Source organism: Sarcophilus harrisii, chromosome 4, assembly GCF_902635505.1.
Source record: "Sarcophilus harrisii chromosome 4, mSarHar1.11, whole genome shotgun sequence".
NCBI lineage: Eukaryota > Metazoa > Chordata > Mammalia > Dasyuromorphia > Dasyuridae > Sarcophilus > Sarcophilus harrisii.
In genome coordinates this window covers 358,800,842-358,907,753 of record NC_045429.1, presented here as the reverse complement: position 1 = coordinate 358,907,753, position 106,912 = coordinate 358,800,842, and the positions used below count along the sequence as shown (strand labels likewise).

The 106,912-nt window shown below is 41.3% G+C and overlaps 4 protein-coding genes and 1 long non-coding RNA gene across 9 annotated transcripts; 2 read left to right on the top strand and 3 right to left on the bottom strand.

The window, feature by feature from the left end:
• Nucleotides 1–3,444: 3,444 nt before the first annotated feature.
• GPATCH4 (G-patch domain containing 4) lies at nt 3,445–9,675 on the top strand. Of its 2 annotated transcripts, none has more exons than XM_003768136.4 (8): nt 3,445–3,623; nt 4,418–4,555; nt 5,989–6,062; nt 6,151–6,243; nt 6,404–6,499; nt 8,615–8,700; nt 8,832–8,882; nt 9,109–9,675. In XM_003768136.4, exons 2-8 carry the CDS (start codon nt 4,477–4,479, stop codon nt 9,479–9,481), a joined length of 852 nt encoding a protein of 283 aa, XP_003768184.1. In that variant the 5' UTR covers nt 3,445–3,623; nt 4,418–4,476; the 3' UTR covers nt 9,482–9,675. The 2 variants fall into 2 exon arrangements, with proteins under 2 accessions (XP_003768184.1, XP_012403644.1); XM_012548190.3 differs by lacking the exon at nt 3,445–3,623 and adding an exon at nt 3,630–4,094.
• A 467-nt stretch (nt 9,676–10,142) lies between these two features.
• On the bottom strand, nt 10,143–12,556 carry NAXE (NAD(P)HX epimerase). Its single transcript, XM_031966778.1, has 6 exons — nt 12,304–12,556; nt 11,815–11,923; nt 11,575–11,685; nt 11,361–11,474; nt 10,730–10,877; nt 10,143–10,396 (listed from the first exon to the last, which is right to left on the bottom strand). The coding sequence occupies exons 1-6, from the start codon at nt 12,471–12,473 to the stop codon at nt 10,194–10,196; spliced, it is 855 nt and encodes a 284-aa protein (XP_031822638.1). The 5' UTR covers nt 12,474–12,556; the 3' UTR covers nt 10,143–10,193.
• An 814-nt stretch (nt 12,557–13,370) lies between these two features.
• TTC24 (tetratricopeptide repeat domain 24) lies at nt 13,371–23,105 on the bottom strand. The gene is made up of 10 exons (XM_031966779.1): nt 22,380–23,105; nt 21,663–21,866; nt 20,662–20,790; nt 20,204–20,325; nt 19,448–19,546; nt 16,287–16,387; nt 15,756–15,832; nt 14,811–14,868; nt 13,599–13,754; nt 13,371–13,472 (listed from the first exon to the last, which is right to left on the bottom strand). Exons 1-10 carry the CDS (start codon nt 23,077–23,079, stop codon nt 13,391–13,393), a joined length of 1,728 nt encoding a protein of 575 aa, XP_031822639.1. The 5' UTR covers nt 23,080–23,105; the 3' UTR covers nt 13,371–13,390.
• An 8,341-nt stretch (nt 23,106–31,446) lies between these two features.
• Nucleotides 31,447–91,907, top strand: IQGAP3 (IQ motif containing GTPase activating protein 3). Of its 3 annotated transcripts, XM_012548181.3 has the most exons (38): nt 31,449–31,540; nt 36,155–36,242; nt 43,063–43,219; nt 43,891–43,968; nt 45,182–45,258; nt 45,809–45,876; nt 47,641–47,754; nt 48,025–48,203; nt 48,956–49,043; nt 50,340–50,503; nt 50,646–50,733; nt 53,711–53,874; nt 54,715–54,872; nt 56,631–56,752; nt 56,907–57,070; nt 60,956–61,046; nt 62,439–62,606; nt 62,710–62,849; nt 65,704–65,874; nt 69,113–69,196; nt 70,321–70,392; nt 70,497–70,566; nt 72,095–72,303; nt 73,858–74,010; nt 74,309–74,472; nt 74,970–75,194; nt 75,954–76,094; nt 81,594–81,678; nt 82,024–82,256; nt 84,832–84,964; nt 85,128–85,230; nt 86,669–86,795; nt 87,459–87,546; nt 88,457–88,669; nt 89,335–89,501; nt 89,872–89,973; nt 90,598–90,706; nt 91,698–91,907. In XM_012548181.3, exons 1-38 carry the CDS (start codon nt 31,504–31,506, stop codon nt 91,809–91,811), a joined length of 4,908 nt encoding a protein of 1,635 aa, XP_012403635.3. In that variant the 5' UTR covers nt 31,449–31,503; the 3' UTR covers nt 91,812–91,907. The 3 variants fall into 3 exon arrangements, 1 of the variants encoding a protein (XP_012403635.3); XR_004233929.1 differs by lacking the exon at nt 91,698–91,907 and having other exon boundaries at nt 31,448–31,540; nt 89,335–89,532; XR_004233930.1 differs by lacking the exons at nt 87,459–87,546; nt 89,872–89,973; nt 90,598–90,706; nt 91,698–91,907 and having other exon boundaries at nt 31,447–31,540; nt 89,335–89,485.
• LOC116423350 lies at nt 47,761–53,584 on the bottom strand. Of its 2 annotated transcripts, none has more exons than XR_004233931.1 (3): nt 53,414–53,584; nt 50,311–50,473; nt 47,761–47,863 (listed from the first exon to the last, which is right to left on the bottom strand). It is a non-coding gene; the product is annotated as an uncharacterized LOC116423350 (long non-coding RNA). The 2 variants fall into 2 exon arrangements; XR_004233932.1 differs by lacking the exon at nt 53,414–53,584 and adding an exon at nt 52,854–53,100.
• Nucleotides 91,908–106,912: the final 15,005 nt, after the last annotated feature.

The window sequence follows — 106,912 nt, the reverse complement described above, 5'->3', positions numbered from 1 at the left end:
CCAAGAGGCAAAGTTTATTGTAATTGTAGGGCCAATTGAAGTGGGCCAAGTTCCAAAAGAATTAAGCAAAGAACCAGGAGCAAGGAGACAAATTTATCCAGTTTTTATGTCACTGGTGTGTTAATTTTATGGCCTAGAGGTAGATCTGAGTATGGTCTGAGGATTATCACTGACCAGCAGATTATCTATCTGATAGTCAGCAATGTTTGTAGGACTATCCTAAGGCCAGAAGACTTTAGATCTAATCATTGACACTGTTAGAACAGAAGCACTCTAAGGTAGGGGAGCTTTCTTATTGTTGTTTCCCCTGGAAGCTCTACTCCATCAATAATAATCTGAATCTTTTCAACTACTAAAAAAGATAAACTTTTAGGATTAAGGTCAGGTCTAGGTACTAGTCACTAATTAACTCTGTGGGCAAGTTCCTTAACCTGCCTGAGCCTAGATTTCATAGAACTTTCAAAACTTTGGAGATCATCTAGTCTAATTGCCTTCATTTCACAAATGTAGAAATTAAACCCCAAAGATTGTTCAGGTAGTAAATAGTACGATTTAAAAAGATTTTCTCACTACCAACCATAGTGCCACTATGCTTGGCTGCCTATTCTGTAAAATGAGGATAGTAATATCTGCTCTGGGAGGCAGAGGATAAAATGGAATAAGGGATGACAAAGTATTATATAAATGCAAGAAATTATTTATTTTGCTAGCTCACATGAATCTGGCCTTGGCTTATATGCCAGTAAAATTACAGAATCTGAGTCAGAAGTATTGATCTGTGGCAGTTGGGGACCGTATGGATAGAGCACTGGGCCTGGAGTCAGAAAGTTATTTTCTCATTTTTTCAGTTGTGTTTGGTATTAGGTTTCTTTTGTTTTCTTTTGTTTTTCAGCAAAGATACTAGAGTAGTTTATCATTTCCTTCTCCAGCTCATTTTACATGTGAGGAAACTGAGACAAACAGGGTTAAGAGTCACACAGAAGTAAGTATCTGAGGCCAGAAATGAACTCAGGAAGATCAATCTTCCTGACTCAAGGCCTGGCCTTCTGTGGCACTACCTAGCTGACCAGGAATCGGGAAGATTTAAGTTCAATAATTAAATATTAGTATTTACATAGCATCTACTATGAAACCCTGAGGGTCTTCCCTCCCAGACAGGGTTTTGGGTTTTTTTTTTTTAACAAGTAAAGAAAGTCATTTCTTTACCTCATTTCTTTCCTAGCCTTAATCACTGATTGGGCGTTATCTCAGTCAAACTGAGCCCTGTTAGGGCCTTAAAAAGGCCAAAGTATCTCATTACATCCAGGGCCATCTTGATCTATATTCTGCCACTGGACCCAGATGCTCTGGAGGGAAAAGTGAGACCTTGCACAGCCCTCCCTCACTTCAATCCAATTCCCTGATGGCATAATCCTCTTTGAGAACAAAGAACCCCAACAACTATGTGCTAGGCACTATGCTAAGAGCTTAGAAATATTATCTGATTTGACCCTCACAACAACCCTGGGAGACAGGTGTTATTATTATCCCCATTTTACTTTTGAGAAAACTGAGAAGGACAGAAGCTAAGTGACTTGGCTGAGACCAGATTTCAACTCAGGACTCCGGGCCCACTTCTCTATCTACTCCTCAGCTGTAAAAATGAGGTTAATAATAACACATAACTCACAAGGCTTTTGTGATGATTAAATGAAATAATATTTGTAAAAAGCATGTAGTGATTGGCACAAAGTAGGTACTGTATAAATGCTTATTTCCTTCCTCCCCTCCCTTCTCCAGTCCCTTCAAGCATTCTTCCCAAACATAATTTTCACTGGGTAGGTCTAAGATAATTTACAGTTGGGACAAAAACTTTGTCTTAGTGATAATTGTCTAAAAATTTTTATAGCATTTACTTATAGTAATTTATACTAAATTATATTTTACTTAATAGCAATTATTACAGAATCAATGATTCTGATCTATTTATGATGGAGAACTGGCCAACAAGAACTCAGTCCTTAAAGGTGTGAAAATTTTCACTGCCAAGTTTCAAGCCAACTTGTGGCACTCTGAAGGGGGAATATCATCATGTCCTCGTGACTGAGGGGGAAGAGCTATGTGGTGAGTGGTGAGTTTCAGAGGTAGAGCTGGAAGTAAGTTTATTTCTTCTCCTATAGGTTCTTCCTAAGACTCTCAGATGGGCAGTAATTAGTCGTCTCCCAGGACCCCAGAGTGCCTTTGCTGGTAGGAACTGAGAAGATCTTTCCAGAAGGGTTGCAACTTGAAACTTTTATCTCCAAAGACCAACAATAAAACTCCCTGAAATTCGACAGTCCTTCTTTGATCTCTTATTCTCCCAGGTCTCAAAGCTTCTCTTAACCTCAGGCTGGTTCCTCTGTTAATGTTGTTCCGTCAGGCCATAATCAGATAAAGTTTAGTTTCTATTTATTTACTTATTCTTTAGATCCAGATCTCACACTTTTGCGAACTTCAGAGGAAGAGAAGAGGAAGAGAAGGGCGAGTCGTTTAACCCGTTGAGTGGAGGAGAGACAGCGAGGCAGAGACAGAGATAGAGACAGAGAGAGAATGGGGGAAGAAGGGGGAAAGAGAGAGAGAGAGAGTTTTTGGCCACTATGAAGCCCCAAATCCAAGGAAGGACAGAAGTGTTACTCTCATTTCTCGCAGAAGAGAAACAAATAAAGCTAGGGAAGGAAGCGTTAGATAGTTCTACACTTCTCAAACGACAATATGGGCTCTGACTAGGAGCTGGAGGTATACTGGTGTGAAGTCCCAAATATTCTGCAAATTCCTTGCACCAATCACAGAAGCTTTGCACATGGTAAGTGCTTTGGTAATGATAACAGTGATAATGGCACGGAGTAAATGCTTAATAAAAGATTTTTTATTCATTGCACTTTACTAAACTTTAGTTTCCCAGGCTGCAATAATAATAATAATTATAGTAGCCAGCATTATGTAGCACTTTATATATTCCCTTAATTATCTTTGATGAGTCACCCTGTTAGCTAGGTATTATTATTATTATTATCCCCATTTTACAGATGAGGAAACTGAGGCGTTTAGGAGCTTGCCCAGGGTCATACAGTTAAGTATGAGTTGAAGTTGAATTCGAACTCAGGTCTTTCCTAGTCACCACTTATATAGTGGGGACAAAATACTTAGACGACTTAGTCCAATAAGAAGTGTGTGGAAAGTACTTCTTATTATGGAGTGAGCTATTAGTATTACTTTTAAAAGGCTGCAGGGAAGGAGGGTATAACGGGGAAGGTTTGAGAACTCTCGCTCTTCCTATGTCCCAACACACACAAGTAACCAACTTCAGAACGGAGCCTGAAAGCATCCGCGTTCCCATAGCAACCTGAGCATGTCGCGCGTCCGGTAGAAGATCGGGACTTCCTCTCTCACCCACCCACAGAGTTCATTCTATGGTCTCAGCGGTCTAGAAGGGCCCGAAGGCGGTACTTCCGGGAACATGGCGACGTGCAAGTGGATTCCACGTGTTTCTGCTAATGAACCCTGACAGGCTTCTGATCGTTGGAAAGGAGCTGGCTGCACGCCGGAAGGGAGGAAGAAGTGCTCAGAGGCGCAGAGACTGTGCTTCCGGAACTGCCTTCAGAAAGGTGGGAACGAGATCGCTGGAGGCCTGGGGACCCCGGGCCGGGGGGGAAGCCGGGGGCTTGGGCTTTTCGGGACAATTGGAGCTTAGTCAATCCGCAAGCATTTAGGCCCGGCGCGGTGCTGATCCTTAGGGAGGCAGAGAAGGACGGAAACAGACTCCGCTCCCAAGTAATCGATCAGAAAACGCTCACTAAGCGCTCACTGTGTGCCAGGCGTCGGGCTGGGGATCTAAAGGCAAAAGCGGTTCTAGGTGAAAGAAATCAGTGTTTATTACCTTGTAAATATCCGGATATTTACAAGGTCTGTATTCAGAAGGGAGTCGGAAAGAGAAAGAAGGCGTTGCTGAGGAGCCGGGGAGCCCTCTTGCAGAGGGTAGGACCTGAGCCGCCTTGACCGAAGTCAGAGCAAGTAAGAGGCGGAAGGGCGGGTGTGGGACCTTCCAGGCAAGGGGCACAGGCGGCCTAAAGCTACAGGTAAGACGAGAGATGGAGTGTCCTCTGGGAAGTAGAGGCAGATCTCTCAAGGGGACTAGAGCCTTAAAAGGAGACCAGGTGGGATGTAGCCCGGGGGCTGCCGTGTCCTGTCAGATGTAGTTCTTAGAGTAACTCAGAACGCATGGCGCTGGCCCCCCTATGGTGTGTCCTCCAGTACTCATCTTATTTAAAACATTTCTGGAATTGTCCCCAGTTTAAAGAACTGAAAACACATCTCTTATTGTGACTAGATCAGTTCAGTGTTCTGCTTATAGTACCAGCCTAGGAATGATGGGTTTGTGTGCTTTTTTTTAATTTTAAAGGGAATAGTGACCCCTTTTGAATTAATGAGACGTGGAAGACAGAGACTAACTTTTTCAACATGAGTGTCACCTCGGAGAAGAAAGGTCGAGGGATGAAGTTTGCGGAGGAGCAGCTGCTTAGACATGGATGGAGTCAAGGTAATACCTACTGACCCTACTCCATTACTCTCTAGGAATAGCCCCAGTCCTCCATCCTGTTTTCTAGTATCCCAGAACTATGAAGAAAACTCCCACAGCTTCCTGAGTTTTTAGGCAGAACTAGAAGGTAGAACTATTCTATATAGGAAGTGAAGATAGGATAAGAGTCTGAAGCAATGGGAAAGGGACAGGCAAAAGAGCCATCATCAGAAAGAAAACTTAATGGCTAGCATTTACTCTTCTCTGAAATTATGTTTCATCTAATTACATTCTTATACCGTAATTTGTTTAGCGATTGCTTAACATATGATATCACATTTGATCTTCATGACAATCCTATGAGATAGGCGCCTATAGTATTATACTCATTTTATAGCTGAAGAAACTGAAAGGTGTTAAGTGATTTGTCCAGGGTCACATGTTTAAGTATCAAAGACAGAATTTGAATTCAACTCTTTCTGAATCAAATTCAGTGCTGTATGAACTGTACCGCCTAGTTGCCTCCAGTATTTCTTATGGGTGAAGCCCTATTCTGGACATCAGAGATCTGTTTGGAGGAAGGAGAAAAGATCCCTCCACAAGAAACTATATATTACTTAGTCATCTTACAGATTTAAAGCTTTTAGGGTTTTAAAACTGCACTAAGACTTTTGAGACATAATTGGAGGGAGAACCCCAGAATCTCATAACAAGAGATCCCATCTCCATAATACTTTGTGCTCTGATCACAACTCTTGGGTAGGGAAGGTAATATGAAGTTGTATTATCACCCCCACATTATAGGTAAAAGTAAAAGGTCCTAAGAGCCTGTGACTTGGCCATGGTGACATAGGATCTTTGGAGACAAAACTCTGGGCTTGGAGTCAGGAAGATCTGAGTTCAAATTCTTCTTCAAATACTTATGTGAGTATGGTTATATGAGCTTGGGCCAAGTCATTTAACTCCTGTTTACCTCAATTTCCTCATCTGTAAAATGGGGATCATAGAGCATCTAGCTCTTAGGGTTGTTGTGAAGATCAAGTGAGACAAAATTGTAAAGCACAGTGCCTGGAACATAGTAAGTAAATGCTTTTTAAATGTTGAGGAGGATGAGGAGGATGTTACCTCTACCATCGCCATTCTTCCTATGGGGAGAATTGGAGAGGTACAATCCTAGTACCTAATGTAATCCTAAACTCCCTAGGATACCGACATATTAGATCAGATGATCCATTTGAATGGACTCTAGACATCAATGCAGGAGGATTGGCTGGAATGGAGTCAGGAGTCTCAAATTTTCCAAATGAGACTAGAGAACTGAACTGGCGAAGCAGGAGAGATAAAGTTGATTGAAGTCTAAAGGCAGTATTGTTGTTGGGAGTCAGGATTTTGCTGAGAAGGTTCAAGGCAGACATCCGGATAAACAGCCTGAGCCTGGTCTCTCTTCCCTCCAGGCAAAGGCCTTGGCAAGAAAGAAGATGGCATAGCCCAGGCCATCAAAGTGAAGTTGAAGCAGGATAATGCTGGGGTAAGAACTACATACAAGTCTGGGGCCTAGGGGGAAATCGAGATGGAAGGGTAGCTTTTGCAGAATGTGTCTCTTTCCTCTTGGGTAGGTGGGACATGACCCTTCTAAGGAATTCACCGACCACTGGTGGAGCCAACTTTTCAACAAGACAGCTGCCAGCTTGGTGGTAGAGACTGGGAAGGTACTGGGCAGGAGGTATGGGGGAAGGGAGGAGTGCAGAGAAAAAGGAGGGATGACCTTCGCACACCCAAGCCCTGGGTCTGCGTGGGGAATGTGAGAACCAGGCATGGGGCAGCAGGCTCAGTTCAAACCCCCCCCCCCACCCCCCCCTTCCCCAACAGGATGGAGTAAAGATGAAGACCCAGGCCAAGGACACCAGTAAGCAGAAACGATCTGGGGGCTCCAAGTCCAGCCTGTTGTATGGACACTTCATAAAGGTACTAGAGGTGAAGGAGACTCTCCTTCCACCTAGTCCAAGTGGGCCTTCTTACTCTCTGTTGCCTTCACTATTAGGAAACACCAGCCACACTTCCTTTTGCGAGAGGAAGAGCTAGACAGTGGATTCTAAAAGATAAGTAAGTCATCATTAGCTGTTTTATAGTCCTCTAGATGAATTAGGTAATGGGGTAGACCTGAGGCCAGCTCTGAACCATGAGGGCTGGACAGTAAGAGATGGACATGTGCCATAAGGCCATATAAAGAACACAGAACTGTAAATGGTTTGTGAGTTCTGAAGCAAATCCATTTCCTTTCTATGTTATTTACTCTCCTCTCAGTTTCTTCTTCTGCAGAATGAGGGTATTGGGCTAGATAATTAGTATCTAAGGTACCTTGAGCCAACATTCTAGGGTTCTTTGCCAACTTTACTCTTCTGCAAATGAATCTTTTTTTTTTTTAAAGCAAGTATTCAGAATTCTAGAATTTCTTCTGTGGGGAGCCAGTGTTATGAGGAAAGACTGTGGGAAAGGATAAAGAAAATGAATTTTAATAAAAACTCTCATTTATATGGCACTTTACAATTTACAAAGGGTTTCCTTCACAATTATCCTGGAAGATTGATAGTAAAACTCTTGTTCTTATTTCACAGTTGACTCAAGAAGTCAACTAATAATAGTAAACGATAGCAGTGAAATTTATATAACACTGTGTACCAGGGATCTTGCTATGAGATTATCTATTTCATTCTCACAAAAATCCTGTAAAATAGGTGCTGTTATTATCCCTATTTTTAAGTTGGGGGAGTTACATGACTTGCCCAGGGTCATCCCAGGTAGCCCACCAGGCCACAATTGAACTCAGTTTTTCTTTCTCCGGGCCTGGCACTTTCTCCACTTTGCCACCTAGCGCCCAAGTTAAGTGACTTAACCATGATCATGCCATTTTTGGTGTTCCAGCCTCAAGTCCAGTTCTATCAACAGTCTGTTAAGTTCTCCCCACCTTCTTTTAGCCGAGGTGTAACCAGAACGATAACAGCGATTAACATGTTGCTGCTTTGACTTTGGAGAGTAGTCATGAAGGTACTTTCCCATCTATTTTCTTTTCTTCCCACGTTCTGATCCCAGAGTTGGAGATGTAAATCTGGAAGGTCATTTACCCAAACAGAGGCCAGGCTGCCATTACAATTGCAGCAACTTTTAAGTTAGCAGCCTGAAATATGGAGCTACGTTTGAAACAGGCATGTAGTAGTCGGCTAGTTAGGGCACAGGAAGTGGAGAGGGATGAGGATGGTGATGGCGATAAGAGAGGGACAGACTAGTCTTGTCTCTCCTCTGCTCGAAACTCTGTTACTTACTGCTAAGGTCTTTCTTCCTGAGCCCTGATTTAGTACCACAGACACTTAACTCAGAGCTCCTCCTCCAAGCATCCTGGCTATTCTCTAACTCCCGTAGATCATCCTTGGGTCATGTTCCTTAAACTAAAACAGTCTTCCTCATTCCTAAAACGGTTGAAAACCTTCTTGTCCTTGCAAGCTTAGCTTAATGCCTTCCTGGAAATTAGTCCCAATTGTACATCAATAAAGAGCTTCATCCCAACTGCAGGAGAACTAACCCCCCACAGGCCTTTTTGGTGGCTTGGGCCTGTACTCGAGAGTTAATTAATGGAAAGGAAGTTGGCAAGCTAGTGACAAAGGGAGTAGTGCTGCAGCCCAGACTCACCGGGACTCGAGTTCAGATCTGGTTGCAGATACTGACGAGCTGGGTGTCCTGGGAAAGTCACCCAACCCTGTTTGCCCTGGTGTCCTCAGATATAAAAGGAGCTGGGGAAAGAAATGGCAAACTCCTCCATTCCCTCTGCCGCGAAAACCCCCAACGCCCACAAATAGTAGGCACGACTGAACAGCAAAGGAAGTTTCTCCTAACCATGCAGACTAGTAGCTGATCAGCAACACTCTATCTTGGATCTGCCCTTCCTATTACTGTCCTAGTGATTTCTGTCTCCTTACCAAAATACAAGGCCTAGCAAACAGGACCGGGCTGCGTCTAAACTCTGCTTTTGCACAGAGCAGGGGCTTTGTGAATCCTCGGTGACTTGTAGATGTTCTCTCTCACCAGAGTGCCACGCTCACGGCAGCCGGGGAGAAGGAGGAGCAGCAGAGTGAACAGAGCAGCGAGGATGAGGCGCTTTCAGCAGCCAAGATGTGAGTGTTCCCTTAGAACTGGAGGGTGATAGGAAGACGGGGGCGGGGACAGCTCCCCTGTACGAAGGTTGGACTCCCCACTTGGCACAGCAGGCCATACTTCCCTAACGTTCTCTTCCTTCCATACCCAGCCTGACAGACGAGGAGTTGATTCGAGCCTGCGAGGGACGTACTGCACACAAGTAAGGCAGTCTGCAAGTTTCCCTGGCTTTCTCTAGCCACCCCCCACCCCCCCAGGGCTCATTCTCCCCCAGAGGCTTCCATCATTGTCTCTGGCCCTTTTATCTGTAGGGTGGCTGTTGCCCAGAGGTGGATGGCCGCACTCTAGCCCCTCACAAAGCAAGACCAAAGGAGAGTATCTGGTTTTCTTGCTGTTCCCTTGATTAGATGTCTGTCTGTCTGTCCCAGGGGTGCCCGCCATGGGCTTACCATGAAGGCCAAGTTGGCACGGCTGGAAGAACAGGAGCGGGCCTTCTTGGCACAGTACAAAGGCCAGAATGCAGGCGTATCTGACTCACCGGCTGAGGACATACCCCAAAAGAAGAAGAAGAAGAAAAAGAAAAGTCAAGAAGAAACATCAGCAGCAGACACAAATGAGCATGTGGAGATCCTAGAACAGCTTGATGAGAACAGCAGGAAGAAGAAAAAGAAGAAAAGGAGACAACAGGAAGAGGAAGAAGAAGCAGAGGTAGATATTCAGGTAGAGAGGGAAGAGGAAGAAGAAAACAGGACCCAGAAAACGAAAAAGAAGAAAAGAAAAAGAGAAGCACCAGAGGCATAGTGAGGACTGTCCCAGTTACCACCTGCCTTCCTCTGCTAGAGACTGAAGCTGGGGCCTCTGCCCACTGTGAGGGGGGGGAAACATGAGGATTCTCCTTTAGGTGGTGAGGCCATTGGAGATCAAGGCTCCAGGGGCCCCTCTCCTCCTCGAGTTTTTCTACATGGAGGAATCAATAAACCCCTCCTGGGATCCTGCCTTTGAGTCCTTCTCAGGCTCTTCACTCACCCCCCAGCCCAGCTTTTTTCCTATGACCTGGAGGGTTCATTCTCTGTCCCACAAAACTCTTTCATACTTCTGCAAAAGTTTCACCAACTAAAGCAGGCTGAAACTGCCTAAGGCAGTTTTCCCTCCAGTCAATACAATTAGTTGTATTTAAAGAGATTACATAAGGTCCCATGGATGCCCTCTTCAATTAGAAGTCCTTACTAGCAAAAGTTCCTTACTCTCATCCCCTACCACAGTCAGCCCATTTTGACCATGTTTACAGAACTGACAAGGACCTTAGAGAATTTCCTTTACTTTCTAAGACCCAGTGACAATTTTCATTTGCCCAAAGCCTTGCAGCTCTGGAATTCAGAATAGAGTCCTCTGACTGCAAGGGTTCACTACACCAGCTGTGCCCCCTCCGGCCCACCCTGAAGATCTCAAAGCACTTTACAGATCTGGATTAAAAATGAATTCAAGTCTTTATTGGAGGCACACCAGCCTTTCTTCATTGCAGCTGCAAGACACAATCGGTTGCTGGGTAGGGGGGCAGGTTCAACTGGTATTTCTTCTCTAAAGCAGATGGCACAAAACGGCCTCCCAGGTAGTGGTATCGGCCCTTGAACAGAGAAGCTGCCTTTTTGGGGGCTGTCAGTGAGATGAGTAAGTCAGGCCGGATGCCATCTGGGTTCCCCTTCTCCACATCCCACCCTGTGGGTATAAGAAATGTTGCATGAGGTTATAGGAATCGGCCCTTTCCCCTCTTACCTTCCCATATACCCTTTTTGAATTTGATTTCAGCTCAGCCCTTTGGGGGAAGGAAAAGAAAGCAGGAACCCAGCTCTCCAGGCAGCTGAACTTTTGAGCTCTGACACCAACCCAAGAGGATGCTGAGCTGAGAGGCAGGATCTTCAAGTTCTTGCCTTTGAGCACCTTCTAGCTTCAGCTAGCCTTTGCTTCCTGCCTAGCTTGGACACAAAGGCCACTAGGGAGTGTTCAGAGATGTACTTGGCCCATGCTATGCCTCCCCAGCCCCCAGGGTACCTGAGGGGATGTCAATGCTGGCAATAGGCACCGTGAGCCCATTCAGGATACTCAGAATGGCTCCAAATGGCTCCCGAACAGCACCCTTGAAGCTGAAGCCAAAGATGGCATCTACCACCAGTTCATACAGCTCATCAATCAGCATTGGCTAGGAGGGAGGAAGAGTGTGTTAGTAACCTGTTTCCCAATACTCCTAAGCAAGGGAAAAGGCTAGGATGGACACAGAAAAAGATTATATAAATACAGGCAATGGTGATAAATACCCCTGTGGGTGCAGAATCAGAAACATCATGTTTTGTGCTGAGGGACACCTGCTTGTTTTTGGAGGAAGATTAGGATAGAGGAAAGACCACAGGTAAAACAGGAAAGAACCTTAAAAATAAAATGCCCTCGCAGAGGTTCATTTCTTAAACTCACAGAAGGAGATTAAAACCCTAACTCCAATGACTAAAAGATAGGGGCAGAATGCATAGTAGGGCTACAGAAGAGTCCAGAAGAAAGCCCTTGGGGGTTCACTGTTTGGGGCACGTGCAACTAGAAGGAAATTTTCATTCCAAGAGAAGTGCAATGAAGTCAGTGACTATGTTAGGGAAAGAGTTTAAGTGAAATGGAAAGGACTAAGGCCTTCTACCTCAGGGGGCATCTCAGGCAGAAAGGGGATGTCCATCTTCTGACACTGTGTCACCAGAGCATCAAAGAGTGGCTTGCTTGGCTTCTTGGGATAATGGATCTTTGGCTCATAGCCCTGGGAAGGAAGGGGATGGATGTGATCCAGACGGCTGAATTGTAAGACCCCCTTCCCAGCCTGTGCATCCCCTCCCTCAGTGCCCCCTCCCCATACTCACAAAGAGTTTGAGGTGCCTGGCACAGACAAGGCCATCACCCCCATTATTTCCAGGGCCACAGATGACCAGCACTGCTGGGGGATTGCTGTTGAAAGAACTGGGCGGGTAAGCCTGAAGGGAGGAGATTCAGGGGATTAAACGGATCTCCTTGCAGGAAGGCCCTGGTTCCCACTGGGAGCACCCCCTCCCACAGCCTCCTCCTTCTGCCTTGCTCTGGAGGGCTCGGCCCCTGGGACTGACCTTGGCGATGGCAGTAGCACAGCTGAGCCCGGCCAGCTCCATGAGCTGATCCACACTGAATTTGTACTCGTTGAAGAGTTCCTCATCTACAGCCTGGGCCTCCTCCTGGCTGGGAGAAAGCCCCGCCCACGGGGACTCACTGAGTTCCCGACCCTGGTCCTCCCGCCCCCCAGGCTCCAGGGGACCCTCCCTCCCCTCCATATTGGGGTTACTGCACCTCCTACCTCCCCGGTCCCGTCAGTGTGCCTCCTGCCCCCCGGCCTTGTCCATGTACTGTCACCTGTCCGCTCCCAGGTTCGGGTGCCCCCCGCCCCCTTTGGGTTACTGCAGCTCCTCCCCCCTCGGGCTCGGAGGTGCCTCCTGCCCCTCCCCCACAGTAGGGTTCCCGCACCCTCTGGCTCCCCAGGCTCGGGGGCGCCCCCGGTCCAGCTCGGTGCACGCCCCCTGCTCAGAACGCGGAAGTCGGACGCTCCCGGGGCCTCTTCTCACCTCAAGTATTTCACGGTTTGGCCCGCCATGGCGGAGTCCCCGGGATGCATCTGCCTTGCCCCCCACCAGGCGGGCCCCAGACAGTGGGACCCACGTCGCGCCAAGACGGGCGGCAGCCGCGAGCCGGCGACCAGCAGCCCCAGCCCCAGCAGCGCCCGCAGGCCGGACATTCGGGCCCCCGCGAGCCCGCTCCCTCCCTTTTCCCTCCCCCGCCGCCTGCTAGCCTGGGAGCATGCGCCGGCCCGGCCTCCTCCGCTTCTGCCTCGGATGAATGGAAAGGTCAGGACAAGCGTCCTAGCACGCGTGCGCCGCCTCCGAGCCCGGCAGGGGCACCAACGGAGCCAAGCGGAGGCAGCGTGCAACCGTGGCGCCCCCTGCTGCCCGGGCCCTAGCCCACACCCACAGTACCCCTGCTCTCGGGGATTACTTTCCCGGGAAGAGGCCCCAGCCTCTCCCTTCCTCAGTGAAACTGACAAAGGCGGCCCTGGACCGCAAGAGTAAGGAGACTGGTTCTCCGACAGTTTTATTTTCCCTTCCACTTGCCCTCAGACGGAGCAGGATGGCCGTGTGGGGGATCTCAGAGTCCTCATCTGACGGTCACCGAGCGCAGCCCGGACAGCGGTCCCCGACGGCTCGGCCCGGCGGTCCCCGAGGGCTCCGGACAGCGGTCCCCGACGGCTCGGCCCGGCGGTCCCCGACGGCTCCGGACAGCGGTCCCCAACGGCTCCGCCCGGCGGTCCCCGACGGCTCGGCCCGGCGGTCCCCGACGGCTCCGGACAGCGGTCCCCGACGGCTCGGCCCGGCGGTCTCCGACGGCTCCGGACAGCGGTCCCGGCGGGTCCCCGAGGGCTCCAGACAGCGGTCCCCGACGGCTCCGCCCGGCGGTCCCCGAGGGCTCCGGACAGCGGTCCCCGACGGCTCCGCCCGGCGGTCCCCGACGGCTCCGGACAGCGGTCCCCAACGGCTCCGCCCGGCGGTCCCCGACGGCTCCGGACAGCACCTTGCTCCTGATCGTCTTCATCCAAGGGCTGGGAGAGCACAAAAAGCCAGCGACCCCCCCAGAGAAGGAGATGCAGGGGGGCGAGGGTCACATGACCATGCAGAAGCTGGACCTGGTTGGCCTCCTGCAGCCCTTCCTGCCGACAGTGGTCGGGGGTCCTTCAGACCATCTGAAGAAGATAGGAAGAGGAGAACTACTCAGGGGGGGGGGGGGGCCGAGGGAGAAAGTGCTGGGGGGGGGGCCGAGGGAGAAAGTGCTGGGTACCAGAAAACAATTGGCTATCCCTCCTCCTTACCTTCCCTGTACCCCAGGCCACCTTGCATCGGTGGTTTTGAGGTTCTGGGCTCCAGATTCTACAGGGTCTGTTTCCCGTCTCTCCCCTGGGGGCTGGGAATGGATCGGGCAAAGCCTCACTAGCGGCACCTTGACTGGCCTTGGGTTATTACAGTTGCTGAGGGACAAAAACAAAGATGGTCCCGAATCCCCTCAGTCCGTGCCCCTGGTCATCTTGTCTTGCCTCACTTTTTGTTCCTCCTAGCACACAATCCCCAACCTTGCATACCCCCATCCCCTTCTTAAAAGTTGTAACTTTCCATAATACCCCCTTTCCTCAGAATGCAAACTTCCTGAAGGAGGGGTTGTTTGGGGGTACTTGGGAGTACATCCCAACCTTGCACATAGAAGACTCTTAATAAATGTTTAAGTTGAAACATTAACAAAGATTCATTATTTCATTAGTATAAGCGCTGTCTTCACTAATATAAATTACACCTCTCCCTGCTTTAGCAGATAGTCTTCAGGAGTTTCACTTTGTCAAAAACATCATCTTGCCCAGATTCTGATAATCTCCCATATTCTGATGATATATCCCATTCTTGGTGTATTCCTATTCCGACCTCATATCCCAACCTCATATAATATATATATACATATATATATATATTCGCACATATATATTATATATATATATATATATGTCCAATGAACCAAAATTATTGTTGCCACATATTCCCCATGAGTTCTGGAGTATAAAGTGTAAATAATATATATATATATGAGTATAAATAATATATATATATATATATAGCTGCAGCAATTGGGGTTAAATGACTTGCCCAGAGTCACACAGCTAGGAAGTGTTAAGTGTCTGAAGTCAAATTTGAACCCAGGTCCTCCTGACTTCAGGGCTGGTGCTCTCTCCACTACGCCACCTAGCTGTCCAACCTCCCATACTCTGATAATAAGCTTTTAGACTTAGCAAAGACTGGACTTCATAAGGCATAGCCGGAGTTCATCACCAAGGCTATATATACTCAAAGCCTTCCTTAGTTTGGTCGGTCCTGCCAGAATTTACACACAGAAGGCATAGTGTTTGAGACTTCAGAGGTCACCTCTGTAGAACAATGGGTGAGAGTGCATTCTGAGCCACCACAAAGCATGCCGTTTTCCAACTCCTCTTGCCATTCACATTGCAAATCATATTGTCTCTTCCTGGCAGGAAGCCTACCTATTGGCTTGGAGCCCTTCGGAGGCCAGGATGCTGGGCTTATCACCTTTGAGGACACCTGATTGATGGAAAAAGAAAGACCTCAGACCTAGTAAAAAACAAACAAACCAATATAAACCTCTTCATCCAGACCATAATTTTGGAAAGGGGAAGAAGTGAGGGGCAGGCAGGTAAATGGATGGTACAGCATATAAAAAGCACTGGGCCTGCAGTCAGGAACACCTGAACTCAAATCCAGTTTGGATTATTTTCTAGCTATGTAAGAGTAAGTCAGTCACCTAACAGTGAGTCAGTCTGCCTCAATTTCTTCATCCATAAAATGGATATTATAATAGTACCTATCTCCCAGGATTATGTGAGATTAAAATGAAATGATATTTATAGAACTCTCAACATAGTACCTGAAGCATAACAGGTGCTTTGGAGTGGTTGTTCAGACATTTTACAGTGATGTCCAACTCTCTGTGATCCCCGTTTAGGATTTTGTTGGCAAAGATTCTGGAGTAGCTTGCCATTTCCTTTTCCAGATTGGGTTTGTTGTTTTTTGTTTTTGTTTTTTTTTTTCAAGATGAGGAACTAAGACAGAGTTACATGACTTGCTCAGAGTCACCCAACTAGAAAGTATATGGAGGTGCTTAATAAATACTAATTCCCTTCCTTCAATAAGTTTCAGTTTTTAAAAAAATCACTGTATAGTTTACAAAGCAGAATGTGGGACAGGAAATAAAAGTACTACTTTTTTTTAGCAAAGTGCCTACACTATCTGTTAATTGGTTGATTAGAGGTTATGAAGGAAAAGCATGAGTGAAAGGCATTCCAAGTCAGACTGGGTTAGATGGAATATTGAAGAGAAAAGATGAAATTACCTCAGATGAACTTGACTTATGTGGGGAAATGATTACTGGGATAGAGTGGGGTGGTGGGCATATGACTGCTCAGACTCACGATCCAGTCTCCATTTGGGTGATTTCATGGGAAGATTGACTGTCACCTCCTCCTCTTCCTCCCACGCAGCAGCTGATCTGTCAGGGCAAAGGAGGAAGGAGATAGACTGGGAGGAGAGTCCCTTCCTTTCATCCATTGCAAGGAGAGAACATTCCCAAAAGCCCAGAAGGGTTCAAACCTGCTCGTAAACCACAGCCTTAACTTCTTTTAGGGAAGCATGGCCCAGTGAGATGAGAAATCAATATAGACTAATAAAACCTACATTAAAATCTTGGATCTGCCACCTCCTATTCTTAGGTCTTGGGTAGTAAATCATCAATCTCTTTGGGATTCAGTTCCTTCAACTTTTAAATGAGGGGGTTGGAATGGTTCCATCTAGCTCTAAATCCATAGTCCAATGAACCAAAATTATTGTTGCCACATATTCCCCATGAGTTCTGGAGTATAAAGTCTGATAGTCTCTGAGCTCTACTTCCTCCCTCCCAGTCCCCCTGATCCCCCCCACACACACACACACACACTCTAACTCACCTGCTTTGTACTGGGCCCTGGGCCTGACCCACTGGAATCTGGAAGGAGGGCTTAGAGTAAGGGTCTCTATTCATAGCCTGTTGCCTCACCCGGGTCAGTGGCTGGGATGGGGAAAAGGAAGAATGGGTGGTTTTAGGGACTACAGCAATGGCCAAAGTCATTTTACCTCCAGCTATTTATCTGTATAATACAGAGGCATTGACCCTCCTCTTCCTAGATGACAAATCAATGGAAGGACAGAAGAAAGGAGGGAGAAAGAGAAAATGAGAGAGAGAGAGAGAGAGAGAGAGAGAGAGAGAAGGAGGGAGGAAAGGAAGAAAGGAGGGAAGGAGGAAGGGAGGGAAAGAAGGAGGGAGGGAGGGAGGGAAAGAAGGAAGGAGGGAGGGAAGGAGGAAGGGAAGAAGCAAACAAACACACAGATAGACAAACCTTAACTGTAAAATGGGGATAATAACAGCACCTCCTTCTCAGGATTGTTTCAAGGATTGAATGAGATCATATTTGTAAAGCACTTAGCATAGTGCCTGACAAATAGTAGGTGCTGTATAAATGCTTATTATTATTATAATTTTCCCCAAAACCCTTTGCTAAATTTGATCTTCCAGGTAAGCCCTCTATCTCTGTTACCCACCATCCTTCCTATGATCTCATTACCCTCCTACATGTCTTATCCATTGCTAAATTCTGGCTCTTTCTAGATTCTCTCTGCTTCCACTAAAATGATCCTAGCTCAGGTCCTCATTTATTCCCTTTTAGAATATTGTAATCACCTTCAAACTAGTTATCCTGCCTTTAGTCTGTCATTGTGGTAAAGAGGAAAAACAAGCAGAAATAGGGTCAGAATATGTATCTGAAAATGATTCAGATTCATATTCTGACCCTATCACTATCTATGGTCTTGGACAACCAACCTTTCATCTATCTCCAAATCTATGCTTTTATACCTATTTCTCAGGGATGTGCTAGAGACTATTCTCATGGGCTAGTTGTTAAATTTTCATTGTGAGCATTTATACTTTGGAAAACATCAAATATTTCAAATGAAAGTTTGATTTCTTGTTTTGTTGATTTCCAGACTTGAGAGTGATAAAGAAAGTGTGAACAATACAAATTAAACTTAAAAGTGAATGTTAGGTGGCCATCTCCAGCAATGAGATGAACCAAATCAGTTCCAATAAAGTAGTAATGAATTGAACCAGCTATACTCAGCGAAAGAACTCTGGGAGATGACTATGAACCATTACATAGAATTTCCAATTCCTATATTTATGTCCACCTGCATTTTTTATTTCCTTCACAGGTTAATTGTACACTATTTCAGAGTCCAATTCTTTTTGTACAGCAAAATAACTGTTTAAACATGTTTACTTATGTTGTATTTAATTTATACTTTAACATATTTAACATGTATTGGTCAAACTGCCATCTGGGGGAGGGGATGGGGGGAAGGAAGGAAAAAATTGAAGCAAAAGGTTTGGCAATTGTCAATGCTGTAAAATTACCCATGCATATAACTTGTAAATAAAAAGCTATAATAAAAAGAAGATGAATGTCAGGTGTATGTTTTTTTTTTCCTGGAGAGCCAGTTGTTAAACATTTACTAGCATGTCCCTGACTCCAATCCAACTTTTCCACTCTGGCCAAGTTATCTTCTAAATGAACTGCCACGATCATTTATCATCCCTCTACTCAGAAGCCTTCAGTTTTCCAAAACTGATAATAAACTATGTTACCCATCTTCTGACATAGAGGTGATGTTCCAAAAGACACGCATTTTGGATATTGAAAATGTGGTGGTTTTTTGACTTGACTCTGCATACCTGTTAAGTTTTTTTCTTTTCTTTTTTAAATTTTAAATTGGGGAGGTTGGAGAAAAAGAAAATAAATGTCTTTTAATTGAAGGACAAAATTAAATCTAAAAGTAAAAGCATTCAGTGGTTCCTCCTTGCCTACTTTAGAGACTTAAATTTTTAACCTTGCTTTCAAATCCTTTTATCAGTCTCCTACTTATTCTCTGTACATTCCCTTTCAAATATTCTATGTATTTTTATTTGCACCTCCTCCCTCCTTCCCATCCCCACTCTCCTATTTCTGTTGCTTTGGTCACACTATTTTCATGCTTGGAATAGAATCTTCTTTCCTCTTTCCCTATTACCCTTTCCTAATAATAATAGCTAATACTCCTGTAAGACCTAAAATGTATCAAGCAGCCTGATAAGCACTTTGCAATTTCATTTGATCCTATTCCATTTGATTCTGACAACAATCCTGAGAAGTGCTATTATTATTCCCATTTTACTGATGAGGAGACTGTAGCAAACAGAGATTGATGACTTGTATAGGATCACAAACTAGTAAATGTCTGAGGCTGGATTTGAATCATCGCTAACATTTATAGAGTACCCACTGTTTGCCAGGTACTGTGTGAAGGGCTTTACAACTGTTTAACGCCTCCTCACACAAGCCTGGGAGGTCGGGGCTATTGTTAGTCCCATCTGCCGGTTAAGGAAACTGAGGCAGAGATAAAGCAGCGCTCAGGGTCACACAGTTAGTGTCTAAAGACACATTAGAACTCGGGTCTTCCTGACTCTGGGCCCAGCTGTCCAAAGCTTGGTGAGGGAGGCAGATCAGAGCTGGGCATCCTCCTCCTGGCTTTTGCCCAGAACGAGCTGTGGTCCTGAGCTGTTGCCGTGCTAACGGACAAGACCATAGAGCTGCTGAGAGGCTGGGCTTGCCCAGAGCGTGGCCAGTTAAGGTGGATGTTCAGGAAAGGAGAGAATGAAATAACGGGAGGAGACACCGACACAAACTGGGAATGAGAAAAAGGCACTAGAGGGAAGAGCGCAAGATTTCCCCCCCTCTCACCCCAACCTTTGGATTCTTTGAATAATATCGCCATCTTGTGGGCTCTTTAGAAATTGTTCCTTTGAAGCTGGGATGGTCCCTATCCCACATGAAGGAGGCTCTAACTCTGTGTAAGCTGAGGACTCCGTTTCTGATTGGAGGCTTCCCTACCTGGGGCTCAGGGCAAGGGAACAGCAGAGAATATTACAAATGGAACCAATCAGTCAAGGCCAGGCTCAAGGGTCATCAGTTCCCCTTTACCACAAAGTGTCCTTCCCTCTCCCACCCTAGGGCTTCCTCCTTAGGGCTTTTCTCACCAGGGAGGGATCAGGGTCCAGGCCTTTTAGGGCCAAGTAATTCCTCATCGCATCTGCCAGCTTGGCCACCAGCCTCTCCCAAATTGAGGAGGGTTCTTCCTGGTAGAGATAATAGAGACAATCATTGGGCCCTCCTCCTGCCGTAGGAAGGGGCTAGCTGAGGACAAGGAGAGTGGAAGGAAAAACAGGAAAAAGAGAAAGAAGCGTCCATTGGTCAGCCTTTATAACTTCTTCCATAGTGGCCAAATGCCCAATCCTAGCTACAAAAGGAAGATGAGATGTGATTCCAGACCTGGAAGAGGCTTGAGATTGATGGGAAAGACAAGATCTTCTTCTTTCTAACCTCAAGCTCCAAGCACAGACATATACCAAGAGTGAGGGGGGAGAGACAGAGACAGACAAAGAAAGACAGAGACAGAGAGAGACAGAGACAGAGACAGACAGAGAGAGACAGAGAGAGAATGACAGAGAGACACAGAGAGAGAGTGACAGAGAGAGACAGAGACAAAGAGAGAAACAGAGAGAGACAGAGACAAAGAGAGACTGAAAGAGACAGATAGAACAAAAATGGGGGGAGAGGAAGGAGGGAGAGAAAGGGGAAGAGGAGGAAGGAAGGAGAGAGAGAGATAGACTTCAGTGCTGGGGAACCAGAGGGAATTGGAGTCAGGTGTGCTTGCCAATCAGGCTTCCCAGAAGAGGGGAGTGTGAAGCAGGAAAGGACAGGAAAGGTTAGAGTCTAGGGGTGGGTGTTCTTACCTGGCATTGTACTAGTAACGCCAGTGCTTCCTTGTAGCGCCTCACAGCCTGGTCAGGCTGTCCCAGACAGGCAGCAGCAGCCCCCAGCCCCTCCAGAGCTTGCCATTGTCCCTTCACATCCCCTGGGAAAGGAAAACCAAAGGAGATTCCCACCCCTCTATACACATACTTCCTCAGTTTCCCACCTTGTGGGGCAGGGTTAGGGGATGGGTCTTTGGGGAGAGGAGACTGTCTTCCACATGGAGATCCATGAACTCTTCTCCACACTTTACTTACCCTGACTCCCACATTTGGGAGAAAAGCTAAACTAACCTAATTAAAACACAGCTTCTGGTACTGCCATCAGCCTCTCCACCAGCCAAATAATTCCACAGTGCCTCAAACAGGGGGCTCCCCAAGCCTTCAGTACCCCCCAACCCCATCAGTAAGGTTTTATTTTTCCCCTACAAGCCCCTTACCAGCATCCTGTGCAGCCTGGAGGGCATGAAGGTAGTTGTCCCTGGCAGCCTCATGTTCCCCCAACTGACTTAGGGCAAATGCTAGGCCCCCAAAGCACTCTCCCTGCTCCTGCCGCCGTCCAGCAGATCCTGCCAACAAATTGCCAGCCACAGGGTAGAGTGCTGGTTGTCCCTAGTAATTGGATTCCCTCCTCCCTTCCTTGAAGTCCAGGGAGAAGACTTAGCAGTCTTGAAATACAGTCTCCACCACACACACACACACACACACACACACACACACACACACACACCACTACATGGTGTCCTCATCCTGTCCCAGCCTATGGAGGAGGCAATGTGATATAGAACAAAGGAAAGAACATTGGAACCAGTAGATCTGAATTTTAGTTCTGACTCCGTCATTAGTTGCATGACCCTGAGTCTTGCTCGTTAGTTAATTCCTCTTTCTAGACCTGTTTCCTTAACTATAAAATTGGAAGATTCCTATACATGGTTTCTAATATCCTTGAAAGCTCTAACATTCCATGCATTCTCATTGGATTTAGAGGTAAAAGGAATCTTTGAGATCAGTCCCCTCATTTGGGGAGAGCTAAGTAGTATAGAGCAGTGAGTCTAGAGCCAGGATAGACCAGAGTCCAAATCCCAGGCTCAGACACTTACTAGCTGTGTGACTTTTGATGTCTCTTACCTTCTAGAGACAATATTTGTAAAGTACAAATAGGCAACTGTCTAATTTTAATTTATTAATTTAATTTAATTATTTTATAGATAAGAAAACAAAGGTTCAGAGAAGAGGGATCACCTTGTTGTAGGTCAAATGAGTAGCAGGTCTGGGATTCGACTCTAGATCCTTCAAATTCCATTACTTCAACCTATGAATCCCATGCTCAAAATCCGGTATCCTCAGACTCTTTGTCCAATGCCTATGCTTTTCCCCTTCCCATCTCCCCACTTGCTAGTCTCTATGCAGCCAGCAAGGGCTTGAGTCTCCAGGTACCCACCGTACAGGGCAGCAGCTTTCTGGTGGAGCTCCTGCGCCTCCCAGAAGTTCCCAAGGGCATTGTGGGCAGCACCGAGATTCTGTATCACAATGGCCTTGGCTCTTGGCTCCGGACACAGAGGCAGAGCCTGAAGGAAGCTCTCAGCGGCCAACGGGAACAGATGAAGCTGGGAATAACTCAGGCCAAGGTCATTATAAAGCTTCCCTGGGGAGTCAGGGACAGCAGGGTTACTGGGAGTCAGCCTAGGACACAAGCACTCTATCAAATGATTGACAGCTATGTCACAACAGAGCACACATAGTGTCCGTCATCAGCTCCTGCCCTCTCCCCTCCTGCTTCCCCTCAGTTTTTCCCCATAGTCTGAAACAAATTTCACAGATTTACAGTATTATGGAATCAGAGCTGGAAGGAACCATTTAGTCTCATACCTTCATTTTACAGAAAAGGAAACAGGCCCAGAATTTCTCTTGCCCAAGATCACATAGAAATGTTGAGCCAGGACCCTAGGAACCCAGCTCCTAGGATTCCAGATTCAGCATCCTTTCCACTGTACTATGGATATGAGGTACTTGCCTTCATTATATAAAGGTGTATAGAGTGATATATAAATATATACATGAACACACCCAGCAAACAAGAGAATGGTGGGCACAATCCTATCCTTTTGCTTCAGTTGCAACATAACTGAGAGTGCTGCCTTCTGCCCCCAGGTCTCACCCAGAAGCCCCCGATGGGTACTCTTCTCTGCCAGCCTCCGGCAATCCTCCAGCAACTGTACCACTTCTCCCACTTTGTGATGTCCGCTCTTAAGCATGCATCCACTGGCAGCTCTCAATGCTAGGGCTGCAGCCCAGGGTCTCCCTGCCCGGGTATAAGCTTGGCTTGCCTCCTGAAGGCAGTGGGCTGCTTGCCCCAGGTGCCCCAGGGCCTGGTAACAAACTGCCATCTTCTCCTGGGTTCCTCCTTGGTCCCCCGAGGGCTGATAGTGGCCCAAGGCTTTGTGGTACCATGCCAAGGCTTGAGGTAAATCACCCAAAGCATGGTAGGCTGAGGCCACATTGAAGCACTGGTCACCGTGGCACACGCCCTTGGCTTTTTGCTCTGGCTTGGCCCAGAGAAATAGCCTGAGGCCCCGGACAGGGTCCCCAGTCTCCACATAGGCTGCTCCAAGGTTGAAGGCACAGGCCCGGAGGAGTGTGGTATCCCTGCTTCCCTGGGTTTCCAAGGCCAGAAGAAAGGCTCGATGAAAGTTATCCAAGGCTTCATTAATTTGGCCATCCTTCAGGGCCCCATGCCCAGCTTGGGTGAGGGTCTGGATACTGGTTTCCAGGTATTTCTTCTTTCTCTTCTTCTTCTTGGCTGGCCACACCTCAGTCCTTGACCCCAGGGAGGTGTCCTCAGAGGCAAGAGAAGACATAGAACTGAAAAGATGGCAAAAGGAATAGTTTAACCAACCACAATTACTTTCCAAGAAGGATCCCTTGAACTCAGCTCTGTCCCTGGCCAATTATGACCCTCTGGAATTTCCTCTCATGGCATAAATCATCCAGTCCAACTACAGCAGTGACTTATCTCTCATCTTTGTTCGGTAGAGAAAGTCCAGAGACTAGTGGGATAAAGTATGGAAAGAATGGTGGTCTTGGAGTCAGAAGTTGTAGATTCAAATCCCAGCTTCAAAACTAATTAGTTCAAATTTGGAACTATGCCCAAAAAGTTATCAAACTGTGCATACCCTTTGATCCAGCAGTGTCTCTACTGGGCTTATATCCCAAAGAGATCATAAAGAAGAGAAAGGGACTTGTATGTGCCAAAATGTTTGTGGCAGCCCTGTTTGTAGTGGCCAGAAGCTGAAAAATGAATGGATGCCCATCAATTGGAGAATGGTTGAGTAAATTGTGGTATATGAATGTTATGGAATATTATTGTTCTGTAAGAAATGACCAGCAGGATGACTTCAGAAAGACTTGGAGAGACTTGCATGAACTGATGCTAAGCGAAATGAGCAGAACCAGGAAATCATTATATACCTCAACAGCGATACTGTATGAGGATGTATTCTGATGGAAGTGGATTTCTTCAACAAAGACAAGATCCAACTGAGTTTCAATTGATCAAGGATGGACAGAAGCAGCTACACCCAAAGAAAGAACACTAGGAAATGAATGTAAACTGCTTGCATTTTTGTTCTTCTTCCCGGGTTATTTATACCTTCTAAATCCAATTCTCCTTGAGCAACAAGAAAACTGTTCGGTTCTGCACACATATATTATATCCAAGATCTACTGTAATCTATTTAACATGTATAGGACTGCTTGCCATCTTTGGGGAGAGGGCGGAGGGAGGGAGGGGAAAAATCGGAACATAAAAAAATTAAAAAAAAAACTAATTAGCTCAAATATAATAAAAATGATAATTCTACTTAAATTAATTTACTTAGTGCCATACCAATCAAACTGCAAAAAAAATACTTTATTGTTAGAAAAAATAAAAATAAAATTTATCTGAAAGGACAAAAGGTCAAGAATATCAACGGAAGTAAGGAGAAAAAATTGGAAAAGAAGGTAGCCTAGTTGTATCAGACTTAAAACTGTATTATAAAGCATCAGTCATCAGAACCATTTAGTACTAGCTAAGAAACAAAGAAGTGGAATAATAGAATAGATTAGGGACACAAGACAGAATGGTCAATGACTATTGTAATCTAACGTTTGATAAACCCCAAAACTCCCAACTTCTGAGAAAGAACTCATTATCTGACAAAAATTGCAGAGAAAATTGGAAAACAGTATGGCAGAAACCAGGCATTGATCAACACCTACACCCTATATCAAGATAAGATCAAAATAGGTTCAGGATTCAGACATAAAAGGTGATGCTATGAGCAAATTAGTAAAGCAAGAGATAGTCTACTTATCAGATCTGTGGAGAAGGAAAGAATTTAAGAAGAAGAATCAGAGAACATTATGAAATTCAAAATGGATAATTTTGATAACACTAAATTAAAACATCCAGCCATTCTGGAGAGCAATTTGGAAATATGCCCAAAAAGTTATCAAACTGTGCATACCCTTTGATCCAGCAGTGTCTCTACTGGGCTTATATCCCAAAGAGATCATAAAGAAGAGAAAGGGACTTGTATGTGCCAAAATGTTTGTGCCAGCCCTCTTTGTAGTGGCTAGAAACTGGAAACTGAGCAGATGCCCATAAATTGGAGAATGGTTGAGTAAATTGTGGTGTATGAATGTTATGGAATATTATTGTTCTGTAAGAAATGACCAGCAGGACGAATACAGAGAGGATTGGCGAGACTTACATGAACTGATGCTGAGCGAAATGAGCAGAACCAGGAAATCATTATATACTTCAACAACGATACTGTATGAGGATGTATTCTGATGGAAGTGGATTTCTTCAACAAAGACAAGATCTAACTTAATTTCAATTGATCAAGGATGGACAGAAGCAGCTACACCCAAAGAAAGAACACTAGGAAATGAATGTAAACTGCTTGTATTTTTGTTCTTCTTCCCAGGTTATTTATACCTTCTAAATCCAATTCTCCCTGAGCAACAAGAAAACTGTTTGGTCCTGCACACATATTAATATATATTAATATATCCAATTAATATATATTAATATATCCAAGATCTACTGTAATCTATTTAACATGTATAGGACTGCTTGCCATCTTTGGGGAAAGGGTGGAGGGAGGGAGGGAGGGGAAAAATCGGAACAGAAGTGAGTGCAAGGGATAATGTTGTAAAAAATTACCTTGGCATGGGTTCTCTCAATAAAAAGTTATTTAATTTAAAAAATAAAAAAAAACACTAAATTAAAAAGCTTTTGCACATACAAAAACAATGCAGCCAAGATTAGAAGAGAAGCAGAAGGCTGGGAAACAATTTTTGCAGCCAGTGTTTCTCATAAAGACCTCATTTCCACAACATATAGAGACATAACTCAAATTTATAAGAATGCAAGCCATTCTCCAATCAACAAATGGTCAAATGATATAGGATATGAACAGACAATTTTCAGATGCAGAAATTAAAACTATTTCTAGTAATATGAAAAATGCTCTAAGTCACTATTGATTAGAGAAATGCAAATTAAAACAACTTTGAGGTACCACTTCACACCCATCAAATTGGCTAAGATAACAGGAAAGAGAATGATAAATGTTGGAAGTGATGTGGAAAAACCAGGACACATGCACAATTGGAATTGTGAAATGATCCAAGCATTCTGGAGAGCAACTTGAAATTATGCCCAAAGAGCTATCGAATTGTATATATCCTTTGATCCAGCAGTGTCATTATTGAATCTGTATCCCAGAGAGATCATAAAAGAGAGAAAAGAACCCACATGTACAAAAAATTTTAAAGCAGCTCTTTTTGTAATGGCGAGGAATTGGAAATTGAATGGATGCCCATCAATTGAGGAATAGTTGAATAATTTATAGTATGAATGTTATGGAATACCATTGTTCTATAAGAAATGATAAGCAGGCAGATTTCAGAAAAGCCTGGAAAGACTTACATGAACTGATGCTGAATTAAGTGAACTGAACCAGGAGGGCATTGTATGCAGCAACAAGATTATGTGATTACCAGCTGGTGATGGACTTGGTTCTTCTCAGCAATGTGATGATCCAAGACAATTCCAATAGATTTGGGATGGAAAATGCCATTCGCTTCCAGATAGAACTATGGAGACTAAGGATTGAAACATAGTATTTTCACATTTTTTTGTTTGCTTGCCTTTCTTTTTTATGTTTTTTCCCTTTCTTTGATTTTTTGGGGTACAATATGATAAATATAGAAATATGTTTAAAAGGATTACACATGTTAACCTAGATCATATTGTTTTCTGTTTTGGGAAAGGGGAAGATAAGGGAGAGAGGGGGAAAAAAATTTGGAAGACAAAATCTTATAAAAATAAATGTTGAAAACTAATTTTTACATGTATTTGGAAAAATAAAATACTATTGAGGGGAAAAGAATCACAATTCCAAGGACTAACAGTGAAAAATGCTATCCACCTCTAGAGAAAGAATTGATGGAATCTAGAAATTGAAGCATACTTTAAAAACATTTTTATTATTGTATTTTGGAGGGTCTATATTGTCTTTTATATCATGGCTAGAATTGAAATATGTTTTGTATGATTTCACATGTATAATCTATATAAAATTGTCTGCTTTCTCAAGGAAGAGGGAGGGGATAGAGGAAGAGAATTTGGAACTCAAATAAAAAAACAAAGATTAAATTAAAACTTCTACATAAAAAAATAAAATAAACTAGTTATCTTGGTGCCAGGTTGAGGAACTGACTTAACTTCTTAAAGTTTTTTTCTCCCTCTGTAAAATGGTTTGCTGTGAATAAAAGTCTTAGTAAACCTCAAAACATAGAAATTTGAACCTTTGTTATTATTAAATGAAAGAATCTAAAGCTAGAAGAAACTTTAAGTGACTCAATGGGTAGAGCACTGGGCCTGGAATCAAGAAGAACTGAGCTGAAATTTGACCTTAGACATTTACTATGTGACCCTGAGAAAGACACTGGATTTCTGTTTGCCTCAGTTTCCTCTATTATAATGAGGATGATAATAGTAACTACCTTCTATTGCCTAGGGTTGTTGTAAGGATGAAGTGAGATAATATTTGCAGTGTTTAGCACAGTTCCTGGCACATATTAAGCGCCATATAAATGCTTATTCTCTTCCTTTCCTTCTGCCCCCAGTAATCTAGACTAGACCCCCTCATGGACCCTCACCTCCATAATTAACTTTATTTTCTCAAACTGTAGTCATTCCTCCCCATCCCAATACCTTGTTACCTAATCGTTATCTCTCCTGCTACACTATCAGCTAAAAGATGAAGATCAGTGATACCGAAAGCTCCCTTTTTCCTTAAGAAGAACCTCCCTTCAGAGACCCAGAGACTACTTCTCCTTCTCCTCTTCCTTTGTCTTCTCAACACTCTTCAATTTCTGTCCTTAGCTCTGTCCTAAACTAAAACTGCCACAGAATAGTAGAGCTGGAAGGAACCTTAAAGAAGACCTCATCCATTCCCCTCAATTAACAGATGAGAAAAGTTAAGTAAATTTCCCAAGATTACCCAGGAACAGAGTGCTGAACTTGCCTCACTATCCCAGACCCCTTGAACCCTACCCAATAATCTTAGAACCTCAAGGCACCTAAAGGCCAAGGTCACACTGACCATACCTCTGCTTCTAGAAGGGATTCCCTGCTATAGAAAATTCCCATTCTTTCCACTCTACTCCATCTCACTGCCTGCTGTTTACACTATTTTCTGCATCCCTTATACTCTGGAATTCAAGAATTGTTAGTCACTTTCCAGTCATGTCCTACCCTTCGTGATCTCATTTGGGGTTTTTCTTGGCAAAGATACTGGATGGGGTTGCCATTTCCTTCTTCAGCTCATTTTATAGAAGAGGAAATTGAGGCAAACAAAGTTAAGTGACTTGCCGAGAGTCACATAGCTACTAAATAAATGTCTGAGGCCAGATTTGAACTCATAAAGCTGAATCTTCCTATTCTAGACCCCAACTGTGCCACCCAGTTGTCTAAGTAGATCCAAGAACCCAAGTATAGAACATAATTATAATCCTAATATTTCCTTAGCAGCAATCAGGATCTCAATGCCTCTTATTTCATCCTGCCTACATTCAAAAGATGAAAAATGAGGAAGAGAGAATTCAGTCACACAATTGTATCTCACAGCCCCTTCTCATTTCTCCTTCCTCATGAGAAAGTCCCTCTCTGTCTTTGTTTCTGCCTTTCTCTCTCTTTTCTCTCACTCTCTTTCTCACTCTCTCTTCCTCTCCCCCTCCTCCCTCTCCTTCCCTTCCCTTCCCTGTCTTTATCAGTCTCCCCATATCTCTTTCTTTCTCTCTCTCCTCCCCTTCTCTCTCTTTATCTGTCTCTCTTTAGCTTACTCTCCCTCCCTCCATCTGTCTTTCTTCTTTCTTCTCTCTCTCTCTCTCTCTCTCTCTCTCTCTCTCTCTCTCTTTCTCTCTGTCTCTCTCTCTGTCTCTCTCTTTCTCTGTCTCTCTCTCTTTCTCTCTGTCTCTGTCTCTCTGTCTCTCTCTCATACACAAACACAATTTCATGCTTTTATAAACAAACAGTTTCTTGTCTCTATGACTGATGGCCTTGGCAACATGGTCATTCTGTCTTCTGACCCAGCTGACTTCACTTTCCTATCCCTGGGTCATCCCTAAGCCCCTTCACACAGCAGGCACCTCCTTACCTCTTACTCCATCTGCTTTGGTGCAGTCTTCCTTCGATGGCTCCTCAGACTCCGGTTACCTCTACTCAGAGTCTCGGGGTCGCTGAGACAACCCATAACACCCTCCCCTCCAAAGGGATTCCTTGATTGACAGCTCAGTTATCCTATCTGAGTTTTGATCCTTTCAGGTGGAACTTTTTTTAAGTCATGAGATACCTGGATTCTCATTAAAATTGTAGTTTCTCCCTCCTTACCTCCCCAGTCTTACATTGATTCTATTGTCTTTTCTCCTTGCCTTGGTTTCTTTCTGATGGACTTTAGCAGTTTAGAATTTCCAGGTGGGGCCATTAGGTGCTTGGTGAGCTGTAAAGGAACCCTACATAAATGGATATTAATGATCACAGCGCAATACTTCAAGGGCTCACCACTTTACCTGTAAGGGTGATCCCTTTCAACTAAAATGGACTTAGCTAACTCCTCCATGACTTAGAAAATTACTGTGCCTGCAATAAAATTATTTTTAAAATTTTATGAATTCCCATTTGTGTTTATTTCAATCATTCCCTCAATATCTCCTACCCCCCAAAGTAAATCTTCCCTAGTGAAGGGAAAGTTTAGTGAAAGTTAGGAATCAAAGACAAAGCAAAACTATCGAATTCTACACCTACAGAACTATCGAATTCTACACCCACCATTACTATGAAATAGGAAAGGACCAGGCAAACTATTTCCCTGAGCCTCCACTCCCAGAAACATATAGTAGAATGTAGGGATAAAGACAGGCTGTGTACCTCAACTTTCTTTGGCATAGGGAACTTCTACAAATAAAATTTCTGTACACATTTCCTTTCTTGGCCTCCGCTCCCAGAAGTTTATAGTAGACTGTAAGTACACAGTTCTTGCACATTAGGGTAAAGATGGGCTCTGGACCTGGGTTTTCAATGGCATAGAAACTCCTATAAATGGAATTCTATGCATTCTTTATCCATTATAGCTGTTAGCAAGTTGCCTTAATTGAAAAGTTCCAGTCACAAGGGGAAATATGTCAGTGGTAGAACTTAGGTCTTCTGTACTGGAAGAGAACCCTCTCCCTATTCATCATGCTACTTCTCATTTATTTATTATTGATTGATAGTCCCTTAGATATTAGAGTGAAAAGAGGATGGTTTATTTCTTGATCACTGGGGCCAAGACCGAGCCTTCTAATTAATTCATTGTCTCATTCTTTTTGTTTTACATTATTGTAGTTATTGCGTAAATGGTCTTCTTAGTTCTCCCGACTTTTCTCTGCATACCTTCATACCTGTAACAGGTTTGGAGAGAGAAAGGATCTTTGGGATTATCTAGTCCAGACTCTTCACTTCTCCCGACTTTTCTCTGCATACCTTCATACCTGTAACAGGTTCGGAGAGAGAAAGGATCTTTGGGATTATCTAGTCCAGACTTCACTTCTCCCGACTTTTCTCTGCACACCTTCATACCTGTAACAGGTTCGGAGAGAAAAAAGGATCTTTGGGATTATCTAGTCCAGTCTTCACTTCTCCCGACTTTTCTCTGCACACCTTCATACCTGTAACAGGTTCGGAGAGAGAAAGGATCTTTGGGATTATCTAGTCCAGTCTTCACTTCTCCCGACTTTTCTCTGCACACCTTCATACCTGTAACAGGTTTGGAGAGAGAAAGGATCTTTGGGATTATCTAGTCCAGACTCTTCACTTCTCCCGACTTTTCTCTGCATACCTTCATACCTGTAACAGGTTTGGAGAGAGAAAGGATCTTTGGGATTATCTAGTCCAGACTCTTCACTTCTCCCGACTTTTCTCTGCATACCTTCATACCTGTAACAGGTTTGGAGAGAGAAAGGATCTTTGGGATTATCTAGTCCAGACTCTTCACTTCTCCCGACTTTTCTCTGCATACCTTCATACCTGTAACAGGTTTGGAGAGAGAAAGGATCTTTGGGATTATCTAGTCCAGACTCTTCACTTAACAGATGAGGAAGCTGAGGCCTGAAGAATGAAGTGCCCAATAAAGTCTTTCGGGGAGAGCCGACCAGGTGACCTGCTCAAGGCGACAGACAGTCGGGTATTAGGATGGAGGCAGGAGTCAGGGAGGGGTTAAAGAGTGGGGCTGGGGTGATGCAGAAAGGAAGCAGGGATTTGGGGAGACTGAGAGTTATATTAAGGAGAAAAAGCCTGGGGAGACGAAAGCAAAGAGTGGGGACCAGGAGTCAATAGTGAGGATGGGGCTAGAGTGAAAAAGAAGTACAGGGAGGAAGGGGCTAGAATTCTACAGAGGGACGGGAATTGGGGTAATAGTGAGGAGGAGGCTGCAGGTAATGAGAAGAGGGGAATGGCGAAAAGTAACGGGAGGTGGGGAAGAGAAAGGACTGGAAAGAGAACTGTGTCTCCCTCTCAGTGCCAGAGAGGTGGCTGGGAACTCCAAATCCCAGCAGGCCCCGCGGCTCGGACCGGAAGTGTCCTGGCCGGGCTGTTGCGGCTGCGAGGGGCGGTGGCGGCGGGAGATTCAAACCTGGGAGCAGGAGCAGGAGAAAGAGGAGCTAAGCGCTGGAGCTGGAGCGCGAGGAGGATGGAGGGGAGCAGAGCTAGGCCCAGCGGGGCGGCCTGTGAGTGACGGAGCGAGGGTTTGGGTCGAGAAGGACGCGTCTGGGACCGAAAGCGGGGAGAGGAACTATTGGGGGGGGGGGGGGGGGGGGGGGGGGGGGAGGGGGGGGGGGGGGGGGGGGGGGGGGGGGGGGGGGGGGGGGGGGGTCTGGAGTCGTGGAGGCGGCGCGCATTTATTAAACGCCTATTGTATGCAGTTCTGCCCTGAGCCTTAGGGGTAGGCACGAGGGAGTAGAATCGCCGCCTCTGCTGTTTACACCTGACGGATAGCTTTGGGCAGGTTACTAACCCTGGAGGCCTTTGGGAAACGGGGCCGGAGGAAAACTAACCGAAGGCTTGTGGGAGCCTGGGACGGTTATCAGCTTCCCGGGGGAACCTGGCTGTTAAGTACTCCCTCAGGGCAGGACGCGGGTCAGAGGTCCTCGAATCCCGTCAGTCAATTCAAATGAGACCAAAGCTGGAGGGGCGGTGCAAAGGATGGGGCAGGGGGAAATGATGCCTTCAGAACAATTGCCCATTTAACTTACCTCTGGTTGCTTGCTGCTTTGATGAGGGGGAGGGGAGAGGGAGAAAACTTTGGAACGCAAGGTTTTGCAAAGGTGAATGTAGCAAATATCTTTGCGTGTATTTGGGGACAATAAAACACTATTAAAATAACATCAGTGTTTTAAGACTGTGAGGCAGGCATTTTACAGAGGAGGAAACAGGTGTGGAGAGGTTAATTGCCCTGGAATCAGGGTTGAGCTAGGTCTGAGAGGAGACAGAAACTCTTAAACATAGAGATCTTTCCAGTTCTGGAGTTTCAGTGGAAAGAGAACTTTCCTCTTGCTTCCTCCTCTTCCCTCAAACCAGTACGAATTTATTTGGGGAGTCCAGAAAGCAAAGTTCATGAATCTGTAGAAGGGTGGAGGTTAGATTTTAGGAAGTCTGGAAGAAAGTGCCATTTTATACAGACACACCCACACAGAGTCCTGCCCAATTTTCAATTCATAGCTCTGAGGTGAAGTCATTTACCAGCTTACTTTTCAGTCTTAACTGCCAATCCTTTTTCATTTTGCTCCTCCCTTGGAGTAACTGATGGGTTTCTTGCCATTGGCCTGTTGTTTGGATTATGATCCTAAGAGTGTATTTTTAAAAACCTCACTCGACTCACTCGATTAAATTCAAATTCAAAAAAACTTCACTCGACTGCCAATTCAAATTAAATTCCTCGAAGAGAAATTGGACAGCTAAAAATAATTAGCCACAGAAATTAAATACTGGATCAAAAATAAATTGATTGAACCCTGTGTCTACTTTTAGTTCACTCTGAGTTTATTTTTCTTTGGAATCTTTTGGGTGCGAGCTTGGGGGTAGGGCAAGTAAGTGTGTTAACTGTTTATGCTAAAGTTGATGCTTGCTCAGAATAGTGGAATGGGGATTAAGGAAATGATGAGGTGGGATTCAAAGGGGCTTTGAAAAATATGGTTGTTGTCGATGAAGATTTGTAAGTAATTTTTTGTCCTGAGGATTTTTTTTTAAGATTCCTTGGATCTTGCATTTGTAAAATTGTAGAATCTTAAGAGTTCAAATATAATGCACTCCCTGCGCCAAATAAAAAACATTCTTAACTCATCTCTGTCAAAATCTTTCTTTTCTGTCTGTTCTCCACTTAAGCGTTCCCCTCCTCAATGAAGCCTTCCTTCCAGCTGACAGGCATGTGTTCTTAAATTTTCTCCATAGTTTCTCCATAAGAATAGTCTTAAATAACAGGTCTCATACAGTCACTGCCTCCTCATTCAACTCCATCGTCTCCCTATTACCTTTGATAGCAAATACAAACTTCTGTGTTTAGAATTTGAAGCCAAATACAATCACAACGTGACTCTCTCCCTCCCTCCCTCCCTCCCACACTCTCTCTCTCTCTCTTTATATATATATAAACACACACACCATTCATCTTTACACACTCTTCAGGTCAGCTAAACTGGCTATATATGTTCCTCTATTGGCCTTGTGGCTTTTCAAACACTATCCCCAATGGAGTCAATACTCTCTTTCTTCACTTCTGACACTTAGAATTTCTTGTTTCTTTCAAAATCTCAGCCAAATACCATCTCCTACTTGAAGCCTTTCCTGATTTGTTCAGGAAAGTTACTTTGTATTTATTTGTATATAATTTAGTCTTCATGTGAATAAGTTGTCCCTCTCCTGTAGGAGGATATAAACTTCTTGAGGGCAGAAACATTCTTGGTTGTTTTTTCTTTTTGTTATTTTGATTGTTTTGTTTTGTTTTCTGGTCTTTCTATCCCTGGTACAATACCTGACACATAGAAAATGTTTAATAAATGGGATTTTTTTTTTTTTTTTGATCTATGTATCTTCTGTGCCTTTCATTACATCCTGACAATTTAAAGCTTTGATGTGTGTGTGTGTGTTTTAACTGAATTGAGAAGTAATCTTAGGAAGCATTTAACCTAATTCTATCAGATATATCCCCAAAAGTGGTTGTCTAGCTTTAGCAAAAGCAAATATCATTTACCTCCTTAGCTGATTTTTTTTTTAATTTAATAGCCTTTATTTACAGGATATATACATGGGTAACTTTACAGCATTAACAATTGCCAAACCTCTTGTTCCAATTTTTCACATCTTACCCCCCCCCTCCCCTAAATGGCAGGATGACCAGTAGATGTTAAATATATTAAAATATAACTTAGATACACAATAAGTATACATGACCAAAACATTATTTTGCTGTACAAAAAGAATCAGACTCTGAATTATTGTACAATTAGCTTGTGAAGGAAATCAAAAATGCAGGTGTGCATAAATATAGGGATTGGGAATTCAATGTAATGGTTTTTAGTCATCTCCCAGAGTTCTTTTTCTGGGTATAGCTAGTTCAGTTCATTACTGCTCCATTAGAAATGATTTGGTTGATCTCGTTGCTGAGGATGGCCTGATCCATCAGAACTGGTCATCATCTAGTATTGTTGTAGAAGTATATAATGATCTCCTGGTCCTGCTCATTTCACTCAGCATCAGTTCGTGTAAGTCTCTCCAGGCCTTTCTGAAATCATCCTGTTGGTCATTTCTTACAGAACAGTAATATTCCATAATTTTCATATACACAATTTATTCAGCCATTCTCCAACTGATGGACATCCATTCAGTTTCCAGTTTCTAGCCACTACAAAAAGGGCTGCCACAAACATTCGTGCACATACAGGCCCCTTTCCCTTCTTTATAATCTCTTTGGGATATAATCCCAGTAGTAACACTGCTGGATCAAAGGGTATGCACAGTTTGATAACTTTTTGAGCATAGTTCCAAACTACTCTCCAAAATGGTTGGATTCGTTCACAACTCCACCAACAATGAATCAATGTCCCAGTTTTCCCACATCCCTCCAACAATCATCATTATTTTTCCTGTCATCTTAGCCAATCTGACAGGTGTGTAGTGGTATCTTAGAGTTGTCTTAATTTGCATTTCTCTGATTAATAATGACTTGGAGCATCTTTTCATATGACTAGAAATAGTTTCAATTTCTTCATCTGAGAATTGTCTGTTCATATCCTTTGACCATTTTTCAATTGGAGAATGGCTTGATTTTTTATAAATTAGAGTTAATTCTCTATATATTTTGGAAATGAGGCCTTTATCAGAACCTTTGACTGTAAAAATATTTTCCCAGTTTATTGCTTCCCTTCTAATCTTGTCTGCATTAGTTTTGTTTGTACAAAAACTTTTCAGTTTGGTATAATCGAAATTTTCTATTTTGTGATCAGTAATGATCTCTAGTTCTGCTTTGGTCATAAAGACCTTCCCCTTCCACAGGTCTGAGAGGTAAACTATCCTATGTTCCTCTGATTTATTAATAATTTCATTCTTTATGCCTAGGTCATGAACCCATTTTGACCTTATCTTGGTGTACAGCGTTAAGTATGGATCAATGCCTAGTCTTAGCTGATTTTTTAATAATAAAACAGAAGTATACTCTTGGAGCTCTTAGTCAAATAGGAAACTGAATAGAGATGGAGCTAAGGATTCAGGTGATCAGAGTTTCAGATATATCTCCTGGAAGGTAGAGGAAGGATGGGAAGTGAGCAACAAGTAGGTAAGTAGGAAAAGAGTGGCAGATTGAAAGGAAGAGTCTGAGTTTTCCTAAGGGAGGAAACTGGGAAAAATGGAGAAGAGAACAATAAAAATTAGAAAGGTAAGAGGACAAAGGGAATGACCTCTCTGAAATCTAGGAGACCTGGACAAAGTATTTTTTCCCATATAAATAGGGAATATAAGCCAACCTGGGAGGACTTGAGTCTAGGATTTCTTAAACTTTTTCTACTCGTGAATCCTTTTCATCAAAGAAATTTTTACATGACTCTGATTATATAGGTTATAAAAGCGGTATACAAATCAAATATTTACTGATTATACATCATAATTTCATGACCCTATATGGGGTCATGTTTAAGAAGCTTCAGTCTAGGGAACTAGGCCTGTATGGATGAGTGTCAAATGGGTACTATTTCAGATTTTCAGGAAGGAAAGGATTGTATTTGAGGGAGACAGTTTGGGCATCCCAACATCCTTTTATCCACTACTAACTATGTCATATTCCCCTCTTCCAGATGAACGCCTCACTGCAGAGGAGATGGATGAACAGAGGCGGCAGAATGTTGCCTATCAATATCTCTGCCGCCTAGAGGAAGCCAAACGGTGAGTAGGAGATGGGCAGGAGGAGACCAAAAAAATGAAGGGAATTGGGCAGGGGGAGGGGAAGGGATGGAGGGAGGTGGGTAAGGATGATGTTGTGGGAGTGGTTATATGTGGGGAAATGGACAAGAGGCGGCCATAGGATCAGTGGAACTTTCAAGTTGTCAGATCAAAAATGTGCCTCTTCTGCATCCTATTCCCTCTAGCCAAATCTCAGCTAAAATATTTGGGTTGATACCACAGCAAGATTTTTCTTTCTTTTTCCCCAAGAGATGAAAAGGGATTAAAAAAAGGGGGTAGGCTAGAGACATGGTAATGTTGGGGTGATGCACAGTGGTCATGGTCTTGGCTCTCTGTCAATTTCTGAGACTTTTCCTGGCAACCCTCAGTGAATAGAACAGAACTGAAGATGAGATTTAGGGACCTGGAGGCTATCTTCTAGTCCTTAAAAATCTCTCAAATGAAAAAAAAAGTTAATCTTACTCTGCCCAGTCCCAAAGGGAAGAATTGAGAGCAAATGTTGGAAATTGGGCAGAGGCAGATTTTAGTTTCATGTAAGATCCAATAGGAATAGGCTGTCTATGAAAGTAACAGTAATAGTACTTATGTAATACTTTGCAATTATCTCATTTGATCTTCACAACAGTCCTGGGAGATTTTTACAGTTGGGGAAACTGAGGCAAAGATTAAATGACTTGCCCAGGATCACACAGCTAGAAAACATGAGGCTGGATTTGAACTTGAATCTTCCTGATTCTAGGTCTGGCATTCTTTTCACTGCCCCACCTAGGTGCCCCTCACAGCAAATGTTCAAGCAAAGACTGATAGAATGACTACCTGTTGGAGGTGTTGAAAAGAGAACTCTTATTCAAAGATGGCTTGAACCAGATGCTCTCCAAGGTCCCTTCCAACTCCAAAATTCTGTGATTTCATGAAAACTTCTTTCTCCTAATCTTTCATTTTAAATAGGGTTAGAGATAGATACTAGAACTATGATGACAGCAACATAGGGAATTACTTACCAGATGGGGAAACTCCATAATTGCAGATCAAGATTTCTCCGTCTTAAAATAGTTTCCCTACTGTATTCCAAAGAGATCATAAAAAAGGGAAAAGGGCCAAGATGTGCAAAAATGTTTATAGCAACCCTTTTTTGTAGTGGCTAGGAACTAGAAACTGAGTGAATGCCCATCAGTTGGAGAACAGTTGAATAAGTTATTGTATGAATTATGTGAATGTTATTGAATATTATTGTTCTATAAGAAATGATCAGCAGTATGATTTCAGAGAGGCCTGGAGAGACTAACATGAAATGATGCTAAGTGAAGTGAGTAGAACCAAGAGAATATTGTACACAGCAACAAGAAGATTGTACAATGATCAACTGTGATGGACTACACTTAACTACTGGATGATCCAGACAGGTTTCTTAAGACTATCAATTGTAAGGCATTTGCAGATCTGTGAAAAGTGACCTCATGAAGAGATTCAATAAAATCACAGGTCCAGAAATAAAAATTCATGCCTTTCCATTCATAGAACCTTCGCTACTTGTCATTTTGATTGATCCTCACAGTAACTGTGAGAGAGAAAGAGCTTGTTCCTTGCCTTTCTCTTCACAGTTATAAAGGGCTTGACTTCATCATTTTCCCCAGTCTTTGAGAACAGGTTTCCCTCAGATGCAAGGACACTTACACTGAAGAGTTATTATTGGTTTTTGACCTCAGGAACTAAAACTTAGTGATTTTCTCAAGTTCATAATACTCTTTAGTAACAGGACCAGGGCTGGATTGCACAAGAGTTATGAATCCTAGAGTCATATCTTTCTATCAGATTATCCTGCCTGCCCTATTCTATGCCCTGAAGATTACCTGTCACTCCTATCATCATCAAAATGTACATAAGGCCTCTCTGGACTATAGAGGTCTTGTAGGCAAACAGCCTCTGTCCTCTGGGAGCACCATCCAAGGCAGACATGCTGATGAGGATAGATACTGACAGTAAGAGACATATGGAGACAATGGTGAACAAATTTCTGCATAACAAAACCGGGAAGGTCTTGGTTAAGGTGTGTTTGAATAATGCTCAAAATAGGGAAGGACTAGTGGAATCCCTTCTTCATTTGGAAAGATTCTCTGGAGAAGAGCATGATTAAGATGGCATAGAGGGAGGTTGGGGTGGGGAAAGAAGGCTTAGGAGAAGAGGGTCTTCTCTACATGACTTAAAGAAGACATTACAATAGAGTAAGCACATGGATATAGAGCCTTTTAAGTGACACAAAAGTTTCCTAGGTCTGGAGTCAAGAAAGTCCCAAGTTCAAATCTGTCTTCAGACCCTAACTAATACTGAGCAAGACATTTAACCTATTTTCCTCATCTGTAAAATGGGGGTGAAAATAATAGCGTCTACCTCTTAAGGTTGTGGTGAGAATCAAATGTGATAATATTTAGTGCTTTGAAAACTTAAGAAGCTATATAAATAAAATTTAGTTAATAGTAGTACTACCAGCAGCAGCTAGTTGGTATACTGGAAAGAGCACTGGCCTGAGAATCATGAGGAACTGAATTCAAATCCAGCCTCCTACACTGATTAGCTGTGTGACCCTGAACAAAAGCCATTTCCCAGTTGGTAGACATCCATTTGGTTTCTATTCTTAACACCACAAAAAGAATGACTATCAATATTTTTGTTCAAGTAGCTCTTTTTCCCTTTTTTGGATGTCTTTGGGATGTAGGCCTAGCAGTAGCATTGCTAAATCAAAGGATATGTACAGTTTTGTAGCTCTTTGGGAATAGTTCCAAATTGATCTCCAAAATGGTTGAATCAGTTTACAACTCCTCCACCAATGTATTAATGTCCCAGTTTTCCCTTAACCCCTTCAACATTCAACATTTTCCTTTGTTGTCATCTTAGCCACTCTGATCATCTGAGGTAGTTTTCTAGAATTATTTTCACCTCCTTAACTTATCTTTTTTTTTTTTTTTTTTTTTAAATTTATCTAGTTCGGGAAAAGAGAAAGATTAAGTCTCCCACTAGCATAGTTTTATTATCTATTTTCTCTGTAATTCATTCAACTTCTTCAAAAATTGAGATGTTATACCATTTAGTGTATATGTGCTTGGTGTTATAATTTCATTGTTTATGATGCTTTTCATCAAGATATAGTTTCTTGCATCTTTTAATTAGATCTATTTTTGCTTTTGCGTTGTCTGAAATCATGATTGTTTCCCCTTCTTTCTCTGCTTTAGCTGAAGCATAGTAAAAATTCTGTTTCACATTATATCCTCACCCCCTTACCTTTACTCTGTGTGCATATCTCTGCTTCAAAATTATTTCTTGTAAACAACACATTGTAGGATTCTGGTTTTTAATCCACTCTGCTTTTCACTTCCATTTTATGAGTTCCATTTATTGGAATATGAGTATTCATATTTATAGTTAGGATTACTGTTTATTTCCTTCCATGCTGTTTTTCCCTTATCTCTCTGTCTTTTACCCTGTCCTTTTTCCCTTCTCACAAGTGTTTTACTTCTGATTACTACCTTCTTCAATCTTATCTTTCCTTTTATCAGTTCTCCCTCTCACCCTTCTATTATCCCTTCCCCTTTTTACTTCATTATAGGGTAAGATGGATTTTTATATCCAACTGAGTGTGTATATTATTCCCTCTTTGAGCCAATTTTGTTAAGAGTAAGATTTAAGCTTTTTTCACCATTCTCCCATCTTCTCCTTCATTATAATAGCGCTTCCATGCCTTCTTTATGTAGGATAATTTAACTCATTTAATCTCCCTTCCTCTTTCCAGTGCAATTTTCTTTCTCACCCCTGTTTTTTGGGGTATCATCCCATCAAAGTCACCTTATATCCATATCCTCTATCTATATATGCTGCTTCTAATTGCTCTGATAGTGATATATTAAGTTCTTAAGAATTACAAATATTATCTTGTCATATAGAAATATAAAGTTTAAATCTTATTGAATTTGTTTTCCTTGTTTCTTTTTTAATCTTTTTATATTTCCCTTGAATTTTGTATTTAGAGATAAGTTCTCTATTTTGTTGAATATCCATTTTTTCTCCTAAAAATTATATTTAGTTTTACTGGGTAGGTGGTTCTTGGTTGTAATCCTAACTCCTTTGCCTTCTGGCATATCATATTCCAAGTCCTCCAGTTCTTTAATGTGGAGGCTGCCAAATCTTGTGTAATCCTGGCTGTAGCTTCGTGATAGTTTGAATTATTTCTTTTTGGCTGCTAGCAGTAGATTTTCTTTAATCTGTGAGCTCTGAAATTTGGCTCTGATTTTCCTGGGAGTTTTCAGGCAATGATTGGTGGATCCTTTCAATTTCTGTTTTGCCTTTTAGTTCTGATATATCGGGGCAGTTTTCTTTGATAATTTCTTGAAAGGTGTTGTGCAGGCTTTATTGCTTCTTTTTTTCTCCCCCTTATCACGACTTTCAGGTAGTCCAATAATTCTTATAAGTTCTCCTAGATCTGTTTTCTAGGTCAGTTATTTTTTCAGTTAGAAATTTTACATTTTCTTCTATTTTTAAAACCTTTTTTGATTTTGTTTTATCATATCTTAATGTTTTGTGAAGTCATTGGTTTCCACTTGCTTGATTCTAACTTTTAAGCAATTATTTTCTTCAGTGAGCTTTTGTACTTCATTTCCCATTTGGTCATTTCTATTTTTTAGAGAGCTATTTTCCTTTGCAAATTTTTGTATATCTTTTCCCATGTTGTTGACTCTTTTTTCATCATTCTCTTGCATTATTTTCCTTTTTTTTCCTAATTTTTCTTCTATTTTTCTAATTTGCTTTTGAAAATTCCATTTAAGCTCTTCCAGGAATTCTTTTTTTTTTAAATAGCTTTTTATTTTCAAAATATATGCAAAAATAGTTTTTAACATTCACCCTTGCAAAACCTTGTGATCTAAATTTTTCTATCTCCCTTCACCCCATATCCTCCTTTAGATAGCAAGTAATCCAATATATGTTAAATGTGTGTGATTATTTTATACATATTTCCACATTTATCATGCTACATGAGAAAAATCAAATCAAAAAGAAAAAAAAAGTAAGCAAATAACAACAAAAAAAGGTGAAAATAAATACTATGTGGTGATCCATATTTAGTCCCCACAGTCCTCTTTCTGGATGGAGATATCTTTCAGGAATTCTTTTGAGATCTAAGACCAAATTACATTTTTTCTTTGAGGTTTCACATGTTGTCATTTTGACACTATTGTCTTTTCTATGTTTATGCATTGATCCTCCCTGTCACCATAGAAATTTTCTTTTTTTTGCTATTTTTCTGCTTTTTTTGGTGACTTATTTTTATATGAGAGTTGTGCCCTGGTCCTGCACTGTCCCAAGGGTTTTGTCCTGGGGCTCTGTATCTTATTACTTTTACTAGGGCTTTGCACCTAGTTGCTTGCTTTCACTGAAGGGAAAGTTTCCCCTCTGGCTTGCACTGGAAGTTGGAGCCTCCCTTTTGGCCTATCCTGGGGGTTGGCTGCTGACCTACCACAGGGGTGGGCCTGCTGCTGGGTTACTATGGAAACAGGGTTTCTCTGGCAGGGGCTAGGAACAGGATCCTGCTCTTTGGCCAGGCTAGAAGTGAGAATTCATTACTGGTCAGCAATAAGGTCAAGGCCTATCTGGTCCCTTGGGGTGGGGTCGCTGAGTTGGGATCTTGCTTTCATTTTATGGGTGAACTCATCCCATTCACATTCACAGTTACAATTACTAACTGCATTTCCCTCTGTCCTATTTTCTTCTATATATCCATCTCTATCTGTCCCTCTTCAAAAGTTCATTATGCTTCTGGACCACTGCCTCCCTTAATCATCCTTCCCTTTTATCAGCCCTCTTTTCCCCACTCCCACTTTCTTTCTTACCTTCTTTCCTTCCTATTTTCCTATTGGATAGGATAGATTTCTATACCTATCTGAATGTGTATTCTTTCTTTGAACCAATTCTCATGAGAGTGAGATTCAGTATTGCCTGCCACCCTCTAGTTTCTCCTTTACTGTAAAAACTATTCCTTTATGTGAGATTATTTCCTCCATTATACCTCTCCCTCCCCCTTTCTGTTGATGATGGCTGTTTTCAGAGCCATCTTTGAGGATCTGCAAATTTTCAGTGGTTCCAACGTGGTGTGATCCAGGGAGAAATATAGTCAGTACTCCTTGTTCTGGAGTAACCAAGAGGCCAATTATGACTAGGTTCTCTGCTCTTCTGCAGCCACAAGTACTAATACTGCTCTTGTTCCAACTGCTCCCTTATGATCCAATCAGAATCACTCCTCTCCACTCTGGAATTGTGACCCAGAACTGTGTGTGAGCAATAGAATTGCCAAATAACATCACATCTTGCACTCAGGGACAATAAAGGGTCCTGTGTAATTATTCTGATGAGTTGTCTCTGAGCTTTCAGCTCCTAAAACTGGTTGTCTCCAAGGCCTACTGCTTGGGCTGCTGCAGCATGCATTCTACCTAAACTCCCACCATGGTTTCCAGGATATTTCATTCTTCTAGGTGATGTCTTCCAATTCTAAATCTGTAATTCTCCAGTCTAGGTGTGTATGGAACAATTTGAGAGAAAGAAGTTTTAAAACAGAGAAGGGATAGTGAAAGTGGGAAAGAAAGACTGCTAATCCAGGGAGTAGCCACTCAATTCTGATTTAGAGACTAGAAGACTCAGGGTTCGGGGAGTAAGATTCAAATGCTCTGAAATTAATTCAGCGTGACTGTAGCCTGCTTGCACCTCTGGGAGCCCAACCAGAGGGGCAACTATTTACTTATTCCTTTGATTTTGTCCACAGATGGATGGAGGCTTGCCTGAAGGAAGAGCTGCCTTCTCCAGTGGAGCTGGAAGAGGGCCTTCGAAATGGGGTTATTTTGGCCAAACTAGGACACTGTTTTGCCCCTGATGTGGTTCCCTTCAAAAAGATCTATGACTTGGAGCAAATGAGGTATAAGGTGAGAGAATACCTAAAAGTCCAGCTTTCTTTCCTTTCACCTATGAAAAGAGCTCAATGTGGAATAATCTCCTTTTACCCCTAAGGTGGTTCCCTTCAAAAAGATCTGTGACCTGGGGCAAATGTAGTATAAGGTGAGAAAACACCTGAAGGTTCAGTTTTTCTTTCCTTATTCTCTCCTTTCACTTAGGAAAGGAGCTCAATATGGAATAATCTTCTTCTGACCATGAGTGGCCTTCCTAAAAAGTGAATTGTGCTCCTTTCAGGGATAAGGGACACTTATATAGTAAGCTTTAAGAAATTAAGTGATCCCTGACCCCTAAATAATTTCGTAAACTGTTATCCTTATCTAAGTGCTACTCTCCACCTCCCTTCTTTCCCATCTTAGCTATAGATACCTCTTCCTTTTGGAAACTTCCTAGACCAGACTTTCCCTCTTTCAATTTGCTCTCCCCCCCCACCCCCCCAACCCCAGCATAGATATCTAGATCTTTATCCTGCTGCTTCTTCCCTTGTCTGGCTCAGGATCTGTCTGCACCCTGGGACAGTATTCTTCCTCCCTATCAGATGGGCTCCTCCTTCAGGATCTCCCCACCAGTGCCCAGCACAGGCTGTTTCCATAAGGGGCTCTCAGAACTATTTGGCGACTGACTTTCTTTTCTTCCTCTTTAGGCAACTGGCCTACACTTCCGTCACACTGATAACATCAACTTCTGGCTGACTGCAGTGTCTCACATTGGCCTACCTAAGGTAACTTTAGACTTGTCTGTATTGGACATTAGAATTGAGACTTGTAGCTTGCTCTTTCCTGTTACTCTGCACCATGCTTTTGTCTTTATTAGCATCCTTGTCCCCTAGTTCCTTTGTTTCTTACTGACTAGCTGAAGCTAATAGAAATAGCCTTGGGATTGATAAGACTTCATGCAAGCCATATACTTTTTCTATAACTGTACAAAGAAGAATTTCTACACTTCCCTTCTGAGTTCCTGAGTTATAAGGATCTGTATAGTAAGAGAGATTCTCTATATGTATAATGTATAGAAAACACTTTGCAAATCTTAAATCCTTGTATAAATATAGCACTATGGCTGTCACATAGTAAACACTTAATAAGTGTGTTTATCTCTCTAAATACTTAAATAAATTTGACAGGTATATTTTCAGAAAAAAGATAGCATCAAAGTATAAATTCTGGCACTGATAATATATAGTGGAACTCCGTTCAAAAACTGGCAGGAGTTAGAGTAAAATATCAGACTATTAGTTGCTAAAATAATGTACATTTTCCTCTATTTTTCTCCTTCTTTAAGAGTATATGGAAACTAAAAAATTAAAGCATAAGATCTGTTTGTGTAAATTTGCCTTTGTTTCATATGTTTGACCCTTAATGTGGCATGAATTTAAATCAGTTTTGACTTTTCAGTCTTCTCCCCATAGATAAGCCTGGATCATTCAAGTAGGTTAGTTGTTATTAAGATTTCATTCCTATAAAGACTTACAAATGAGAGGACTCCCCCTACTGATTGTCTACATTCTCTGCAGCCTATAGTCCTTTTCTTTTTGAGGGAGGTGGGGAAAAAACAGTAAGGATTAAGTAACTTAATTTGTCCAGGATCACATAGTTAATAAATATCTAAGGCCACATTTGAAGTCAGGTTCCCCTGACTCCAGGGCAGGTGCTCCATCCTTTATACCACCTATCTGCCCCTGTAACCTATAGACTTGAAGGTTACCTAGAGCAATGAGAGATTAAATGATTTAGCTAGGGCCACATAACCCAAATATGTCAGAAGCAGGAGTTGAATACAGATCCTGACTCTGAAACTAACTTGCTATCCACTCTGCCATACTGCCTTTCTATTTAACACCCATTATACAATGGTACCCTGAGTTTTTTTCTCTCCTCAAACTGAGTGCAACTACCACACTACTAAATGCACTAAGAGGTTGACTCCTCCTACAGACCTTTCTTCCTGAGACTACAGACATCTATGACAAAAAGAACATGCCACGGGTGATCTACTGCATCCATGCCCTGAGGTAAGCTAACCTATCAGCTAGGTTCCTACATACAAGAGAATATCCCCTCCATTTGGCATTATCCAAGGGAGATGGAGGGAAGGCCAGAAGGAAAACTGACACAGATGTGAGAGCCTAGATCTCTATAGCTATATATGTCTGCAATGCCAGACGAGTGAGTGCATGTGGAGATCTCCTCCTGTGAATATAACTGGGTAGAGGCTAAGTTGGAGCTGTCCCTGGTTTCTTATTGGAGAGTGGGGCTTCCACCAGAGTGGGAGTGCAGCCAGGACCTTCACTTAAGGTCAGCCTTGTATGAATGGTGGATAAATTTTTAATGCTCCATATTTCAGATGGATACTAGTTGCCTTTTAGAGAAAGAAAGAGAGAGATTCCTTGAATTTTTTTATCTCATTTCTTGGAAAACATCTTAAACTTTCTCTGTAGCCCTCTTTCAAAAATCTTTGCTGTTGATTGTATAGAATGATAGGAGGCTTAGATCACTTAGTTCCTTAAGATGATGTAAAAAAGAAGTTTCCTTCACAATTTTGTCTTCTATTTTTTTTTTCAGTCTCTTCCTCTTCCGATTGGGCTTGGCACCTCAGATCCATGACCTGTATGGGAAAGTAAAATTTACAGGTGGGTTCACTTGCTTCTATACCCAATAATTCAATTTAATTCAGCTAACATTTTAAAGGTTATTATTATCTGTGAGACACTGGAAATGCAAAGATAACTAAACAATCCCTGCCTCAAATGACTTTACAGGAGACTGGGGGAACTGAATTATAATCTCTGTGCAGATCAGCCAGTACAAGATAATTTGAGGCAGAAAAGAGAATAATACCAGGCAGTTCAACAAAGATTTTACATAGGTACAAAGGTAGCTTTGACATTTAGTGAAAGCTTACTGACTAAGCTTTGAGAGAAAGCTAGAGATTCTAGGAGGCTAATATGAGGGTAGCAGTACATTTCAGGGCTGGAGAATGTCAATTTGAGGAAGCTAGTAGACCAGTTGTGCTGGAATGGAGTGTATAGGAAGGGAAGCATTAAAAAGTAAGTAAAAAAAAAGTCAGTCTATAAAATTAAGAGAACAATGCCATGAGGTTTTAGAGAGCAGACTGAAGAGTTTGTATTTTTTAGATGCTAGAGGGGGCCACTCACAATTTTTGAGCAAAGGAGCCACTTGGTCATAACTGTGTTTTAGGAATTTTAATTTGAAAGGTATATGGAAAATAATTGTAGAGAGGAGAAAGGGGAAGCAGGGAGATCATTTAGGAGGCTTTTAAATTGTCCAGGGGCAGCAAAGTAGTACACTGGACTTAGAATTAGTACACTGGACTTTCATTGAGTCCAAATCTAGCCTCAGATACTTAGTAGCTATGTACCCTGGGCAAATCACTTAACCCTGTTTGTCTGAGTTTTCTCATCTATAAAATGAGCTGGAGAAAGAAATGGCAGACCCCTTGTGTCTTTTTTTTTTTTCCCACTCCACTATCTTTACCAAGACCAAATGGGGTCATGGAGAATTGGACACTACTGAAATGATTAAACAACTATAGTAGTCCAAGTGAGAGATGATGGATGAGAGCCTGAGTTAGGTAGTGGTCATGTGAATTAAGAGAAAGGTGACAAATTAGAGAGAAGTTGTGGAAAAGCAAAGCTTGGAACAAAGGAAAAGGAAAAGATATGGGTAACTTTTGAGTTTGTGAATCTGGATGACTGAGAAGGTTATGTGCTTAATGAATTAGGGAAGTTTTAGAAAAAGAATGACTAGGGAGAAAGGGGAGTATGAGCTCCACTTTAGACATGTTGAATTTGAGGTGGAGATGTCCAGCAGGCAGTTAGTTGGTTTTATGGAACTAAGGACTAGAGTTTAGAAGAGAAATGGGGCTACATATATAAAATTGGGAGTCACATCTGATGAAGACATGATGAGATTTCCAAAAAAGATCCTAAAAAAGGAAGAGGAGGAGACCCCTGGGGAAGGCCTATGCTTAAGAAACATGGTAATAATGCAGCAAAGGAGGTTGTGAAAGAGTGATTAGACAGTCGGGGGAGATCCAGAAGAGAATATTGGCACAAAAGCCAAGAGTATCTAGGAGGAGGAGAACATGCCTGATAACAGCAAAAGCTACAAAGAAATCAAAAAGGAGGATAGTAAAAATCCATCCTGTTCAGCAGTGTAGCGGTGGCTGGTAACCTTGAGGGTAGTTTCAATTGCAAAGTAGATTTTGAAAGCCAGATACAAGGGACTGTGAAATGAGTAGGAGGTGAAAAAAACTGGAAGCAAAGAGTGGGGACATGTCATTCCAGGAATTTGGTTATGAAGGGAAGAAGTGGCAGGAGGGGCTGGGGCTTTGAAACTTCAGGGCCATGAATTTACCTGTGATATCTTTGCAGAGGAGGAGCTCAACAACATGACCTCAGAGCTGGCTAAGTATGGGCTGCAGCTGCCAGCATTCAGCAAGATCGGGGGCATCCTGGCTAGTGAACTCTCTGTGGATGAGGCTTCTGGTAGGTAGTAGCTAATCTTCACATGATGAATGCCAGAAGTGGTGCTTTGGATGCGTGGGAAACTCCGGCTTCAAGGGCGGAGAACACACTCCAGAAAGGAGGTTCCATCCTGGTTAGGGTAAGAGGACTCAAGAAAGTTAGGACGTCAGTGTGGAATCAGAGTTAAAGTCAAACAAAATTGATTTCACTCTGGTTCACTTCTTGTCTCTTGATTTTGTTTGCATGTCTTGTCCTCCTTCCCGCTCCAATACCCTTATCCCTACCATCCAGTCCATGCTGCCGTCCTTGCCATCAATGAGGCCGTGGAGAGGGGAGTGGTCGAAGATACTCTTGCTGCACTGAAGAATCCCAATGCTATGTTGGGGAACCTCCGGGAGCCCTTGGCTGCTGTTTACCAGGAGCTGCTAGCCCAAGTAAAAATGGAAAAAACTGCCAACTCCAGGAACTGGGTAAGGAGTAGTCTGAGAGGTCAGGTTGTCACATGCTGGGTTAGTTGACCACTCAATTCTATCTCAAGGCTTTAATTTGACACTCTGAAAGGGAGGGGGCAATTGTCCTTGCTTTACAAGAGATAGAGAAAGAGAAAGACTAAGTTTTCCCTTCTGTACAATTAGGATCATACCACCATTATTAGTACCCCTTTCTCAGGATTGTTGTGAAACTCAAATGAGATGCTGTATGTAAGTTGTTTTGCAAACTTTGAAATATGTCAGTTATTATAATAACAAAAATTTATTATAACCTAGCATAGCACTCACTTCACAGAGGGCATTGAAAAACTGTTGAATTGAATTAAAAGGGAAGGAAAATAGCATTTATATAGTGCCTACTATATGCCAAGAGCTTTACAAATATTATCTCATTTAGTGCTTGCAGCAACCCTTAGGAGATAATTAGTCTTTTGGGCTTTAAGAAGCCAGGGTTCTATGGAGAAAGATTTCTGCATTCACTGTCTATGAAGAGCAGAGATCCTGGGACATTACTGGATGAGACTGGACTCTACCCCTAGAAATTCTTAAAAATAGCTTAGGTGTGCTGGTAGCAGTGGGGTGGAAGTTTAGGTTTGTTTCTGGACCTCTGGAAAAGTTGAGGAATCCAGAAGAGTTGAGTGAAATCTGATAGAATGAGGAAACAAGAAAAGTAACAAGAGATCTTATTTCCATTTGACTTCCTCCTGCTGGCATTTTCACCCTCTTCTTAGCATGTCCAGGATGATGGAGAGAGCCAGGACATCTACGACCGCTACCTGACTCAGGCAGAGATACAGGGCAATATCAATCAAGTCAATGGTAAGAAAGGAAAAAAAAGACTTCCAATAGAAATCCAATGCAGGGTATATACCAGGAGCTTAGACAAAGAATTTGCCCATCTTAGTCAAAGATGGGAAATTTTGCCCCCTGCTTGAAATCTTGGGATTAAAGGATTTAGAACTGAAAGAACATTTAGTCCAACATCCTCATGCTTAGCCTTAATTTTGTAGACAGGTAATTGGGGCCCCTGAGAAGTGAAGTGATTCACAGTCACACAGGAAAATAGAGGAACTTCGAGTTTCACATTCAGGTAGTTTCACTCTAAATCTAGCATTCTTTCTATTATACCATGTGCTGCTAATCCTTTCACTATATCACATGGTATTTAACTTATTGTAAAAATAAATCCCTATGGGCCAAGGAGAGTGGGATTTTCTAGTGTTTAACATAAGTGCATTTACATAAAAGGGTCCTGTGTACCCCAGGAGGTTGCCTACCTTGCATATCTCAGCATACAGCTGTCCCAACCTCCACTACTCATGAAATTTTGTGCCATTTATCACTTAGAATTTCTTGTTAGCATCCTCTTTGGTCCAGTGCTATCAAACTTATAGAAATGGGGACCACTAATCCATATATAGGGATCACTGTGGACCACATATTGGCTTAGTTTTAAAATATAATGTTATCTATGTTGTATTTTTATTGATTCACTATTTCCCAATAACGTTTTAATCTGGTTCAGGCGGCTTGCATGTTTGATACCTCTTAGTCCATTCTATCCCTTTCTTCTTAACCACCCACCCTCCTAATCTAGACTAGATCAGAATCAAGCCTTTATATTCTTTTTTCTTCCTGTGGCAAATGCAAATTGTATGCCTATTAAAAAACTGATCCTTGTCCTTATTGAGTTGTCATTTGAGAGACAAATACTAAGGATCAAAATAAAAGGAAATATGGTTTTCTGAAGGGGAGGAATGTGGAAAGGTTGGAAAAGAAGAGATGAGGTTGAGAAAGAGAAAAGGGTTTGGCTCATTTAGATGGAGGAGGAGGTATAGGTTTGCCTAGCTATAACCGAGCCTGAGCTGAGAGGCTACAATCATTGAGATGGAGACCACTAATGGAAAGGAAGTCCCCAAAATCTTCAAGGATGGAATTAGAAACCTTTTAGGGTATTAGAGCAAGGAAGAGTAGTCAGAATGCTACTGACTTTTGATGATTCTGGTTACTGATGAGTAGAGGTGGGAATAGAATGAGCGCATTCTAAGGCTTCTAGTTCCTCCCAAATTGCCCAACCATTACTAACCTTGGGTTTTGTTTTGTTTTGTTTTTTAGTTCATGGAGCACTGGAGGCCATTGATGAATCTCTGGAAAGTCAGAACTCTGAGGCCTTGATCAAAGCCCTTTGTGATCCAGCTTTGGCTCTTCGAGGAGTGAGGAAGGATTTTGGTGACTGGTACCTGGAACAACTGAGTTTAGACAGAGAACAGAAATCACTGGTAAGTTGAGGAGAGAGGAGAGGAAAGGGGCTGCAAGGGAGACCCCTGAGAGTTATGATAGTTATTTGTGTACATGGGGATGGGTATCACATGTACACAAATAACTATTGTAACTCTCAGGGTAATCTCTTGCTTCTAAAAGGATCTGGGCTTGATTGATCTCCTGGAGAAGGAAGAGGTCCAGGCTAGTGTGTCTGCAGCCAATGCTAAAGGTGATCAGGAGCTTGCAAGTAAGTCATTTGCTCCATGATGGAGGTTTGACCTAGTCTGGTTATCAGGCCTCTTAAGGATGTGACAACTCTCACCTATATAGAATCTATCTCCTTCCTGGACCACTTGATGATGCTCAGGAGACAATTTCAGAAAGTGTGTTTCAGAGTCAGAAAGGAATTCAGAAAGTGGAAGTCAAATTCAGAAAGGAATTCAGGATTGTGGTATTTGCTTGTTACTAAAACAGGTTTGCATTTGGGAGAAATGCATGCCCCTTAGTAGTGTAATATTTTCTCCTGGACATTATTCTTCTATTTCTCAGTAGCTGCTGCCTGTCTTAGCCTCTACAACTAAACTGAGCAGTGAGGTAAGGGATGTTGTCCCATTCATATTTTAAAGATTATTTGCCTTCCAAGAAATCATTGGTATGCCTAGGAGAAGGGACATTTTGATTGCTTTCTCTATGGGGGACTCAACGCCATAGTTTCCAGGCACTAAATATTAAGAGCATCCACATCACTTTTGCTTATTGAACATTTCAAACTGAATGTCCCATAGTCATCTTATACTCAATATATAAATAAACAAAATTAAGAAAATAAGGGATAGCCAGATGGCACAGTGGATAGAGCACCAGCCCTGAATTCAAGAGGCTCTTAATTCAAACTCATTCTCAGACACTTAACCCTTCCTTGCTTTGTGAACCTGGGAAAGTCACTTAATTCCAAATGCCTCAAAAAAAAAAAAAAAAAAAAAAAAAAGAAAAGAAAACATCTCATTATCTTCCCTAATACTTCTCCCCTTCCAGACTTCCCTATTTTTGTTGAAGGGTATCACCATCCTATCTTCCCACATTCTAAAACCTCATCATTCCATTTGACTCATAACTCTTCATCAGTCCCACATATCCATTCACCTGTCAAATCTTTTAGTCTCCACATTTCAAATCTGTGACCTTCTGTTCACTCATACAACCACCATTCTAATTCAGGCCCTCCTTCTTCACCTCTCACCTAAGAGGTTATCACAATAGCCTCTTAATGATTTCTCAGTCTCAATTCTCTCTCATTCTAAACCATACTTTGCCCAGCTGCTGGAGTGATTTTCTCCAAGTGTATAGACCTAAACCTGTCATTCCCCCTACTCATTTAACTCTAATGGTGCCCTGCTACTTTTAGGATCAAAATTAAAAACTCCTTGCTTGGTTTTTAAATCCCTCACCACTTTTCCAGCCTCTTTGGACATCATTCTCTTTCCCACACTCTATCTGGTCCAGCTAAATTAACTTTCTTACTGTCACACACACACATACACACCCCCTTATCTCTGTCTAAAATGTGTTCCTTCCCCTCCTCCACTTCTGAGACTTTTTTTGCTTCAAGACTCAAGTACTGCTTCTACATAGAAACTCCCCCTGCCCATAGCTCTCCCTCTCCAAATTACCTTAAATTTATTTTGTATATGTTGTATCTATACATTGTCTCAAGGGATACTTTTGTTTTTACATTTATATTCCCCAGTGTCAAGCACACAGTATCTGGCATGTATTAGGGGCTTAATAAATACTTGTTTATGGATCTTGACAAGGCAACAACTTTTGCTTGAGGGTGTGTTATTAAGATTGCCCTAAGCTGGGGGGCCTTGCTGAGAACATCTTGTAGAATCAGATTCTTCACTGGAATTCACTCAAGGAAATCTTGTGCTCTTGGCCCAGGAATTTCTCTTATAATATTGACCTTGCAAATAAATTACCTCTAGCCTAAGATAGCAAGTCTAGACCTTTTTCTTTTTTTTTCTCTTCCAACCAAAGAAAGGCAGCGACTATTTACTATACAATTGTTACATTTAGCAACCAAGAAAGCAAAATCAGCCTAGTATGACAATAGGTTCCATGGCATGCAATTGGGCAAATTGATTTTAGGCCTGGGTAGACCTTGCATTAAAAGATGGAATGAACCTTGTTTGGGAGAAATCAGATGGTGACAAAAGGCCTTTCTCAGATGGGAGAATTAAAAGTCCTGTATCAGAACTGATACAGTCCTTCTTAGGGGGAAACCTCCTGGAGGCTCCTGCCAGGGGCCCATCTCTGCTCCTGAGACCTCTGGATCTGGCACAGGCAGGTTATTTGGCCCTATCTCACCTTTCTCTTCCTGGGTTTCAGCTTAATCCTGGTGGAATGGAAGTCATCAGTTTATGATACTAAGAAGAAGAGGTTGATCTTTTTTGCTGAACATCAAGGCTTTCTGAGTTCAGAGATCTTCCATTCTCAATTCCACATTATCTGACCCTGCTCACATTGTCTTACCACTGCCATAGGGCACCCCCTCTTCTACCTATACCCCAGTTTGTTCTCAAAGTTTTTCTACACAATAAAGACCTATTTTCAATCTATCCTTTCCTGCTCTGTTCTGATTCTGTGCTTAAAATAAGGTTTTTCTGTATGTTTAAAAGAAAAAAAACAATTACAATAACCTAAATTTTTACAGCATTCAAAGGTTTACAAAGCATTGTTGATTTCAAGTGTAATTAATGCTACAATGCTGCTGTATTGTTGTAGCTGTTGTTTTAAAACAAGCCACAGTCAGTGCCTTTGGTGGGTGTTTCTTTTTTTTAATTCTACTATCCTCTGCTGTCATATAATCCATTTCTTTTTTCTTTGTAGTCATCAAATCTGTCATTTTAAAAAACATAATAATATACCATTGCAATGATATATCATAATTTTCATCCATCTCCCGGTGGGAAGACATAGAGATTGTTTCCAGCTTTCTGCTATTACAAATAGAACAGCTAGGTTTGTTTTGTATTGAAATTTCCCTTTCTCTATTTAACAGCATCCTCAGGGCGTGGTCCTAGAAATGGCATTGTTGGGTCATTTGGGATGAGCAGTGGTTTTTTAAACTACCTGATGCTGCCACATTGGGGGGTAGGGCTGGAGTGGGGGTAGAGACTTTGCTTAAATGACCAGCTGAATCAACTTTTCTGTCCCCCTACCAGTGCTCCAGGCTGTGGGACGGATCAATAGAGCCATCCGTAAAGGGCTGGCAGCAGACACAGTGAGGGAGCTCATGTGCCCTGAAGCCCAGCTGCCTGAGGTGTACCCCTTTGCTGAATCCATGTACCAGCAGGAACTGAGTTTGATTCAGCGGCAACAGGAAGGGGTGAGTCACAAGAAGGAGACACAGGTTCTCCTGACAACTGGAGAGATTATGGGTAGTCATGGGGTACTATCCTCCTTGTCATTGGTCCTCTGCTCATTAATTTTGCTGATCTCTATCAGTACCTTTCGTTAGGCCGTTAGAAAAGTTCTGAAGGGAAGAAGACACAGCCCTAGCCCTTGGGGAAATTCCACACCATGAAAGCACTGATACTGGAACAAGAGCAAAAGATCTAGTGGGCCAGAGTTCTAGATACTTATAGTGGGGGGATGGAAAGGCCTGGGGTGGTAAAAGGAGACTTGAGTGAATGTTTGGATAAGCCTAAGAAGCCTTCTTAAAGAAGGGCAGAGTGGAGATGCATTTGATTGGGGGGGAAAGACTAGGATTCATGGAGTCCCAGTGGATAGGTCATTTAATTCAGAGGATTCTAATGGAAGGCTAGAAGATTGCAGGAGGGTGAGAGCCAGGATGGAACACACATTGTCCTAGGAAGAAAGAGCCAGTGTGCACTAAAAATTTGCAATGGGAATGTGGAATAATGAGATCTGAAGTTAATTATCACTTATATATAGTACTTTAAGATTTGTAGAGCATTTTACATAAGTTATCTCATTTGGTCCCCACAAAAACCCTTGGAGATAAGTGCTTTTATAATCTTCATTTTAGCGACAAAGAAACTAAATCTGAGAGTGGTTAGATGATTTATGCTAGGGTCATACAGCTGGTAATCATCTGAATCAGGATTTGAACTAGGGTCTTTCTGATTCCCATCAGTTTAGGATGGAGGGAAGTACCCTTCAGGCTCCAGATTAGTCAGGGAGGACTTCCATGTCTCTCTTCTAGGACATGGCTCAGGAGGAGCTCTTTGTGGCTTTGGAGATGCTCTCTGCTGTTGCCCTGATTAATCGGTACCTGGAGGCGGGGGATGTCGGGGGCTTCTGGAACAGTATGGTGAGCCCAGCTTTGGGCCTGGCTGAAGTGAATGGAGAGAATGCCCAACGGTAAGTAAAGCATGCAGCCTTTAAAATCTCAGGGTCAGGAGAGAAACAGGTGGGAGAAATGAAAGCAATGGATTTCTATGGTACTTTTGAAGGTTACAAAGTACTTTCCTTGTAGTTTTAGGAGGTAGATAATACAAATATTATTACATCTATTGTTGTTGTTGTTGCTTGTCTCCATTATATCAGAGAAATGATGCAAGTGAATTGGATTTAAGTGAGGGAGGGCTGTGCAAGGTCACCTGTCTACTTTCTCCTCCAGGGAAAAATCTGGGTCCAGTCGTCCTGATCTGTATTATGATGCCTATTTTGCAGGTGATCCATCAATTAATAAGCAGTCATTAAATACCTAATAAGTGCTTCGAGGACAGTTAGATGGGGCAGTGGATAGAGGTGCAATTTCCTGAATTCAAATCTGGTCTCAGACAATAGTTGTGTGAACCTGGGCAAGTCACTTAACCTTTTTTGCCTCAATTTCCCCATCTGTCAAATGAGCTGGAGAAGGAAATTTGCCAAGAAACCCCAAAGAATCAAGTTGGACACTGCTGAAACAACTGAACAACTATGTGAATAATGCAAATATTATTAGACCCATTTTACAAGCATTTATTAAATGTGCCTAGTAAGTGCCAAACAATGTTTTAAGTTCTGGGAATAAAAAAGACTTAAAAAAAGAGTTCCTGCCCTCAAGGAGCTTACATTCAATTTGAGGGAAGGGGGTGGAGAGAGACACACAGCATATATCTATATACAAATCTATACAATCTTTGCAAATCTAGGAATCTCTATCAAATCATATCTATGAATCTATCAAATCAAAGCAAGATTCTTTGGAGGGTGGGGATTACTAAGGACTGTGGGGGCAGAAGGAAAGATTTCTTGTAAAAAGTAAGTTTTGAAGGACTCTAGGGATTCTAGGGCACATGAGGAAGCATGAGATATAAACTGTGTAAAGGCATGGAGATAGGAAACAAGAGCTTCCATCATGAGGAACATTAGGAGGCCAGTCTGGTTGAATTGGGGAAAGGGAGTAAGGTACTTAAAAGTATGTGCTTTTCGGACTTTTGCAAGTTTACATGTCCTTAGCACCAAGAAGGCTCTGAACTAGTCCGATCTGGGAGCAAGTCCATTGTCTCTGATTTGGGAATGAGCTCCTTCATTAGGGTTGGAGTCTAGATATCTCTGTTTCAGCATTAAGTCACTACCTGCTTTCCCTCAAGAAGCTTGGAAGGTGGTCCTTGCATGTGGAAAAGAGAAGATATAATCTGATTATTCCCTTGAATGTGGGGCTGGTAGAAAGATGGTGGGAAGTGGAAGGCTGGTAGATAGCAGAAAGATGGTGGGAAGTAAAAAGTTGTGAGAAGTAGGAAAATGGTAAATAGTGGAAAGTAAAAAGATAGTAGTTAGTCAAAAGATACTGAAAAGTAGAAAGATGGTGAATAATGAAAAGATGACTGGATCTCGGATTCAAGTCCTGACTCTGAGATTCAGTACCTATGAAATCTTTTCACCGCTAAGCCTGTCTTCCCATCTACAAGATAGGGATACCAATACTTGTACATTGTATTTTATGGGGTTGCTATAAAAAAATCACTTTGTAACCTTGAAAGCATTTAGATGAAATTTAAGTAATTATTGTTCTTAGTCTCTTCTTTGAGCCTTAGTTTCTCATTGGGAGATAAAATCCTCCACCTCTTCTGACCCCTAAGTGCTGTGAGACCCCAAATCTCCCAACTGACCTTGTCTTTTTTTATTTCTCAGTTATTTTGTTGCCCTGGGAAGGCTGTGGCAAGAACGGAATGGGGCCGGGACCTTCCTGAATTGGAATGACTTGCAGGCCACTGTGAGCCAAGTCAATAGTCAGGTCCAAGCAGAGACAGAGCGTGAGTTGGGCCTTGGAAGGGATGGATCATGTTGGGGGTCAGACTCATAACCCCCAGTACTGGTCATTGCAACCGCTTTTGTTTGCTAGGCATTCTGTTTCTAGAATGCAATGCTGGATTCCCCTTTCTTGGTTGACTCTGTCTGTTCCATCAGAGATCCTCACAATCAGTCTCATCAACGAGGCCCTGGATCAGGGAACCCCAGAGAAGACCTTGACTGCCCTACTGTTGCCCTCTGCTGGCCTGGATAATGTCAGTCTCCCTGTTGGCCCCCTGTACCACCATATCCTATCCTCCGCCAAGAGAATGAAGGCTCAGGTAGGCTTGAGAATTACCTAGGTCACATGATCAAAAATGCTCTCTATCTCCACAGAACTGATTAAATCTGAATGCAGATTGAAAAATACTTTAAAAAAAACAAACTTTCTTTTATTTTTTTGTCTGTTTTCTTTTGCGGCTTGACTAATTGGAAATATGTTTTGCATGATTTCATATGTATAATCGATAATGAATTGCTTGTCTTCTCAAAGAAGTGGGAGGGAAGGAGAGAATTTGGAACTCAAAATCCTAAAAAATGAATGTTGAAAATTTTATTACAAGTAACTAGGAAATATTTAATGAAATAAAAACAAATTTTTGAAAATGACTTAGTTTATAACAAGTATTGAGCACTCATTTTGTAGTGCTACATCCTTGACACTGAGAGAATAAAAAAGGAGAAAGAGGTACCCAAAAGACAGAGACAGCCAGGAAAGCAGCATGGATTCAAATACTGACTTTACTGTCTTAGTTAAGTCACTTATCTTCTCCCTTTCCATCTGTTTTATCATCTGGGAAATAAAAGACTTGGAATAAACAGTCTCTATGTCCTACATCTAATCCCAGAGAAAGGAGCAGAACCATTGGAAATAGTCTAGGGTGGCTTTCCCGAGAAGGAGGATATAGAAAGGAGGGCAGGGAAGGAGAAGGAGTTGAGCTAAGCAGAAGATAAGTGATAGAGAGCATTACAGGTATGGGGAATGGGGAAGAGTTTGAGCTGGGATAGAGTGGAGACTCCGGGAAAGACAGCGTTCTCTCATGGCAGGATGGTTAGGGCCCAGAGGAGAGAATGTAGGATAGAAACCCCAAAGTCAAACTCCAGCACTAGGACTTGATCCAACAGACAATAAAGAGCGATATTCTAGATTCCTGAAAAGGGAGGGAATTTCTTGTCATATTGTTTTTGTCTTTTGTTTTTATATTTTTTGTTGTTATATTAAGGAACACAAATTTATTTCCTTGTGAACTTTACTTTTTAAAAAAATACAGTGAATATTGAATGTTGTAATTTAAAAATACTTAAACATTCAAGTAAGACTAACTCATACTATTAAAAAATTTTCAATAGGATTTTATTTTCCAAATACATGTAAAAAAGGTAATTTTCAACATTTATCATGTTCCAAATTTTTTTCCCTCCCATCCTTCTATTCCCCAAAACAGCAAGTAATCTGAGATAGGTAAATCATACTTCTATGGTGCTTAAGATAATACCAAAAAAACTTTCTTCACTACAGTCCTGCAAGTATATAGTACTATTATTCCCTTATTATAGCTGAGGAAACTGAAGCTGAGGGTTGTTAGGTCATATATTCAGTAAGTATTGAATCCAGGTCTTTTGAAGCTAATCTGCTGTGTATTCCAAACTTGTCCTCCACAATAACTCACTCTAAAACTCTTATCCTTTACAGTCTACTAAAGCTTATGGACTCCTCCTTAGAATAAAATTTGTTTTTTAAATTCATAATTTGAAGGAAATACTCAATGTTCATTAAGAGTTAATGAAAATAGAGGTTAAGAATTCCTGCTTTCTCAGTCTTTGATTATATATTTGAATATCAGTAAATGCATTCCTAGTTCTATAAAGGTTTTCTTTTGTAAAATAAATGTTTCATTACAGGATTATAGATTTAGACCTAGACTATTTAAAAAGAACCTCATTTTACAGATGAGGAAACTGAGGCCCCAAGGTTCATACAAATGTCAGCATTTGAACCCAATTCCTCTGATTCCAGAGGCAATGCTGCAATATAGGTGGTTGTGTGTGTGGATCTTTCTTTCTCCTTGTATGTCATTCTTTACAATGACATGTTCTATTGATGTATCCTTCCCCGTTTGTTGAATATTTACTCAGTTTTCAGTTTTTCCCACATTACAAATAATGTAGTTATGAAAATCTTTATAGAGAAGAGACTTTGAAATTTTTTTTGAATGTGGAGAGAATCTTGAGTCTCTTAGATTGAGCGTGAGAGTCATCTCTGACATACAATAAAAAAAAATTTAAATAGTAAGAATATATTGTGCTTTTAAGGTTTGCATAGTGCTTTACAGATATTCCCTCTTTTGATCCTTCATCCCTATTATTATCTCTATTTTATAGTTGAGGAAACTGAAGCAGATAGTGATTTGTCCAGGGTCATACAGCTAGAAATTCTGGAAATTCAAAAGAAGGATAAATTTGGGATAAAAGATAATGAGGTCTGTTTTAGGCATGTCAAAATGAAATTAATAATACTTACAAAACTCTATTATTTCATCAGTATGGATATTCTCTTTAACCAAAAATCAAGACCTCATCCATATCTTCCTAGACAATTTTAAGAATTGTTGTGGCCAAAATACACATTCATGCCTTGGGGATGATCCGGGATGATCCTTTTGGGGATGATTTTTATAAAATATGAATATGTGCATGTGACCATCCCCTTTGACCTCATAATTCCACCAATGGGATAATCCTTTAACAGAAACTTATTAAACACCTTCTATAGGCCAGCCACTGTGCTGAATGCTGGAGATACAAAGGCAGAAATTATATCCCTGTCCTCAAGAAGCTTATATTCTATCAGGGAAGACAATGAAAATTTCTGCCCAAGACCACCTCTTCCAGCATCCCAGGCTACCAACTTGGATGTCGTCCTTGACCCTGCGCTCTCCCTCATCTTGTAGAGGTTGCTGAAGTTGCTTTTATTTCAGTTTTCACATCTCTTATAAATGATCCCTTCTTCCTAGCCACCCAGTCACCCCCAGTTAAGCCCTTTATCACCTCTCACTTAGCTTCCTTGTGGTCCCTGCCTCCTCCTCCTGTTTTTCTTTCATACAGTTCCCAAAGTGTGAAGCTGACCATTTTATTCCCCTTTCCAATAAAATCCAATGGCTCCTTATTACCTCTAAGATCATTATAAACAACTTTCTTTGGCACTCAAAGCCCTTCACAACCTGGCCTCAGACTCCTTTTCTAGCCTTGTTCCACATTATTCTTCTTCAGAGTGAAATTGTTCTTCTTTCTGGGATTTGTACTACATTTCCCTGTGCCAGTGCCTTTGTAATATACTCCCTCCTCACTTCCAATTCTTCAAACCTCTAGCAAGATTCAGCTTATGACAATTTTCTTTCTAATCCCCACAATTGCTGACTCCCCTCTCTCATCATCTTGTGTCTGTTTTTTACATGCCTATATATGTCCTTATTGTCTTCCCCTGTGGAATGTAAATTCCTTGAGGGTAGGGATTGTTTTACTTCTATCTCTGTGTCCCTAGCACCTAGCACAGTGCCTGGCACAAAGTAAGTGCTTAAATGCTTGTTGATTGATTCTAGTTTTCCTCCTGATAACCTGTGAAGTAGACAGTGTAAATAGCATTCTCATTTTAGACTTGGAAAAACAGAGTCTCAGTGATGGACCCAAGATCACCTAGTGGGTAGTAATTCTAGAATTTGGATCCTGCTCTCCCAGTTCTAACCCCAGCACAGTCCCAGTACTAATAGTGTTTCTGATTGCTCTCCAGAAAGCATGGTTTCCATTTGCATAGTCACTGGCAATGTCCAAAGCCACCTGTCTCCCCAAAGCACCAGCTAACAAAGCCTTTTATCGTTGTTTATTTTTGCTGTTTTGATGAGTGAGAGTTTTAGCTTTTTCAAGCATTTGTTCACAATTTGTACTTCATCTTTGGTGAATTGCTAGTTAAATCCTTGGTCCCTTTAAGAGGACAACAGCTTCTGCTGGCTGTGGTTGGATGAGAGGAGATAAGAATACCTGTTAAAAGGTCCAGGTCAAATCAGAATGGCTAATTAACCTCATTAGGGGGAAGAGAGAGGGAGAAAATCTTGTAAAATTGGAAATCCAGATTGGCCCCTAATCTTCCTTCCTCTTTACCTTTACTCTAGGTAACAATGGACCCTGGAGCTGTTCTATGGTTGGAGGAGATCCGCCAAGGAGTGGCCAAAGCTAATCAGGAGACAGAAGCAGCTCAGAACAGTAAGAAAGATAAGGAAATTTTGCTCGTTCCTATTTCATTCCCATCCCTTTTTATCCACCTCCTGAGAAGAGGCAGACTGGCAGTAACAGAAGACCTGTTGGCTAGACTGTAGGAGAGACTTTTTGATAGTCAAAGGCATGAGAGAATCTTTTTTGTATTCAGCCCCCATCTGCTGCCTCTCTTGTCCTTTCCTGACTCTCCTTCTCATGCATTACTCCCAACACTGGCACATGCCAAGAGTGTATAAGAAATCATGCAGTAGGCTGAAAAAATATCTTCCCCTTTTTCTTCTGCCTTTGGGTTGGATTCTGGTTGGGACTCTGCCCCCAGAATGTGTGTGAGTTCATTCAGCCGAGTGAGATGGGGAGGAGAATAGAAGAGGAGGTTCAGTCAACAAATATTAAGTATCTGCTCTGTTCAAAGTGCTGGGTTAAATATAGGCAGCAATCACGAATTCTGTCTTTGCTCTCAAGAAACTTGTAAATATCCAGAAGTGCTCTTTTTGTTTAGGTGAAGGTCAGACTAGATGATTCTGTGGTCGGAGTCCAAAGTTCCCAACTACAGAATTCTTTCAATTTCTTTAGCCAGGCTGCGTGAGTTTGAAATTTTGGGGGGGACCTCCCTGGAAAGCTGTTGTTCCTATCAGGGGCATAAAGTCCTTATCACAGAAGTGATGCCTGAGTAGGCTTTTAAAGGGTAGTTGAGGATTCAGTGTTTCCTGCAGTTCTGGCATGTTGGTGCTTAATAAGTGTTTATTGGTGGACTGATCAATGCAGCAGCCAAAAAGATGAAGGGAGAGTGTTTTGGACTTGTAAGCTAAAGCCCAAGGAAGTGAGAATATAGAGCCCAGTTGGAGGACAGAGAATTAATCACATTTGACTGGAGTTTAGGTTGTATAAAAGTATATGAGGTAAGACTAAGGTAAAACTGATGCAAAACCGAATCATGTTTTCTCTTTGCATCATACCTTCTGTCTATTTGTTCAGCTTCTTAAAGGCAGAGCCCGAGTGTCTCAGTAAATCAAGCCTTGTCTACCGGACTCCTCACCTTGTTTCTTGCCAGCTCCCTGCCTTGGATTCCATGTTCTCTACTCATGTCTTGCCTTTAACCACATCAAACTGTAGTAATTGTTCTATCTTCCTGAGATGCTTGGTTCTCCTTTATCCATCCATTTCCATTTCTGACCCCTTCCTAATCTAGTTCAACATTGTCTTTCTCCAGAGGTCCTTGCTAGACTGATAGCAACCCTTTCCGTTTCCATTTTGCTGTCTTCTCTTCCCCATCTCACTGGATCTCTTCTCTCTCACCTCTCCCACGGTCGAGAACAGCATGCTTCTTGGGGAAGCTCGTTAGGAACTAATTGACTTTTCTCTCTTATCCTGCCACTCTAGTGGCCCTGGGAATGGCCGCTATCAACCAAGCCATCAAGGAGGGGAAGTCAGGCCAGACAGAACGAGTATTACGCAATCCTGCTGTGGCCCTTTGTGGGGTGGTCACAGAATGTGCTGATGACTACCAGAAGGCATTGCAGGACATCATGGAAAGGAAGCAACAGCCAGGTATCAGTCCTCTACCCTGCCTTTGTTCTGATTCCTCCTCCTTGTCCCCCCATCTCTTCAAATCTCTCTATCTCTTCTCTCTTTTTCCATGGCTTCTCTTTAGGAAACAGATTCTTCTGGGTCCAGCATCAGACGAAGGATGGCATTGCCTATTACTTCCACCTGCAGACTTTCCAGGGGACCTGGGAACGCCCTATTGATTGTACCCTAAATACTTCCCACCTCACCCGTGAAGAGATCCAGGTTAGTGAGAAGGGAGGCTAAAACCTCCCGACTTGGTTATGGATTGATCACAGTCACAATAAGCTACTCCTAGTGAGGTTCCTAATTTTGTGCCTGCCCTTCTTTCAAAGATCAGGAGGCTTCTGTGCTTGCCCCCACGGCCCTAAAGTCGGGCAGCTTGGAAACTTGGAGGAGGGTCCCCTGGGGCTTCCCCGAGAACTTTAGACTCAAGCAGCCTGGCTAATAAAGCTGAAAAGAGTTTCATTGCCAGGAGCCTTCAACTCTCGATCATAAAATCATCTAGTTTGGCCCTCACCTAAATAAGAAGAGCTGGTGTGAAGAACTCCAGTGAGGAGGAGGCTGCTTCCTCTCTGAGGCAGCCCTTTGTACTTTGGGATAGATCTGACTGCCAGTAGGTGCTCCCATCATATCGAGCCTAAATTTGTCTCTTTGTTGCTTCTACTATCAGACACTGCTTTCTGAGATCAGAGCCAAACCAATTCTCCTTCTGTGTGGTGGCCCTTTGGATGCTTGAAGGCAGCTCTCCTGCCTTCCCTTCAGTCTTCTCCTCCTCTTTACTCTGACATCCCTACTATATCTGTCTACTGATTTTTATATGACTTGATCTTAAGGCTGTTGGCCATGTCCTGATTTTTATCTTCTGGATGCCTTTCATGTTAGCAGTATCTTTCCTAAAATGGGGTACCCACTTTAGGTTTTAGCCTCTCTTCCCACTCTTTCCCCTCCAATCCTCTCCTGAAGCCTCCAAGGCATAACTGACCTGGATTTCTTCACTGATGAGGTAGGAGTTCTTTTTCATATTCATTATTTCACATAGTTCATATGCCAATTTTTGTGTAGCCTTTTTCCAATTATTGGACATCAGCCATGTTTCTAGTTCTTTGTGATGCCAAAAAAAAAAAAAATGCTACTATAAATATTTTTATATCTTATTTTGAGTTTACAGTCTCTAAAATCTCGGAACTTTTTTTCTGATGAATTTCTGTATAATCCTACCCATTGTGTTAATCTTTTCATTGTAAAGTTAAAAAAAAACACACACACAAGTAGAAGATTTTGCATTTATCCCTATTTAATTTAATCTTAGATTTGGTAGTATGATATGATGGATAGAAGGCCAGATAGTCAATATTGGTCAGGAAGACTTGGGTTCAAATATTGATTGTAGACACCTACTAACTATAACTACAGTCAAGTCTCTCCACCTCTTACTACCAGGAAACTATGACTACAAGTTATAGACAGTTTCCAAATTGACAGTTCATGGCACAGATGAAATCGCAGCTCCAAATAAAAAAGATTCAGCCCAGATTCTAATCTATAAAGATCTTTTTGAATCTTGACTCTCATTTAACATACTAATTTATATCTACCAACATGATGTCATCTGCAGATTTGATAAACATTCTCTCTATGACATTATCTGAGTTATAAATAAATTAATATGTAGGTCCAAATACAGAGACCTGAAACACTTTGCAAGAAACCTTCCAAATTTACATGGAAACATTTAAAAAAACTCTCTGAGCCTAGCTATTTAACCACTTTCAAATCTACCTAAGCATATTGTATATATTGGAGTCTCCAACCTTCACCTTTTCCATTAAAACAGCATGAGGGATTTTTGTCAGGGTTAAATAAAATATAAATAAATCAATATTTTCCCTAGTAAGCTGGTCAAAAAGGAATATGAGGTTAGTGATGGCTCTTTGGGATCACTGCTTCCTTTTCTAGATGTTCACTGACCAACTAAAATTCTGCCATTTTAGCCTTCCTTAATGGCATCAGTGTGCCTCTGATAATCTTCAGATTTATGATTTTGTCTTCTATTATTTGCCTTCTCATGTTTTGTGCATGTCTTTAAAAAAACCCAACTTGGTCATTGCATATATATCTACATCAAGCTCTTTAGACAGCCCCCTGCTTTCATCTTCATCAAAACTGAGCTGCCTCTCCTTGTAGGATATTAGTTCTAGTCTCCTGCCTACCCGTCTCCTGAACTTTTTGAAATCTGCTCTCCCCAAATCTGATAACAGAGACTGTGCATTGTTTTCTTATTATCATTTCTAAGCTTCCCACCATTCCTGTCCCTAGAAACCAGTTCGTCCTTTTTGGTGAGGTTCAAATCTAGGACAGACATTCCCCCTATTGTTTCATCTATCTTTGGAAGTATTGGAAGGTCAGAAAGGGTAAGTTCAAAAGTGATTAGCTTGTGAAACTATGTTTTACATGACTTTACTTATATAATCAGCATATCACTTGCCTTTTCAAATTGAGGGGCAGAGGGAGGGAGAAAATTTGGAACTCAAAATTGTTCATTATAATTGGGGAAAATACTTAACAAAATAATATATTTAAAAGTTATTAACTGTCCTTCTCTGGGCAGAAAGAGTGCTAACAGATGTCAAAAAACATTGAAATCCGTCATCACTATCATATATGTCTATATCATACTTGTGAATTATTTCCCAGGCCTCTCCTCCAGTTCTTTTTGCTTACCTTCTTCTGGAAGTTATACCCTTGGAATGTCATATTCCAACCATAGCTCCTTCACTTATTAGCCATGGGACTTTGGACAAGACATTTCCCCTAAACTAGGTCTCAAGTTTCTTAATCTGAAAAATGATCTGAATAATCCTAATTTCTATTCTAGCTCAAAAGGCAGTGATAAGTACTATAGGAACATGAGGGAGGGAGATAGGCAGAGTGAATGATCAAAGTGATAGATGGAAAAAATCATGACATTGAAGTGGGAGCTGGAGAGAAAACTTCTTTTACCTTTACTTTTATCATGACACTCCAACTATCTGCCAGATCACTTTAACCCTCCCTACCATTCATTCTTTTTCCACAGGCAGCAATCACAACAGTTACTGCCGCCTATGACCGACACCAGCTTTGGAGGGCCAATGTTGACTTTGTCATCCAGCTCCAGGCCCGGATGCGAGGCTTTCTTGTTCGGCAGGAATTTGCCAAGCATTCTCACTTCCTAAAGATCTGGCTCCCAGCCATTATCAAGATTCAGGTAGAGCTCTTCAAAACTCTGGATTTTTTGAATTTTCAGCATCTCACCCCATCTTCTATACTGAGTGAAAGCTAAATTGTCTTTGGGTCCCCAAAGGATTATTCCACAGAAAATGGAAATCTTTTGTCTGCCCAAAGAACAAAACGAAAGGAGATTGTAGAGGAAGGGATAGAAATTCCACAAGGGGATCGTGGAGAGGGTGAAGTGAGAGAGGCAAAGTACAGAAGTTGTCTTCTGCCTCTTTCCTCCTTTCTAAAACATGCTCAAGGTTGCTATTCCTGAAGCCTTCTCAATAGATATCTTGAGTAAGTTATTTTGGGTGGGATCAATCTTACCAAAAATGTCATTCTTTCCTTAAGTCATTATCGTTTTTCTCTCCTTTATCATATATTCCCCTTGGCCCAAGGATTTGAGACTTCTTCACCTTTTAGATTTGTTGGGGTGGATGTGGGTGTGTGTGTGATGGTCACTTAATTCAATAAGCATTCCCCTTGCCTAAAGATCAGCTAGGACATACAGTAGATAGTGTACTGGGCCTAGAGTCAGCAAGACCTGAATTCAAATCTCTTCTCAGAGCCTTTTTAGCTGTGTGATCTGGGCAAGTCACTTAACTGGGTTTGCCTCAGTTTCCTCATCTGTAAAATGAGCTGGAGAAAGAAATGGCGAACCACTCCAGTATCTTTGCCAAGAAAACCCCAAACAAGGTCATGAAGATTTGGACATGACTGAATAACAACTGTTCCATAGTCTACTGAATGAAAGCCCAGTCTCAGCTTCACATTCAAGGGCTCCCGTGGTCTGGGGCTAACCTTCTGCTTTCCTACATGTGGTCTGACTAGAAAGAGCAATAGCCCTAGAGTTAGGAGACCTGAGTTTTTGGGGAGAAGGGGGAAGGAAGGTAGTGTGTGTGTGTGTGTGTGTGTGTGTGTGTGTGTATGCGCACGAAGACTATATGTTTGTGTTGCATGTGTGTGTGTGTGTGTGTGTGTGTGTGTAATTATTTGGTATTATATATGTGTGTGTATGTTTGAAGGTGTATATTGTATAGGTATGTGTGAGTGTGACTACTGATTATATGGTGTTTGTGTGGGTGAGTTGGTATGTAATTATAGTAGTATAACTGTAGGCATGGAAATATAGATATATTTGGTATACATTATACATCTATCAATCAGTAAACATTTAAGAAGTACCTACTAAGTGCCAGGCTAAGCCCTAAGGATAAAAATAAGGGCAAAAGATAGCCCCTGCCCACAAGGAGCTCACTAACTGAAGGGGGGACAACATACTGACACATAAATATAAACTAAATATCAGTTAAATAATTCATAGAAGGAAGGCATTGGTATTAAGAGGGGCTGGAGAAGGCTTATAGAAAGTGGTCAGTAGTTGGAGTGAAGGAGTGAAAGCTGGAATCAGCCAATGAAAATGTCCAAAGCCAAAAATGGAATGTTTTGTTTGTGGAACATCCAGGAGACCAAGTACATGTTTTTGGGGGGATGGGGGGGAATGGGGTTCAAGAAGACTGGAAAAGTAGGAGGGAGGGGCTTGGTTGTGAAAAGTATTTTGTATTTGCTCTTGGAGGCAACACTGAGCCACTAGAGTTTATTGAGTAGGAGAATGACATGACATTTTAGGAAAATCACTTTAATGGAGAAGGGATTAGAGATAACAGAGACAAGGCAGACTGACCCACCAGCAGGCTATCCAGACATAATCTGGATGTGGGATGATAAGGCTCCACACCAGAGCAGTGGGAGTGTCAGAAGTGGGAAGGAAGCATATTCAAGAGAGATTGCAAAGGTAAAACCAACTGGCCTTGGCTACATATTGGAGTAGGACTGGGTGTGGAAAAGGTGGGGATGAGAGATAGTGATAAGTCTCAAGGATTGGGAGGATGGTGATCCTTTTGTAGTATCAGAGGAGGTAGGAATGGGGGGGAAGGTTCAAGGGGAAAGATAATGATTCTGTTTTAGATATATTGAGTTAAGGTGTCCACTGGACATCCAGTTTGAATTGTCTAATATATACCACTTTCTTTATATGTGTATATTGCCTATTTTTAATATTTAAATATACATGTTTTGTGTGTATATATATGTATATATCTATACACACATATATACATGTATATATCTGTATATGTACATATATGTATGTTTACATATATATAGCCATGTATATATGCATGTATACATACACACACAAATATTTATGGACAATTCTATGTGTATTCAATATGGATATATCATTATGCGAGAGAATAGAGAGTCTTCCCGAATGTGTTTGTATGAGTGTTTGTTCTTTGGTATATATAAAGATTTGTGTGGATGTACGATGTTGTTTAAGGAAGAGCAGTATGGTATAAAGATTACTGATTTGAGCATCAGGACACCTTGGTTCAAATTTTGACCCTATTGTTTATGACTTTTGTGACACTGAGCAAGTACTTTAACCTTTTTTGGCCTCATTTTCTTATGTATAAAATTAGAGGATTGGATTCTACTATGCTTAAGGCCCCTCCAACTCTCAATCTATGTCTGTTAACTATGTGTTCTCATGGATATTAGTTTGTGTATCTATGACACTGGTGGGTAATGATTTGGGACATGCAGGGTAGGACTGGACCAGGCTCAGCAAGGATACACATATAGCCTATGCCCCTTTGACCATTCAGCCTCTGTTAATCCTCAGCATCATCCCCACAATTTGTCTTTTCCATCCCAAATACAGAGCTAGTGGAGGAGATTAGTAAACTTTGCAGACTAGGTCTTCTACAGATTCATATTGTTGAATGAAAATTTACTTTTAGATGACAGTGCCTTCATTTCTCTCTATATCACACAAAGCTTTTCTACGAAGTCATCCCTGATTGCCTCCAGATTTTCCTAGAGCATCTTGTCTGCATGATTCCTTTACCCCATTATTCCCTGCCTGGTACCAAATTTATTTGGGTCCATGTTGTACTTCCCCTCCATCTCCTCCAACTGTCTCAATAGAACATAAGTTTCTTGAAACCAGGGACTGTCATTTTCACCCTTGCATAGTGTGAAGTATATTGTAGTCATTTAAATGTTGAATTTGAATTTGGAAACATGTAGATTCTCCATCTTTCCTGGTTTGCACCCTGACTCCTGAGCATCTGAGGATGGAATATGATTTCGTGGGCTGTTCATGTTGGAGGAGGGAACAGGAGTGGAGACAGATGAGACAATTTCTTTTCTCTCCTTATTTACAGTCTCATTGGAGAGGTTACCAGCAGAGAAAAATCTATCAAGAACGAATGAGGTTCTTAAAGGCAAATGTGGCATCTGTGATGAAGGTACCCATGGTTGGGCTTCTGGGGACTTTCTCTTTCTCCCCACAAGGGACCCATTAGCAGCAGTTTCTTAATCTACCTTTTTTGCGATGTCTAGAGGAAATGGCCTTATGGCCAATACTAGGCTGAAAATAAGGAGACACAGGGACTGACCAGGGTGAATAGCTTTGCATAAGTTGATTAATCACTGTGAAATGTGTTATTACCCTCACCACCCTCACCCTCTTTTTTTCCCTGAGTCCCTCCTTTCTGGCCCTGAGTTTCCTCCTTCACAGAATGGGGTGTTGGACCTCAAATAGCCTTTTTGGCCCTAAATCATGTGGTCCTATGAAATCTTCATAGCCCTTCAAGGTTGGCAATCTAGAGATCCTGGGGAGGTTAAGTGGGTTGTTCAGAGTAGTACAGCACATGCTATCTATCAATATAGATCTGGGAAATGGAACTTAGACAGCCAATTACCAGTTATTTATTCTTGTTCCTTCCTCTTACTCAGAGTGGATTGATGGCAATGCTGCACTAGTCATTTCTAAGCAGATCTGCTTCCCTGCCCTTGTTGCATCCCAGTGTTATAGGAAAGGGCTTTTAGATTATCCTCTCTAGATTCTGAAGGAAATTCAACTTGATAACATTTATTAAGCACCTGCTATGTGGATAGGGCACTAAGCTTGGAATCAAGAAGACTCATCTTTGTGAGTTTATATCCAATCTTAGCTAACTGGGTGACCCTGGGCATATCACTTAATACTGCTTGCCTCAGTTTCCTCAACTGTAAAGTGAGCTGGAGAAGGAAATGGACAAACCCTTCCAATATCTTTGCCAAGAAAACCCCAAACAGGGTTTGAAGAATCATGCATAAATTAAAAATGACTGAAAAACAATATGTGTCACACTGTGCTTAGCCCTAATGATACCAAAAAAAAAAAAAAAAACAACAACAACTTGTGGCTGGAAATACGTCTGAGCCTAAGAGAAGAAGCCAGGATCTCTAAACTTCTGTTGGATTTCTGTTTAAGTTGTTATTGCATTTTCTGAATTCTGGGTGGGGGGCATCACTTTGCAATCTGAGAACAAAGGTTTGCATGTAGCCCTGACAAGGATATCTCTAATACTGTGTCTCCTTCCCAAAGATCCAGGCCTGCGCCCGGATGTGGGTAGCTCGGAGGAGATATCGGGAAAGATTACATTTTTTCCAAGAGAATGTAAGTGCTAGCCCCTCATCCTCCCTGGGTGCCATCTTTTAACCCATGCAACCAAAGAAAGAGGAAGGAAGATAATAATTTTCTCTTTCTCTACCCACTAACAGATTAATTCAGTTGTGAAGATCCAGGCATTTTTCCGAGCCAGGAGAGCCCGGGATGATTATAGGATGCTGGGTAAGTTGGTTTGCAATTCACTTTATTGGTTTTGGTAGTGAGATTGCTGTATGATTTTAGGTAAGCTGCCTTACCTCTCTGGGCTCAATTTCCATCAACCTCTACCATTCCTGAATTTTTCTTTTGATTTAAGGGGGAGATCTTTAGGCAAAAGGAGACACAATCCCAACTCTTGGGAAGCTTCTGCTCTGAAGCTTCTAGCTATTATCTGCTGTCATAGGAATAGGCTTAGATTAATAGCTAGACTCTATAAAAAATTAATAGATTTTATCATAATACATTAATGAGCAGACTGTGTCTATTATTTGAGATCCAGCCTAGCCAGCTTTGGAGAGCTCTATCACCAGAAAGTGGTCAGGTGCTGAACTTTTTCATTCATCTGAATGCACAAATACCATCCTCTGTTCTTTTTATTTTTTTAGGCCACTAGGTGGATACATTGTCTAGGACACCTGAGTTCAAATCTAGCCTCAGACCTACTAGTTACTAGACAAGACCTATGACCTCTCTCCTTCAGTTTCCTCATCTGTAAAATGAGGAGTTTGGATTCAGTGGCTTCTAAGATTCCTTTTAGCTCTAAATCTATGACCCCATGAACTCAAATCAGGGAATTGGAATTGGATGGGGAATGATCATTGGAGGGAACTGTAGGTCTTGGGGATAAGACAACAAATGGGACTAAAATAGTTCCTTAAAAAGCCACTTTGAGAGCAGCTAGATGGTGCAGTAGATAAAACAATTGACCTTGAATTTAGGAGGACCTGAGTTCAAATCTGGCCTCAGACACTTACCTCTTCTAGCAAGCCACTTAACTCCCAAATGCCTCAAAATAACAATTATTTAAAAAAAAAAAAAAAAAAAGGGCCACTTTGAGTAAACTTTGGATGGAAAATGCCATCAGTATCCAGAGAGAGAACTATGGAGACTGAATGCAGATTAAAGCATATAATTTTCACCTTTTTTTCCTTGGTTTTTTTCTTGGTTTTTTTCCTTTTGTTCTTGTTTTTCTCTCTCAAAGTGACTCATATGGAAATATGTAAAAAAATGAATATACATGTATAATCTTAAAAAAACACAGATAACCTTTTTTTTAAAAAGCCATTTTGAGCATCTGGGTATGATAATGGGTATCCTTGGGGAAAGACTGGTCAGGTTGTTATTTCAATTATCTCAGAATGAGAATGTCTGAATAGAAAGAAAGGAACAGGACTAAGGAATCTGAGGAACATGGGAATGGACAGTATGTATTAGAGGTAGGTGGATGTTGATCCAAAGCTGTTGGGGATAGATAGCCACAGACAGCTCCAAGAATTATTAATAAGCTGTGCCAAGGGAAAATCAATGGTGTAGTCAGGGTGGAGGGTGAGGATCCTACTTTATAAAAGAGGATGTATTTAGGAGCGTGGAGCTCCTGGTCTCCCATCTCCACAAAGAACGGAATGGAATGAGGTGGCAAGAGATGGGGGTTGGTGAGAACTGAGGAGGGTTCTCCTAGCCTTCATCTCCCCCCTACATTGTCTCCCTCTAGTCCACGATCAACACCCCCCTCTCAGTGTGGTGTGTCGATTTGCCCACCTCCTGGATCAGAGGCAGCAAGATTTCTGGGAAGAGGCTGAGCTGCTGAAGCTACAGGAGGAGGTGGTCAGGAAAATCCGGTCCAACCAACAACTGGAGCAGGACCTCAACCTGATGGACATCAAGATTGGCCTGCTGGTGAAGAATAGAATCACACTGCAGGTAATCGGTCAAGCCCACATCCAGCGTCTGGCTCCAGACATCATCACATATAGAAGGCAGTTATATGCCGGACTCTGTGCTAAGTGTGCCTTACGATTATTATCCCATTTAATCTTTACAATGACTCTGGGAGGGAGGGATTGTTATTATCCCACTTTCACAACTGAGGAAACTGAGGCAAATAAGAGCTTAAGTGACGTGGCCAGAGACACACAGCTAATAAATGTCTGAGCCTAAAGTTGGGTCCAGGAACTCTGTGCACTAGTGGCCACAATCATAACTCATAGTGATCCGTATCATTGCTTCAACCTGCCTTTCTCAGGAACATCATGGTGTTCGTAGGCAGGGAATAGAGCCCTGAACACCCTGCCACAAGACCCGAGTTCAAATATGGCCTTGAGGGGAAATCACTTCCCCCCTCCCCCCATTTGTAAGATTGGACTCCTTCACAGGGTGGTTGTGGGGAGAATGGGTTGTTAATCTTCACATTACTATATGAATGTGAATTAGCATCATTATTCTCCTTGGTATGGGCTCCAGCTTAGACCATTAAGCCCTTGAGGTGTGTTTCTTGGCCATTCCCTTGCATGCTAGGAGGAGTTGCCAATCAGATCATTGCCACCTTCTTTAAAACAGCTGGATTTCATAAATTCTCCCAGTTTCTCATTTTGGTTTGAATCTTCTTTGTAGCAAGAGCATTCTAGTCAAAGATTTCTGGTCAAATTCTATTCTGTTCCCTACTATCCTTGGTGGAGATGGAGTCCAGGAGACACCCCCCAGAGAGAATCCCTTTTTCATACAATATTTTCCCTCCTTGTACCCCTTTTCCCTCAGGATAGAAAGAGAAGTATGCCATTCTCAGTAGGAGAGACCATTGAAAAGTCACCCCTCAACTTGATCTTCACCCTCCATTCTGTCCCACTTCTCATCTTGCTACATAAATGCTCTTAATAATAATAATTATTATTAAGTGTAATTGTTTGTTGCCTGGCAAATAGTAGATACCATATAAATGTTAGCTATCATTATTATTGAGATAATAATTGTAGAGTATTTGGTACCTGGTACATAATAGGTTGTATATAAATTTTACTTATTATTATTAAATGAAATAATAAATGTAAGGTGCTCAGTACAGTACCTGGCATGTAGTAAGTACTCTATAAATGCTGGTTGCTGTTGTCTTTATTACCTTTCCCCATTCTCCTCAACCTGATCTTCACCCTCTATTCTATTCCACTTCTCATCTTCTTATATAAATACTCATAGTAGTAGTTTTTATTATTATTATTATTATTATGTGAGATAATAACTGTAAAGTTCCCAGTACAGTGCCTGGCACATAGTAAGTACTCTATAAATGCTGGTTGCTGTTGTCTTTATTTCCTTTCCCCAGTCTCCCTCCACTTATCAATCGTCCCAGGTTCACATCCATGCCTTAAATTGCAGCTTTAGGCTGCTAAGAGGTGAAGCTCTGCCCTGCCCCAACCCCGGCATCAGACCATATGTTCTGGGTTGGATCTTGAGGTTTCCCTCTCTTTTTATCACCCCCAGGAGGTTGTTTCGCACAGCAAGAAGCTGACCAAGAAGAACAAGGAGCATCTGTCAGACATGATGGTGCCAGACAGGCGGAAAGGATTAAAGTCACTAAGCAAAGAGAAACGGCAGAAATTAGAGGCCTACCAGCACCTCTTTTACCTGCTCCAGGTGAGTAGAGGACACTGGAACGTGAAGGAAGCCCTGCCCTCTGCCCCCTCCCCCCCAAGCTCCCTTAAGGATTGGCGCCTCCAAGGTTATATCCATCTTCCTACCTCTGCTTGAGTCAGCGTTGCTGGTAATGTAGCATCCTGGTGACCTCTCCCTTGATTTCTTCAATGAGCTGCTGTCTCTCACCTGCCCCAGGTGACAGAGATCACTCCACCACTTTAAAGGTACCCCTTTTATGGGTCTCATCTATAGCCCTCTTGCTACTGTTTATAGCCACTCCCATCCTTCTCTCCTGCAGACCCAGCCCATTTACCTGGCCAAGCTAATCTTCCAGATGCCACAGAACAAGACCACAAAATTTATGGAGTCAGTCATTTTTACCCTGTACAATTATGCCTCCAATCGCCGAGAAGCCTACCTCCTTCTCCAGCTTTTTAAGACTGCCCTCCAGGAGGAAATCAAGTAAGTGTGACAGGAAGGTGGGGTGTGAAAGGAAAATACCAAGAATAACAAGGCAGACATGAGAAAGGACTCAGTGTTAGAAGGTATCAGAACCACTTCCCAAGGGAGTCTTTATTTCTGAAAGTCCTGAGTCACCAAAATGACCATTTCTTCAGGTATAAGAAGGGAGAACTGGCCCTGTGACTCTGTCCTTGTCTTCTTACTCTGGGTCAGAGGTGAGGTGATTTCGTGATGGCCATTTGGCAAGGACAAGATATGGCACCATAGGTAAACACATTAGCCAAAAGGACTAGGCTAGACAAAGAGACTTCCTAAACATTGGAAACCCCAGAGCCACGTTCCTGAGGGACAGAGACCTTGACTAGGCAAGGGTCAAAAAGGATGGTGAGATTTAGAAGGAACCTTAGAAGTCATATCTAGCCCAGCTTCCTCCCGTGTTCCAATGGGAAGTGTGTTGTCTTATGGAGAGTGAAAAGCGTGTTCCCCTTGTGTCGTAGATCCAAGGTTGAACAGCCCCAAGATATGGCGATGGGCAACCCAACAGTTGTCAAGCTGGTGGTGAGCTTCTACCGCAATGGCCGGGGACAGAGCGCCTTGCGGGAGATCCTGGGCGGAGTGATCCAGAATGTCCTTGAAGATAAGACACTCAGTGTCCACACTGACCCCATTCATCTTTATAAGACCTGGATCAACCAGATGGAGGCCCAGACTGGGCAGCGGAGGTGAGACGAGTAGGGAGCTGGTGGATTGCCTTGGTCTTGGGTTACACAGTGGGGTGAAAAACCTTTGAAGGTGATAAGCAAGTGGTGCAAATTAGGTGTCAGCTTTGATGAAGAAATGAAGGGGTGGGGTCTAGAGAAAAGGTAGAGATGAGATATCCCTTGAAGGTGATTTTGAGGGGAGTTTTGCAAATGAAGCCATATGCAAAGGGCCACAGTTGCTAAGTTGGTGCAGACATATGACTTGTCAGGCTTGCTAGGCTGGGGGTATGGACACTTGTGTGCAGCTTTTGGCAACCTAGGAGGCAAATGTAACTAAACAGGATGCTGTCCCATCCGGCATCTTAGGAGTGGGTGGTCCCATAGGTCATGTAAACAGGGTGAAGATGTTTCTCAGACTGAAGGAGGGGGAAGGTTGACTCTTTTCTGACCCAGGCCTTCCCACGTTGTTTGCTCCTTCCTTATCCCGTTTGGGGCTCATTCCCCAGATCTGTAGGTTCCCCCATCCCCCTTCTGTCTTCTTTTTCCTGAAACCCCTCCCCCATTAGAATCTCTCCTATTTTGCCCAATCTCTTTTCTTCGATGTTGTCTGATCCCCTCTGATGGCTTGGGTTGTTCTGAACAAAGTCTTACAATTCCAGCTCATTGGGTAGATTTGTTTGGGGACTGGGATTTCCTTGGGATTGGTAGCATTCCTTGTAATGTAATTCTAGGCCATGGAAGTAGCTCAGTGAACAAGCCCTTGATTTTCTTTGTCCACAGCCACCTCCCCTATGATGTTACCCCTGAGCAGGCTCTGAGTCATCCGGAGGTCCAGAGACGGATGGACATCAGCCTACGAAACCTTCTTAATGTGACAGAGAAGTTTCTTGCAGCTATCACCTCATCTGTGGATCAGATCCCGTATGTAGGCTCTTACCTAAGCGGAGAATTAAATTGGGGAAAATTCTTTCAGGTTTGGGGTAGGTAGGGGCAGCTTGGAATAAAAAGGTTAGGAGTTGTCAAGCTTGGAAGGATCCTCGAGAAAGAAAGAATTGAGTAGCTCTGGGAAGGAATTGAGTATGGGCAGCAGAAAGAGGGCACTTTGGTACAGAAGAACTCCTCCAGGGAGGAGGAGTCAGGGTAAGCAGGGGTGCCTTAAAGGTTCTTCCTGGGGAGTCCAACCTGGGAAAGAGCCTGGGATATACCCTCTGGTTTTGGTCATTGCGCGTAAAAAAAATAAATAAATAAATAAGACCAGATGGTGCCAGAGAAGGATTAGAGAAGAGTACTTATTTTTAATGGTGGCAGGAGGAAGGAGGAGATAGGTAGATTTGCCACATAAAAATAGACTGAAAACACCCCGACTTTTCAGCCTGGAAAGACAAAGGGTTAGAGGAGATAATAGTAACAGTCATAGCCCAGGTTCCTAGAGTGCTTTAAAGTTTACAAAGCATCTTTCCTCACCATCACTCTGTGGTAGGTACTATAAGTATTATTATCCCCATTTTATAGATGAGGCCCAGAGAGATGGCGTGAATGGCCATCCAAACTAGTAAGTGGCTGAGTTAGGGCTTGAATCTAGATTTTCCTGATTCCCATGCTGTCTCTCAAGGTTCCTAAAGTCATGGTCTGTCTGGGTAAGGTAAGGGCCCAATCCATTCAACCATCCATCCATCCATCTGTGTATTCATTAGAATGAATCCAGTGGACGTTTATTGAGCACTGAGCCTGACACTATGTGCTGGGTGGAAGATGCAGGTGAAGTGTAAAATAATTGAGGAGATTCTAGTTGAGTTGGGCCACCAGAACATATATGTTATGTGAGTAAGTAGACTGAACTTAGGATAGAAGACAAGGGACCTCCTCTGAAAGTGTGGAAGAGGCAATTAGTACACAAATCAGAGTAGCCTTAGGGTGGTCTCCATCCTGAAGAGGTGAGCTCAGGAAGGGTCTGTAGGAATAAGTTCATGGGCTCAGAATGGGCTATTAAGGACAGCATGTTATCAGGGAGAAACAACTAAATGGCGCTGAGTTTAAATCTGGCATCAGACACTTAACGAGCTGTGTGATCCTGAGCAAGTCACTTATTCCTATTTGACTCAGTTTCCTCATTTGTAAAATGATCTGGAGGACATGACAAATCACTCTAGTATGTTAGCCAAGAAAATCCCAAATGGGGTCATAAAGAGTTGGATGACAGAACCACATTATCATGGAAAGAATGCTGTACTTAAGAGTCTAAAGACAGGGCTGTTTCTTGGGTCTAACTCTGTTTGACCTCAGACAGCTAAGATTGAATTTAGCTTCAGTCTCTACATCTGTAAAATGGGATGATATCTCCCTTGGGGGTGTTACATTTGGGTAGGTTGATTCACTTAACAAGTATTCATTAAATATCTACCATTGTATATGTTACTGTGTCTGGCAGCTAAGAATACCAAGACAAAAACAAATCAGTAGCTGCCCTCAAGGAGTTTACAATTCTATAGGATCTGTGGTCTTCTACATGTGAGTGCTTCCTTCTGTGATGCAGATCTTCACCCATCTACTCCTCACACTGTGCAGTTCTTGCTCAGATTCACCCATAATTTTTCCATGTGATGTCCACCCAGTGTCTTGAGGGTCTTCTTGTAGAGTACATTCTCAACTCCCTTTTCTCATTCCATTTCTCTCTAATGGTGTCCTTTATACCCCTTCTCTTATGTATTTCTTCATTGCTGATATATCACATTCTACTTACCATGTACCACTGGGTTGTCTTCTAGGAGACCACTACTTTGATTCTTTGGAGAATCGTCTATGACTTTCAGCCAGGGTTATTGTGAGGATCAAATGAGATAATGTTTCTAAAGTTCTTGACATAGTGCCCAGCACTTGGTAGATGCTATATAAATGCCAGCTATTATTGTTATTCCACTTAAATTTTAAAATATATCTGGGATATTCTGGCTAGTTGGGCTCTTGCAAAGTGTGCTCTGCAAACATGTTGTTCTTCCCACTGTTTCCACTATTTTATGAGATGATATTTATAATCTTGTGTCAAACAAGTTTATATTCTCTTGTCTCCCTTTACTAGTCAAGAATGTCAAATGTTTGCTCTCTGACATGGATTTTAGACTCTCAATTTCGGTTGTAGCAAAGTCTATGTTGATTTTTCTTTTATCTACATGGAAGTTTTAAAAATATCTTGCCTTCTCAATTTTAGTTTTTTAATTTTGTGTGTGTTAATCCTCAAGTTTTAAAAATGATAATAACTTTTTACTTTTCAAAATATATGCAAAAGAGAATTTTCAACAGCCACCCTTATAAAACCTTGCATTCTAAATTTTTCTCTCTCCTTCCTTAGACAATAAGTAATCCAATATAGATTACATGTATATGGTTCTTCTAAACATTTAGTTTGCTTTTGATTTTGTTTTTTGCTCTTAATGGACCAGTTCCTTGGGTTGTTCTTCCAACTACATATCATAGTCCAGACAATAGATCCACTTGGGCCTTCCTATGTGCTTCCTTGATGATCTAAATGTACATAGGCAACTGATTTGGAAATGGCTCCCACATCAGTAACCAGTCATTTCCTGTCTGTTAGAATATAATACATTTGATTTTTTGATGATTTTTATTCAGTGTTCTCAGTGTCCAATATCTCCCATCTTGTTGAAAAAAATAGTCATGTTATGTAGGCATGAGGCTTCTATGCAGTCTCTGAGCTTTTGTCCTTTCTTGTTTCTTACTCTTGAACCAAGTTTTCCATTCCAACATTTTTCTTTGTCATTTTCCCTAAGCCCATTTTTGACTTGAAATCAACAAGCATGAAAGTATGTGTTGATTCTTGAGAAAATTTCTTTACTTCCATTTTCTCTACAACTGTTAGTATATAAATTACAGTTATTTTCATGATGATCTTTTCTTCCAAATCTTATTATCAACACAACAAAATAAGATGACTAAATATCCTATCAAAAAGCTGTTTTCTTGTTGCCCTCAGACCACAATAAAACCAAGTCTCATCAGCTCCTCCATTTGTCTCTTAAAGGAGAAGCCATCCTTTCATTCATTTATTTTATTCTATGGTTTCATTTACAGTCAAAATGTCAAAATTACCGAAATTGAGAGTAGCTGTCTAGTGCAATCCATATCTAAATGGAATCCCCACTATAATGTGTCCAACAAGGATCATCCCACGCCTAATTCATTTCTTCCAGGAAAATATCTACTAGATCAGAACTTCTCATTGAGAATATCAACAGCCAAGTTAATGTTTATAGATGGTCTAAAAACTGATTCTTAACATCTTCTGCTTCCTTTGCCATCATTCTGACCTTGTCCCGGTAGGAGAAGAAAGAATCCAAATAAGACTAAGAAGAGTTTATACTTTTTCTTTATTTTATATGTTGTTCTGGTAAAAGAACTCATCAAGTGGCCAGAGGAAGCCTCTTGGGGCTTCTACCTTCACAACATCTCTTATATTTGTCCCTCTCTCCTCTGACCCTGCCACGACTGTGGCATAGGTCCTCATCATCTCATACCTTGATTATTACAATAGCCTCGGGATGATTGCTCCCACCTCTATCCATCTTCCATACAAGTTGACCAAGTCACTCTCCAATGTCTCCCCGTTTCCCCCAGGATTAATAACCATAAAGTCCCCATTAGACTGTGAATTCATTGAAAGCTCTTCTTTGTATACCCAGGCTTTATACAGTCCCTGGCACACAGTAATTGCTTAATAAATATTTTTGACTAATTCTGTTTGGCTTTTAGAACCCTTTACAACCTTTAGCATGGTGTCTGGCACACAGTAAGTACTTACTAAATGCATACTGTTCAGCTGGGTTTTATAGCCCTTCACAAGCCTGGTTCTTCCTGCCTATCCAATCTTAAGAGATGACGCCTTTGTGGTGTCTTTTCACTATTCCTGGAATGCTCTGCCTCCTGGTTGACTTCAAGACTCACTTCAAACCTCACCCTGTATAGGAAGCCTTTCCCAGGCCCCCAGCGGCTCCAGTGCCTTCCTATTGAGGTGTTACCTACATAGTTATTTATGTACTGTTTCCCCCACTAAAATGTGAGCTCCTGGAGATCTCTCTGTATCCACAGCACCTAGCATGCAGATAAATGATAATAGTTTTAGTTAAATATTAATAAATGTTTGTTAGTTGTTGACTGACTGAAGTCTTTTAAGCCTGGTGGATGCTGCCTTCAAGAACATAGCAAGATGAGACATCACAGTAAGCTTTTGGAAAGATGCTTTTGTGAGAATCAAGTGAGAGAGCATGCAGATGAAATATTCTGCTACTAAAACTCTATGAGGACAATATGGTAACATAGTGAATAGAATGTTGGACTTGAAACCTGAGTTCATTTTTTGGGGACACTTATTCTAAGCAAGGCGCTTAACTCCCATTTACTTCAGTTTCCCCATCTGTATAACTGGGGGGTTTTATGCCCTAATATATGGTCAATTTTTGTGTACATGAACCACCAAGAAAAAAAGTATACTCCTTTCTATCTCCATTCAGTTTTTCCAAAGGTCTATCATACCTAACTTTTCTAAAATTCAATTTACCTCCTAAACTTCTTTCTTATTTATTTTGTGCTTCAATTTATCTAATTCTGAGAGAGCAAGATTGAGATCTATCTGTATAATTGGGACAATAGTAGCAGCTCCCTCCATGGTTATTGTGAAAATCAAATAAGATAATAATTAAGTGCTTAGCATGGAGCCTGGCATATGCAGTAAGTGCTATGTGTGTTAATTATTATTGTCATTGTATGTAGAGCACTTTGCAAACTCAAAGCTCTATATAAATGCCAACTGTAAAAATTGTTGTTAAAATTTGGGCACTGCCAAGAGTATTGGAGGTATATCTTTATCAAAGGACCAGACATATACTTTTGTGCTCAGTGAAGGCTTCCTACTTGGTTGGTTAATCCTTGACCTTGGAGGCCAGCTAACCATGGCAAGCTTCTGTATCCTTCCATGGGATCTTTCTCAGTGCCATGTTTAGAGACTTTTCAGATTTCTGGGTTTGAGGAACTTCCAGGTTTGCATGTTATGTGAACGTTGGATGTGTGGTTATGGGGAGCTGTGAGAGATGCTTGAGCAGGGAAGGAACATGATGCTTTAGGAAAGTAAATTTGGTAACATGTACAGGATGGATTGGAGGAAAGGAGAGTGGTGGCTGTGGGGATGCAAGAAGTGTATGAAAGAAATCTGAGGCGGGTGGCGGGGGGGAGGGGTGCAGTTGGAAGCTTAGAAGGAATCCCTCCATCTTCATTTTCAGAGGTGACATCAAAGGGCATATACCTGGATGACAAAGAGTAAAGTTCTCTCACTTGGTGCATTTGCTGTTGGGGATGGGGGAAAGGAATGAAGAAGGCGACATGTTTAGCCCCCTGTTCTACCTTCTGTTTCAGATATGGGATGCGTTATGTTGCAAAGGTCCTGAAGACTTCTCTGGCTGAGAAGTTTCCCAGTGCTACAGAAAGTGAGATCTGTAAGGTGAGTGCCTAGGATGACCAGGGTCACCCCGTCCGTGTCTTTCTCGCCAAATAGCACAGCCTCTTTCTTAGCCTCATTGGTCCCAGAGCTCTCCCCAGAAGAACAGAAGGGAAGAAGAGAACTCCAAGAAAGGAGACTTAAATTGACCCAAGTTTTGAGGCTAAAAAACTGGATTTTCCTCCTCTTTTAGGACTCTGCTGAGGGAGGCAGGCCAAGCTTTGCTTTGCTTTATTGTGGGATATTAGGCAAGTCCCCTTGAGGAGGAACTGGACCCCAAAGATCCCAGAGGGCTCTGACATCAGTGGGAACTAGCATGTGATTCTCTCCTGTACTCTACACCCTCAGGTAGTGGGGAACCTCTTGTACTACCGATTCCTGAACCCAGCCGTGGTAGCCCCCGATGCCTTCGATATTGTGGACCTCACAGCAGGTGGTGCCCTGACATCCTCCCAGCGCCATGTCTTAGGAGCTGTGGCCCAACTCCTCCAACATGCTGCAGCCGGCAAGCCCTTCTCTGGAGAGAATGGGCACCTTCGGGTTCTGAATTCCTACTTGGAGGAGACACACCTCAAGTTCAGGTCTGTGGGTCATGCTCCCCCTGTCCTCAGCTTCTGTGGGAATCTTCTCTCTCCCCCAAAGTTGGCGCACCCAAAATCCTCTTCCCCCCACTTTTTTCAATTTTTTAAACACTGTTATTTAAAGTTTTGAGTTTAAAATTCTATTCTTCCCTCTCCTTCCTCTCCCAGAGACAACAAGCAATTAAATGTAGGTTATATATATGCAAATATGTAAAATATTTCCATATTAGTCATTTTGTACAAGAAAACTCAAGTTAAAAAAGAAAATGAAAGAAAGTAAAAAATAGCATCTCCAGTCTGGATTCAGTAAATATCAGTTCTTTCTCTGGAGACAGATAGTATGCTTCATCATTAACTTGAGCCTGACCTGCATTTCTGCATAAATCTCACCTGGTCATAGTATATGACCCTTGTGGTATATTGCTATAATCTCTTTGCCTAGTATTTTATTTAAATTTTTTTGCATCAGTATTCACTAGGGAAATTGGTCTATAATTTTCTTTCTCTGTTTTGACTCTTCCTAGTTTGGGTATGAATTGTGTCCAAAAAAAGAATTTTAGTAGAACTCCTTCATCTGTTTTTCCAAATAGCTTATTGGGATTAATTATTCTTTAAATGTTTGGTAGAATTCCCTTATGAATCTATCTAGTCCTGGGGATTTTTTTTTTCTTAGGAACTTCATTGATGACTTGTTCAATTTTTTTTTTCTAAGACTATTATTTAAGTACTTTATTTCTTCATCTGTTGATCTGGTTAACATATTTTAATAGTATTTTATTCCTTTAAATACACACAAAAATACTTTTCAGCATTCACTCCTGCAAAACCTTGTGTTCCAGATTTTTCTCCCTTCCTTCTTCCCAAGACAGCAAGCAATCTAATATAGGTTAAAATGTGCAGTTCTTCTAACCATATTTCCATATTCATCATGCTGTGCAAGAAAAATCAGATCAAATGGGGAGGAAAAAAAACCATGAGAAAAATAAAACGGCAAGCAAACAGCAACAAAGTGAAAATATTATGCTTTAATCCATATTCAGTTTCCATAATTCTTTCTCTGGGTATGTATGATACTTTCCATCACAAGGCTATTGGAATTGCCCTGAATTGCCTCATTGTTGAAAAGAGCCAAGTCTATCACAATTTATCATCACATAATATAGTTGTTATTGGGTACAATGTTTTCTTGGTTCTGCTCATTTCACATAGCATCATCAGTTCACGTAAGTCTTTTCTAGGCTTTTCTGAAATCAGCCCGCTCATCATCTGATATAGAACAATAATATTCTATCACATTCATATGCCATAATTTATTCAGCCATTCCTCAACTGAAAAGCATACACTCAATTTCCAGCTCCTTGCCCCACTACAAAAAAGGGCTGCTACAAACATTGGGCATAGCTCCAAATAGTTCTCCAAAATGGTTGGATCATTTTACAACCCCATTGACAATACATTGGAGTCCCAGTTTTCCTACATCCCCTCTAATATTTATAATTTTTTCTTGTCAAGAAGTCACATAGCTTCTAACAACTGTCTTAATTTCCTCTTCATTTGATGGTGAATTCACTCCTTTCATTTTTGATACTAGTAACTTGATTTTCTTCTTTTCTTTTTTAAATCAAATTAACAAATGCTTTATTGGTTTTTATTTTTTCATAAAATCAGTTTCTAGTTTTATTAATTCAGTAGGTTTTGGTTTTCAGTTTTATTTAATCTCACCTTTGATTTGTTTTTTGTTTTTTGTTTTTTTTTTTTGGCTGAGGCAATTGGGGTTAAGTAACTTGCCCAAGGTCACACAACTAGGAAATGTTAAGTGTTTGAGCTCAGATTTGAACTCAGGTCCTACTGACCTCAAGGCTGCTGCTCTATCCATTGCACCATCTTTGATTTTTTTTAAAGGATTTCCGATTTGGTGTTTAACTGGGGATTTTTAATTTGTTCTTTTTCTAGTTTTTGCATGCCCAAATTCATTGATCAGAATCCGTATATATATATTTTTAAATCAGAATCATCTTACAGGAGAATTCTGGGTGTCTAGTGGAAAAATGTTCATTGGAGAGTAGTTCTTTGTTGGTAGAATGACTTTGAAAAAAGTCTTTAAAAACTTAAATTTTTCTATTATGTTAAAGTGGATAGAAAGCTTTTTTCTACAACAACAATCCTATCAAGAAGGTTGTTTGGGAATTATGGTTCCTATACTACAGAGGAGAAAACTGAGGATGAAAAAGTTAAATAATCTGCCCAAGGTCCTACAAGCTGGCCATTGTTTGTGTTGGAATTTGAACCTACATTTCCTGATTTCAGATGCTGATCTTTTTTTTACTATACTCTATAAAATGTTCACTTTGGACTATTGATTTCTTATGGTTATAGTGTCAGGTGGCATAGAAAAATGGAATAGGTCAAAGGAGAAGAAGAATCTGAGAGACCTGGCCTTGATTTAAAACTCATTACAAGTCTCTGGGGGTGGCAGGAAGTGTGTGAGGGATTAAGTTGGAATAACAGACCATAAGGCTGGAGATCTTTCCTAGTCTTTCACTTCATACTTCTCTCCCTTCCTCTCTGAGATAGGAAGTTCATCTACAAAGCCTGCCGGGTACCAGAGCCTGAGGAACGCTTCGCCATGGATGAGTACTCAGATATGGTGGCTGTGGCCAAACCTATGGTCTACATCACTGTGGGAGAGCTTATTAACACTCACAGGGTAAGGAGGGGGAGCAGGGAGGGCTTGGCACCCACCCTGCCATCTAGGATGCCCTGGGCCTCTTGTGACAAATGGTGGTGGGGACTAAGATAACTGGGGAATGAGAATAGTCTGAAGTTGAGTCTGGGCCCCAACTCTGACCTCATTCCCTCTTCCTTCATAGCTGTTACTGGAACATCAGGACTCAATCGCACCCGATCACCGAGACCCTCTGCATGAGCTCTTGGAGGATCTTGGGGAGCTACCTACCATTCCAGCTCTGATAGGTGACAACCCTCATCAGCAATCAGCCCAGGAAGGAAGGGAATAAGCATTTCTATAGTAGCTGCTTATGCCTTTAACATAAAAATATTGTCTCATTTGCTCCCACACACAGGGCACCTTCTTCCTCCTCCCATCCCTGTGAGCACAAGTACACAGGGTGAGAGAGGTCTGGTACCTTATGTTCCAGACCACACAGTTAGCAGTGATCTGATTTGAGATCTGAATCTGGGTTCTCTGACTCCAGGTGTTGGACTTCATTGTAAAGAAAGATACCCAATCTCAGTATAACGTCTTGGATGCCTCTTATTGTAACACAGAACAAAGAGCACAGCCAGAAGCCCCCTAGGATTCAAGAAAAAAGGGACTGGGTCAGGAGCCAGAAGCTTTAGCTCTGGGAGGCCTCTGGCAGGTCCCTAAGCCCCACTGATCCTTTTTCTTCATTTATACAATGAAGAGAACCATACTTTTACACTATAAATCATAGGATTGGAATGAACATCAGATAATAGAAACTAACTTTTAGTACATTGTAAACTGCATTTTTTTTTAATCCAACTTTATTCTCAGTTCCAAATTCTCTCTCTCCTTCCACTCATTGAAAATAAAATTACAATGAAAATACAAAACCCATTTCAAACTTGAAGTCACACAAATCAAATTTCCACATTGACCATCATTTATAAAGCACTTAGTGGATATTTGAGCTTTTTTTTTTGGGGGGGGGGGGTCATTGCGGAAGAAGAAAGCACTCTACAATTATAGGTAGAAGGCTTACATCTCATTTTTATTGATATTTTGCCTTTAATTTTTATTTCTACATATATTGCCCAACTACTGGACCAATCTCCTGCCACAAAAACTTTAAAAAAGAAAGGATTAGGGAAACTCAAACAATGCAACAGTCATGCCTGATAGTAAGTCTGTAGAGTTCAAACCTCTACAGAAAAGGAGTAGCATTTTCCCAACTCAGATCTGTGTTCACATCTTGCTCTGATTCTTAGGCACATTATTTCTGTGAATCTTTATTTCCTCATGTGTAAAGTAAAAATAATAATGTTTGTTCACATGCCTTACCTTACAAGAGTAAGGTAAACCCTTTGCAAACCTTAGATCACCAGAGATGTCAGTATACTTATTTACACTTTGTCCTCCCAGGAAAGGAACAACCACATGAACATGGACAGATCAAATACAGAATGAGAGTGGAAATCAGTTTTGTAAAACAGGCCCTGACTCCTCCTTTATCTTTTCCATATTTTGCTATTTCAGATGGGAAATGACAAAAAGGGGCCAGAACAAATCCTTCCTACCCTTTTTCGAAGTCTTCCCAGAGGAAGTGGACTTCCAGTAGTTAAGAGGAAAGGAGGGAGATTCAGAGGGACTGAAAGGAAACCCAAGAGCACTCTGTGTCCCTGACTCCCTATCCTGTCCCTTTTCTAGGTGAGAATCTAACTTCAGATGGGAACCAGGACATGAGCCAGTTGGAAATATCTCTGACACTCACCAACAAATTTGAGGGACTTGAGACTGACCCTGAAGACACTAATGTCAGGAGCCTCTTGCTAAGGTGAGCAGTACCCAGGTCATCCCCACTGCCCCTCAGACAGGTGACACCCTAACCTGGCTATTCAACTGCCTTTCCATGAACATATGAGAATGTTCAATTTCTGCTATATTGGTTTCTTGTTCTCATTCAATCAGTGAACTAAAGGATAGAGTCTCCCCTTTCCCTCTATTCTCTGTAGTTGAAGCTTGAGGGGATGGGTTTTTTTTAAGATGGTTGGGAGATAATGGTGAAGACTGAGCTGAAAGGCTTAGAGATCAAGCTCATTAAATAGGGAAACTTGTAAATAGAGCTGTCCAAAAATGAATCGGCTGGCTGCCTAATTCTGGAAGTCGCTGAATGAAAGCCAGATGATTACTTGTCAAGAATGTTGTGAAGGGGGTGTCTATTTGGGTGTAGAATGGACTTTGACACTTTTAAAGCTGCTTCCAATTCTTAGATTCTGTGATTCTGTCATTGGGATCTCTGGGACAGGCCATGTGAAGGGACTGGTGGAGGAGGGATTTTTTTTAATGTTCAATCCTATGTATTTACTGCCTCTTTGCCCCATGATGCCAATGACTGAATCTTCCATCCTCTATCAAACACCCCTGAGGCAGAACAATGACCCTGCCCTGCCCCCTTTTCCCCTTACATCAAGGGGATCCATCCCATTCTCCTCCACAGCACCAAGCAGATGTTGGTTGATATCATCCAGTTCCAGGCAGGAGATTCCCTTCAGGACATTCTGTCTCTCTTACCATCAGGAGAACAGGTGAGGTTGAGCTGGGGGTAGGTGGGGAGGCATCTCAGTCCTTGATCTGTACCCCATCCTGACCTGATTACCCAGAGTCTGGAGGGAAAAGCAGTGGAAGGAGGGGTTCCCCCCCACCTCTGCTGGGTGAGAGAAAGCACATGCTAATAGGACAAATGCTCTCAGTACTAGATGGATAGAAGGAGGAATAGTTACATGGCTCAGTGGATAGAACTCTGAGTCTGGAATCAAGAGGACCTGAGTTCAAATGTGGCCTTAGACACTCACTAGCTGTGGGATTAATCCACTGGAGAAGGAAATGGCAAACCACTCTAGTATCTTTGCCAAGAAAAGTCCATTGAGAGTATTAACGTGCTAGGGTTCACAGGGTCATGAAGAGTCCCCTGTACTTTTACTATCTTAGTCATGTTTCTCCCTAATGTTATTGATGAGTTGTTTTCCCTCCTGTCTGACCCCATTTTAGGGTTTTCTTGACAAAGAAATTGGAGTGTCTTCCTCTTTCCTTCTCCAGCTCATTATACAGATGAGAAAACTGAGGCAAACATGGTGAAGTGACTTGTCCCAGATTTGAACTCAGGAAGATGAGACTTTCTGACTCCATACCCAGTACTTTATCCCCTGCATCACCTAGCTGCCCTATAAATGAGGGAAAAGGGCAGTCCAAATAGCTTAATCTACCTTTCCAAAGATCTATAGCAAAAAAAAGGGATGCAGGTCCCTAATCTGGCTTCTACAATAGAAATTGGACCTTGGATCTTCTATCTTTTCTTCTTACCTCTGGAGTCAAGATACCCCACCCTTTACCCACCCCCACCCCCCCAGCAGTCTCCTTTCCTTCTTCTCCAGGGCTGCCCTGGCAGGAGGAATAGTGGTGATAATGTAGGAATTTTGTGTCTCTCCTCTCCTTCAGGAAACTGCTCATCACATACTAATGTCCCGTCGCCAAGCCTTTGAGACCCAGATCCCAGAGCCACTAAAACGTCGTCGGTCGCTGGCTGCTCAATCCCTCCTGTCGATAAGAGAAAAGCAACGAAGAATCCTGAAGAACCTTCGTCACCTTGAGAGTTTGGGAATTGTGACTTCTGCGGATGGTTATCAGGGACTGGTGGATGAGATAGCCCAGGTAGCTGACCCAATGCCATATCTGGTTCTGCACCTCTACCTGGCACCCAAAACCAAAACTGGTCATGTCCCACTTTTCTGGGAACCTGAAGACCCCCAAAACTGGTCTTTTTAGGGAAAGATAATTAAACTGTTTTGAGGAAGAAAGCTATTAAAATATCTCCTTTTCTCCCGGGAGGGTGAAGACCTCAAAACAAATCCTTTTCTGAATGGGGGTCGAGGAGATGTACTTCAAGCCATTCTTTATATAAAAAGGAAAAGAGAATTGAAATCATACTTCTCTTCCTGTCTTGGGGGGATACCTTTGAAACTTCTTGCTCCTTATTCCTTTATTCCATAAATAATTACTGCTGTTCAGAGCCCTGAGGGTGGACTCTAGGGAAGATATCAAGTTTAGGTAAGACAAAGTCCCTTCCCTCATGGGGTCTGTTAGGAGAATAATACAGAATCATGGATGGCTGTAATACCAAATGTGTAATAAATTCATTAGAATAGTGCTAGCTCCCACTAGCACTTCCACAAATAGGGAAAGGTTGTTAACACCTGAGCATCTTCAGAATTCCCTTTGGGTAGAGACTAAGATGTGCAGTAGAGAAATCCCTAAAGGCCCTTCTTCTGCTGGGGAAATCCTGACACTGTCCCCCTCTGTTCTCCTCTTCCCTCCAGGACATTCGAAACCAGCGCCGTTACCGACAGAGGAGGAGGGTAGAGCTGGTGAAGCTTCGGGCCACCTTTCAAGGTCTGCTGGCCAAGACAGCCTTCTATGAAGAGCAGGGCGACTATTACAATCAATATATCCGCACCTGCCTGGACAACCTGGCCCACAGCCACAAGTAGGGCACTGGATCCCAGCCTGGCAGAAGGGTCAGGCCATGGCATTATCTTTCCCCACTTTCTCCCCCTCCTTTGGGAATGACCTTTGGGAGGATCAGTCTTTGAGTCCAAACCCTTACCCATCTAAATGACTTGTTCCCTTCTATCATTCTCCATGGCAACAGTTAACTAAAAGAGCATCTCTTTTTAAGATTTTGCTCAGTTATTTAATCCCTAAATGATCCCCAAGATCAAATGGAACATTGCTCGCTGCCAAATCAAGTGGGTTATTTTTTTTAACCTTAGCCAATGGGGTGTCCTTCTGATAATTACCCTTCTATCCTTTCACATTTGAGGGGATTCTTAGGTCTTTTTTAAATTTTAAAATAGGAATGACAAAAAGGGGAAGAAGCAGCCATCTCTACGTTACACCGCTGCCCAGCTCTTGGAAAAGGGAGTCTTGGTGGAAATTGAGGACTTGCCCATTACTCAGTGAGTGTAGCATCCCGGGGTGTGGGACATGTGGGTGTTTTCAGCCACATGAAAAGATAACTCTCCCCTCCCCCTGCCCGTGGGGTGCTCTAGGCTGATAGAGGAGAGAGAGCCCCATGCCCAAGGGCAGAAGGATAAGAGCAGAACAACCAGCTAGACTTGGAACTGGTAGATGGAGAGTAATTTCTGTAAAGTAAAATTGAGAGCTATCCCTCTGGGAAGGCTTACAGAAAATAAGCAGAGCTGGAAAGAAAGAGAAGGGTGAGGTTTGCAAAGAATGGGAGCATGTCTCCAGGGAGAGTAGTAGTCTATGTGAGGGATGGAGGAGAAATGGGGAGCATTTTCCCCATTACAGTGCAGAACAGACCAGTTCCAGGGACCCTAGGAGACATGGTGGGGGAGATTTTGAGAATATGGAAAGGAAATGGGGCTAAATGCATGTGGTTAGAACGTTCTTCTAATGAAGGGGAGACAAAAGAGGAAGCCAGGGATCTGAGTGATTTGTATCATTGCCCTTGTTCCATCAAGAAGGGGAAGACTGGTACATTCCCCTTCTGTAAATAAGGGAATCAGCTTCTGGAGGGGCAAAGTTGATCACCCTCTTTTTTCCTATTTCTCTGACAGTTTTCGAAATGTCATCTTTGACATCATTCCTGGGGAAGAGGCAGGAAAGTTTGAGGTGAATGCCAGGTTCATGGGCGTGGACATGGAGAGATTTCAAGTTCACTATCAGGTGAGTAGCTTGTCCCTGAAATCCTGATTAAAGAGAGACAAGGGACATAGGATGCTTCATCTGGTTTGATGCAGAGAAGGGGAGACAGGAAGGGGGCAACCTAAAGCTTGAGAGACGATGTTAGCTCTTCCTGGGCTGGGAAGCCAGAGGAACCCTTCCCCCTAGGAGGGCCTGACCAGCAACACAATGGGATTCCCATTGGTTCCTTCCGTGATTTCTACTCTGCTTTGTGGTCTCACTGACCAGGTGAACTTGGTCTGTGTAGAACCCCATTCTCCCCCAGGGATCATCTGCTTTGCTCCTGGAATTATTATTAGAGAAAATGAGATTAACTCAGCTCCCTCCTTCTTTCCTGTTAACTCCACTGCACATACCCTGACTCATGGCAGCATCTACAAAAAGGAGAGTCCTGGCTCAGTGCAGACCCCAAATCATATGGGCTGCTATCAGAGCAGTGGTTTACACTGATGTAGCACTTTCTCTACATCCTTCTAAACTATCCAGAATCAGCAAGCATTTATTAAGCTTTCACTGTGTGCCAGATATGCTAAAGTGCCGAGGATATGCAACAGAAGGCATAAGCAATCCCTGTCGTCAGGGATTTTACAGTCTTAACGGGGAAACAAGCAAAGAATGGTATACACAGGGGTAGAAGGTCGAAGGCAGTCTCAGGAAATAGGTCCAAAATAAAGTGATTCTTTATCTACCACCCTACACCTAAGGCATTTCAGAGGTAGAAGGAGGAAAAGTTTAAATGGAGTGAAGATGACAAGGAGGAAGGAAGCTGACACTTAAACAAGGCTTTAAGGCTTGCAAAGCAGTGTGCTACTTGAGCTTCCCAACAACCTTATGAGTAGAAGGAGGAATAAAGGCATTATTATCCCCACTTATCAGATGAAGAAACTGAGGCTCAGAGAAACTGCTTATAGTCACAGGGGTCTCTCTGAGGTAGGATTCAGAGGTCCTCAACAGTCTTTCCTCCCTTCCCCAGGACCTCCTCCAGCTCCAGTATGAAGGTGTGGCCGTGATGAAACTCTTCAACAAAGCCAAAATCAACGTGAACCTCCTCATCTTTCTTCTCAATAAGAAGTTATTCCTGAAATGATGGGTGGGGGGAGAAACACGAAACATCTCTTTACCCCATTCCAGCTGTTTTAATCTAACATGTGGCAACTAAAGCACTGAACTGCAAAGACCCCAACACCCGGCATCCTGGCTGACTCATTGTCTCCCCTAAGCAGGAGCTGGCACTCTGGGAAGGGGATTGGGGGCAGGAGGGGGCTGCCTTCTGCTTCTTCCATTCCTCCCGTATTCCAGAATCAGAGAGAAGCTCATAGAGGTGGGAAGGAAATGCAGCTCATTATTACAACCCAGGCTTGCATGCTTACACACACACACACACACACACACACACACACACACGGTACTCTAGCTTCTGACCAAAGAACCTCCCTCACTGGGGAGCTCACCACCTTCCAAAGGCTGCCCATTTACATCAAACCTAAATTTGCCCCTCCATGCTTTCTACCCAAGTAGAACAAAAGTAACCAGTCTTCCATGGCCCAACCCAGATTGCCTTCAGCCTGAGACCCCTCACAATCCTGGTCACCCCATCCCCGGACACAACTCCAGCCTGAGCGCAGTCCTGGACTCCTGATGTGTCGTGACCATGGCAGAGAACGGCAGGACTGCAACTTCTCGGACAGGACGCCTCTGCCGGCCAGAGCCCAACCTACAGAAAGAGGAATCGGGGTGATTGCTGATTTAAGTCCTTTGCTGCTGATTCTTCCCACTCTGGGTGTGGGATCATGTATTTTGGACTGATAGGGGACCAGAGGGAGGTTAAAGTTCTGGTGGTTGACTTTTAGTAGTATTGCAAGTAAAGTCTCTGGCCCCCGTTAGAGATTTAGAACTAGGCCATGTTTTAGAGATCATACAGCTCAATTCCATAATTTTACTGATAAAGAATGAGGCCCATAGATAAAATGGCTTGTGATGGTCATAATAGTAAGTGGCAGAGCCTGATCTGAATCTAGGCAAGATGATTATAGATCCAGAATGCCCAAATCTAGTGCTTCCAATTTTGGGGAAGGCTCACCAGCAACTGAAGTGCTTCTCCATTTTAAACTATTTTTTTCATAAAATTCTAATCATTTATTAAGCATCTTCCATGTGCTAGGCACTGTGCTAAGAATACAAAAAGAAGCAAAAGATTAAGGGCCCTGCCCTCAAGAAGCTTGCCATCTAATGGGTTAAAAAAGGAGAGGCAATGTAGAATTCCTAATCTCATTCTTCCTCCAACCTGCCCTTGATAAAAATTACTTTATTCTTGGGTCAGTAATTTATTTCCCTACCATTACTCAGAATGATTGTAAATTCCTATCCCTCGTATTCAATGTTTTCCAAATATTTGAGCTCACCCTACATGTGGGCCAAAAAAGACTTTTTATTCAAAACTGCCTTATATCCATCCTAGTTATAAAACTAAAAATATCCTCTTTATATTTAAGAATCACTTGGGGCAATAGGGTTCTCTTTTATATTTAAGGGTTCTCTCATATTTAAACATTCAGTTCAATATAGTGTATGTGTTTTTCCCTTTCTCCCCCTTTTCTCTTGATTATTACTCCCTCTTTCTAGATCTTTGTTCTGTTCTGTGATTTATCCACGTGGACTCTCCTGGTCTGTTGATCTATCACTATATTTCTAATTATCCATCTCTTCCTTCTCACTTTATCCCATCTAATTTCTGTACTATTACCCTTCTGGCTTTGTTTTGAATAAAACCTGCTGTTGTAACTACATCTGTTGTTGTCATGAATTCTTCCCTCACCTTTGGGGTCACCCATCTGTCTTCCCTTGAGCCAGCCTACATCCAGCTTTCAGGTTATCTATCCTCTTCCCAGATTGCCAGGAATAAGGTCCCCCCTCCTTATTCCCACTCCCCAGTTTCTGGTGAGTTTTACAGATGAAGAACCTGAGGCAGAGTTAAGTAACTTGCCCAGAGTCACACAGCCAAGAAAATGCCTGAGGCCATGTTTGAATCAAGGTCTTTCTGACTCCAAGACTAGCATTTTATCTATTGTGCCACCTGCTTTTATATAGGTCTTTTTCTCTCTGGTGGAATATAAACTTCTGAATGCAACATGTATATCCCCAGAGTCTAGCACACAAGAGTTGAAGTTTAATATTTGTTGATTAGTGTCAACTCGGTCCCTTCCTAGTGCTTATGGCCTGCACAGATTGGGGGAGTGATGGACCTGAAAGGGATTTTATCTCAGGAAGATTTCTAGGATGGAAAATGAAAAAGTAGAATTGTCCATTGCCACATCCTCCAGGCCCAGTGTGCTATGGGCACAAACTGGGTCTACACATAAGGTTTATTAGGTCAGCTAGAGGGTACAATGGATAAAATTGCTTGGTCTGAAGTTGGGGAAAAATCTAAGTTCAAATCCAGCCTCAGACACTCACTAGCTGTGTGATCCTGGGCAAGTCACTTAACCTCAATTACTTCTCAAAACAAAAAGAAAGCTATTGCAACAGTTGGTGGTGGGGAAGGATAAGGGTTATGAGGCCTTATTCTAGAAATATTGGTGAGATAGAATAGACAAGGTAGCTGGGTGATACAGAGGATAAAGCACTGGTCCTGGAGTCAGACTCATCTTCCTGAGTTCAAATCTGTCTTCAGATACTTAACTAGCTGAGTAAGACCAGTCCCTTAACCCCGTTTGCCTCAGTTTCCTCATCTGAAAATTCTCTAGAGAAGAAATGGCAGACCACTCCACTACCTTTGGCTGGAAAATCCCAAAAGGGATAATGAAGAATCAGACATGACTGAACAGCAACAAGAAAAGAAGTGGATATGGTAGGGGGTGGAAGTGGGGAGAAGCTGAAAAATCCCAAAGTTTTGAACATGGAAGAATGGGTGCCACTGAACAAAAATGAAGTCACAACCATTTTGGAAGGAAGGATAGTGAATTCAGTCTTGAATTTGTTCAATTTGACATGCCAGTGAGACATCCATATTGAGAAGCTTTTGCCCTTGCATAATTTTGTGTTCCATATTTTTCTCCCTCCTTCCTTCCTTCTTCCCTCTTTTTGACAACAAATAATCCAACATAGGTTAAACATGAGCAGTTCTTAAAAACATTATTTTCAAACTTAATTTCTGATTTAACCACATCTTTTGCATCTTGACCCTTCAGCTCTCTAGCTCAGCATCTTTTAGCATCTCTCACCTCGACTATTACAATGGTCTCCCTACTTCAAGTCTTTCCCCATTGCAACCCATCCTCCTCACCAACCAAAGCAGATTTCCTCAAGGGGAGATTTCCTGGCTCTACTCCCTGAGTTTCCCCTCTAGCCACCTTCTCACCCTGAAATGCCTCTAACTGATGCATTCCTGCTTAGAACTTCCCAGTTCTCTCCTGGCTCTGATCCCGACTTTGTCACCACCAGGTAACATCCCTCTCCACTTAAAAATGGAACCTCTTTGAGAGTAAGGAGTTTATTTTTTGCTCATATTTTCATTTCCAGTGTTTAGAAGTATTTATGGCAGTAGTAGTAAACAATGGATGCTTTATCTGACTTTGGCACTCCCTCACTCAGTAAATTCCAGTGACTCCCTATTATTTCTAGGACCAAACATAATCTGTTTGTTTTTTAAAGCCCATTACAATGTGAAAAAACCTACCATCAAAAATGATATTCCCATCTCTCTTCTGGGATCCTTTTCCCTGGCTCCCTCTTCACCTCAATCTCTTGGAACTTTTAGTTTCCTTTCAGACTTATTTCCTTAGATACTTTCTATGAAAAATATTTCTTACCCCTTCCCCTTATATATGATTTATATATAAAAATAAATAATGAATTTTAAATTAATATTCATTATTTTAAACATTGTATTCCTTCAAATTTTCTAGTTCCTATGCCCAAAAGGCTATAAAATCATCCATACCCTTTGACCTAGCAATACTACATTACTAGGTTTGGATTCCAAAAGAGATAAAAAACAAAAGGAAAAAAATCTATATGTACCAAAAATATTTATAGCAGCTCTTTTCAGGGGGCAAAAAAAAATTGGAAATTGAGGAGATCCCCATCAATGAGGGAATAGCTGAATACATTGTGGTATGTAATTATGATGGAATACTATTCAACTATAAGAAATGAGCGAGATGCTTCCAGAAAAACCTGGAAAGCTTTCTATTAGCTGATATAAAATGTGTACAATGTAACAAATAAGATGATCTGTTGTGAATGACATAACTATTTTCAGCAATACAAAGATCCAAGATAATTTTGAAGGACTTAAGATAAAAAAAAAAAAAAAATGCTATTTATACCCAGAGAAAGACTGATGGTGTCTGAAAGCATACTTTAAGGGGGAAAAAATTTTCTTGAAGGATTTTTTTATCTTTTCTTTCACAGCATGACTATTATGGAAATATTTTGCATGACTACATATGTATAACCTATATTGAATTGCTTGCATTCTCAAATGCAAAAGGGGGGTAGGGAGAGAGGAAGAAAAAGAATCTGAAACTCAAAGCTCTAAAAACAAATGTTTAAAAATTGTTTTTCCAGTTATCAAATTGTGCATACCTTTTGATCCAGCAGTGTTACTACTGGGCTTATATCCCAAAGAAATACTAAAGAAGGGAAAGGGACCCACATGTGCAAAAATGTTTGTAGCAGCCCTGTTTGTAGTGGCCAGAAACTGGAAACTGAGTGGATGCCCATCAATTGGAGAATGGCTGGGTAAGTTATGGTACATGAATGTTATGGAATATTATTGTTCTGTAAGAAGTGACCAGCAGGATGATTTCAGAGAGGCCTGGAAAGACCTACGTGAACTGATGCTAAGTGAAATGAGCAGCACCAGGAGATCAGTATACACTTCAACAATAATATTATATGAGGATCAATTCTGATGGATGTGGCTATCTTCAACAATGAGAGGATGCAAATCAATTCTAATTGATCTATAATGAATAGAATCAGCTACACCCAGCAAAAGAACTCTGGGAAATGAATGTGGACCACAACATAGCATTTACACTCTTTCTGTTATTGTTTGCTTGCATTTTTGTTCTTCTTCCCAGGTTATTTTTACCTTCTTTCTAAATCCAATTTTTCTTGTGCAGCAAGACTAACTGTATAAATATATATACATATAGTGTATTTAACATATACTTTAACATATTTAACATGTATGGGACTACCTGCCATGTAGGGGAGGGGGGAGGGGAAAGGAGGAGAAAAGTTGGAACAGAAGTTTTTGCAAGGGTCAGTGTTGAAAAATTACCATGCATATGTTTTGTCAATAAAAAACTATAATAAAAAAGAAAAAGAAAAAAAGAAAATTAACTGTCTGTATGATATAAATATAGAGGATTAGTTGAGTTGGAGAAATTCTAGATGTAGGTTTGGCAGAACCATAGTTTCCCATAATTTTAAAAATTATTTTGAATGATATTAAATCTTTATCCCCTAGCATAAATTTTGAAGTTGGCCAGTAAGGGATTTTCTAAATTTATCCAACTGAAGAGCAGTGGCATATAGCAGTGAGGGAAATGGATTCTTCTATGAATGTGTCAGAGAGACCTTGATGAGATTACAATACTTGTGGTATGAGTAGATTACCTACCATCTTGTAGACAAATTTTAGACTGCCTTATTAATTTTAGACTGGCTTATTAATTTTAAAGTAACACTGTCTTCCTTGGGTTTAAAAAAGACAGGACATGAGCCAATGTCAGTTGCTATCACTATTGTATAACATTTACAATCATGTGGGAAAACCAACAAGTGTACCCACAGTCAGTCCAGGGTTACCCAGATATGTAAGGATTAATATCAGGGGGTAGGGTCACTTGGTTTGTATATAAACAATTTGGTGATTTTTCTCTTACATTTTCAAATTATTTTCCAAAATCATTAGTCCAATTCACAGCTCCATTAGCAGTATATATTAGAGTGTGTGTGTCTTCCCATAATTTCTCCAACACTGACATCAGTCATCTGAAAGGAGGAATAAATAAAAACATTTATTAAGTGTTTTTATGTGCCTGGCACTGTGCTAAGTGCTGTGGATGTAAACACACAAAGAAAAGACTTATTCCCAAGGAGTATGCAGTCTAATTTCTCTGGAGCTAGAGAGAATAAATTTACTCTCTTTTTCACTTAAGAACAATTCAAATATTTTACATATGTGATTCATTTTTAAAAAATTTTTAACATTAAAACATGCAATTCTTCAAGACATATTTCCACAATTATCATGCTGCACAAGAAAAATTAAATCAAAAAGGAAAACAAAATGAAAAAGAAAACAAAAAAGCAAGCAAACAAAAAAGTGTTGTGATCCACATTCAGTCCTGACAGTCTTTTTTCTGGATGCAGATGGCTCTCTCCATCACAAGTCTATTGGAATTGGCCTCTGTAATTCCTTTAAAAAAAAAAAAAAAGGTTTTTTAAGTATGAACTTAGCAAACATTAAATAAAATGGCCATTTCTTTGTGCTTTTCCTTTAAGTAAGAGGCAGCTAAGTGAAAAAGCAGCATAGGACTTAAAACTCATTCTAAATCTTGTCTCAAACACTTACTATGTGTGTGAACTTAGACAAGCCTCTTGTTCTCTCTTAGCTTCGGTTTCCTCATCTGCAAAATGGGGATAACAGCATCTATTTCAAGCATTATTGGGAGGATTAGTGAATTCACATGTAAAATACTTTGTAAACCTTAAAATACTATATAAATGCTAGCTGTATAAATTTGTTTATTATATAATTTTATTATGTTATTTTATAAATATGTAATTCATCTATGTTCTATTTGTCTGTGATTCTTTCTGGACTTCTGTTCTCTTCTGCAAATGAAAAAAATATTGCTTCAATGACTTTTCTTCCCTTTAAACATTTGAAGACAGAAATCACATGCCCTCAAAATCTGCTTTCCTCTAAGGCAATTAATCCTTCAGCTTCTTCAATCATTCCTCACCTAGACAGAGGCATCACTCTATTCTCCAGATTATCAGAGTCCTTCCTTGAGTATGACATAGAGAACTGACCACAGGAAGTCACGTGTTGTCTACCCAGAGAAGAAAACAAAAACACCTCTGCTTCTCTGAATAGTTCTTAATGTAGTCTAAGAGGCATTGGGGTTTGGTTTTTCCCCCCAGTGGTCACATCACATTGGTGGTTTATTGTGTTGGAACCCACTATGGCTCACATCAGGGACCACTGGCCCAAGGAAACCAAACAGATCCAAGATAGATTAGGAAATCAGGAAAGGTTCCAGCACCAAAGCATAGAGATGAATCCTAGACAGGTGGAGAGTTAGTATAAAAAAGATTTGACACTGGATGACAGGATAATATCTCATAAGACAAGTGAGGGAAGGAAGGCAGAAATTCAAGCAAACAATTTTAGGGAAACTCACAGACAGACTAAGGGACTGACTCATTATCAGCATACCATTTCCCACAACAGTAGCTTCAATATGAGTAGGCACTTAATAAATATTTGTTGAATTGAATTGAATTGAGGATTGGGTGGATAGATGCTGAGCAAAGTAGAACCCTAGTTCTAGACAGAATAAAGTACTATGAAGAAAGCCAAGATAGAAATTCAAGTTTAGCTAATAGGAAAGGTTGATAAGTATAACTAAGTGATGAACAGAACCAGCTACACCCAGAGAAAAAACACTGAGAAATGAATGTGGACTGCTTGGATTTTTGTTTTTCTTCCCAGGTTATTTTTTACCTTTCTAAATCTGATTTTTCTTGTGCAACAAGAGAAGTGTATAAATATGAACACATATATTGTATTTAAGATATACTTTAACATGTTTAATATATATGGGACTACCTGCCATCTAGGGAGGATGTGGAGGGAAGGAAGGGAAAAGTTGGAACAGAAGTGATTGCAAGGGACAATGTTGAAAAATTACCCATGCATATGCTCTGTCAATAAAAAGCTATAATAAAAAAATAAATAAAAACTAGTGATCTATCCACTTCAATATACTGCCTTTCCAGGAAATGGAACCAGAGTACAAGGTCAGTGTATAGAACCAATATCAGGATTGACTTAATTCTGACTATAGATACATGGAGTTTTGTATTTACTTTACTTATAAGCATGATTGATTGCTGTATAGACAGGTGAGGTTAAAAAAAAAATAAAGACACAATTCCTTTTTCACATGAATTGCTATTAAGCTAGGGTCCTCCATTTTGTACTTGTGTAAGTGATTTACTTATATATTTGACTTGATAAAGTTTTGTTTGCTCAACCAATTAATTGTTTTCTGTTAAGATTTTTTTTGAATCCTGATCCCATTCATCCAGTGTATCAGCTATCCTTAGCTCTAGATCATCTGCATACTCAATAAGTGAACCATATAAATGTCTGAGTCTTCATCAGGGTCCCTGCAAGATTGATTTTTTTTTAATTTATTAAACCTTTTCATTTATCCTTAAGCCTACCATTGATACCCTTCTCCACCCTCTCATTTGAGAACCTCAATTGAAAAAATTAGCCAATCACCTAGAACTCCTATTTTTCCCTTTCTCAACTCATGTCCCTCTATTAATTATTTGTTATTGGAGAAATGTTAACTAGTAAAAGATAGTGGAAAGAACACACTAAATGAGGGTTCATAAGAGATGATAATATTAAAAATCAAAACTCTTCAGGGTTACCCTAGAACCTGGAAGAGAGAAGTCATAGCTCCCATGTCAGGAACCAGTCTAACAAAGTGGGAGTTGGAAAAATGAGCCTAGAGTTTTAGATACATATATTTGGTCCTATCTCTTTCTCTTCCAGTTAATTACTCTTATTGCTCCCCCTTCACTCTTTATCCCCATCTCCACTCCCACCCCCACCTCCCAAACGTTAATCCTTCCCTATTCCTTCCCTGCTAACTACAAATGTGCCCATGTCTCCTCCATTTATTCCTAATCTTTATTTGGAATCTTACTATCTTACATCTATCTTACTAGTGATTATCCTGTATCTCTTTCTTTCTTAAATACCATTTTATTTTTCCAAATATATGCAAAGATAGTTTTCAACTTATAATGTTCTTTTGTTTCGGTTTCCTTGGGGTCTCTGGGAGCAGCCTTTGTTTCAGTTCAGTAATCACCACACAAGTATAGCCAGGTGTTAAAGTCCAAATCCTTTATTGTCTCTTTCAAAGTCTTGTCTCCTTTCCTAGGGCCTGGTTAGCTTTCTTAGAGGCCTATCTCTTTCCTTGATTCTGAGAGCTTGAGTTCCCGCCTGCCTTCTCTGGTTTCTGAATCTCCCCGAATTCAAAGGTTTGTTTTCAGTCTCCAGCCACTACAAAGGTGGAAGATGGAATGAATCTGTTTCAGCCTTCGAGAGCTTCTAGTGCACTTGTCTTTTTTTGGCCCTGAGAGCTTCTAGTTCATATGCTCTACATTGAGTATACACTAGGAAACCATTATTTGTTGTAGGATTAAATCAATACTAAACTAGATTTAACCATTGTCTCTTTTCAATTGTCAATTCTACTTAGTACATTGTTTCAAGTTCTAGTCCATAACAAACATACATTTTTGTAAGATTTTATGTTCCAAATTTTTCTCCTTCAAACCCTTCCCTCCTTCCCCAATTGCTTGCTTTCCATAGCAATCTGATTCTATCTCACTTTCTTTTCTCTGCTAAACTCCCTGAAAAAGTCATCTATATTTGGTGCCTCTTCTTCCTCTCTTTTCACTCTCTTTATAAATCCACTGATTTTATAGGATTAAATGTCAAGTCAAACATATAAGTAAATCAGTGGCACAAAGACAGAATATAGGACACCTAGCTTAATATGGTTCAACTCAACTTGCTTTCTCCAAAGTCACCTATATTTCTTTAATTGCTAAACCTTATGGGCTTTTCTCAATCCTAGTCTTTCTTAACTTCTTTGAAACCTCTGATATTGTTTATGATCTTTTCTTAGTGTAAATGTTCTCTCTTAAATGTGTTTTCTTTTGGTTCTCTTGCTACTCATCTGTCCTGCCCTTCTTGGTTTACTTTATTACTGCACCTCCATCCTTATCATATTCCCTAAGAGTGTCCCTCAGCATTCTGTCTGAACCTTTCTGTTTTCACTCTATATTATTTGGTTTGGTGATTTCATCTGCTCCCATGAATTCAGTTATCATCGACTCCCAGCTCTAAATACCCAGACTTGGTCTCTCTTTTGAGTTCCAATCCATATCTCTACTTGCCTATTAGATATTTCACATTGGGTGTCACAAAGACATCTCAAACCCAACATATACAAAAAAAACTCATTGTCCTTCCCCCATGCAACCTCCCCTCCTCTGAATTTCCCTACTACTATTTTTCTTTAAATTAAAAATTTTTATTTTTCAATGAAAAAAAAATCCATTTTCTCTCATCTCCTCCCTCAACTGAGAAAAAGGAAAAAACTTTAAAAATAAATATTCATAACCAAAAAAAAAATTCCTACATTGGTCATGTCCCAAAAAATATCTCTCCATCTGCATCTCCACCAGTCTATCAGGAAGTGGGGTAGGATGTTACCTTCTTAGTATTCTGGAATCATTGTCATTGATTAAAGTTCTTAAGTCTTTCAATGTTGTTTGTCTTTACAATATTGGCTATTCTCTAAATTTTTTTCAGGTCCTGCTCATTCCTCTCTCTATAAGTTCATATAACTCTTCCCAGGTTTCTTTGAAATTATATAATTTCTCATAGCATAATAATATTCCATTTTATTCATATATCATAATATGTTCAACCAATTCCCCTATCCGTGGGCATCTCCTTAGTTTTCAGTTCTTTGCCAGTCACAAAAAAAGAGCTACTATATATGTTTTTGTACATATGGAAACTTCTTTCTTTTCTCTCGTTAGGGTATAGACATAGTAATGGTTATCACTGGGTCAAAGAAAATGCACAGTTTAGTAACTTTGGAAACATAGGTCCAAATTGTTTCCAGACTGGCTGGGCCAATTCACCAACAAATATACCCCAAAAGTACCTTTTTCCCCATAGTTCCTCCAGCATTTGTTATTTTCCTGTTTTGCCAGCTGTGCTAATACTATAGAAGTGAGCTGAAATCTCAGAGTTGCTTTAATTTGAATTTCTCTAATAACTATTGAATTGAAATCTTTTTTCTTATGACTCTTGATAGATGGGACTTTTTTTTAATCTGAAAGCTGCTTATTCATATCCTTTGATATTTATATAAATTAAAGAGTGACTCTTATACATTTGAACCCAATTCTCTACATATCTTAGAAATGAGACTTTTATCAGAGAACCTTGCTTCAAAGATTTCCCCCAGTTATCTGCATCCTTTCTAATTTTAATGTGTTAATTTTGTGTCTAAACACTTTTTTAATTTTATGCAATCAAAACTATCTATTTTAACTTATGTGATCTTCTCTATTACTTGTGTTGCCATGAATTCTCCCACTATCCCTATATTCCTTGCTCTTCTTTCACTTTTATTAACATCTTCAGGATTTTTTAAAACACCATCATAATTTCCCTTAGCATCTTTCTCCTTTTCCTGCCAGAGTGTTATTCCATGCCACACATAATATTTTTAAAGACAAGAAAAAAAAAGGAAAATAATCAGCAGAATTGATAACTAGAAAAAGTTTGAAAATGTGTAAAATCTGCAACACTCATAAGCCTCCCACATCTGCAAAGGAATGGCAATGGAACACCAATGGCCTTCTCATATTTCTTTTTTTTTTCATCCAGACTTGTTCTTTGTAATTTTGTAAGATCCACTTTTGATATTTTGGGGGAGTAATTATTCTTTCCACTTATATTATTGCAGACATTGTGTATGTAGTTTCTTAGCTCTGCTTATTTACTTTGCATCAGTTCATGTAGATCTTTCCATGTTCCTTTGTATTCACCATTTCTTTTTTTATATATAGCTTTTTATTTACAAGATATATGCATGGGTAATTTTACAGCATTGACGATTGCAAAACCTTTTGTTCCAATTTTTCTCCTCCTTCTCCCCACCCTCTCCCCCAGATAGCAGGTTGACCAATACATGTTAAATATGTCAAAGTATATGTTAAATACAATATATGTATACATATTTATACAGTTATTTTGCTGTACAAAAAGAATCGCACTTTGAATTAACCTGTGCACAATTAACCTGTGAGGGAAATAAAAAATGCAGGCAGACAAAAATAGAGGGATTGGGAATGCTATGTAGTGATTCATAGTCACCTCCCAGAGTTCTTTCCCTGGGTGTAACTGATTCAGTTCATTACTGCTCTATTGGAACTGATTTGGTTCATCTCGTTGTTGAAGAGAGCCATGTCCATCAGAATTGATCATCACATAGTATTGTTGTTGAAGTAAATAATGATCTTCTGATCCTGCTCATTTCACTCAGCATCAGTTCATGTAAGTCACTCCAGGCCTTTCTGAAATCATCCTGCTGATCATATCTTACAGACCAGTAATATTCCATAATATTCATATACCACAATTTATTCAGCCATTCTCCAATTGATGGGCATCCACTCAGTTTCCAATTTCTGGCCACTACAAAGAGAGTTGCCACAAACGTTTTGGCACATACAGGTCCCTTTCCCTCCTTTAAGATCTTGTTGGGATATAAGTCCAATAGTAACACTGCTGGATCAAAAGGTATGCACAGTTTGATAACTTTTTGAGCATAGTTCCAAATCGCTCTCCAGAATGGCTGGATGTGTTTACCAACAATGTGTTCCACCAACAATGTATCAGTTGTATTCACCATTTCTTATGGCATAATAATATTCCATCACATTCATGTGCCACAATTTGTTTAGCTATTACCCAATTAATGAGCAGATACTTTATTTCTGATTTTTTTTTTTTGCCTTCACAAAACATTCTATCATAAATATTTTGATGTATATGAAGAGTGTCTTCTTATCAATAGCCTCTTGGGGTTTAAGCCTAGTAGTAGAATCTTTGGGTTGAAGGTGTGGACAATTTAGTTAACTGACATATTTTCAAATTGCTTTTCCTAATGGTTGTACTGATTCATAGCTCCACCAACAATGTACTAGTCTACCTTGTTTTCTATTTGTTTATGATGTCACTCTTTATGGCTAAGTCATGTAACCATTTGGAGACTTCCCTATTACTATTGAAGGATCCTCCTAGTCTCTCAAGTTCAAAATTATGACATCCTACTTGATTCTTCACTCTCACTCGCTCTAATCAGTTGCTAAATTTTGTTGTTTCTTCCTTCAAAATAACTTTCTATTTCCCTTTTTCTTCACTTACACAACCAACACCCCATATTTGTCCCACGTGGCTTTTTTTTTTTCTTAATTAATGGCCTTCTAATTGTTCTGCCTGCATTGTTTTTCCCTACTCCAATCCATCTTCCTATTTTCCTAGAGTATAGATTGGACCATGTCACTGCCCAGCTAAGTATATTATTAAATGCCTATTTCCTCTAGGATCAAATGTGAAATCTTCTTTTGGCATTTAAGACTCTTCATAACCTAGTTCCAAGTCTTCTTACACTTACTCCCTTCTACATTCTATTCTTTCACATGACTTTCCATTTCTAGAATGGCACTATCACTTTGAGAAGGGAAAAAAATCACTTCTAACTCAGGGGTGTGAAGCCACCAGCTTTGGGTCTTAAGCCCCATTGCTTCCTGTAAAATGAGTGCCTGGGAATGGCCACTGTTGACTATTTTCTAAACATCTTTAATCACTGAGACCTACCTAGAAACAGCTTTTTCTTTCTCCCAACATCCCAGCTAGTTTTGATTTCTGGATTCACATGTGGATCCTTCATATTCTATGCTACTGGTGGCCCCATAACTAGTCTTGCTTTTGCTTATCTTTCCTTTCTAGCATCTGTCTTTATATATTCCAGAACAGAAAGAGTAGGTTTCCTAGGATTTGAGAGAATATTCAAATCTAGAAAGGATTCTTTAAGGTAATGTATTTAGAAATGCTATTAAAGTAAGCTATCCAGTCCAAGGCTAGCAAGCTTACTTACCTCTCAAATCATTCTCCAGAGCTAAAATTCCCCCAGGGTTATTATTCATATCCTTTGATTCAAAGATTTCACTAATGGGTAGTAATATACTCCAAGGGAAATTGTTAATATTGTGAAAGTTAACATTTCTAATACAACATTGACAAGTGATGGTAAGAAAGTTGCTAATATCAAGAAAAGTAAAAGTCTTATAGATACAGAAATACTCAGAGTAACCTCATTTGTAATAACGACAACAAATAGCTAGAAACAAAACATGTGCCTAAGAACTATTTGACAACAAAGTAAGGCATATGAATGTAACAGAATATCATTGCATCATCAAGAATGTTAACTATAAAAAGAAATTCAGAGAAATATGGGCAAGACCTAAGGAAAAGATGCATTGTGAAAAAATCAAACTGGGAGAACAAGATACATATAAGATTTGCAATAGAAGTCAGTTGTTGATTGTTAACAAAAACAAAAAACAACCCACACACAACAACAAAACCAAGAGACCCTATTATTTAGAGGGTCAAAGGAAAGGCTCAAAAGAGAACACTTAACTGGAGACACCCAAAGGACCTGGAGATACCCAGAGATAGCCTGGGAAAGCTAAAACAGCCCAGTGCACCCTCACCATGATACCTCCAAATCTATTTTTTTTTTTTTTTATATTTCTTTTTTTTTTTTTTTTTTAATTTAATAGCCTTTAATTTACAGGATATATACATGGTAACTTTACAGCATTAACAATTGCCAAACCTCTTGTTCAATTTTCACCTCTTACCCCCCACCCCTCCCTAAATGGCAGGATGACCAGTAGATGTTAAATATATTAAAATATAACTTAGATACACAATAAGTATACATGACCAAAACATTATTTTGCTGTACAAAAGAATCAGACTCTGAATTATTGTACAATTAGCTTGTGAAGGAAATCAAAAGATGCAGGTGTGCATAAATATAGGGACTGAATTCAATGTAATGGTTTTAGTCATCTCCCAGAGTTCTTTTCTGGGTATAGTTAGTTCAGTTCATTACTGCTCCATTAGAAATGATTTGGTTGATCTTGTTGCTGAGGATGGCCTGATCCATCAGGACTAGTCATCATCTAGTATTGTTGTTGAAGTATATAATGATCTCCTGGTCCTGCTCATTTCACTCAGCATCAGTTCCTGTAAGTCTCTCC

Bases quoted from the DNA above. Each gene is read 5' to 3' on its own strand.
- GPATCH4 (XM_003768136.4), top strand. From the start codon at position 4,477: ATGAGTGTCACCTCGGAGAAGAAAGGTCGAGGGATGAAGTTTGCGGAG. The intron at 6,063-6,150 runs GTAAGAACTACA...CCTCTTGGGTAG, and splicing joins TGAAGCAGGATAATGCTGGG to GTGGGACATGACCCTTCTAA. The intron at 6,244-6,403 runs GTACTGGGCAGG...CTTCCCCAACAG, and splicing joins TGGTGGTAGAGACTGGGAAG to GATGGAGTAAAGATGAAGAC.
- NAXE (XM_031966778.1), bottom strand. From the start codon at position 12,473: ATGTCCGGCCTGCGGGCGCTGCTGGGGCTGGGGCTGCTGGTCGCCGGC. The intron at 11,686-11,814 runs GTCAGTCCCAGG...TCCTCCCTTCAG, and splicing joins GTGCTACTGCCATCGCCAAG to GCTTACCCGCCCAGTTCTTT. The intron at 10,878-11,360 runs GTAGAAGGCCTT...CCTCCCTCCTAG, and splicing joins TGCCTGAGATGCCCCCTGAG to CCAATGCTGATTGATGAGCT.
- TTC24 (XM_031966779.1), bottom strand. From the start codon at position 23,079: ATGTCTTCTCTTGCCTCTGAGGACACCTCCCTGGGGTCAAGGACTGAG. The intron at 21,867-22,379 runs GTGAGACCTGGG...CTGACTCCCCAG, and splicing joins TACCCATCGGGGGCTTCTGG to GGAAGCTTTATAATGACCTT. The intron at 20,326-20,661 runs GTAAGGGGCTTG...TTCCTTTCCCAG, and splicing joins CCAGGCTGCACAGGATGCTG to GGGATGTGAAGGGACAATGG.
- IQGAP3 (XM_012548181.3), top strand. From the start codon at position 31,504: ATGGAGGGGAGCAGAGCTAGGCCCAGCGGGGCGGCCT. The intron at 65,875-69,112 runs GTAGAGCTCTTC...CCTTATTTACAG, and splicing joins CAGCCATTATCAAGATTCAG to TCTCATTGGAGAGGTTACCA. The intron at 75,195-75,953 runs GTGAGACGAGTA...CTTTGTCCACAG, and splicing joins GCCCAGACTGGGCAGCGGAG to CCACCTCCCCTATGATGTTA.